The sequence below is a fragment of the Sciurus vulgaris genome (assembly GCF_902686455.1).
Source record: "Sciurus vulgaris genome assembly, chromosome: 2".
NCBI lineage: Eukaryota > Metazoa > Chordata > Mammalia > Rodentia > Sciuridae > Sciurus > Sciurus vulgaris.
The window spans coordinates 82703019-82824914 of NC_136462.1; the positions used below are offsets into that span (position 1 = coordinate 82703019).

Here is a 121896-nt window from a genome sequence, read left to right on the forward strand (position 1 = left end):
AGATAATCAAAACAAGATATTAGCATTCTAATATAGTATAAAAGAGGGAAATTTGAATATAAGAGAATGACTATTTTTAAAAAGTATAGAAACCAAATTGATTTGTGGCATATTGAAGTCTCTCTATTCAAGAAGTTTTATCACTTAAAATACTTGAAGAGTCTTCTCATTCTCAAGATAATCCACATTCTCCCCTGAGATGTATGTCTACCTTCCTAAATAAATCTGTCTATGCCTTTAAAAAAAATTAAGAAATAAAATAGTTGAAGAATATTCTAGCTCTCTTAGGAAAAGAGCAAGTTATATTTTTTTAATATTTTTCATACATGTATGTAGGGTAATAACATCCATCTCAATCCACTGCTCTTCCCTTCCCCACCTACCCGACCCCTTCCCTCACTCATCTCTGTACAAACCAAAGTTCCTTCATTCTTCCCTAACCACCCCCAACTATGAATCAGCATCTGCTTATCAGAGAAAACATTCAGTCTTTGGATTTTTGGGATTGGCTTATTTCACTTAGCATGATATTTTCTAACTCCATCCACTCAACTACAAATGCCATAATTTCATCCTCCTTTACAGTTGTGTAATATTCCATTGTGTATATGTATTAAATTTTCTTTATCCATTCATCTGTTGAAGGGCATGTAGGTTAGTTCCATAGTTTTGTTTTCATGAATTGAGTTGCTATAAACATTGATGTGTGCATCACTGTAGTATGGTGATTTTAAGTTCTTTGGGTATAAACCGAGGAGTGGGATAGCTGGGTCAAATGGTTGTTCCATTCCAAGTTTTCTTAGGAATCTCCATACTGCTTACCAAAGTGGTTGCACCAATCTGCACTCCCACCAAAAATATATGAGTGTACCTTTTTCCCCACATTCTCACCAACATTTATTATTGCTTGTATTCCTGATAATTGCCATTCTGACTGGAGCGAGATGAAATCTTACAGCAGCAGTTTGATTTGCATTTCTCTAATTGCAAGAGATGATGAACATATTTTCACGTTTGTTGATTGTATTTCTTCTTCATCTGTTCAGTTCCTTAGCCCATTTATTGATTGGGTTATTTGTTTTTTCAGTGTTAAGTTTTTTGAGTTCTTTATATATCCTAGAGATTAATACTTTATCTGAGGTGTGTGAGTAAAGATTTTCTCCCTTCTGTAGGCTCTCTCTTCACATTATTGATTGTTTCTTTTGCTGAGAGGAAGTTTTTTAGTTTGAATTCATCCCATTTATTGATTCTTGAGTGAACTTCTTGAGCTTTATGGGTCTTGTTAAGGAAGTCAGGTCCTAAGCCTACCTGGTGAAGAATTGGGCCTGTTTTCTTCTATTAGGTGCAGGGTCTCTGTTTTAGTGCTTAAGTCTTTGATCCACTTTGAGTTGATTTTTGTGCAGAGTGAGAGAGAGGGGGTTAATTTCAATTTGTTACATATGGTGTTCCAGTTTTCCCAGCACCATTTGTGGAATAGGCTATCTTTTCCCCAATATATATTTTTGGCACATTTATCTAGTATGAGATAACCTTATTTATGTGGGTTTGCCTCTGTGTCTTCTATTCTGTACCTCTGGTCTACCTGTCTACTTTGGTGCCAATATCATGCTGTTTTACTATTTCTCTATAGTATAGTTTAAGATCTGGTATTGTGATGCCTCCTGCTTCACTCTTCTTGCTAAGAACTGCTTTGGCTATTCTAGGTCTCTTACTTTTCCAAATGAATTTCATGATTGATTTTTCTATTTCTATGAAGAATGTCATTGGGATTTTAATAGAAATTGCATTGAATCTCTATAACACTTTTGATAGTGTGGCCATTTTGAGAATATTAATTCCACCTACCCAAAAGCATGGGTGATCTTTACATATTCTAAGGTCTTCAATTTCTCTCTTTAGTGTTCTGTAACTTTCATTGTAGATATCTTTCACCTCCTTTGTTAGATTGATTCACAAGTATTTTATTTTTGTTGAGGCTATTGAGAATGGGATAGTTTTCCTAATTTCTCTTTCAGTAGATTTGTCACTTATGTATAGAAATGTGTTTGATTTATAGGTATTGACTTTTTATCCTGCTACTTTGCTGAATTCATTTATGAGTTCTAGAAGTTTTCTGGTGGAATGTTTTGGATCTTCTAAATAAAGAATCATGTCATTGGCAAACAGTGATAGTTTGAGTTCTTTTCCTGTTCATATCCCTTTAATTTCTTTCATGTCTGATTGCTCTGGCTAGAGTTTCAAGGATGATGTTGAATAGAAGCAGTGAAAGAGAGCATCCCTGTCTTATTCCAATTTTTAGGGAAAATTCTTTCAATTTTTCTCCATTTAGAATGATGTTGACCATGGGCTTAGCATAGATAACTTTTACACTGTTGAGGTATGTTCCTACTATCCCTAGTTTTTCTAGTGTTTTGAACATGAAGAGGTGCTATGTTTTGTCAAATGCTTTTTCTGCATCAGTTGAGATAATCATATGATTCTTTAAGTCTATTGATGTGATGAATTATTTTTATTGATTTCTGTATGTTGAACCAATCTTGCATCCCTGAGATGAACCCCACTTCATCATGGTGCACTTTTTAATATATTGTTATGCAATTTGCCAGAATTTTATTGAGAATTTTTGCATCTATGTTCATCAGGGATATTAGTCTGAAGTATTCTTCCCGTGATGTATCTTTGTCTTGTTTTTGTATCAGTGTGATACTAACATCTCAAAATGAGTTTGGAAGAATTCCTTCCTTTTTTTTTTTGTATTCACTTTTTTTTTCATTTTAATTTATTTTTATTGTAAAACAAATGGGATACATGGTGTTTCTGTTTCTACATGGAGTAACAGCATACCATTTGTGTAATCATACATTTACATAGGGTAATGATGTTTGATTCATTCTGTTATTTTTCCTTCCCCCCCACCCTTCCACCCCTCTTTTCCCTCTATACAGTCCTTCCTTCCTCCATTCTTGCCCCCCTCCCACCCCCCATTATGTGTCATCATCCACGTATCAGTGAGATCATTTGCCTTTTGGATTTTTGAGATTGGCTTATCTCACGTAGCATGATATTCTCCAATTTCATCCATTTGCCTGCAAATGCCATAATTTTATTATACTTTATAGCTGAGTAATATTCCATTGTGTATATATACCACAGTTTCTTTATCCATTCATCAATTGAAGGACATCTAGGTTGGTTCCACAATCTGGCTATGGTGAATTGAGCAGCTATGAACATTGATGTGGCTGTATCTCTGTAGTATGCTGATTTTAAGTCCTTTGGGTATAGGCCAAGGAGTGGGATAGCTGGGTCAAATGGTGGGTCCATTCCAAGTTTTCTAAGGAATCTCCACACTGCTTTCCAGAGTGGCTGCACTAATTTGCAGCCCCACCAGCAATATATGAGTGTACCTTTTTCCCCACATCCTCTCCAACACCAATTGTTGCTTGTATTGTTGATAATCACCATTCGAATTGGGGTGAGATGGAATCTTAGGGTAGTTTTGATTTGCATTTCTTTTATTACTAAAGATGGTGAACATTTTTCCATATGTTTGTTGATTGCTTGTACATCTTCTTCTGTGAAGCGTCTGTTCATATCCTTAGCCCGTTTGTTGATTGGGTTATTTGTATTCTAGAGTTTTTTGAGTTCTTTATAGATTCTGGAAATTAGTGCTCTATCAGAAGTATGAGTGGCAAAGATATTCTCCAACTCTGTAGGCTCTCTTCGCATTGCTGATAGTTTCCTTTGCTGAGAGAAAGCTATTTAGTTTGAATCTATCCCAGTTATTGATTCTTGCTTTTATTTCTTATGCTATGGGTGTCCTGTTAAGAAAGTCTGATCCTAAGCCAACAAGGTAAAGATTTGGACCTACTTTTTCTTCTATAAGATGCAAGGTCTCTGTCTGATTTCAAGGTCCTTGATCCATTTTGAGTTGATTTTTGTGCAGGGTGAGAGACAGGGGTTTAATTTCATTCTGTTGCATATGGATTTCCAGTTTTCCCAGCACCATTTGTTGAAGAGGCTATCTTTTCTTCATTGCATATTTTTGGCACCTTTGTTTAGTATGAGAAAATTGTATTTATTTGGGTTTGTGTCCATGTCCTTTATTCTGTACCATTGATCTACCTGTCTATTTTGGTACCAATACCATCCCGTTTTTGTTACTATTGCTTTGGAGTATAGTTGAAGTTCCAATATTGCGATACTCCTGCTTCATTCTTCCTGCTAAGGATTGCTTTAGCTATTCTGGGTTTCTTATTCTTCCAGATGAATTTCATGATTTCTTGCTCTATTTCTGTAAGGCACATCATTGGGATGTTAATTGGATTTGCATTGAATCTGTATAGCACTTTTGGTAGTATGGCCATTTTGACAATATTAATTCTGCCTATCCAAGAACATAAGAGATCTTTCCATCTTCTAAGGTCTTCCTCAATTTCTTTCTTCAATGTTTTGTAGTTTTCTTTGTAGAGACCTTTTACCTCTTTGGTTAGATTGATTCCCAAGTTTTTTTTTTTTTTTTTCTTTTGAGGCTATTGCAAATGGAGTTGTTTTTCTCATTTCCCTTTCAGCTATTTCGTCGCTTGCATATAAAAACGCTTTAGATCTATGCATGTTGATTTTGTACCCTGCTATTTTGCTGAATTCATTGATGAGGTTCTAGAAGTTTTCTGGAGGAGGTTTTTAGATCCTCTAAATATAGAATCATGTCATCCGCAAATAGTGACAGCTTAAGTTCCTCTTTTCCTATTCATATCCCTTTAATTTCTTTGGTCTGCCTAATTGCTCTGGCTAGAGTTTCGAGGACAATGTTGAATAGAAGTGGTGAAAGAGGACATCCCTGTCTTGTTCACGTTTTTAAAGGGAATGCTTTCAGTTTTTCTCCATTAAGAATGATGTTGGGCCATAGGCTTAGCATAAATAGCCTTTACAATGTTCAGGTATGTTCCTACTATCCCTATTTTTTCTAGTGTTTTCAGCATGAAGGGGTGTTGTATTTTGTCGAACACTTTTTCTGTATCAATTGAAATAACCATATGATTCTTATCCTTAAGTCTATTGACATGATGGATTATGTTTATTGATTTATGAATGTTGAACCATCCTTGCATTCCAGGGATGAACCCCATTTGATCGTGGTGCACAATTTTCTTAATATGCTTTTGGATATGGTTTGCCAATATTTTGTTAAGGATCTTAGCATCTATATTCATCAAGGATATTGGTCTAAAATTTTCTTTCCTTGATGTGTCTTTTCCTGGTTTGGGTATGAGGGTGATATTAGCTTCATAGAATGAGTTCGGTAGGGTACCCTCTTTTTCTATTTCCTGGAATACTTTGAGAAGTATTGGAATGAGATCTTCCTTGAAGGTCTTCTAGAACTCGACTGAATATCTGTCTGGTCCTGGGCTTTTCTTGGATGGTAGGTTTTTAATGGCTTCTTCTATTTCATTGCTTGATATTGATCTGTTTAAATTGTGTATGTCCTCCTGGTTCAGTTTGGGAGGAGCATATGTCTCTAGAAATTTGTCAATGTCTTCGGTACTTTCTATTTTGTTGGAATACAGATTTTCAAAGTAGCTTCTCATTATGTTATGTATCTCAGTGGTGTCTGTCGTGATATTTCCTTTTTCATCACGAATTTTAGTAATTTGAGTCTTCTCTCTCCTTCTCTTTGTTAGTGTGGCTAAGGGTTTGTCTATTTTGTTTACCTTCTCGAAGAACCAACTTTTTGTTTTGTCAATTTTTTGAATAGTTTCTTTTGTTTCAATTTCATTGACTTCAGCTCTGATTTTAATTATTTCCTGTCTTCTACTACTTTTGCTGTTATTCTGTTCTTCTTTTTATAGGGCTTTGAGCTGTAATGTTAGGTCATTTAGTTGTTGACTTTTCATTCTTTTCTGGAATGTGCTCCATCTAATGAATTTTCCTCTTAGTACCGCTTTCATAGTGTCCCAGAGATTTTGATATGTTGTATCGTCATTCTCATTGACCTATAAGAATTTTTTTATCTCCTCCTTGATGTTTTCTTTTATCTATGTTTCATTCAATAGCATATTATTTAGTCTCCATGTGTTGGAGTAATTTCTGTTTTTTTGTCATTGATTTCTACTCTCAGTCCATTATGATCTGATAGAACACAAGGCAGTATCTCTATTTTTTTTGCATTTCCTAAGGGCTGCTTTGTGGCATAATATATGGTCTATTTTCAAGAAGGTTCCATGTGCTGCTGAGAAGAAAGTGAATCCACTCGTTGATGGATGGAATATTCTTTATATGTCTATTAAGTCTAGGTTATTGATTGTGTTATTGAGTTCTATGGTTTCTTTGTTTGGTTTTTGTTTGGAAGATCTATCTAGTGATGACAGCGGTGCATTAAAGTCACCCAGAATTATTGTGTTTTGGTCTATGTGATTCCTGAAATTAGGAAGGATTTGTTTGATGTACAGGGATGCACCATTGTTTGGGGCATAAATATTTACTATCATTATGTCTTCCTGATTTATGATTCCCTTAAGCAGTATGAAATGTCCTTCTTTATCCCTTCTGACTAACTTTGACTTGAAGTCCACTCTATTCTGATATAAGGATGGAAACCGCTGCTTTTTTACTGAGTCCATGTACATGGTAGGATTTTTCCCATCCTTTCACCTTTAGTCTGTGGATGTCTTTTTCTATGAGATGAGTCTCTTGCAGGCAGCATATTGTTGGGTCTTTCTTTTTAATCCATTCTGCCAATCTATGTCTTTTGATTGATGAATTTAGGCCATTAACATTCAGGGTTATTATTGAGATATGATTTGTATTCCCAGACATTCGGCTTATTTTTGGTTTTTAAGTTGGCTTGGTTTCTCCTTTGAGTAGTTTTTCTCTAAGATAGTTCCTCCCTTTGCTGACCTCCATTGTTGTTTTTCATTTCCTCCTCATGGAATATTTTGTTGAGCACATTCTGTAGCGCAGGCTTTCTATTTGTAAATTCTTTTAACTTTTGTTTATCATGGAAGGATTTTATTTCATCTTCAAATCTGAAGGTTAGTTTTGCTGGGTATAGGATTCTTGGTTGGCAACCATGTTCTTTCAGAGCTTGAAATATGTTGGTCCAGGCCCTTCTAGCTTTTAGAGTCTGGGTTGAGAAGTCGGCTGCTATCCGTATTGGTCTCCCCTATATGTATTCTAATGCTTTTTTCTTGCAGCCTTCAAAATCCTATCTTTATTTTGAATGTTAGGCATTTTCATTATAATGTGCCTTTGTGTGGATCTGTTGTGATTTTGTGCATTTGGTGTTCTGTAAGCCTCTTGTATTTGATTTTCCATTTCATTCTTCAGGCTTGGGAAATTTTCTGATATTATTTCATTGAATAGGTTTTTCATTCCTTTGGTTTGTATCTCTGTGTCTTCCTCAATCCCAATAATTCTTAAATTTGGTCTTTTCATGATGTCCCATAGTTCTTGGAGATTCTGTTCATGATTTCTTACCATCTTCTCTGTTTGGACAACTTTATTTTCAAGATTAAATATTTTGTCTTCATTGTCTGAGGTTCTGTCTTCCAAGTGGTCTAGTCTTTTGGTGATGCTTTCCATTGAGTTTTTTATTTGGTTTATTGTTTCCTTCATTTCAAGGATTTCTGTTTGGTTTTTTTTTTTTTTTTTTTTTTTTTTTTTGAGAATCTCTATCTTTTTGTTGAAATGATCTTTTGCTTCCTGCACTTGTTCTTTCAGCTTATTGGTATTATCATTCATTGCCTGCATTTGCTCTCTTATCTCATCCTTTGCTTCACAAATCATCTTAATCATGTATAATCTGAAGTCCTTTTCTGACATTTCTTCTAACATACTGTCATTGGATTCTATTACTATAGAATCTAGATTTGTTTGGATCATTTTCTTCCCTTGTTTTTTCATGTTGTTCACGTATCTTCCCCTCTAGCAGTACAGATCTGGGGTATTGCAGATTTCCACCTATAGGCTTATAGTGGCCGTATAGGTTTCCAAAACCCTTTCTTTAAGGGGAGATCAATATTAGCAGTGCCCAATTCAGACACTATGCAATCATAGACTAAATAGCCCCTATGAGGACAATAACAAAATTGTCATAAGAAACAGAATGAGTTAAAATATTATCTTCAATAAAACAAACAGATTTGTAATAAGGTCTGCAGTTTCTAATGGAGGACAAAGAGGATGAGAGGGATGTAGAATGTGGCTGTTAATGGGATAAGAAAAGATTATACAGAAGTTCTAGATAATAGAAAGGGTGAGAGTGTAATCAAAAGAAATTGGATGTTAGCATGCAAAAAGGGAGAAAGAGCCTCTGAGGGAAAAGGTAAACAAAAGGAAAAGAGAGCAAGAAAAGTAAAGAAATAAAAACTTAAATTTTTTTCTATAAGGAGAAAAAAGAAAATCTACAGTATAACAGTCATATAATAATGAAACCTCCCAGTGTTCAGTAGCCTGATGCATGAGAGGTACCTGACAATTAACCTCCAGCAGGTGTTGCAGGATGGGATTTGCCCCACCTAAAGATCGGAGCTCCGGCTTCCAGGATTATCCAAGATGGCTGCTCTGGCTTCCAAATGTGTTGGCAAATGGGGAGCTGCAGCTCAGAGTGTGGACATGGTCAGCTGGAGGTCATGGAGGCGGTATACAGTTGGTCAGGCAGGGGTCCTGGAGGTCCTGGAGGCCAGGTGCAATCAGTCGGTCTGGGGTCCTGGTGATAGGGCGCAGTCAGTTGGTCTGGGGGTCCTGGCAGCAGGGAGCAGTCAGTCGATGTGAGGGCCCCAGAAGCAGGGAGTGATTGGTCGGGCTGAGGGATCCTGGAGATGGGGCTCAGTCAGTCTGGCCAGGGGTCCTACGGGGCCTGGGTGTTGTCTCAAAATGGCAGCAGCCACGTGTAATCAAACCTGCAGGTACTGTGACAGAGAACTTCCAGGCAACAGCAGGTAGCTGGTGCTCCACTGGCAGTCAGTGATCAGTTTGCTGACTGTTGTCAGACGATCAGGAGGTGAACCTCGTGCATTGGGTGATGGAGAGGTGTAAGGCAGGCGATGGACCGGCCAGAGGCAGGCAAATGGCAGATGATAGGCACCTGACAGTGAGCATTCTGCACTCAAAAAAGGCATATATATGTTGGCAGACTACAGGTGATCACAGCAGACAAATGGGGTAAACAGCAGGGGATTGATAAGCAGCAAAAACTGCCTTACCAAGAAATAGATATCCTCCGCTTGAAACCGGAGTTATGGAGCGACAAGGAATGCAGCCTCCCTCTAGTCCACCATCTTGGATCCCCTTCCTTTTCTATTTCATGGAATAATTTGAGGAGTATTGCTGTTAATTGTTCTTTGAAGGTCTTTCAGAACTTAACTGAGAATCTGTCTGGTCCTGGGCTTTTCTTGGTTGGTAGGCTTCTGATGGCATCTTCTATTTCATTTCTTGATATTAATCTGTTTAAATTGTGTATGTCCTCCTGATTCAGTTTGGGAGGATAATATGTCTCTAGAAATTTGTTGATGTCTTCAAGTTTTTCTAGTTTATTTGAGTATAAGTTTTCAAAATAATTTCTAATTATCTTCTGTATTTCAGTACCATCCATCATGATATTTCCTTTTTCATCATGAATTTTAGTAATTTGAGTTTTCTCTCTTTCTTTTTGTGAGTGTGGCTAGGGTTTATCAATTTTATTTATTTTTTCAAAGAAACAACTTTGTTTTGTTAATTTTTTGAATTGTTTCTTTGCTTCAATTTCATTGATTTGAGCTCTGATTTTAATTATTTCCTGTCTTCTGCTGCTTTTGGTATTGATTTGTTCTTTTTCTAGGGTTTTGAGATATAATGTTAGATCATTTGTTTGTTGACTTTTTATTCTTTTAATGTATGAGCTCAAATGCAATGAAATTTTCTCTTAGCACGCCTCCATAGCGTCATAGAGATTTTGATATGTTGTATCAGTGTTTTCATTTACCTCTAAGTGTTTTTTTTTTAATTTCCTCCTTGATTTCTTCTGCTATACATTCATCATCCAATAGCATGCTATTTAGTCTCCAGGTGTTGGAGTAGCTTCTATTTTTATTTTATCATTGATTTCTAGTTTCATTCTGTTATGATCTGATAGAATGCAGGGTAGTATTTCTATTTGTATTTGCTGAGAGTTGCTTTGTGGCATAACATATTTCTATTTTAGAGAAGGGTCTGTGTGTTGCTGATAAGGAAGTGTTATTTGCTCAATGAAGGATGAAATACTCTATATATGTCTGTTAAGTCTAAATCATTGATTGTATCATTTAGTTCTATAGTTTCCTTGTTTAGTTTTTGTTTGGAAGATCTATCCAATGGTGAGAGAGTTGTGTTAAAGTCACCCAGTATAATTGTATTGTGGTCCATTTGATTCTTGATATTGAAAAGGGCTTGTTTGACATATGTTAGATGCTCCATTATTTAGGGCATATATATTTATGATTGTTATGTCTTTTTGGTGTATGATTCCCTTAACAGTATGAAGTGTTCTTCTTTATCCCTTCTAACTTTGGTTTGGAATTCACTTTGTCTGAAATGAGGAGGAAACCCCTCCTTGTTTACGCAGTCCATGTGAGTGATATGTTTTTTCTCAACCTTTTGCCTTCAGTCTTTTCCTAGGAGGTAAGTCTCTTGAAGATAGCATATGGTTGGATCTTTTTTTTAATATGCCGGTCTATGTCTTTTGATTGAGGAGTTTAGGCCATTAACATTCAAGATTATTACTGATGTATGATTTGTATTCCTGGTCATTTTGGTTTATTTTTGGTTTTTAACTTGCTTAGCTTCTCCTTTGATTGACTTGCCCTTTAGTGTAGTTCTTCTCTTTGCTGATTTTCATTGTTTTTTTTTTTTTTTTCACTTCCTCCTTCTCATTAAATATTTTGCTAAGAATGTTCTGTAGTGCAGGTTTTCTGGTTGTGAACTCTTTTAACTTTTGTTTATCACAGAACATTTTAATTGCAACTTCAAATCTGAAGCTTAATTTCGCTGGATATAAAATTCTCAGTTGGCATCCATTTTCTTTCAGAGATTGATATATGTTATTCCAGGACCTCCTCGCAATGAGGGTCTGAGTTGAGAAATCAGCTGAGAACTGAATTGGTTTCCTCTATATGTAATTTGATTTTTTTCTCTCACAGTCTTTAAAATTCTAGCTTTATTCTGTATGTTAGTCATTCTCATTATAATGTGCCTTGGTGTGAATCTGCTGTAATTTTGTACTTTTGGGTCCTGTAAGCCTCTTGTAGTTGATTTTCCATATCATTCTTTAGATTGGGAAATTTTCTGATATTATGTCATTGAAAAAATTGTGCATTCCTTTAGTTTATATCTCTATGTCTTTGTCTATTTCAATAAATCTTAAATTTGGTCTTTTCATGTTATCCCAAATTTCTTGGTAGTTCTGTTCGTGGTTTCTTATGATCTTCTCTGTGTGGTCAACTTTATTTTCAAGAGTATATATTCTGTCTTCATTGTCTGGGGTTCTGTCTTCCAAGTGGTCTAGTCTGTTTGTGATACTTTCCATTGAATTTTTAATTTCATTTATTGTTTCCTTCATTTTGAGGATTTCTGCTTGATTCCTTTTTATAATCTCTGCCTCTTTATTGAAGTGATCTTTCACTGACTGTATTTTGCCTCCAATACCATCCTTTATTTCAAAGATTAATTTCTGTATTTTCTAAACTCCTTCTCTGACATTTCTTCTACTGTGTTATCTATGGATCCTATTGTGGGAACATCTTGGTTTGTTCAAGACACTTTTTTCCTTTGTTTTTTCATGTTGTTTCTCTTCTCATTTAGTGATATGGAGCTGAGGAAGTATGGATTCTCCCCTCTAGTCTTTTAGTGTCCCCGAAGGCTTCCAGCACCTCACCTGCAGGTCCTGGCTGTTGTCCCAAAATGGCAGCAGCCATATATAACCAAATCTGTGGGTACTGTGACAGTGGACTTTCAGGCAACAACAGACAGCAGGCTATCCACTGGCAGTCTGCAGGCTAACAGAGGATGATTGGCAGGTGGACGCTGGGCAGTAGGCAATGGGTAGGTGAAAGGCAGGCAATGGACAGGCAAGAGGCAGGCAAACTGGCAAATGGTAGAAAATAGGTGGCAGTCAGTAATTGATCCACACTCAAAAAGCAAGCGATAAGCTGGCAGATGGTGGGGCGATTGCAGTGGACAAATGGTGTAAACAGCAGGGGATAGGTAGGCAGTGACAACTACTTCACAGAGAAATAGTATTTCCTCTACTTGAATCCCGAGTTACAGAGCAACAAGGAGTGCAGAATCTCTCTAGTCCCAACTTGGATCACATGTTTTTTTATTTTTTTGTTTTTTTTGTTTTGTTTTGTTTTAATTTTAGTTGTCAATGGCCCTTTATTTTATTTATTTATATGCGGTGCTGAGAATTGAACTGAGTGTCTCACACATACTAGGCAAGCGCTCTACCAGTGAGCCATAACCCCAGCCCAAGATCAAGTTCTTGATTTGATGGATGAAGTCAGGAAAGAAACAAAATTTGCAGACAGAATGGGAGAAGGTCATCAAAACTGAAAAATGATTTTATTTTGTTGTTTGATTGAATGATTGATTGATTGATTGATTGATTGATTGATTGATGTTTGGTACTGAGGACTGAACCCAGGAGCACTTTATCACTGAGCTACAGCCCCAGCCTTTTGTTGTTATGATTAGTTTTTCCTAGTTATGCATAACATTAGGATTAATTTTGACACAATTATACAAGCATGGAATATAATTAGCTCAAATTCAGTCCTAGTACTTCCCCTTTCCCTCCCATCCTCCTCCCCCTGTCTGTTCCCTTCCCTCTACTGATCTTTCTGCTATCTGCTTTGAGGTGTTGTTTTTTTAATAGTATCTTGTGGATGGGGGTACATGATGGTGAGATTCACTGTGCTTTGTTCATATGTGTACATAGGAAAGTTAGGTCAGATTCATTCTGCTGTTCTTCCCTTATCCCATCCCTCCTTCCTCCCCTTCAGTCTCCTTCATCTAGTCCACAGATCTTTCTTCTATTTCAACAGAATAATCCCCCCCCCGCTTTTCCCTTTCTCTCTTTCTCTTTCTCTCTTCTTCCCCCACTTTGTATTACCTTCCACAAACCAAAGAAAACATTTAACCTTTGACGGTCTGGCTTATTTCACTTTTCATGATAGTCTCCAGTTCCATCCATTTACCAGCATTCTTCTTTATGGCTCAGTAATCCTCCATTGTATATTTATACCACATTTTCTTTATTCATTCATCTTTTGAAGGGTACCTTGGTTGGTTCCATAGCTTAGCTATTTATTTTGAGACAAGACCTTGTTAAATTGCTGAGGTTAGCCTTGACCTTGTGATCCTTCTGTCTCAACCTCCACTGAGAGTCACTGGGATTACAGATGTGCACCATCACACTTGCCTCGAGAAGTGGTTTTAATGTTTTATTTCATTTTATTGAACAAGCACTTATATAATACTTTAGACTAAAAAATTTTTAAAGCACTTTACAAATGTTAATTCAGTTAATCCTTGAAACTTTATCAGGAAAAAGTTATTACTCAAAAGGAACTGCCATTTTTCTAGGTTCAACATAGGCAAATATCAGGAATTTCAGGTTAATCCAGGTCCATTTTGCAGATTATGGAATTTAGGCATAAGTAGAATAATACACAATTTGAGTTAGTAAAAAGCAAAGCTGGGATTAGAAGACAGGCAGAGGCTCTCACAGTGTCTGTGCTTGTAAACACATCACTGAATGTTTTGATCAGCTTTTCAAAAGACCTGAAAAGAACAATTTTAGCAGAGGAAAGTTTATTTTGTGCTCCTGGTTTCAGAGGTCTCAATCCATAAATGACCAGCTCCATTGCTCTGGGCCCAAGATGAGGCAAAACATCATAGTAGAGGATTGTGTTGGAGGAAAGCAGCTCAGGACATGATCATCAGGAAACAGAGAGAGAGAGAGAGACTAAGCTTAGCTCACTGGGAACAAAATATAAACCCCCAAGGCACACCCCCAATGATCAACCTCCAGCTACACCCTACCTGCCTGAGATTACCACTCACAACCCCTATCAAGGGATTAATGCACTGATTAGGTTGAAGCTTTCATAATCCAGTCACTTTACCGCTAAACTTTCTTGCATTGTCTCACATGTGAACTTTGTAGGGACACCTCATATCTAAACAATAACACTGAAAAGAAGAATAATTTACCCAACTGAGGAATCACTGCTGATTTCAACTGTAATAAGGATAAGCACAAGCTGAAACAGAAGTATTAAATAGATCTCTATCTTTGCTCCTCACCAGGCCCCATTTTTCAAATGCCACAATACTGTTAGGACACAACTTTTGACAGAACTGGAGTAACTATAAGGCTGAGTTTATAGTTACTGTATGCATTAGCTACAATAAGCAAGCCCATCATGTTGTGACCCAACTTAGGTTGACACTGTGATAAGAAGAAATTTTAAAAATAAGAATAACTTTACTTTTGTTCATTGAAGGGCATCATACATTGAAGGATAAAAGATAAACAATACCTCCTTAAATATTTAAATATTATGCATCATAAAGTCCCTTAAATCAATCTGATAAGGGAGGAATTTGCTCAGAATGCTCAAGAGGATAGAACTGACCAATTCATAAGCCTCTTTATCAAGGACATTTAGGAAAATTGTGGAAAGAGTTCTATATTAATACTTTTTATTCCAATAAATCCCATAAGATAGAATACCATAACCTCCTTGGTTACAGGCAAGAAAACACATCAAGAAAGTCCTTCATGTGGGTAAAAGAACTAGTAAGCAAAGTATCCATGATGCTATGCTTCTTTGAATTCTTATCTGTAACATGGACTGAAAATGTTATAAATGCATTTTGTTTTTAATTTCATAGTTATTTATTATCACTATCGAAAGTACAGTGTATTATATATGTAAATCAGTTACATTTGTACTTACTATCATAGTAACTCGATAGTAATAACAAGTATAAATGCATTTTTTCCTGAAAAACGACCACTTAAAACAACTTCTGGGAACTCAACAATTGGCGGAATATTCTCCTCATTGCCACCTTCATCTCTTTGTTCCTAAAAGTATATATGACAGAGTTCAGAAATGGAGTAACTATTACATCAAAAATGGCAAGGAATTTATCCACAGGCACTGCAAGAAATGGACATGAATACACAAAGATACATGGACCAAAAAATAAGACCACCACTCTGATGTGAGCTGACAATGTAGAAAGAGCCTTGGACAGGCCTCCTGATGAATGCTGCCTAACAGTGACCAAGATGAAAATATAGGGATAATCAAAATGAGAAAAGTTCCCAGAGAGATGAAGCCACTATTAGCAGTGATCATAAGCTCCAATCTGTAGGTGACTGTGCAAGCAAGCTTAATAAATCGAGGAAGATCACAGTAAAAGTTGTCTATTTTGATGGGGCCACAGAATGGTACTTTTACAACAAATACTATTTGGGTCAACGAGTGAATGATTCCAGTGGTCCAGGCTACCATCAAGAGTAAACTGCAAGTTCTGAAGCTCATGAGGGTCAGGTAATGGAGAGGCCTACATATAGCAACATATCAGTCAAGGGCCATGGTTATGAGCAGCACCATCTCAGTTCCTCCAAAGACATGAAGGAAGAACATCTGGGCAATGCAGCCTTGATCTTTCCTTGAAAAGATCAGAAATCATCTTAGGAACGGCAACGGAGGAAACCCACATGTCAATAAAGGAGAGGTTGGCTAGTAAGAAGTACAGGGGGAAGTGTAAATGGGAGTCAGAGATCACTGTGAGCACAATGAAGACATTTCCTAAAATACCTGCCGTATAGAACATAGAGAAAACCAGAAAGAGGACAAGTTGTAACTCCAAAGAACTGGTGAGTCCCACCAAAACAATCTCAGATACCATTGAATAATTTCCTCCCCTCATGGTCTCAGTTTTCTTTGGGCTCCAAATTTGCCTGAAAGAGCAAAAGAAATAAGAAAGTAGAATTACTAGATATATATTTTTAGGATCCCATGACAGCAACAAAACCACTAGGAAACAATATGCTATAGGATTTGTTATAGGAAGTTGACCTTACATAACCATGAAAGCTGGTTCAGCAATCTGTGAGTCCATCATCTTTTCATCTAATGCTATAGCTGGAAGTCTACAGGGAGGCATTCAGGATGGGAAGATGGGTGCAAAGTTAGGGAGAGAAAGAATAAGCTAGAACACACAAGCAAGAGCTAGATCCACCAGACAGAAACTAGTGTCAGATCTCATTGCTTATGACCTCAACAGCATGGGTACACTGCAGAAACCAAGGTCATTTGACACAGGAATAATCACACACATGGTCCATGAGCCCACGGAACCAAAGGAGGATCCCAAGGAACACGTGGCAGTTGCAGCCCCACTCACACCTCATACTAATGACAGAAACTAGAAGAAACTCCAAATCTTACCAAAAAATCTCCCCTGAATCTATTCTCATTGGAAACATATTTTTAAAAGGGAATTCTGGGTGATCCAAGATGGCGGACTAGAGGGTGACAGCATCTCCAGTCGCTCCAGAACCCAGGATTCAAGAAGGGGAGGCATTGAGAGTCTCGGATTAAAGTAGAACCACAGGGTGAGTCTCCCCGACCCAGTGAAGCTCAGCTGGGCGGCAGGCCCAGATTTGGGCAGCTTATTAGAGTAGGGCAGGGCAGATAGAGTCTCCGCCAGGCAGCCCTGAGCACTCTGGCGGTGGGCTCCTCCCACAGGGCCAGATTCTCCAGCTTCGCGGAGCAGGCCCCCCAGTGAGAGCCTTTCTGCACAGAACCATCACACGACCAGCACTGGCCCACCCCACAGCCAGCTCCGGCCCACCCACAGGTTGCTTCAGAGACCAGGACAGGGCAGCCAGGGACTTCCCCAAACAGCCTGGCTCTCTCCAGCGGGAAGCATCTTTCTAGGTTAGCTTCTCGGAGCAGACCACCCAGTGAGAGCGTTTCTACACAGAGCCAGCCACAAGTCCCCAAGCCAGCGGAAAACTCCAACCCACAAGCACCTTCTGGGACCAGGGGTAGGGCAGTCAGAGACGTCTCCAGGTCTCTCTCCTTGGAATCAGTAGTGGGCTAGGGGCAGCTTTCTTCAGAAGCACCGCATTATCAAGTTACTCCAACACTTCAGGCTACTGAAGGCTGGGAGGTGATACACTGGAAATCTACAGGGACACTATAAGCCAATAGAGGAAATCTGCAATATCAGAGTCCCACTGACATCTGATCAATATGAGAAAAAAAGAAAATGTCCCAAACAAACCTAGATACTATATCAATAAAACCCAATGACAGCACAGCAAAAGAAATGTCAGAAAGGGAGTTCAGAATGTACATAATTAAAACAATCAGGGAAGCAAATGAGGAGATGAAAGAGCAAATGCAGGCATTAAATGATCACACCAATCAACACTTAAAAGAGCAAATACAGGAAGCAAAAAAGTATTTCAATAAAGAGTTAGAGATACTGAAAAAAAACAGAAATCCTTGAAATGAAGGAAATAATAAACCAAGTTAAAAACTCCATAGAAAGCATAATCAATACGATAGAACACCTGGAAGACAGAACCTCAGATACTGAAGACAAAATATTTAATCTTGAAAACAAGGTTGACCAAACAGAAAAGATGGTAAGAAATCATGAACAGAATCTATAAGAATTGTGGGATATCATGAAAAGGCCAAATTTAAGAATTATTGGGATTGAGGAAGGCTTAGAGAAACAGACCAAAGGAATGAACAATCTATTCAATGAAATAATATCAGAAAATTTCCCAAATCTGAAGAATGAAATGGAAAACCAAGTACAAGAGGCTTATAGGACTCCAAATATACAAAATTACAACCCACACCAAGGCACATTATTATGAAAATACCTAACATACAAAATAAAGACAGAATTTTAAAGGCCACAAGAGAAAAGAATCAGACTACATTCAGGGGGAAACCAATAAGAATATCAGCAGATTTTTCAATCCAGACCCTAAAAGCTAGAAGGGCCTGGAACAACATTTACCAAGCCCTGAAAGAAAACGGATGCCAACCAAGAATCTTATACCCAGCAAAACTTACTTTCAGATTTGACAATGATATAAGATCCTTCCATGATAAACAAAAGCTAAAGGAATTTACAAAAAGAAAGCTGGCATTACAGAACATTCTCAGCAAAATATTTCATGAGGAAGAGACGAAAAACAACGATGCAAATCAGCAACAGGAGGAACTAGCCTAAAGGAATAGACAAATAAAGGGGAAGCCAAATCATGTCAAAAAACAAAAATGAGTCAAATGACTGGGAATACAAATCATATCACAATAATAACCCTGAATGTTAATGGCCTGAACTCATCAATCAAAAGACATAGACTGGCAGAATGGATTAAAAAGAAAAATCCAACAATATGCTGCCTGCAAGAGACTCATCTCATAGAGATACCCATAGACTAAAGGTGAAAGGATGGGAAAAAACATACCATGCACAAGGACTCAGCAAAAAAGCTGGAGTATCCATCCTCATTTCAGATAATGTGGACTTCAAGCCAAAACTAGTCAGAAGGGATAAAAAAGGACATTACATACTGCTTAAGGGAAGCATAAATCAGCAAGACATAACAATCATAAATATCTATGCACCGAACATTGGCTCATCCATGTACATCAAACAAATCCTTCTCAATTCCAGAAATCAAATAGACCACAACACAATAAAACTAGGTGATTTTAACACACCTTTCTCACCGCTGGATAGATCTTCCAAACAAAAATTGAAAACAGAAACCATAGATCTCAATAACACAATCAACAATTTAGACTTAACCAACTTATATAGAATATACCATTCAACAAAGAACGAATACACTTTCTTCTCAGCAGCACATGGATCCTTCTCTAAAATACACCATGTTCTATGCCACAAAGCTACTGGTAGAAAATACAAGAAGATAAGAGATACTACCTTGTACTCTATCAGATCATAATGGATTGAACTTAGAAATAAATGACAGAATAAAAAACAGAAACTTCTCCAATACTTGGAGATTAAATAATACACTATTATACGACAAATGGGTAACAGAAGACATCAGGAGGGAAATTTAAAAATTCTTAGAAGTAAACAAGAACAAAGACACATCATATCAAAATCTCTGGGACACTATGAAAGCAGTACTTAAAGGAAGATTTATTTCCTGGGGCGCATTCAACAAAAGAAGTAGAAATCAACAAAAACACGACTTAACACTACAGCTCAAAGCCCTAGAAAAAGAAGAGCAGACCAACACCAAAAGTAGTAGAAGACAGGAAATAGTTAAAATCAGAGCCGAAATCAATGAAATTGAAACAAAAGAAACAATCAGAAAAATTAACAAAATAAATAGTTGGTTCTTTGAAAAAATAAACAAAATTGATAAACCCTTAGCCACACTAACAAAGAGAAAGAGGGAGAAAACTCAAATTACTAAAATTCGGAATGAACAAGGAAATATCACAACAGACACGAGTGAAATACAAAACATAGTTAGAAGCTATTTTGAAAATCTATACTCCAACAAAACAGAAAACCTCGAAGACATCAACAAGTTTCTAGAGACATATGAATTACCTAAACTGAACGAGGAGGACATACACAACTTAAATAAATCAATTTCAAGCAATGAAATAGAAGAGGTCATCAAAAGCCTACCAACAAAGAAAAGTCCGGGACCAGATGGGTTCTCAGCCGAGTTCTACAAAACCTTTAAAGAAGAGCTCATTCCAATACTCCTCAAAGTAGTCCATGAAATAGAAAAGGAGGGAACCCTCCCAAACTCATTCTATGAAGCCAATATCACCCTGATACCTAAACCAGACAGAGACACATCAAGGAAAGAAAATTTCAGACCAATATCCTTAATGAACATCGACACAAAAATTCCCAACAAAATTTTAGCAAATCGCATACAAAAACATATTAAAAAGATAGTGAACCCCTATCAAGTGGGTTTTATCCCAGGGATGCAAGGTTGGTTCAACATCCAGAAATCAAAAAATGTCATTCACCATATCAACAGACTAAAAGTTAAGAATCACATGATTATTTCAATAGATGCAGAAAAAGCATTCGATAAAATACAGCATCTCTTCATGCTCAAAACACTAGAAAAAATTGGGGTAGTGGGAACATTCCTTAACATTTTAAAGGCCATCTACACTAAGCCCATGGCCAATATCATTTTAAACGGTGAAAAACTGAAAGCATTCCCCCTAAAAACTGGAACAAGGCAGGGATGCCCTCTTTCACCACTTCTATTCAACATCGTTCTTGAGACTCTAGCCAGAGCAATTAGACAAACCAAAGAAATTAAAGGGATATGAATTGGAAAAGAAGAATTCGAACTATCCCTGTTTGCTGATGACATGATTATATATTTAGAGGAACCTGGAAATTCCACCAGAAAACTCTTAGAACTCATAAGTGAATTCAGTAAAGTAGCAGGTTACAAGATCAATGCTCATAAATCCAATGCATTTTTATACATAAGTGATGAATCTTCAGAAAGAGAAATTAGGAAAACTACCCCATTCACAATAGCATCGAAGAAAATAAAATACTTGGGAATCAATCTCACAAAAGAGGTGAAAGACCTCTACAATGAGAACTACAGAACACTAAAGAAAGAAATTAAAGAAAACCTTAGAAGATGGAAAGATCTCCCATGTTCTTGGATAGGCAGAATTAATATTGTCAAAATGGCCTTACTACCAAAAGTGCTATACAGATTCAATGCAATTCCAATTAAAATCCCAATGACGTACCTTACAGACATAGAGCAAGCAATTATGAAATTCATCTGGAAGAATAAGAAACTCAGAATAGCTAAAGCAATCCTCAGTAGAAAGTGTGAAGCAGGGGGTATCGCAATTCCAGATCTTCAACTCTATTACAAAGCAATAGTAACAAAAATGGCATGGTATTGGTACCAAAATAAACAGGTAGATCAATGGTACAGAATAGAGGACATGGACACAAACCCAAATAAATACAATTTTCTCATACTAGACAAAGGGGCCAAAAATATGCAATGGAGAAAAGATAGCCTCTTCAACAAATGGTGCTGGGAAAACTGGAAAACCATATGCAACAGAATAAAATTAAACCCTTATCTCTCCCTGCACAAAACTCAACTCAAAATGGATCAAGGACCTTGGAATCAGACCAGAGACCCTGCATCTTATAGAAGAAAAAGTAGGTCCAAACCTTCAACTTGTTGGCTTAGGATCAGACTTCCTTAACAGGACTCCCATACCACAAGAAATAAAAGCAAGAATCAACAACTGGGATAGATTCAAACTTAAAGCTTTCTCTCAGCAATAAAACTATCAGTAATGTGAAGAGAGAGCCTACAGAGTGGGAGAATATCTTTGCCACTCATACTTCACATAGAGCACTAATTTCCAGAATCTATAAAGAACTCAAAAAACTCTACACCAAGAATACAAATAATCCAGTCAACAAATGGGCTAAGGAAATGAACAGACACTTCACAGAAGAAGATGTACAAGCAATCAACAGATATATGAAAAAATGTTCAACATCTCTAGTAATAAGAGAAATGCAAATCAAAACTACACTAAGATTTCATCTCACCCCAATTAGAATGGCGATTATCAAGAACGCAAGCAACAATAGGTGTTGATGAGGATGTGGGGAAAATGTACACTCATACATTGCTGGTGGGGTTGCAAATTGGTGCAGCCACTCTGGAAAGCAGTATGGAGATTCCTCAGAAAGCTTGGAATGGAACCACCATTTGACCCAGCTATCCCACTCCTTGGCCTATACCCAAAGGACTTCAAATCAGCATACTACAGAGATACAGCCACATCAATGTTCATAGCTGCTCAATTCACCATAGCCAGATTGTGGAACCAACCTAGATGTCCTTCAGTTGATGAAGAAACTGTGGCATATATATACAATGGAATATTACTCCGCCATGAGGAATGATAAAATTATGGCATTTGCAGGCAAATGGATGAAATTAGAGGATATCATGCTAAGTGAGATAAGCAAATCTCAAAAAAGTAAAAGACGAATGAGCTCGCTGATAAGCAGATGAGGACATATAATGGGGGGTAGGAGGGGTTAGAGTTAGGGTTAGGGTTAGGTTTAGGGTTAGGGATAAGGAGGGTAGTAAGAATGGAGGAAGGAAGGACTGTATAGAGGGAAAAGAAGGGTTGGAGGGGTGGGGGGAAGGGAAAAATAACAGAATGAATCAAACAGCATTGCCCTATGTAAATTTATGATTTTTAATTTAAAAAATGGAAAAAAAAGATATAAAGAATAAATAAAATATAGGTTTAAGAAGGGGGAAAAAATGTTATATGCTGGCAAAAAAAAAAGGGGGGGAACTCTGAGGCACATAGTTCAGCCTCATTAGAGCAATGAAAGTCACCACAATGGTTATGTATCAATTAAAAGTAAGATAATGCCTGCAATCCCATCAGCTCTGGAAGCTGAGGCAGGAGGTATCAAGTTCAAAGCCAGCCTCAGCAATGGTGAGGCGCTAAGCAACTCAGTGAGACCCTATCTCTAAATAAAATACAAAATAGGTCTGGGGATGTGGCTCAGTGGTTGAATGCCTCTGAATTCAATCCTTAGTAAGATAAAATGACAAAATTATCTCCAAGTAAAAGAGAGAAAAGGCAAATTTGGAGCCCAAAGAAAACTGAGACCATGAAGGGAGGAAATTATTCAATGGTATCTGAGATTGTGTTGGTGGGACTCACCAGTTCTTTGGAGTTACAATAACACTGAAATAGATCTGCCAAAATCTCTAAATTTTCAGTTCCTCTTACCACCCTGTCTTACACCAACTTCCCATGTGATCACTGGCTTTGTCTAGAATTTGACCATGAGTTCTCCTGCAGCATCAGGGAGCCATTTCAAGTGAGGAATGCAAAAATAATTTTAATGGAGCTTTAGGACAAAAGCACCAAGTATTATGTTACATGGAAAGCCCAAAAAAACTAAATGTTAAAGAATTTGGGAGTTGACCTCTCTTTCCCCAATCCCAAGTACATGGGGATTTCTCTGGGATCAAGAATAAGTCTGCTGATAATATGGGCATTCCCATGGTAGATTGGAACTCAAATCTAGAGTCTGAATAGTAAGGTTTATTTTATATATGATTCCAAATATTTTGCCCTATATAAGGAAATCAAAAGAGTAATATTATTTCCCATTCTACATTCAAGACTAATCCTAAAATATGTGAAAGTTGATCTAAGTTTGGAGCTAGTCAACTAGTCAGAAATTGATCTAAGTGCTATAATAAAAAAAAAGGAGAATAGTCACTTATTTACTAGCCATTGGACAAGAAGTTTCCAGAGATCCTGCGAAAGTATTTTAACAACACAGAAGACATTTGTGTTGTCCAATATGCCTCATAGATGGAAAGCACTTAATAAACATCATTTAGCAGGTGGCTGGATACTTGAGTTACATGATGAAGAGCAAGATAAATGGATGGATAAATAAATGAATGTATCCTTTCATTTGGTCAGTTGGGATTTCAGTAGTAAGCCAAAATCATTTTCCTTCATTAAATTGACTTACCAATTTTTTAATCCTTTGTTGTTGTTGTTGTTGTTGTTGTTGTTAGTTTGTTTGTTTTGATGGTGCTAAGGATAGATCCCAGTGTCTCACACGTGCTAAGCAAGCAGTCTACTACTGAACTATAGTCACGGCCCATTTTTATTTTATTTTAAGACAGTCTCACTACATTTCCCAGGCAGGTCTTGAATTTGCAATCCTCTTGCTTCAGCCTTCCAAATAGCTAGGATTATAGGCTTCTTTTTCTTTCTAAAGGAAACTATTCTCATTCTCTGAAATTATTTGATTTTTACTCTAAGGTAATCATTTGCCTCAGCAAATCTAACACATCTCCTAAAAAGTATTTGGAGTTACAAATGTGAACTAAAACATAATTGTAATACACTGAAAAAAAAACCATTAACAACTACATGCAAAAGTATATGCTCTGGGCACAACATTGTGCAAGTGAAGAAACAGAATCTTAAAGCAAGGCTTGTTTTTGTTTTTCAGGAAGATTGGGTTTTAGGAGAAGTTGTTTTGTTTGGATTTTTAGTTTTGGTTTGATTTGGAGGTTTTGTTTGCTTTCTGTGGTACTGGGGAATAAACCCTGGGCCTCACACCTGCTAGGCAAGTTCTCTACCACTGAGCCCTGAAGCAAGGTTCCTAATCACATGAGTCATAACTTAGAATCTGAAGAACCAGATCAAAGATAAACATTACACACAATGAAACACCCAAAAAGTCAAATATGTGGTTCAACTCCTGAACCACCAGAGTTCACAGAAGCAAGAATTGTACTGGTTCTTAGGGAACAGAAATTTCCTCTATAGGATTCTTTACTAGTGATCATCAATGAACAATTCCACTGATGGAGACCAAGTTAGCTCCTGAATCAATGTATCTATTCTTGGACATCTATATTGTGTAATTCTTCTATTTAATGAGAAGAAATGTTTTCTTTAACTTCTAATTGATCCCAATTTTGTAATTTAAAGTCATGAAGAATTAATTATATCTATCTCTTATATATCAGCTTTTCAAATACTTAAAAATATCTCTCCTATCTATCCAAGGTCATCCTTTTATGAGCAAACTACCTAGGTCCTTTAAAAATTCATCATGAGCCAGGTATGGTGGCACAGGCCTATAATCCTGGCAACTCAGGAGGCTGAGACAGGAGAATCAGGAGTTCAAAGCCAGTCTTAGCAACTTAGCAAGTCACTAAGCAACTCAGTGAGACTCTCTCTAATAAAATGTATATATATATATATATATATATATATATAAAAGGGGGGGCGGTCTGGGGATATGGCTCTGTGGTTAAGCACCCCTGGGTTCAATCCCCAGTATCAAATTTTTTTTTCATCATGTAATATTGGCTCCAATCCACTTATAATCCTGATTATCTTCCTCTGGAAGAGTTAGTTTTTTAAAATGTGGTGAAACAAAAGTAGAGGATTGTGTAACTACTATTCATTTTAGTGATGGACATTGTACTGTTTTAACAATAAGTCTACATAGTTTGGGAATATAATCACAGTATCAATGATCATAGAAGGAATGCATATTTTACAGATGATTCAAATTAGAAAACTAGATATCAGCATACACAAGAACGAAATATGTATTTATTTACCATTGCTTGCTCCTAACAGGTACATTCAAGAATCCAGTGCACTGGAGTGGTTACATTAATCCTCAACATTCACAATTCTAAAAGAAATGTTTAGGTCTCGGCAAAGTTTCAGGCAATAGTATTTGACAATAGTATTAATAGTATTAAACAAATGTTGATTCAAAAGAAAAACACTTTCATTTATGACCACATAACTGAAGAGCTATCTAAACCAAGTCTCAAATAAAATTTAAAATGCCTAATAAAAATTATTATCTTCTTGCCAGGCATGGTGGCACACACCTGTATCCCAGCGGTTCAAGAGACAGGCAGGAGGATTTCAAATTCACAGCCAGCCTCAGCACCTTAGCAAGGCCCCGAGCAACTTAGTGAAACCCTGTCTCAAAATAAAATATAAAAAAGGACTGGGAATGTGGTTCAGTGGCTAAGCACCCTGGGTTTAATCCCCGATAACAAAAAAAAAAAAAAAAATAGATTGAATTATTGTCTTCTTACCTATTATCTATAGGTAAATGGTTAAAAAAAAATTAAACACATACACACAGAACTCAGGTCAGAACTTCAGTAAAGGTTGGAACTCAACTAAATAGAGTATGGAACCTGACTTTTCACCTTAAAACCTTAGGCCAAATAAAGTGAATCTGAGCTTCAATTTACTCGGTCCAGCAGAATTCCAGGATCAAGAATAAAAACCCAGCCAGGTGCGGCTGGGGAGACTAAGGCAGGTGGATCTCAAGTTCAGAATCTGCCTTAGCAACAGCAAGGCATTAAGCAACTCGGTGAGACCCTGTCTCAAAATAAAACACAAAATAGGGCTGGGAATGTGGCTCAGTGTTCAGTAGTCAAGTGCCCTTGAGTTCAATACCCGGTACCCAAAAAAAAAAAAAAAAGAATAAAAGCCCAAACCAGGCCCTGTGGTACATGCCTATAATCTCAGCAACTCAGGAGGCTGAGGCAGCAGGATTGCAAGTTCAAAGCCAGTTCAGAGCCTCAGAAATTTAGGCTCTAAGCAACTTAGCAAGTTTCTAGATAAAATATTAAAAAAGGGCTGGGGATGTGGCTCAGTGGTTAACTGCCCCTGGATTCAATCCCTAGTACCAAAATATATATATATGAAAAAATAACGAAGAATAAAAGCCCAGCATCCAATTAAAGCAGGAGTCTACAAACAGAGAAAGAACATGTATCCCATTTGTTTACAATAAAATAAAAAAAAGAAAAAAAAAAAAGAAAGAAATCCAAAAAAAAAAAAAAGAAATATACACAGAAGTATAAAAAAATAAATAAATAAATAAATAAATAAATAAAATAAAGCAAGTCTATTATGGAATCTCTCCCAATAAATTTGGGACTCTATAAGTCCTCAATTCTATTTTTTTTAAGGCTGTATTTCTTGAAAAGTGAACTAGGAAAAACCCATCCACCTTATACCCCAGGGATTTTGTAAGGAAAAATATACATGTCTTGAAGCTTGATCTTCATCCAAGTCCTCAAATACTTCCTATACAGTTCCAAAGGAAAAACATGAGCTCATAAACACATCATTACATTAAAAAAAAAAAAGAAAAACCCTAAGAACCATAACAAAAACTAGTAGAAGAAATAAACAAATCCATAAAGTCTTCAAATATTAGAAAGAGCATGCCAAGCATACTGATGCAAGCCTGTAATCCTAGCTACTGGGGAAGCTGAGGCAGGAGGATCACAAGTTTGAAGCCAGCCTCAGCAATTCAACAAGGCCCTAAGCACTTAGCAAGACCTTGTCTCAAAATAAAAAATACAAAAGGCTGGGGATGTGACTCTGTGGTTAAGCGCTCTTGGGTTCAATCCCCAATATCAAATAAATTAATAAATACAAAGTGAGCCAGGCACAATGCACACTCTAAAATCCCTGCTAGTTGAGGCAGGAAGATCCTGAGTTCAGGGTGGCCTGAGTAACATAGAGAAACCATATCTCAAAACTAAACAAATAAATACAAAGTGAAAATTAAAACAGCAAACAAGAAAATTTACAGACTGAAGAAATAGAGACATAAAAATGATCAAATAAAGCTCCTAGAAATTTAAAATAATTAAAATTTAGAACTCAAAAGAGAAATGATAGCATAGAAGATATAGTCAAAGATAAGTTTTATAATTAGAAGTCATATTTGAAGATGTAACACAGAAAATAGAGTTGGGAAACAAAAAATAAGAGACAGAGAAACATGTGAAGAAGCTTAACAGAAATCTATAAGTTCTAGAGTTGAGGCAATTTTGAAGAAATAATGCATAAAAACTTTTCAAAATTGATGGAAGGTACTTGTCCACAAATTCACATTTTCCAATTAAGCATAACAGTATTAACCAAAGAAAACATACCTAGAAAATCATGCAATGCTATTAGGATTGCTGTGTTTAGTGCACAAAAAAACAAGATGTCCAGTTAAATTTGTTCACTTCTTTCAGTGAACAATAAGACATAAAATATCAGTCAACATAATGAAGGATTGAATGGCATGATTAATCTAATTGAATTATAATAGTTTCCTGTCCCCATTATATGCACAATACACAGTCTGCTCAAGCATGTGTGGAGCATTACAAAAATTCACTATATACTGTACTCTCATATAAAGCAGATCTTAGCAAATTTCAAAATCTTGCTACCATTTATGTCACATGCCAGCCCCAGTACACGAGGTGGAACCACTAACAAAAATAATCAGAAAATCTCCAGGTTTCAAAGTAGAAAAATACACGTTTAAATAACTCACAATAGAAATTAGAAAACATTTCAACTGAGTTATAAACATACTATATACCATATACTGGGGATAGAGAGCATTTGCCTAGCATGTGCAAGCTCCTACGTTCAATACCCATCAATGAACACAAACACAGATGGATGAACATACACTATGATCTCACGGGATGCAGCTAAAGTATTATTTAGAGGCAAATATATGATTTAACTCGTCATGTCAGAGAAAGAAAAATAGTCTTAAAATTATTTTTTGAATTAACGTTAGTAAACAAAGGGCCGAATATATAAATCAGTAGCAGAGCAGTGTGCTCGGCATATGCAAGATCCTAAATTCAACCCCCAGCAAAAAGAAAAAAGAAAGATTAGTCAATAGAACAGCAAGACAAACATAAAGAATGAAGAGAACTGAGGATGTAACTCCATGGTAGAGCACTTGTCTGGCATGCACAAGTCCTTGCATTCAGTCCTTAGTACCATGAAACTTAAAGAAAGATAATAAAGATGAGTATAATATCATGAAATAACAAAATGCACTATAGATAATCAACAAAACCATAGACTTTTTGTAAAGATAAAATTGATAAGCCTCTGATAAGATCAATTAGGGAAAAGAGAGAGATGACAGGTAGGACTAATATTAAATATTAAAGGGGAACATAAGTAAAGATGTTACAGACATTAAAAGCATAATGAGATTATAAGGAACAACTTTATGTCAGCATACTTCAAACCTTGGGTTGCATGAGCAAATATCTAAAAAAATACAACTTACCAAAACTCACTCTCCTGAACATTTAGATGCACTGTCCCCTTCCCCACTCTGCTCTGTACCCCTGAGGCTGACCTTCAAGGGTTGCATGAGTTGGTCTCCCTTGCACTCCTGCTATTAGTTGGTTTTGGTCAATGGGAAGCACTGAGGAAAGAGAGGAAGTCAGGAAGAGAGAGGGAAAGAGAAGGATATTGAGTTTTTTATTTAGTTCCTACCACATCTCAGGTTGAAGTGACTATAGTTCTCTCCAATAGCGTAGCCCTCTTCTACATCTAGAACTTACTTGGCAGGTTCCAGTAACCACCTGGTATGCTTTTCCAATCCTTACCAAATTCCCTTAATCCTATCCTCACCTTCTTAAATAGTCATTCTTTTTTTTTTTTTTTTTTTTCTTTGCACTAGGAATTAAACCCAGGAGCACTTCACCACTGAGCTACATCCCCAGTGCTTTTTATTTTTATTTTGAGACATGGTCTAAGTTGTCCAGACTGGCCTTGAACTTGCAATCCTCCTACCTCAGCCTCCCAAGTCATTGGAATTACAGGCATACATCACCACACTTGGTTTAAATATCACTTCTTAAATAGTCCCTTCATTAGTAATCTTTCCCTTTTTAGTTCATTTAAGTGTGTCTACTGAAACCACAATTAATAAAATAGGAAAGCTAAATAATACTATAACTACTTAAGAATCTAATCGGTAATTTTAAAAACTGTCCCACAAATAGAACTTCAGTTCTAATGACAAGATCTATCAAAGATTCAAAAAACAAATAAGTAATTATAATTCTACATAAATTGTATAGAAAAAGAGAAAAATTTATCCCCTGCCTTATTTTATGAGACTAATATAATGTCCATACTGAACTTAACCAAGACAAAATGAGAAAAGAATCTTCAGGTCCATACATCCATGGAAACAGCTGTAAATCTGTTCAACAAAAACTGATTTTGTTAAAGAGAATGGAAAAGAGACAAGGTAGCCATTTGGGTTCCCCTGAAACAAGCACTGAGGTGGAGTTTTAAGTATAGGACGTTTGTTAGGGGGTCAGCACTTTGAAAGGGAAGACAGCAGAAGTGGGACTGAGCAAAGGAAGACCTCTAATTGCAACACAGGCCCAACAAGGTCTCCACCAGGCAGAGATCTGTACTGAACTTTTCTCCACCAACTGATCCTACATGGGGTTGAAATTCCAGGCATTTATCCCCATCCCTTCACTCAGTCACCTACCCCAGGTGGGCTACTCTGGGGAAGATGTGGCTTCAGGGCTCTCTGCCACTGAAACAGATCCAAAGGAGCTCCCAGCGAGAAGCCAGCTATTGATGGCATGCCTCTCAATTGTCCAGCACATCCTTTTTGAAGGGAGATCTGGGTGGCAGGGAGGGCAGGAGATGATGGATTCTGGTCTCAGCATGTGAAGTTTTAAGTGAAAGGTAGACATACAAGTACCAATGTCCGGAAGCATGCATCTTTTTTTTTTTCTCTCTCTCTTTTTTTAATTTGTTCTTGATATACATAAGCATGCATCTTTAAACAAAGTTTTGGGGGTTTGTTTGTTTGTTTGTTTGTCTACTTTGAACACATCTATGATGAAAAGAAAATGCAAGGCAAAATTGATGGTTAACTGCAGAAGGAAGGGAGGGGAATTAAAAAAATAAAAAGAACACAGAGGCTTTTCTAAGGTACTTAGAAATATCCTCTTTTAACCTAAGGTGGTGAATGCACTGAATTTCATTTTTTTTATTTTTAATACATTTACATGTTTTATATTTTCTTTGGATATAGAATATATTTCTCAATTCAAAAAAAAAAAAAAAACTAAAAATAAGAGAAGATGGCTACGGAGATTCCAGAGAAAGGAAACCACATGTAAGAATGTATAGAAGCAAGAGTGAAGCTAGATCTTTGGTGGGGAGGACAGTGACTTTCTGGGCTTCAATACAAGGTTGCCCAGGAGAGACAGGAGATAAAATGTAAAAGATTACAGAGGGATGAAAGTTTCCATGGTTGAGGAGGAGTCTTTGAGGGGTTTTGAGTCCAGGAGGGTTTTACATTAGGTAAAAAATAGTGTTTTAGAAGGAAATTAGGGCTAGAGAAGTAACTTAGACCTCACCTGGGCAAATGTGATCATTTGAAATCACAAGGAATTATGTATTCAGAAAAAGATCAAATGCATAATGGGGAAAGCTGGAGATTGAGAGACTGGGAAGAGGAAACAAAAACAGTGATGCACAAAGAGAAAAGTTATGAAAAATCCAGGAGAGTTCAAGACCCCAGAAGTCAAGGTACGAGACCATTTCAAGAAGGTGAAAAGTGCCTGTTACAGTGGGCACACCTATAATCCCAGCTACTGCGGACCCTGAGGCAGGAGGATTGTAAGTTCAAGGAAAGCCTCAGCAACATAGAGAGGCCCTAAGCAATTTATCAAAACCCTCTCTTTAAATAAAATAAAACAATCAAAAGGGCTAGAGACTTAGCTCAGTGGTAAAGCAGACCTGGGTTAAATCCTCAGTACCAAAAGAAAGAAAAGGAAAGAGAAAAGAGAAGAGAAGAGAAGAGAAGGAGAGGGGAGGGGAGGGGAGGGGAGGGGAGGGTAAGGGGAGAGGAGAGGAGAGGAGAGGAGAGGAGAGGAGAGGAGAAGAGAGGAGAGAAGGGGAGAGGAGGGGAGGGGAGGGGAGGGTAAAGGGAGAGCAGAGGAGAGAAGAGGAGAGGAGAGAAGGGGAGGGAAGGGGAGGGTAAGGGGAGAGGAGAGGAGAGGAGAGGAGAGGAGAGGAGAGGAGAGGAGAGGAGAGGAGAGGAGGGGAGGGGAGAGGAGAGGAGAGGAGGGGAGGGGAGGGGAGGGGAGGGGAAGGGAGGGTAAGGGGAGAGGAGAGGAGAGGAGAGGAGAGGAGAGGAGAAGAGGAAAAGAAAAGAAAAGGAAAAGAAGAAAGAAAGAAGATGCAGAATGTCACAGTGGGGCAGGAGGGTCAAAAAGAATCAGGGTTAACACTATGTATGGTATCATTAATAAGGAAATAGGTATTTGTAGAACAAGAATCTTATAGGAATTCTTCACTAATGTAACCCCAGGGCCCTTAACATACCTAATATATCATTCATGTTCAACAAATATTTATGGAGTAAATGAATAAATAAAGGATGGTGAGAGGAACTCAGAATGCCTAGCATTAAGGAAAGATCGATTGTTAATAGTTATGGAGGTTGTACAATTAAAAACAATAGGAAAAGAATAATATAGAAATAGTGTCCCCAAAATGTCTTTTTGATGACTAGATAAACACATTTCATAGGAGCCAGCCAAGGAGAATAGGAAAGAGCATGAGTCAGAGGTAATTGATCATGAGGTTTTGGAATATTAGAAATGGATAAAATCAAAGATAAGAAGAGTCAGGGTGTGAGGACATAGCTTAGTGGTGGAGCACTTGACTAGAATGTGGAGCCCTGAATTTGATTCCAGCATCTCCCCCAAAAAAGGCAAGGGTGAGGGCCGGGGGAGTGGGAGGGGAAAGGAGGAAGAGGAGGAGCGTTAGCCTTACAAAATAAGAGGGCTACAAATTGCTCTGAATCTAGAGAGGAAAAGGAGGAAAATGTATGAAGATACAAAGAAAAGTTAAATATAACAAGGATTTTTGTTGTAGCAAAAGAACACTAGACTAGTAACAGGCAAATTTTGACTGTACTAAGAAATCAAAAGGTCAGTCTTAACAACTCTACTGTCAATGAATTGTATAACTAGATTTTTCAGGCAGATAAATAAAATCACTTCTGCCTATTACTAACTCCTTTTTTTTTTTTTCATTTGATCATGTTGCTACCAAATAAATAAAAGAAAAAGCCAAAAACCAAGGAAAAGATCACCAGGTATCCTGATTTTGAGTATCTAAGAAATAAAAAAATCAAATTTTCCATTATTGTCCTGGAATTTGGTAGGGATGGGGTGAGATCTAGAAAGAGAGGGAATACCCATAAATGAGAAATATGGAATTAACCAGTAGACTAGAGCTTCCAAATGACACATAGTGATGATTAACCCACCAGAGGTGGGAAATAGGGTTTAACTAAATAGAAAGCATTCCCAGTCCCCAGTCTCTGTCCCCTCAGCTTACTTCATGGCAGATTAATACTCTAAAAACACTAGTTATGTCTTTCTACTGCTGAAATCACTCTGCAGGGCTAACTGTCTCCCCCTGGTGAAGCCCACACCCTCAAGTCCTCTGGGCTTGGTCCCCAGCACCCCCTCTCTCTCCTCTTCAGCAGAATTGGTGCCTTTGCCATCTCCTAAATTTTCCTTTTTTTCTTTTGCTGAAATTATCCCTTCCTAATACAATAAAATACTCTTCCTCGCAAAATGCCCCATCTCTTCTGAAACGTTGCCCTCCCCACTTCTCTGAGCTAGGAAAGACATCTTGTCTCCTCCTTTCCCACAGCACTCTGTCCTTGTCCCGGTGCCTTTCACCCTGGCGTGGAGCTGCGTGTGCATGGCTTATGTCCTGTTTCCAAGGACGGGGAAAACCAGTCTCCTGTAGTATTCATCTCTGCCTTTGTCTTCACATCCAAGGATATTTCCAGAGGGCAGAATTTTCAGTTCTGGGAAGTCAATATGTATTTTCTAAATTAATTCAAATTCATTCCTTTGCAATTTGGAGTGATTATATCAAACAAGATAATTAAAAGGGTAAAGACAAAGGAGACATACCAAGAGAAGAAAGAGAAAATGTGAAATAAAGGAGAACAGGAAAATTGGGAGAAGAAGCAAGAAATAGCAAAAGCCGGCACAAGAGTGCATGCCTATAATCCCAGTGGCTTGGGAGGCTAAAGCAGGAGGACTACAAGTTCAAAGCCAGCCTCAGCAATTTAGCAAGGTCCTAGGCAACTTAGTGAGGCCCTGTCTCAAAAGAAAAAAGAAAAAAGGACTGGGGATGTGGCTCAGTGGTGAAGAGCCTCTGGGCTCAATTCCCAGGGGAAAAAAAAAAAAAGGTGGGGGGGGGGGGGGGACTAGGCAAAGAGAGTGATAAAAAGAATCAAGTAGAAAAGAAAGAGAATAGAAAAAGGAATAATCATAAAAATTCCCCTCATGCTCCGAGACTGGAGACTAACATGCCCAACTAGGAAAACACAGAAAAGAAGTTAAAAACTAGTTTATAATTTTACAGTTTCAAAGAGGTCTACTCACATAACGAGCAAATGACTTTCAAAGAAAAGCTAATAATATAAAGACAAGACCTGAGTTTTCCTCCTCAGAAAGCACTTGATGGAACCCTGATAGACAAAAAACAGCAGATCCTTAATTTGGAACCATTTCCCCACTTTTCCCACTGCTTTTCCCAGGTGACATTTCCCTGAGGTATGCTCCTCCCTGAACTTCCACCTCAGCCGTCCCCACCCTAGCTGTGCAGTGACCCAGTGCAACTTTCCATTCCTCTCTCCCACACCAGGTGGGAACTCTGGAGGGAAGAAGCGATGCTTTTCTGTGTCTCCCTCACCCAAAACAGTAGTGGGAACCTAATAGAAGTCAAAGTAGATTTCGTTGAATAAAAAAAAAAAAAAGAAGTAGATCTGCACACAAAAATGATCCAAACCAGATATCAAGGTTCTTTGAATATTTCAGAAAGACTGAAGTCCGATTGAGAAAAATCAGAGGGAATATTTGCCCTCAGTAGTCACTTCAGATTTGTTCTCATGAGTCATTTCTTATAACAACTGATTGATTAAATGGTCAGTGTGTGCAGGAAAGGATGCAATTCCTGCCTCTTTGGCAAACACTGCCTGGTTTTCATACATCTATTTGCTTGGTCCACATAGAAGTTGTCTTCTACAACTAAGACCAAATACCAATACCAACTCTAGAATAGATGTTTACTGCCGAATTGACCTACATCAGGAGCTAAATTGTGAACATTCCTGTGTGCCCCAGGGCTCTTGCCTGGCTCTTACTTCATAGCTCTTTTCCTTAAATACCTGAAGCCCTCTTTGTTCACTGCAAAGTATTTCTCAGACCTTCCCATTGACACAACTACTATTCTCAGTTCTCTCCTCTTGAGTACCCTCGTGTATGCCCAGTGGTAATTTCAAACTGTGATTTAGTTACCAAAAATATTAGTCAACAAATTGCAACAATGTGGTTGGATATGTTCAGCCCATCCTTCTCACCCACCTGTTCTCTAGCAGATCTGAAATAACAGCATCTTCAGAAAACTTACACCTCACATATGGAACTATTTGAAATTACTGTGGAGCAGAAAAGATACATCTAATTAGCAATATAAAAGGTAGTAGAGAAAAGAGGGAAGACTGATAGGTCTTCAATCTGTGCTGGGAATGGCCTCATACAATAAAATTGATTTCCCCAGAGCCATAGGAGAAAACAGTTAATGGGTCACCTAGGGGAAGGGATCCCCCGAGGATGAGTAAGTTTTATCACATTATTTCCTACCTCAGGGCTTAAGGCAAATGTGAAGTTCTATGATTCATTAAGGTATCTTTTAATTACTCTTTAATGAAAATTTTTATTTTCTCTCATATATACACATACAAGAGAGACACAAAATATATAATGGATATTTATTTTCTAAATACATGCATTTGTGCAGGTTAAGAAAAGAAGAATGGGTATATTCTGGAGTTCAGCATATACAAGAAAAATTCAAGGAAAAGAGCCACCAAAAAATAAGACCTCTTGTTTTAGTCAGGTTTTACATTGCTGTGAACAAAAAATCTGACAAGAAGAACTAAAAGAGGAAAAGTTTATTTTGGCTCACAGTTTCAGAGGTTCAGTCCATGGTTGGCCAACTCCATAGCTCTGGGCCAGAGGTGAGGCAGAACATCATAGCTGACAGGTGTGGTGGAGGAAAGCAGATAAGGACATGTCAACTAGGAAGCAGAGATAGAGCTCCACTCACCAAAAATAAATATAAACCTCAAAGGCACACCCTCCTACCTGCCTACTGTAACTACCCAGTTAATCCATATCAGTGGATTAATCCACTGATTAGATAATACCTACCATAATCATTTCACCTCTAAAAATTCTCACATTGTCTCACACATGAGTTTTGGGGGAATGTCTCCTATCTAAATCTTAACACCTTTTGTTCTTGACTCTACCCTAAATCTGTTAACTCACCTAAGGATTTTCATTAATGTTCTTACCTCTATTTATAGGGAATATTAGTCTGCCAAACAGGAGATTTTTATGGATTGAGGAATATTTCATGTTTCGATGGTGACCTCCTCAGTGTCTAGTTAGTTTTCTTGACAAAATGTTGTTCTTAAATATTTATATATTTATAGAGCATTTAAATATTTAAATTTATATATTTATATATTTATTATATTCATATATTTATAGAGCAATTAAATATTTAAATATTTATAGAGCATTGATCAAGGTGTTGGAGTAGAGGGCGAGAGGATAACAGGTTCTACAATACTCACTTCAATTCTAGCATGCTGAGCTCTGCTGTATATGAGGCCTACATGGGAGGAGGAGGAGGAGTGGAAGGGACATGGACTCTGCCTCAGAGAATTCAGTCTGTAGATGGAGAAAGGCAAAGAAACACTTAAACACAGTAATAAGTGCAACATCAAAAGGTTCATTCACACCAAAGAAAAGATATAATATACCTGGAAAATTCAAAGAAGCTTCATTAAAGCTGGGTCACTATTTGCTGATGACATGATTCTATATTTAGAGGATCCAAAAAACTCCCACCAGAAAGCTTCTAGACCTCATAAATGAATTCAACAAAATAGCAGGATATAAAATCAACATGCATAAATCTAAAGCATTTTTATTCATAAGCAATGAAACATCTGAAAGGGAAATGAGGAAAACAACTCCGTTTACAATAGCCTCAAAAAAAAATAAAATAAAATACTTGGGAATCAATCTAACCAAAGAGGTGAATGACCTCTACAATGAAAACGACAGAACATTAAAGAAAGAATTTGAAGAAGAACTTAGAAGATAGAAAGCTCTCCCATGTTCTTGGATAGACAGAATTAATATTATCAAAATGGCCATACTTCCAAAGACACTATACAGATTTAATGCAATGCCAATTAAAATCCCAATGACAGTTCTCATAGAAATAGAGAAAGCAATCATGAAATTCATCTGGAAGAACAAAAGACCCAGAATAGCCAAAGCAATCCTGGGCAGGAAGAGTGATGCAGGTATCACTATACCAGACCTTAAACTCTACTATAGAGCAATAGTAACAAAAATGGCATGGTATTGGCACCCAAATAGACAGGTAGACCAATGGTACAGGATAAAAGACATGGAGACATACCCACATAAATACAGTTTTCTCATATGAGAAAAAGGTGCCAAAAATTTACAATGGAGAAAAGATAGCCTCTTCAACAAATGGTGCTGGGAAAACTGGAAATCCATATGCAATAGAATGAAAGTAAACCCCTATCTCTCACCCTGTGCAAAACTCAAGAAATGACAGCTGGGTGACAGCTTAACTTTAAGCAAGGATGGGGGAAGCACTATATGCAGAGACATGAAAATCTGAAATAGCATAGCACAATCTGGGGCTTGCCAGAGTTTATGCCTGGAGAGCTGTGGTCTGTAAAGAGAACTGAGGTTTCTTGGATATAATTGTGGACACCTTGTATTAATAAAAGAAATATTACAGACCAACTTATTACCAAAGAGCATAGAGACTGGTATACAAGAGCAGTACTGGTCATCTGGCAATATATAGCAAAACAGTATTGTGATTTCCCCTTGTTTTTATTAGAAAATTCTGAATTTTTACTAGTTTTGAGGGATTGATATCCTTGATTTAACATGAGTTTACAGCTAATATGCTTCTTTCTCATTATTTACCCCCAAACATTTCTCATTTTAACCCTTCACATCTATATCTAAATCATCAGCAAAACTGCTGAAAACTTCAGAAGCATAGGTGTATTTTCTTCAGGTAATCTATCCGTGATATGTCCCTGAAGTTTCAGATGCTTCTACTACTGTTTATATTGAACTCACAGATTTGATTTTTTTTCTTCTTTCAATGGTATTTCTATAGAAATCACAAGTTTTTCTTCTGTGATAGCCTCACAGATAATTTATTTGAATCTAGTTAGAGTATATCATTCTCTTCTCTTATATAGAGCTAATTAATCCACATTGACTCAGGAAATTTTCAATCTCAGTCCTGAACTCAAAAAAGAGTTTGACCTTACCATTTCGAGGTTAGACTGTTATGTGATAGAAAAGATCGGGCTATTCAGCTTCTATTTCTGACTAACATTCATGGAACAAAGTAATGTTAAGGGTTCAAGAATGAATAAAATTTGGCACTGCACTGCTGGTTCAGTAAACATGATAAATTCAAAATTTTTCTACAAAGAACCTGCTGATGAGTAATAAAATGAGGAAATATAAAAGATGATCTTGACCAAGATAATTGCCTATGACCTCAAAATCCCATTTTTGTCTGCAGAAGTAAATATTATTACATGGAAGTACCAGAGAGTTTCAAGTCTAATTTCAGTCTTTCCCTAAGAATCTCACAAAATAAAGTATAAAGGCCAGATGTGGTGGCAAATAACTGTAATCCCAGTGGCTTGGGAGGCTGAGGCAGGAGGATTGCAAGTTCAAGACCAGCCTCAGAAACTTAGCGAGGCCCTACGCAACTTATCAAGACCCTGTCTCTAAATAAAAGAAGGGCTGGGAATGTGGCTTAGTGGTGGGTTCAATCCCTGGTAATCATCATCATCATCATCATCATCATCATCATCTTAAATCTGTCTTCGAACTTCATTCTGCCAAACAGATGGAGAAATTCCATTTCACTCACTGTCTGGCTCCTAATTATCAGGTTGTGCCAAAATTCTGGTATCTTTTGGCGCCAAAATTCTAGTATCTTTTGGCACCAAAGCATCAGGGAGTTTATCAGTCATCAAAGTTAAGAAGATCATTATCCCAAACCTCTTTTTTGAGCACATTTGGTGCACTGGAGTTGTGTCTGGAGTCCAGGTTTCTAGTAAGCACAGAGGTTGCAGGGATTTTTGTCCCCTTTCCAGTATCAGTATCTTTTCTTTTTCTCTCTCCCTTCACCCATTCTTCTCTCATTCTTATCCCCCAGGACATAAATTATGCTCAGTGGAAATTTTGTCTCTCAAAAGCAGAAGGAAGGGCTGGGGAGATAGCTCAGTTGGTAGAGTGCTTGTCTTGCAAGCACAAGGCCCTGGGTTCAATCCCCAGCACCGCAAAAAAAAAAAAAAAAAAAAAAAAAAAAAAAAGCAGAAGGAAGTTACTGAGATCAAACTTTCCATTTATATCCCACAAAAAAAATCTGAATCAAAGGGGCCTGGCTCTATATTTATATTTGAAGAACAGGAAAAAAAAAATGGCATGGGCCAGGCACAGTAGCACACACCTGTAATGCCAGCAACTCAGGAGGCTGAGGCAGAATGTAACTTATCAAGACCCTGTCTCAAAATGAAAAATAAAATGGGTGAGAGATACAGTTCAATCCCTAGTAGAAAGTAGATTGGATTCGATGCCTAAAGAAAGGAATGAAAGAAGAAAGAAAAACAGGCCAAAAAAATAAAATCAATGCTTCAAAGAACTGTCCTGCCACACATCAAAACCCCAATTTAGAAAAATAAAATAAAATAAAATAAAACCTAATTTAGGGGCTAAGGTTTGGCTCAGTGGTAGAGTGCTTGCCTCAGCACCACATAAAAATAAATAAATGAAATAAAGGTATTGCATCTGTCTACATCTAAAAAAATTTCTTTAAATCCAATTTAATAGCTTTAATTATTTGAAAGACTTGTTTCTAAATGATTTGACCATTTCGAAAAAGATAAAATCTCCTATTAATCAATTCCTTTGACACCCCTAATGAACATCCAAAAGACTCTGTCAACCCTGGGGCAGTATGAGCAAGATTTGTTCTTAAATTACAAAAAAAAAATCATATTGAGTTGGAAGTAGAGAAACATGTTTTATTTTACAAATCCTATAGCAGCGATCACAAATTTAGAAATTAGAGGTCACACTTACTTGGTACATACTATATGTTACATAGATCAACTTGTGAACTCTGCCCAACAATCCCATGAGGTAAATTCTATAACGATCCCTATTGATTGATGAGCTGAGCCACAAAGTTCAGCAACAGTCAGAGCCAAGATTTGGGAACCTGGGCCTTTCAAGCGCCAAGTCTGTCCACCAGCCCCACCTAGTGGTGAGGCAGCAAGCACAGACTGGCAAGTGACAGGACCTGAGCCCAAAAGGAACCTGAGTCAGGCAATCAGCATGATTGTTTTTTAGCTGTTGTTGTTAGAATTTAACATGGCAATCAAAAGAGAACTTCTTTATCCAAGCACCAACGGTCACTGTTTTACCAACTGCACCGTTCCACTTCTGCTCTAAATGTTAGAAAAATATTCCACAGCTTCTCTGTTAGAAAATCCTCCTTGTAAGACCAGTAAAATGAAGAAGGGGAGTAGAGGGAGGAAGGAAATACTGGGGATTGAAATGGAGCAAATTGTTTTCCAAATTACAATGTCAGAATGAACCCCAATATTATGAATAACTATAATGCACTAATAAAATATTTTTTTCAAAGAAAATAAAACCTTCCTGTGATGCGGTGTCATCTACTGCTTGCCGGCTAGCTGGGGGTACGCTCTCTGGAGTTACACCAACCTTGAGAGAATGAAGCCCACCCTTCAACCTTTTGGTCTTTTTATTCAGCAAAGTTACAGTCCACTGAGTCAATGTACTGCAGCAGTTCAGAGCACATGCTTAAGAAACCTCTACTTACTAGCAGGTAAATTTGAATACCATCTCAAAACCCTGTCAGCCTCAGATGCCTCATCCACAAAGCAAGTATTATAATAACTTCTACATCATAGGACTGTGATGGGTATTAGTTTGGATAACACATATAAAGCACTTAGCTCTTGCTTGATAATTATTAAGTGCTTAATCATTTTCTTGTTCTCATTAGCATTATTACTCTCAATACTACAGTTTAGTGCTGGGGATTCTTCCTACTCCAAGGGAGACAGGTAAAGAAAAACCTACATTACATGATTTCATGATTTCTGCACAACATTACAGAAAGTAGATAGATGCTTCACAAAGTGAATCTGGTTTCCTTTTTATTTTTAATTAGAGCTTTATAGTTCTACAAAGTAATTGGGTTCATCCCAACAAACTCATACATGCATGGAAATCAATTTCAGGTCATGACCCTCCCTCTTTTCCTTCCCCCATTTCCCTCCAACCATCCTCCCCTCTCCCATTCTCCTTCCTCTACTGGACTTCCTTTCACTTGTCTATTTATAGTTGATTGGATATTTTTATTTATGCAGGTGAAGTTCCCTGTGGAGTATTTGTATAAGTACATAACATGATTTTTTAAGAATTCCTTCTCTCCACTCTGCCTCTTGATCTCCTTCTTCTACATTACTTGCCTTCCCTTTATCTTTATGTTATCCTCTCCCTCCCTCCCCCTTTCCTTTATTTTACTCTAGCTTCCACATATGAGAGAAAATATTTGATCTTTCAGTTTCTAAGTTTGGCTTATTTCACTTAGCATTATATTCTCCATTTCCATTCATTTACTGGCAAATGCCATAATTTCACTTTTTTAATGGCTGAGCAGAACTCCACTATATACATACACCACAATTTTTTAATCCATTCATCTATTGATGGGTACCTGGGTTGATTCCATCATTTAGCTATTATGAATTGTGCTACTATAAACATTGAGGTGGCTGTATCACTATAATATGCTGATTTTATGAATACTCTACTTTGGGGAAAATACCAAGAAGTTGGATAGCTGGGTCATAGGGTGGTTGGGCTGAGGATGTAGCTCAGTGGTAGAGTGCTTGCCCAACATGCATAAGGCCCTGGGTTCAATCCCAGGACTATAAAAAAGAAAAAAAATATTTCTGCTCATTCCAGATTAACGTAATTTGGGAACATGGATCTGGTTTCTAATGGCATTGCAAAAATTGACTTGTTCCTTAATAGATCTGGAGAGTTGTTGGGGATAGAGTGTGACTGCCACCTAGTGTAACTTCTGTGAATGGCTCATCAACAAGGTGTGTTTCTAAGAAAAACTTGAAATAAAATTCCATGAACACTGTTTTAAAAATCAAAAGCAATGTCAGGGTTTTAGATGAGCCAGAAATTAGATCTCTCTTCTTCCTTCTGACCAATTATGATAGAAACAATAAATAATAGTGGTTTGGTCTCCCAAGTCCAAACCACTTTTGCTATTAATAAAGTTGGCATCAGAGCATGCTGTCTAGAGCTGTGAGAGCTAAAATACCTTCCCATTCTAAACCTCAAATTAGACTAATGGACCTCCACAGACTTCCCCAAGTGGAGGAAGATCCATAAAATTTAGTGACTAGAGAGGACTGGGGATATAGTTCAGTTGGTAGAGTGTTTGCTTTTGATGCACAAGACCCTGGGTTCAATCCCCACATTAGAAAAAAAAAAAAAAAAAAATAGTGCCTGGAGAAATAGAAAAGAGCCCATGATGCTCGAGAGCTGGAAAAAGAGAAGTGCCTACTTTCTCCTTCCAAGCTTACCTATCAGATATGGTACTCCACGCCCAACACACACACACACACACACACACACACACACACACACACACACATACACAGTGTTGAGCGAATGCATACCCATCCATGGGTAGGTAATATAGGGGAGTAGGAGTGGCTTTCCCCACCTCCAACCCTATCACATTCCTGCCTTTTGAAAAAAAAAAAAAAAAAAGTCAGGAAACTGTAGCCAGGTATGGTGGTGAAGGCCTATAATCCTAGCAACTGGAAGGCTGAGTCAGGAAGATCTCAAGTTCAAGGCCAGCCTCAGAAACTTAATGAGACCCTGTCTCAAAATTTTAAAAAGGACTGGGGATGTGGCTCAGTGGGAAAGCACCCTTGGGTTCACTTCCCAGTACAAAATTCAATAAATAAACTATAATATCCAGTCACAGAGCCAAAAGATCTAGATATAATGTACTCCAACCAAAAACGAAAGCTTTAACTGTAATATTTTTGTGATTTGGAGGCAGTATCTCCATACAAAGGTCTTCTATTGATGAAATACTTTGTCACAAGCAGCTTTATTAGTGCTCACTCCAGGTGATGCAAGAGCACAGGGAAAGAGCAGAGAAGGAGTTTAATTAGGATCCAAGCATGAGAACTAACATGTGGTCTCCGTTGGTTATCATGATTCAGGAAGAAGTCTTTTGAAAAAAATTAAAGACCAATGAATGACAGAAAAGATGTTCAACATCACTAGCCATTAGAGAAATGAAAAAGAAAACACAATGTGCTATAACCACACACGTATAAGAACCCCTAAAATTTAAAATGATGGCGATATCCAATGTCGGCAAGGGTGTGGGACAACTGGATTATCGCTGGTAGGAATGTAAAAGGATGACCATGGTTGGGCAGTTTCTTATAAAAGTGAGCGTGCAACTACCATACAACCCAGCAGTCATAACTGGTCATGGTGATGCATGTCTATAATCTCAGAAACTCAGGAGGCTGAGGCAGGAAGACGGCAAGTTCAAGGCCAGCCTGGGCAACTTAGCAAAACCTGGGGTTGTAGCTTAGTGATAGCGCACACCTGGGTACCCAGGAGTAAAAAAGTAATGATGAGAAATTTAAAATAAAGTCATCTCTTACTGAATATGGTATCTTAGTTATTTATTCTTATTCTTATTTTCTCTGGTTCTATTTTCCTTATATTTTATATGTTCTGATTGTGAGCCAACAAAATAATTTTTGTGAAGTACGACACAAAAAAAATAAATGTGACTTTGCATTCAACTCAGAATTATGAAGCACTTACTTCATGCCAGGTACTGTGCTGGGACCTGTGGATATGAGTAATATCTGAACACATGCTCTGTTTTGCCTCTTCCTGTGTCCTACCACCAAGTACCATCCCCGATCTCCACTCTCGCATGCACAGGTCCTGATCTATTTCTCTCCCACGCTCCATTGCTTGATCTGGGATCTCTCGTCAAAATTTAAATGGTGTGGGAGGAAAAGAAGAACTCTTTAGTAATCACCAGAAAACAGAAAGGCTCAAGACAAAGAAGTGTTAGGAGCTAAAATAGGGGATACAGGTAAAGGTGGATGTGTACACTCCAAGCAGAGGAGTCACTGAACAAAGCCCCATGAAAAATACTGTAGTGTCAAATTCAAGACTGTTTATTTTGTATCTCCAATCTCCTTCTAGCAACTCAAATTTATGCCATTACTCCTAAGAAAGATTAGTAAAAACCTAAAACCAAAAATGTCTCAGATAGGACAAGTACCTTCAAAAATATGAAAGACAGTGCTTTATGTACTGGCATAGTATTCTACAAAGTTCACTGCAAATGCTGATTTCAAAGCTCAGGTACAGTGATAAGGAGCTATTATTCCATACCCCTGATTTTAGGAAACTCCTGGAAGAACAAAGGATATCCCAGAATCTAAATCAGTTACTGCTTTTTTGTTGTTGTTGTTGTTTGTTCTGGGAATTTAACCCAGAAGTACTTTACCACTGAGCTACATCCTCAGCCCTTTTTTTATTTTTTATGAGACAGGATCTTGCTTGCTAAATTGTTTAAGGCCTCGATAAATTGCTAAGGCAGGCCTCGAACTTGCAATCCTTCTGTCTCATCCTCCTGAGTCACTGTGATTACAGACATGAGCCGCCGCAGCCAACTCTCACGCTTTTTAAAAAAATCTTTGACTCTTAAATTCCAGAAAACATTGATGACACACTCAGCCCTATAGTACACTCCGGACCACAGAGATGAAGTCATATCTCCTTGTCACATGAAGTCTTATGCAGTAAGCTCCTTTTCTAAAATTTGTTTTCTCATTTCAAGTTTATCTTCAATTAAATTAAATATTAAACATTAAATATGTTGAGAATGAAGTTTAACTGATTTTTCCCAAATCCCTAATCCTTCAAAGGACATTCTCAAAGACCTAGAATGAGGGCCAAAAGAAAAAAGAAAAAAAAAAAAAAATGTGCTAACCCTACCAAGGAAAAGTCCAGTCTGTTAGTCCAGTCCTAAAGTAGAATCCAGCTTGTTATTAAATGAGCATATTTTTTATTGAGACTTCAAAATATGATCCAGCACAAATCCTGATTCAAAAATACAATGGGCGCTGGGGTTGTAGCTCAGGGGTAGAGCACTTACCTAGCATGTGTGAGGCACTGGGTTCGACTCTCAGCATCGCATATAAATAAAACAAAGGTCCATTGACAACTAAAAAACTACTTAAAAAAAAGAAGAAGAAGAAAATGGAATGAGGAAGATGGAACCTAAGTTCCTCAACCACAGCAGAGACTATGTCATATGTGTTTATAGAACTTAGCAAATTATCTAGTACACAGGGGTTACTTAATATTTTTAATTAAATTAAACTATGATAAAATGGTTTTTCAAGAGAATTCTTTCAGTTACAAGACACCTCTGAAATAAACAGAAACACAGCTGATCCCAAAAGAATATGAGAGACACGCTCCTGATTTGAAATTCTCTATCACATATATAGATTTCTCCAAAATCTTTACCTCCATCCCTGAGATGGAGGTATACATTTTTAAAGACCTTCGAGACATTGCCACCCACTTCATATGTTTAATCATGTCAAACCCAAATCTCCCTCATCTTTCATGTTACCCAATTGTTCTCAACCTGTGGAACACACAGCTAAGAGACCATGCAGTCAGAGTACCAAGGACAGGTTGATGGCCGGGTCAGGCCCAGGTGCAGGCAAGAAGAGGGACCACTGCCATGGAAAATTCAAAAACAGCCATAAAATAGGCTAACAGCCAGCACTTTGTGGTCACTACACACCAGCAGTTCTAAACAATATTAGTGATGAAGTACTTATTTTGAAACTCACCCTATTGACCCAAGTTTCAAACAATTACTATGGTTAGTTTTGAGTCTGAATAATATTTCCTTAAACTTATACATTTTTCCAGATACTCTGGCACACACCTATGATCCTAGAGACTCAGGATTCTGAGACAGGAGAATCATAAATTCAAGAATCGTCTTGGCAACTTACTGAGATGCTGTCTCAAGATAAAAAATTTTAAAGGGCTGGGGATGTGACTCAGTGTTAAAGTGCCTCTGGGTTCAATGCCTAGTACCAAGAAAAAATGGACATAAATATTGTATTCTGCATGAAGTATGACTGAAAGAATGCAAGGAAACCCACACCTAATCCCATTCATTAAAAGCTTGCAAAGGTTTGGAACCATTCCAGAGTGCTTGGGGCTCTGTTCTTATCTCCAACTCCTGTGGTACTGCATATTCCCACACTGAAATAGCGGATTTGAAATAAACAATGAGAGCAATGATAACAATGATACTGACAGTAAAGGCAAAGGAACAGAACTTGGGTTCATTCAAAATTTTTGTACTCTATTACCAGTTTGAGTTCTTGTCCTGTTTAAAACCTATTTTTTTAAATGTGAGAATCGCAAGGTATGATTCTTGTGGCAAATGAAATTTTTAGTAATACTTGGAACATTTTACTGAATTTCAAATAATATTTTTAAATTAAATTTTATTGTTTAATTGTTAGTTTATTTAAAACTCTTAAAGAACAAGAAAATACCTCTAACATACAGGAACTCAAACAAAAGAAGTAGTTTGTTTTTCCCTTGTAGCAATCATGGTAGGTACTCCGAGGCTAGTAAGACAACTCAGGGTTGTCAGGGACTCAGACCTCTTCTGCCTTAATGCTCTGCCATCAGCAATGACTTGCCACCACGTCCACCTTTCCAACTGAGGGGAGAGAGAGAGGATCCACACCGCCGTGGTAAGAACAACGTCCAGCGGTGGTACACATTCTTCCACCCGCCGCCCCCAGGCAGGATAGGGCTGCTGCCCGTGGTTGTACAAGTTGTACAAATGTTGTCCAAAAGCAATTGGCAGAAGAGGTGAGCAGTGGCCGAAATCCAGTTTGCCCTCTGCTGCCAAGCTATTCACATCATAGCGCTGCACCTGTCCAGGGGACAGGGCAACGTTTGCTGACTCTCAGAGAGACACCACTCAGGTTAGCAATAACTTTCTACCAAATACTGTTACAGAGTCAGAACAATGTGCACACAGAAAGGAATGAAATGCTGTGATTAGATGAGCAGCCACTACCCAACTAAAATCTTATTGCAAAAAAAAAAAACAACAAAAAGGCACTATAGATGGCAGATATCTAGAGTATAGATTACAAATACAAATATCAAAGGAAAAAAATTATTTTATGTAGGGCAAAAGTTCTTTACCTAGCATGGGTGTCTTAGCCCATTAGGGCTTCTAGAACAAAATACCATAGATTGGGTAACTTAATGGGAAGTTATTTCTCATAGTTCCAAAGACTGTGAAGTCTTAGATCAAAGTACTAGCAGATTCAATGCCTGGCAAGTGCCTGCTTCTATGTCCTCATACGGAGGAAGGAGCTAGAGACCTCTGTCAGGTCTCTTACAAGAATGCTAATTCCATCCCAAAAGCGACCTGATCACCTGCCAAAGGCCTCACCTCCATATATATTCACATTGGGAATGAGTTTTCAACATATGAATTTTGAACATTCAGACTATAGCAACAGAAGTTTGGGATTGAAGTCAAGGGATCCATGAACTGGGAAAAGAAAAAAAAATTCATCTTAATTTTTATTCACTTCTGATCAAAATTATTATTTCCGTTATGAACACAGGCAATAAACTATAGCAGTATTAGCATTACCTATAACTTCGTTAATAATGCGAATTATACATCATTTTCTGTTAAAATACAGTTGTTGCAGAGAACTTGACATACAATTCATGTTCATCCCTACTTAAAAATTATGGTGCCTTAGAAAGAAATAAGGAAATTTTTTTAAAAGAGGGGCAGGGATCTCAAGAAAATAGAAGGGAGAAGGGAGAAGGGGAATGAGTGGAAGAGAGGAGGGTTAGGAAAAGGGAAAGAAAGGGGAAGAGTAGCAGAATGAAATTAACCAAACTATGTCATGGTATGTATGAATATACTATAATTCCACTTTTATGTATAACATACCATATCAATGTAAAAATCATTGTAGCTTTTTGGTGCCAGGTGTGGTGGCCCATTCCTGTAATCCCAATGGCTCAGGAGACTGAGGAAGGAGGATCAAAAGCTCAAAGCCAACCTCAGCAATTTAGCAAGGCTATAAGCAACTTGGTGAGATCCTGTCTCAAAATAAAACATAAAAGGGGTTGGGGATGTGACTTACTGGTTAAGTGCCCCCAGGTTCAATCCCCAGTACCAAAAAAATGAAGAATAAAAATTATGGTAGCTTTTACAACTACCACCATATTTTATTATTTAATGCATCATAATGGCTATAGAGCCATCCTGGGCAACTTAGTGAGACTCTGTCTCTAAATGAAATCAAAAGGGCTGGGGATGTGGCCTCAGTGGTAGAGCACCCCTGGGTTCATTCCCCAGTACCACACACAAAAAATATTGCAAAAGATATATATTATACTACCAGAGTTTATAAAGATAATTCTACAATCACATTTCCTTTTTTACCACTGAGCTACATCCCTAGTCCTTTTTATTTTTTAGTGAGACAGGGTCTCACTAAGTTGCTTAGGGTTTCACTAAATTGATAATTATATCAATTATATCAATATAATTGATATAATAGGTCAAATAGAATCTCCCTAAAATTCATGTCCTTCCCAGAATCTCAGAATGTGAACTTATTAGGAAATAGATCATTGTAGATGTAGTTTAAATGAGGTCATACTGGAGCAGATTGGGCTCTTAAACCAATATAACTGGTGTCCTTGAATAGAGAAGAGACACACAAACACGAGTGAAGATGGTTACATAATGTTGGAGCCAAAGATCTGAGTAGTGCAACTGCAAATCAAGAAACATCAAGGATAACTGGCAACACCTGAAACTAGGAGTAGGCAAGGTAGGCTCCTCCCCTAGAGTCTTGAGAGAGTGTGACCCTACCACACCTTGATTTTCCACTTAACTGTGAGATAATCCCTCTCTGTTCTTTTAACCCACTTGATTCATGGTGCTTTGTTAAGGTAGCCCTAGAAAACTAACACAATTGCTTTTCTTTATAATACAGACAGTCCCTGACTTATGGTGGTTCATTTTAAACGATTTTTTTTTTGTTTTGTTTTGTGATCATGCAAAAATGACATGCATTTCAGTAGAAACTACGCTTTGACTTTTAAATTTTGATCTTTCCCCAAACTAGCAATATGTGGTCTGATATCTTCTCACAATGCTGAGCAGTGGTAGCAAACAACACTCTCGGTAGGCCAATCCATATTGAAGGTGCACAAAAATACCCCACAGTGCATTGCCTGCCCTGTGAGGCTCAGCAGGTGGGGTGTATTAAATGTATTTTCCACTTAGAGTATTTTGCAATGAGTTTATTGTGATGTAACCCCATTATAAGTTGAAAAGCATCATATTAGTCTTCTAAAATCAGTGTGATAGTTTTTTTAAACAAAAGTCATTAAAAATATTATTTTAGGCAGGCACAATGGCACACACCTGTAATCCCAGTAATTTGGGAAACTGAGCAGGTGGATGGAAAGTTTAAGCCCAGCCTCTGCAATTTAAAAAAACCCTGTCTCAAAATAAGGTTTTAGAAAGGACCGGGGTATGACTCAAATGGTTGTCTCCTAGTTCAATCCCCAGTATTGCAAACAAAACAAAATTTTTTCTTTTAATTTTTAGTCAATTAAAAACATTATTCTTGGGGCTGGGGTTGTACCTAGCTTATGTGAGGCACTGGGTTCCATTCTCAGCACCACATAAAAATAAATAAAATAAAGGTCTATCAACATCTAAAAAAAATTTTTTTAAATCATTATTCTGAGAGGGATTTTATAGCATAAGAAAGGTTAATATTCCTGAGTAGACAAAGGTATGAAGTTTTTCTTTTCATTTTAAGAGAAGGGGTCTTATTATGTTGTGCAGGCTAGTTCCAAAATCTTGGGCTCAAGCAATCTCCTGCCTCAACCTCCCAAGTCACTGGGATGACAGGCATGCGCTCCTGGATGACTAGGGACTGTCTTTGAATACAGAAAAATTTCAAACCAGGTATGGGCACACTTGCCTGTGGTCCTGTCACCGGTCAGGTGTTTGAGGAGGTCCCTACAAGTGGGAATGGAACCTCAACTCAAACTGAGATAGGGATTTAGGTTTAAGAGAAAGAAGTACTGAATCTTAAAGGAAACATCCACAAGCCATCTAGATGTAGAAAGCATAGCTGTAAATTTTGAGCAACATGCCCTTAGCCATACATGCCCTTATAAAATGAGGTAAATAGGCAAGTGCAGAGAACATTGGCATGAAATTGTGCAGCTCCACCCTGGATCCACCTCCAGGCCAGCGCCTGATACAGCCCTTCTACAAATATTAGACCTTCCAGCCGAAGTCAAGACTGCTTCTCACTCAAGACAGTCTGCATTCTCCCTTGAATGTGTTATCTACCTTCCTAAATAAACCTCTGTATATGTTTTTTCTGGCTTATACTAAAATTCTTTTCCAACACCTATGCCAAGAACCTGCTGGTCCTGAGTAGAGCTCCCCCTCTCTTCTTGGACTTTTCTTCTGGAGACATTTCTTCTCCCATGACACACCCAGTCAGGTTTTTTGTTGTTGTTTTTTGGGTTTTGTGTGTGTGTGTGTGTGTGTGTGTGTGTGTGTGTGTGTGTGTGTGTTACTCGGGATTGAACCCAGGGACTTATGCATGCTAAGCAAGCACTCTACCAACTGAGCTATACCCCAGTCCCCCCAGGTAGGTTCTTGACTTATGCTGCTGAAAAGAATTTTAGCAGAGATTCTTTTTTTTTTCTTTCTCAAAAAACAAAAAAAAACAAACTTATAAACAAATCATATTTTTGTTTTGTTTGTTTTGTTTTGTTTTTTGGTGTGTTGTGGATTGAATCCAGGGCCTTTGGGCTTGCAAGGCAAGCAGTCTACCAACTGAGCTATATCCCCAGCCCATAGTTTGGCATTTCCTCTGATCTAAAGAGAAAGATGTCAATAAAAAAAAAAAAAAAAAAAAAAAAAAAACCGAAACCTAGGACATACATACAGGCACCTACCCCCATGAATTCAGATAGTCAAAAAGAAAAAAGAAACGCAAAGTTCTGTTCAATAGACAGAGAAAATCATCTTCGTTTCTGGAAGATGTCTCCACATCCTCTTCCTCTGGCAGCCACTGGCAGCAGATATTGTCCTCCCCTTCAGTGAGCTTCCCTTGATATACCTCACCCATGTTCATCTCACAGGTCACAGTGTGGCCCTTGGTCTCGTGCAGGACTTTAATTGGCACACCAATAGACATCTTTTTTTTTATTTTTTATTTTTTACAGACTACATTTTGATTCATTGTACACAAATGGGGTACATCATTTCGCTTCTGTGGTTGTGCACGTTGTAGATTCACACCATTCGTGTAACCATGCATGTACATAGGGTAATGATGTCTGTCTCGTTCCACCATCTTTCATACCCCCCACACTCATTTCCCTTTACATAATCCAAAGTTCCTCTATTCTTCTCTCACTCCCCACACACCCCACCCCCTGGAAGAAAGTTTGGCGGCCTCCTCCTTCTTCTCTATGATGTGGCAAAAATTGATGCAACTGTGAAGGTATGAGGGGAATCAAAAGCAGAGACTCTTAAAGGACAGCAAAGCAAAGGTATGTACACCTCAAAGGCAGGGTGCAGATGCACCTCACCACCCAGAGAAGATAGTGATGCCCCCAGGATTGAGCTCTTGGACTGAAATGGCAAAATTAAAACCGAGTAAAAAATGAAATTACACGAACATTATCTTGAGAACAAATGCTTGGGAAAAGGGTCAGTTCCCCTCCCCTTCTGAGAGATTTTCTTGAGGAAACCTAATTAACCTTGGGTCCCTACCTTCTGGATTATAAATAGTTGTCTCTAGGGGTCTGACGACTTCCTTTTGAAATGTAAACACCGCTGTTTACATTAACAGATGCTGGAGAAAAGAGCCATTTCTTCTTATCTGTTTCTGTAAACATGTTTTCTGTTAGAGACTCCACACACAGTCATGGAGATCAGGAACTTTTCTAAAAGAGGGGAAAAAAAAGAGAGAGATAGGATGGGTCAAGATGATGCCAAATAACCTATAAATGTTGTGAGAAACTGTGAATCAGGGCTCAGAATTTGGAATTTGTTTTCCTCTGGCCTGCCAGCATAAAATCAAGTATGGAGTTCTACTTCTCTCTGAGTGCGGCTTGCTGCTTCTTGACCAGTCTGTTTCCTGAAACATTTGGGTTCCCTGACCAGGAAGCAACAACCATGCTGGTATTTTGAGGCACGGGTGTAGTGAACTGCTTACACCAGGGTGCATGGTGCCCCTCAAATTGAACAAGATGGCACTGCCCAATAGTTCCAGGTTCTCCTTCACCGGGCAGACCTGCGCCTCCACCGCAGCAGCCACCACCTGGACTCCCTGGAGAGTTGGACCAGCACCTGCACAATCCTTAGGATAAGGGTAAAATCCCGGGATCTGAGACCTCAGTCAGGCCTGTCTATAGGACAGAAGGGTAGCTTGATCACCTGCCCCCTTGCAGGTGGCCATCAGTACTGGGGACTCTGGCAAGGGGACCATCAGTATTGGGGACTCTGGCAAGGGGGTCAATAGTATAGGGGACTCCCAAAGGGGGAAACTATGTTTTAAATTCTTGAGTGCATGTGTGAGTGACTGTGAAACTATTTGTGACTCCATGGCTTTGTGCTACTGAGTCTGAGTGAGTCCTAACCTGTGGTTCCATGGTGACTTCCTACAGCATAATGGTAGTTCACATCCTGTAGGAAGACCTCTGACAAGGCCCAGGGTTTATACAGGTGTACGCTCAGCAAAGAAATACCTAAGCTCCCTTCAGGGATACCGCCAAGGTGGGCACTTTGTTTGATCCCCTGTCAGCCCTGGTTTTGGTGGTCCTCTATTATCTGTTTTTCATATCTGCGACTGGCCCTTTAATAAGTGGGTTGTGCTACATTGATCTTACCAGTGGTCTTTTCCAAAGAAAGATATTGGGCGATCCAAGATGGTGGACTAGAGGGTGACTGCAACTCCAGTCATTCCAGAACCCAGGATTCAAGAAGGGGAGGCAGTGAGAGAATCAAACTAAAATAGAGCCACGGGGTGAGTCTCCCCCACCCGGTGAAGTGCTGCCCGGGCGGCAGGCCCGGAGTCGGGTAGCTTATTAGAGTAAGGCAGAACAGCTAGAGTCCTCCCCAGGCGGCCCTGCCCACTCCGGCGGAGGGCTCCTCCCACAGGGCCAGATTCTCCAACTTCTCGGAGCAGGCCTCCCAGTGAGAGCCTTTCTGCACCAAACCAAGCTCCAAGTCCCTGAGCCAGGGCGGCGAGTTGGTGCCCGCAGGTTGCTTCAGGGACAAGGACAGGGCAGCCAGGGACTTCCCCAAGCAGCCCAGCCCACTCCGGCAGCAAGTGCCTTTCCAGGCTAGCTTCTCGGAGCAGGCCCCCCTGTGAGAGCCTTTCCACACAGAGCCAGCTCCAAGTCCTGGAACGAGTAGCGGGCTAGGGGCAGCTTTCTTTGGAAGCACTGCATTATCAAGTTACTCCAACACTTCAGGCTACTGAAAGCTGGGAGGTGATACACTGGAAATCTACAGGGACACTATAGGCCAATAGAAGAATTCTGCAATATCACAAAGTCCCACTGATATCTGACCAATATGAGAAAACAAGGGAAGAAAATGTCCCAAACAAACCTAGATACTATATCAATAAAACCCAATGACAGCACAGCAGAAGAAATGTCAGAAAGGGAGTTCAGAATGTACATAATTAAAACAATCAGGGAAGCAAATGAGGAGATGAAAGAGCAAATGCAGGCATTGAAGGAGGAGATGAAAGAGCAAATGCAGGCATTAAATGATTGCACCAATCAACAGTTAAAGGCGCAAATATGGGAAGCAAGAGATCATTTCTATAAAGAGTTAGAGATATTGAAAAAACAAACAGAAATCCTTGAAATGAAGGAAACAATGAACCAAGTTAAAAACTCCATAGAAAGCATAACCAATAGGATAGAACACCTGGAAGACAGAACCTCAGATATTGAAGACAAAATATTTAATCTTGAAAACAAAGTTGACAAAACAGAGAAGATGGTAAGAAATCATGAACAGAATCTACAAGAATTATGGGATATCATGAAAAGGCCAAATTTAAAAATTATTGGGATTGAGGAAGGCTTAGAGAAACAGACCAAAGGAATGAACAATCTATTCAATGAAATAATATCAGAAAATTTCCCAAATCTGAAGAATGAAATGGAAAACCAAGTACAAGAGGCTTATAGGACTCCAAATATACAAAATTACAACCCACACCAAGGCACATTATTATGAAAATACCTAACATACAAAATAAAGACAGAATTTTAAAGGCCACGAGAGAAAAGAATCAGACTGCATTCAGGGGGAAATCATTAAGAATATCAGCAGATTTTTCAATCCAGACCCTAAAAGCTAGAAGGGCCTGGAACAACATTTACCAAGCCCTGAAAGAAAACGGATGCCAACCAAGAATCTTATACCCAGCAAAACTTACTTTCAGATTTGACAATGATATAAGATCCTTCCATGATAAACAAAAGCTAAAGGAATTTACAAAAAGAAAGCTGGCATTACAGAACATTCTCAGCAAAATATTTCATGAGGAAGAGACGAAAAACAACGATGCAAATCAGCAACAGGAGGAACTAGCCTAAAGGAATAGCCAAATAAAGGGGAAGCCAAATCATGTCAAAAAACAAAAATGAGTCAAATGACTGGGAATACAAATCATATCACAATAATAACCCTGAATGTTAATGGCCTGAACTCATCAATCAAAAGACATAGACTGGCAGAATGGATTAAAAAGAAAAATCCAACAATATGCTCCCTGCAAGAGACTCATCTCATAGAAAGAGATACCCATAGACTAAAGGTGAAAGGATGGGAAAAAACATAACATGCACACGGACTCAGCAAAAAAGCTGGAGTATCCATCCTCATTTCAGATAATGTGGACTTCAAGCCAAAACTAGTCAGAAGGGATAAAGAAGGACATTACATACTGCTTAAGGGAAGCATAAATCAGCAAGACATAACAATCATAAATATCTATGCACCGAACATTGGCTCATCCATGTACGTCAAACAAATCCTTCTCAATTCCAGAAATCAAATAGACCACAACACAATAAAACTAGGCGATTTTAACACACCTTTCTCACCGCTGGATAGATCTTCCAAACAAAAATTGAAAACAGAAACCATAGATCTCAATAACACAATCAATAATTTAGACTTAACCGACTTACATAGAATATACCATTCAACAAAGAACGAATACACTTTCTTCTCAGCAGCACATGGATCCTTCTCTAAAATAGACCATGTTTTATGACACAAAGCTACTGTTAGCAAATACAAGAAGATAGAGATACTACCTTGTACTCTATCAGATCATAATGGACTGAAATTAGAAATAAATGACAGAATAAAAAACAGAAACTTCTCCAATACTTGGAGATTAAATAATACACTATTATATGATGACTGGATAACAGAAGACATCAGGAGGGAAATAAAACAATTCTTAGAAGTAAACGAAAACAAAGACACATCATATCAAAATCTCTGGGACACTATGAAAGCAATACTTAGAGGAAGATTTATTTCATCGGGCGCATTCAACAAAAGAAGTAGAAATCAACAAATAAACAACTTAACATTACAGCTCAAAGCCCTAGAAAAAGAAGAGTAGACCAACACCAAAAGTAGTAGAAGACAAGAAATAGTTAAAATCAGAGCCGAAATCAATGAAATTGAAACAAAAGAAACAATCAGAAAAATTAACAAAATAAAGAGTTGGTTCTTTGAAAAAATAAACAAAATTGATAAACCCTTAGCCACACTAACAAAGAGAAAGAGGGAGAAAACTCAAATTACTAAAATTCGGAATGAACAAGGAAATATCACAACAGACACGAGTGAAATACAAAACATAAATAGAAGCTATTTTGAAAATCTATACTCCAACAAAACAGAAAACCTCGAATACATCAACAATTTCTAGAGACATATGAATTACCTAAACTGAACGAGGAGGACATACACAACTTAAATAAATCAATTTCAAGCAATGAAATAGAAGAGGTCATCAAAAGCCTACCAACAAAGAAATGTCTGGGACCAGACGGGTTCTCAGCCGAGTTCTACAAAACCTTTAAAGAAGAGCTCATTCCAATACTCCTCAAAGTATTCCATAAAATAGAAGAGGAGGGAACCCTCCCAAACTTATTCTATGAAGCCAATATCACCCTGATACGTGAACCAGACAGAGACTCATCAAGGAAAGAAAATTTCAGACCAATATCCTAAATGAACATCGACGCAAAAATTCTCAACAAAATTTTAGCAAATCGCATACAAAAATATATTAAAAAGATAGTGCACCACAATCAAGTGGGTTTTATCCCAGGGATGCAAGTTTGGTTCAACATCTGGAAATCAATAAATGTCATTTACCATATCAATAGACTTAAAGTCAAGAACCACATGATTATTTCAATAGATGCAGAAAAAGCATTTGCTAAAATACAGCATCCCTTCATGCTCAAAACATTAGAAAAAATTGGGGTAGTGGGAACATTCCTTAACATTGTAAAGGCCATCTATGCTAAGCCCATGGCCAATATCATTCTAAATGGTGAAAAACTGAAAGCATTCGCCCTAAAAACTGGAACCAGGCAGGGATGCCCTCTTTCACCACTTCTATTCAACATCGTTCTTGAGACTCTAGCCAGAGCAATTAGACAAACCAAAGAAATTAAAGGGATACGAATTGGAAAAGAAGAACTCAAACTATCCCTGTTCGCTGATGACATGATTATATATTTAGAGGAACCTGGAAATTCCACCAGAAAACTCTTAGAACTCATAAGTGAATTCAGTAAAGTAGCAGGTTACAAGATCAATGCTCATAAATCCAATGCATTTTTATACATAAGTAATGAATCTTCAGAAGGAAATTAGGAAAACTACCCCATTCACAATAGCATCAAAAAAAATAAAATACTTGGGAATCAATCTCACAAAAGAGGTGAAAGACCTCTACAATGAGAACTACAGAACACTAAAGAAAGAAATTAAAGAAAACCTTAGAAGATGGAAAGATCTCCCATGTTCTTGGATAGGCAGAATTAATATTGTCAAAATGGCCTTACTACCAAAAGTGCTATACAGATTCAATGCAATTCCAATTAAAATCTCAATGATGTACCTTATAGAAATAGAGCAAGCAATTATGAAATTCATCTGGAAGAATAAGAAACCCAGAAGAGCTAAAGCAATCCTCAGTAGAAAGTGTGAAGCAGGGTGTATCGCAATTCCAGATCTTCAACTCTATTATAAAGCAATAGGTACAAAAACGGCATGATATTGGTACCAAAATAGACAGGTAGATCAATGGTACAGAATAGAGGACATGGACACAAACCCAAATAAATACAATTTTCTCATACTAGACAAAGGGGCCAAAAATATGCAATGGAGAAAAGATAGTCTCTTCAACAAATGGTGCTGGGAAAACTGGAAATTCATATGCAACAGAATGAAACTAAATCCCTATCTCTCACCCTGCACAGAACTCAACTCAAAATGGATCAAGGACCTTAGAATCAGACCAGAGACCCTGCATCTTATAGAAGAAAAAGTAGGTCCAAACCTTCAACTTGTTGGCTTAGGAGCAGACTTCCTTAACAGGACTCCCATAGCACAAGAAATAAAAGCAAGAATCAACCACTGGGATAGATTCAAACTAAAAAGCTTTCTCTCAGCAAAGGAAACTATCAGTAATGTGAAGAGAGAGCCTACAGAGTGGGAGAATATCTTTGCCACTCATACTTCAGATAGAACACTAATCTCCAGAATCTATGAAGAACTCAAAAAACTCTACAGCAAGAATACAAATAATCCAATCAACAAATGGGCTAAGGAATTGAACAGACACTTCACAGAAGAAGATGTACAAGCAATCAACAGATATATGAAAAAATGTCCAACATCTCTAGTAATAAGAGAAATGCAAATCAAAACTACACTAAGATTTCATCTCACCCCAATTAGAATGGCGATTATCAAGAACACAAGCAACAATAGGTGTTGACGAGGATGTGGGGAAAAAGGTACACTCATATATTGCTGGTGGGGTTGCAAATTGGTGCAGCCACTCTGGAAAGCAGTATGGAGATTCCTCAGAAAGCTTGGAATGGAACCACCATTTGACCCAGCTATCCCACTCCTTGGCCTATACCCAAAGGACTTCAAATCAGCATACTACAGAGATACAGCCACATCAATGTTCATAGCTGCTCAATTCACTATAGCCAGATTGTGGAACCAACCTAGATGCCCTTCAGTTGATGAATGGATAAATAAACTGTGGCATATATATACAATGGAATATTACTCCGCCATGAGGAATGATAAAATTATGGCATTTGCAGGCAAATGGATGAAATTGGAGAATATCATGCTAAGTGAGATAAGCCAATCTCAAAAAACTAAAGGACGAATGATCTCTCTGATAAGCGGCTGAGGACATATAATGCAGAGTAGGAGGGGTTAGCGTTAGGGTTAAGGTTAGGTTTAGGCTTAGGGATAAGGAGGGTGGTAAGAATGGAGGAAGGAAGGACTGTATAGAGGGAAAAGAGGGGTGGGAGGGGTGGGGGGAAGGGAAAAAAATAACAGAATGAATCAAACAATATTGCCCTATGTAAATTATGATTTTTAATTTAAAAAATAAATAATAAAATAAAATAAAATAAGAGATGGGGATGTGGCTTAGTGGTAGATCACCAGCCTACTTGCCTAGTGTACATGAGGTCCTACATTCAATCCCGAGGTGGGGGGGTGTGTGGGGGAAATGTGGTTTTCCTGGGGAAGGGGTGGGAGATAAAAAAAAAGAACTTATGGGTTGAACTGTATCACCCTAAAAAATAAATTGAAGTCCTAATTCCCAAAAAAAAAAAAAAGAAAAATGATCTTTAATAAATGTGCCACCTGTAGGTATGATCCTAAGAGAAAGGAAAAACAGAAACTGAAGTGAACCTGTGTTTTGTGCACAGCCTCTGCAAAGGGATCTTTAGGAAGCCTAAAGAAAAGAATGACAAGGACCTCCTCCATTGAACATCAATATGCCTAGTATAAGAAAAAGGCGCCAAAGAAGCCTATGGGTCCAGCTGACAGTGGGGAACTCACTTAAAGTTGATGGCATTATGATAATGGTAAGAGAGATAGGTCAGACTCAAAAATGTCCTGTGCTCCAACCCCTTACATGCAACCTAGGAGAAAAAAAAATTAAGGCACAATTTTTGTATATGCTAGATTGTCTGATCCCTCTCCTGGGGTAAAATTTGTTGTGTAAATTAAATGTAGTGATAAGGTTTTTTCAGAGTATGAATTTAAGAGAAGGTCCAAAACTAGAAAATGAAAGTTATAGGTATGAAAATATATTTTAGTGCAGAAAATTAGAAGGTAAAGAAATGTTTCTTTTTTAGGGGGGTGGGGGATACCAGGGATTGAACTCAGGGACACTTGACCACTGAGCCACATCCCCAGCCCTATTTTGTACTTTATTTAGAGACAGGGTCTCACTGATTGCTTAGCACCTCACTATTGCTGAGGCTGGCTTTTAACTTGTGATCCTCCTGCCTCAGCCTCCAGAGCTGCTGGGATTACAGGCATACACTACTGCACCCAGCAAGGAAATATTTCTTGATGAGAAAGTATTCTGCCTGGTAAATTAATATTCTTGTGCTAAAGTCTAAGATAAAAGAGAGGAGAAAACTAACAATGTAAACAAGTTATAGAATGTCTAAGTTACATAAGGTTTGTGGAGGGTAAATCTCAAAAAGTTTGTGTGTGATTAAGTTGGCTACAATATATAATATTTTAAGGTCAAATATTAATGTGTGGATATAAACCACAATTCAATTCTCTATGTGTTGAAATAACAAGTGTTTCTTAAAACATTAATCTGCTCTTATTTACTAAAACAAATTCTTGGTATCTCTTATGTTTTATTATTTGGGGGAACTAATCTTAAATGGATTAAGGTTTGTTCAACTCTGGTTAGACATCATTTTAGATAATTATACTACACTATTAATTTCTAAATTTTTCTTAAGTGTTAAACTTGGTTAAAATAAGGACATCAGTGTAATCGTGATGCTATTACTGGCTTCTTTGTATATTACATGATTACATGTATTTATGTCCTCCAAGGATACAAGTCTTTTTTTTTTTTTAACAAATCTTTAAAACATGAGGTTTAGGAGAACACTTTACCAAGCTACTGTTCTCCAAACTAAAGTTTTCTACAGCAATAGTCTCTTTCAGACTTTATAAAAATAACAAATTTTGTTGGAAATTCACTTTTGTCATTGAATAGTTTGTAAATAGGTAAAAATAACTTGTCATCAATAAGTTATATGTAGAGGCTGAGACAGGAGGATAGTGAGTTCAAAGCCAGCCTCAGCAATGGCGAGATGCTAAGAACTCAGTGAGACCCTGTCTCTAAATAAAATACAAAATAGGGCTGGGGATGTGGCTCAGTGAAGTGCCCCTGAGTTCAATCCCCAGTACCCAAATAAATAAATAAACAAGTTATAAGTAAAATTTTGTGTTACTCTTTACACTGGGATGGGAACTTGAATGCATTTTTGGAAGGTAATAAGGAGAGCCTCGTTTATTTAAAGGTTGACAAAATGGACTCTGAAGGCATTTTGCCACTTTCCCACAAAAGAGGTTAAAAGCTTGTTTGATTCATGTTTCAGATGTAATGTTGGATTATATTAACTGATATTCATATGTACTCAGGAAACCATTTATGAAAACTTTATAAAGTAATATTTGAGAAAAAAGCAAAGATCAACTTCAGAAATAAAACACCTTTTCCTAAGATTTGTCAAGAGGTCACCTGACTTAAGACTCAGCCTCTCACCTTATTCCATGTTAGGATAACCACTCAAGTTCATTTGAAATTAAGTTCAAAAGATAATTTTTTTGTTTGTTTTAAGGATTACTGTGATCTTAAACAGGGAATATAATATATTGCTAAGTAAATTGGGGGATTATAAAAATCATGTTTCTTGGTTCATACAAACTAAATATGTTTTGCTCTTGTTAATTTCATTTTTCTTGTAACCTTTATAACTGTTGTCTGTTAGTGCTTTACAGACAACTTCTAATTGGGTGTGGTGGCACACACCTGTAATTCCAGCAGCTCAGAAGGCTGAGGCAGGAGGATTTTGAGTTCAAAGTCAACCTCAGCAACTTAGCAAGGCCTTAAACAATTCAGTGAGACCCTGTCTCTAAAAAAATTAAAAAGGGCTGGGGATGTGGCTCAGTGGGTTCAATCCCTGGTACCAAAAAAAAAAAAAAAAAAAAAAAAAAAGAAAGAAATACAACTTCTAATATGAAGATACAATAACCTGAGTTAATTTGAGATGATAAGCCATCACCTATAGGCTAGACAAAATATAAGACTGACTTCCAGTATAATACTGATCCCAATTAAACGGAAGGGGTAAAATGATACACATTAAAGTTAAAATCCAGGACTCCTACTTTAAGACTGATAAAACTGGCCTGCTAGATGATTAAAATCAAAACTTAGAGAGTAAACTTTAAAAAAATAAAAAGGGCCAGAGAAAATAGCCAATATTTGGTTCTTGTCCTCTAATATTAGCAGGGATCCAGGGAACATCAGGGCTTCTCTAAGGGCTTTATAACTCTGGGCTACAAGACCTCCTGATCAGGGGGATCAATGAGATCCTAGAGAATAGGAAGCCAACTGGCGCATATTCTGCAGAGAGAAGGGTCATTGGAAAGGGAAACGTCCCTAATGCTTCCAAGGGAAGCCACATGTGGTCAGCAATACCTTGGCCTATCCTAGCAGATGGCACTAGAGAAGCAAAGAGGTTCCTCACAAGTTCCCCTGAGGAATCTCGGCTGATCCTTAACAGCAGATAGGGACAAAGTCAATATTGACCAACTTGGTCTTGAACACCTGTCAGGAGAATTATAACGAAAGTATAGCTGCACATGGGCCAGCATGGCTAAGGTGACACAATTGGTGGCAAAAGGTTAAAGATCACCTGGAAGTTACAACTTAACAAACTGCATCAGGAAACATGCCTATACTGGAGCAAGTGTTGCCAATTTCTTGGTTAATAATTAGGTCTAGCCTTATTAGTTACACAGGATACTCCCATTATGAAATTCCTTATGGGCACCCTCCTCTCATTATAAGAGTTACATGAAAAGATCTAAAATATTGAACATTATGCCCACCCCTTAAAACCAGGAGATTCTATTTGGGCAAAAGAATGGAATGTCCAACCCCTAAAGCTTCTTTGGAGAGTCCATCCACTGTCATGTTTTCCACCCTACTGTAGTAAAGATGGCCAAGGTGGCCCCTTGAATTCATCACAGCAGGATAAAACCAGTCTCTTATGGTTGGGAGTGCATTCCCAATCCAGCTACACAGGGCAGGTTGATCATCCAAAATAAAAAGGTTCCCAAGGACAGTCACTTCATAAGCTGACTCATCTGTACATGGCAGAGACTTGAGGAGCCAACTGCTAAGTGGGATAAATGGACCACTCTTATTTTCTGTATTGGTCTGTTTACTGTCATGTTCCTTTTGGAATTCCTGTTTGGTCCCTGCAGCCTTAACATACTGACCTGATTTGTTTCCTCCCACCTAGAGGCCATAAAGTTCCAAATGGTCCTCCAGACTTACCAGTGGCTTAACTTAGAGGACATAGATAGAGGTAATGCCCCTTAAAAAGGTTAAAAGTTCATCAAAGGGGGAAATGAGATGGCAAAACCAGACCAACTGTCTCTAGGAGTCTGACTACTCCCTTTTAAAATGTAAACAACCCTATGCAAAGCTTTCAAAGCTAGAAATTAAACAGTTGACTAGGAAAGGAATTGTTTCTTATCTGTTTCTGTAAACATGCTTTATGTTAGAAACACCACACACACACACACACACACACACACACACACACACACTGTAATGGTCAATTTGAATTGTCAACTTGATTGGATTAAGAGATGCCAACGATTAAGAGATTTCTGGGTGTGTCAGTGAGGGCGTGTCTAGGATTGATTGGAATGTGGGATAGGAACTAAAGTGAAGACCCTCCCTAAGTGTGGGCAGCACAGCCCAACAGGATGGAATAAAACGGGAAGAATAAGGAAGAAGATGCAGATGAAAGTTTGGCTCTTCTTGAATGGGTTCTATCAGGTTCTATCATCTGAGGATATTGGACTCTTGCTTCTTTACTCTTCCAAAGCAGATTTTGCTGATTATTTTCCAGGGAGTTTCCAGAAGCCTTGGTCTTAGACTAGGATAGCACTGTTGATCTTTCTTGTTATGGGGCTTCTGCATGTTGGACTGCACAGCTGCTGGTTCTTCAGCTCTCCAGCTGCAGATGGCCATTGTGGACTATGCAGCTTCTGGTCATGTAAGCCAATCTAATAAATCTCCTTTTTATAATCATACTTCCTGTTGATTCTGTTCCTTTAGAGAACCCTGACTAACACACACACACACATACACACACACACCTACCTGCACAAGCCTTCAATCATGTAGATTAGGAATTTTTTTTATGGAGAAAAACAATGATAGGGTCTAAGGTGACACAAAATAACCTATAAATGTTGTAAGAAACTGTGGATGAGAGCTCAGAATTTGGAGTTTGTTCTCTTCTAGCCCTGTGGGTATAAAATAAATTTGTAGTTCTCCTTCTCTCTGAGTGCCGCTTGCTGCTTCTTGATGAGTCTGTTTCCTGAAACATGACTATATACACCATTTTTCTAGGGAAATAAAGCACAGGATCCCAGGCAAACTTTAGTGAAAATCAAATCCGATGTCAATCATTTGATATTTGGGGTCCAGAATCTTTTTTCCTGGTTAAGCAGTCTAGTCATACATCAATTGTGAACACACTGTGTAGGTCTTTAAATCTGGTGACATTTAAACTGATTGTTTTTGTTCTAATTGGTCTGGTACAAGCATACACTGGAGGTTTTGTTCATCTAACTAAAGAGATAACCATGGCTGCTCATGCTCCTGAATCCAGGTCTCCATCTAGAAGGGCTCCCCTGTGAGTCTACCTCATTTCTAACTACTGAGAATGCTGAGGCAAGGGGATCCATTGAGCCCAGAATTTCAGCCTCCACAATGTAGCAAGACCCCCCTCCCCACAAAAGAAAGTTAGGGATGGGTCCCCATAAAATGTTCAGGAACTTTCCCCAAACATTTCTGTTATATTCTATTATAATCCCTCTTTCTATTATATTCTTTCTATTATATTTCCTCCTCTTTTCCTCCCTCAACCCAATAAATGCAATCTGTTTCTAAATCTTATCTCTTAATCTTAGAAATATTTCCTAATGCACTTCCTTTGTTTTCACCCTATTTTTACCCACACCACCCTGCGTCTTGGTTCCTGCTTTCAGCAACTCCCACCTGAAACACCAAAAAGCCTCCGAATTCACCTTACTCCTTCACAAAGGTAGGGACGAGTACAAATTATTTGGAATGCTTCAAAAGTTTGTACAATATCCCTCACTATATCTCCTTCCCCAGCCTTATCTCCTACCATTCTCTTCCAAACAACCTGCCCTACATGTTTGGCCCTCAATAACTTTCTCCTCTCTTTGACTGCATGCTCATTTTTTCATCTGATTTGTTCCTTCTCAACTTCATTGCAAATTGCTACTCATTCATCAAGATCTATTTCAAGTGACTCTACGAAAGTCTCTCTTAAGTTATCATGGTCACATTTTTAGGGAGGTTCTGGGGTTTGAACCCAGCTGTGCTCTAATACTGAAATACGTCTTGAGTCTTTTTTAATTTTTGTTTTGAGACAGGTCTCACTAAATTGCCCAGGTTGACCTCAAATTTACAATCCTCCTGCTTCTGTCTCTAGTAGCTGGGATTTCAGGCATACTACACCATGCCTAACTGTCATGGTCAATTGAATTGCTCCCTTTGTTGTGCTTTAAGAGATTTTGTTCTTATCTGCATTTCCTATAGCTCTTGTAATTATGAGAATGAAATGTTTAAGCAATAAACTCTGAACAAGAGGACAGTTTTACTCAGGAAGAATATTTCTCCATAGTGGGGGCACAATCTTCATCTTGGACCCTGAATCAGACTGTAGCAGACACATCTTATGGTGGCATTGTGATTTCCATCTCCTAGTGTGCAATGCCTTTTCTTGTCCCTTCCCCCTCTTTTTAAAAATGTATTCATCTATTTTTATTCCCCACCACCCTTTGGGTGCTGGGAATTGAACCCAGTGGTGCTCTACTGAGTGATATCCCCAGCCCATTGTATTTTTTATTTTGAGATATGACCTTGCTTAATTGCTTAGTCTGGCCTTGAAACTGGGATCCTCCCCAAGGGCAATGGCACAGGTCTGTAGTCCCAGTGACTAGGGAAACTGAGGCAGGAGGATCTCAGGTTCAAGGCCAGCCTTGGCAATGTAGCCAGACTCTCTCAAAGAAAAAAATTAAAAGGACTGGGAATGTAGCTCAGTGGGAAAGCACCCCTGGGTTCAATCCCCAGCATCACAAAAAAAAAAAAAAGTAAAAAAAGTCCCTAATTTGTTGACTCTGAGTTAATCAACAGGGGTGTTATCCTGTATAGAACTGACATAATTGGGTAAAACCTTAAAACAATCTTGAGGTTAGAAACTCAAAGCAGCCAGAGACTCTGACTTAAAAGGCATACTGGTCAGATGCAGTGGTGATTGCCTGTAATCCCAGCAATTTGGGAGCCTGAGGCATGAGGATCACAAGTTCAAAGTCAATCTCAGCAATTTAATGAGGTGCTATGCAATTTAGTAAGACCTCATCTCACAATAAAAAATAAAAAGAGCTGGAGATGTAGCACAGTGGTTAAACATGTCCCTGGGTTCAATCCCCTGTACCCGCCCGCACACACACAAAGAAGCAAACTGGCTGGGTGTGGTGACATACACCTGTAATCCCAACAACTCAGTAGGCTGAGGCAAAAGGATTACAAGTTGGAGGTTAGCCTAAGCAAGTTAGTGAGAACCTCACTAAATTATTGAGACCCTGTCTCAAAATAAAAAGGGCTGGGGATGTGGCTTAGTAAGTGCCCCTAAGGTTCAATCCCCAGTACTAAAAGAAAGAAGAGGAGGAAGAGGAAGAATAAGAAAAACAAAGCTGACATGAATCCATATAGCCTCAAGAAAATCTGCCAACAGCTGAGGGAGTTTGAAAATAGACCCTCCTCTCCTGATGCCACCCCTTGGCCCACACCTTAATTTCACCTAAAAAGTGTTACCAAAAACTTCACCCCTATGAGGACATAGTGTTGAGAAAAAGGAAAAAGAAATTTCAGTACTTTGCTAGCAATTGAAAAACACAGTGGACTCCAATCCCAGAAGTTGTGATTTTGCCCATCAGGGAGAACAGGGGGTTATAAAGAGAAGATGCAAAGGTACACTCCATGTGTTTTCTGTTGGAGCTGTAATTCACTTGTTAATTTGGGAGAGTAATTTCTGAGATCTTCTAGTGCCATCCCCAAAGTGAATTACTTCATTCCTATGGTATGTGTGTGCTCAAGGACAGATAACTGCCTAGGATGGAGAAGAAAGGTAATCCTGTTTCCCCTGAGATTAGAGAGGGGGAGAGATTAGGGAGGAGAAGGAAGAGAGGAAGAGAAACAAACCTGACCCTTTTCAAAATAAGTTGCAGTGGCAGAGCAGCAAGGGCTATATTCAAAGCATAAAGTTATAAGAAGACCTAACGGAGCATGTCTGGACTTTTGCCCTACAGAATTTGTGATAATAAAAGGGTCCTCTTTTAAGTCCTTAGTTTTATGACAGTTTATTACACAGCAATAGAAAACAAATGCTGGGGTATTTCTGCACAGAACATCAAATTCATTATTCCCCACCCTCCATGTCTTATCACCCTGGTTTGCTTTCTGCAAAAATCCTGTTGAGTCAGTTTTAGCTAGAATTCCCTTTACCCGGATGTTTCCTTTCAGTAATTTTCCAACTACTGACCTCTACCCTGCTTCTTCACTATAAATCTCTACTTGTCCCTCTTGTATTCAGAGTTGATGTCAATCTCTCTGCCCTACTAAAAATTCCATTTTAGTAGCCCAATTTGAAAAAATTTTGCCTCTTAATTAATTAATTAATTATTTGCAATGCTAGGAATCAAACCCTGGGCCTTGTGCATAATAGGCAAGAACTCTACCACTGAGCTATGTACCCTGTTCTCTTTCCTTTTCCTTTTTTTTTTTTTTGTACTGGGAATTTAATCCAAGGCACTTTAGCACTGAGTTACATCCCCAGCTATTTCTATTTTTATTTTGAGACAGGGTCTCACTAAATTGCTGAGGCTGGCCTCAAACTTGCAATCCTACCTCAACCTCTTGAATCACTGAGATAACAGGCTTGTATCACCTCAACTTTTGGTGGCCTCAGTTATAACATCTAAAGCAAGCCACATAAGTATTACAAACAAGGGCTGGCTATTGGCAGCAGATCTGCCATTTTGCTGCCGCCCCACATACCATTTTACAACCCAGACTGCCAGCCCATGAACTTCCTAGTAAAGTCATTGGTCCAGATTGTTAGGCTGCAAACTTCCTTCCCAGCCACTGGTCCAATTGCTAAGCCTGTAAAATCCCACTACTTAAGAATAGCTCCCGCTCTCTCACTCACTCTTACTCGCTCTCCTCCTCAGTCTCACTCTCACTCTTGTGTTCTCTCTCTCTCTCTCTCTCTCTCTCTCTCTCTCCCTTCGGGCAGACACTGTGCTTATCCACTTAATAAAATCTCTTGCATGAGTTCCCATGTCCAGAGTGGTTTCTGGGTCCTTTCACTGGCATAACAAGCTAAAGATTTGGCACTTTTTTGGTTTCGGGGTGTTGTTGTTTGGTACTGGGGATTGGGCCCAGGGGAACTCTATCACTAGGCTATATCGGCAGCCATTTTTTTTTTTTTTTTTTTTTTTAATGACAAGATCAAAATTGCTTAAGTCCTCACTCACTAAGTTACTGAGGCTGACCTTGAATTTGCCATCCCCCTGCCTCAGCCTCCCAAATCCCTGAGATTATAGGTATATGCCATCACTTCCAGGTTTTTTGTTTTGTTTTGTTTTGTTTTTTTGTACTCAGAAACAATTTACCACTGAACAGCATCCCCAGCACTTTTTATTTTTTATTTTCAGACAGGGTCTCACTAAGTTGCTGAGACTGGTCTTGAACCTACAATCCTCCTTTCTCAGCCTCCCTGATTGCTGGGATTACAGGCATGTACCAGTGAGCCTGGCTCTTTTCATTTTTAATAAAATTTTTATTTTAAAAAATCACAAGTAATTACACAGCTAAAAGCCCACCTATACAATATACAAATTTGTGTGTGTGTGTGTGTGTATGTGTGTGTACATATTTGAACTTTTTTCATCTTTCATCTTTTTATCTGAGTAAACACACTTCTTATTCAGGAGTTTTGGATGTAATAATTATCAGAAAGAGCAAAGAACAAATCCCCAGTTTTTATCGTAACAGTGGTCCACTTTATGCTTTGAATATAGCCCTTACTGCTCTGCCACTTCAACATTTTTTTTTTTTTTTTGCCACTTATTTTTAACAGAGATAGGTTTCTTTCTCTTCCTATCTCCTTATTCCTCCTTAATCTCTCCAGCTTCCTAATCTCAGGGGAAACAGGATTGCCTTTCTTCCCCTCCTAGGCAGAGTTATATGCTGAGTACACACCCACCACAGGAATGAAGTAATCCAGACTTTGGGGATGGCACTAGAAGATCTCATAAGTGACCTCATGGGGTGAACAGCCTCTGGGACAGGAGTCCCCTGTGTTTCTCCTTTGCTAGCAAAGAAATAAAACTTCTTTTCCCTTTTTCTCAAAACTGCATCCTCATTATTGGATTGGTTTGGGGACAAAACATGGAGCATTCAGCAACATTGTAAGGTGTTTCATGTGACGTACAAAACAGGTTACCCAAGTTAACATTAAAAAGAAAACCAAAATATCTGGGCCAATGTACCACTTCCTCCCTTTTGTTTTGCTCTGTTTGTGGCACTGGGGATTGAACTCAGGGACTCTTTGCCATTGAGCTACACCTTCAGCTCTTTTTATTTTGAGATAGGGTCTCACTAAATTGCTTAGGGCCTCAATAAATTGCTGAGGCTGGCCTTGAACCTGCAATCCCCGTGCCTTAGCCTCCAAAATACTAGGATTACAGTCGTGTGCCATCTTAAGTGTCAATTTCCTGGCACGATGAAAGTTGTGTTCCAATGTTTTATATACTTTCAACTCACCATGCTTAACAAAAGAATTGATGTGTACATCATGGGCTTTCAAAATCTTAGATAAAATGATTAAGATCATTGATTTTGTTAAACATGATGGCACACATCTGTAATCCCAGTGACTTGGGAAGCTTTAACAGGAGGATTGAAAGTTGAGACCAGCCTCAGCAACATTGTAAGATCCCCATCTAAAAATAGATAAATTAATAAAAAGGGCTCAAGATGTAGTTCAGTGGTAAAGTACCCCTGGGTTCAAATCCACAGTGAACAAAAAAAAAAAAAAAAAAAAAAAAAAAAATTCATTGATTCTGGGACTAGAAAGCCATGCCATGCCTTCTGAAGGGTTATGGAAAACAATATTCCTGCATGACAGCCCCTGAAGAAAAATGGAAAGAAGTGTGGCTCTGAGGAGGGAGGGGAAACTAGCCAAGGATTAGCCTCCCAGCAGATCCTTTCCTAACAATGGGCCCTGGGGGAAAGGGGTGGATACTGAATGCTGGGCTCTAAACCTTGACCTTTCCCCACGGCAAATTAGTCCTAAATGGAGGCACAGCAAATAACAATGCGCAAGATTTGAGTACTCATCCCTCGGGGTCTGGACCCTTATCTCCCCAAACAACAATGAGTTTCAAACATTTTATAACTACTCTCCTAAAGTTTGAACCTGTACAACTAGCCCCTGATGGCCAAAACTGCAGGTGTTTGGCTTCCAATGATTACTTCATCCTCCTTGAACCCTATAGAACCAAATCCCCTCTGTAACTGAGGGCCATTTTCACATCCGGAAAATATGCCCCAAAGATGCCCAAGTCTGCAAAAGAATAAAAACTTCTCTGAATCTGTTGAGGTCTGCATCCCATCCTTTTGTGCTTACACCCTCTTTAGCTAGTCTCATAAATATTTTTTCTTTAACACTGTTGTAAATGTTAGGTAGGAATTTGGTCAGAGAGCAGAGCAACTAAGATAAAGGGCAGTGCTCAATCGGTGACCAATCAAGCGGACAGGAAAATTCCACTGACCCTTAACTCCACCAGTCACTCAGCAGGACCCCCCGCCCATTCCGGCCTATAAAAACCCTGGCAGCCAGGGCCACGTGATTTTCTCCGGCTCCCTACTTGACCTGTGCCTGGGGGGCTGAGAATTTCGCCTGACAACAGAATTCCAATAAAGCTTGCTTCAGCCGCTTTCTGTACAATTTTATTTGGCCGCTAACCGTGCCCCCAAGCTTACAGTAAAGAGCAAGGAAATTTATCCTATCACATAACTAAAAATCCCAAGGTACTGCAGACTTATATATGGTTTGTGCAGAAACTTAAGTGGATCATCAAAAGTCCAGATTCTTTTTGTCTCACCACCCATCTTTCCTAAGCATTAGCTGATCCAGAATGTAAGGGTAGGGAGCCAGAGAAAATCGCACTTGGCCCCAGCCGCCCAGGGTCTTTGTAGGCCGGAATGGGCGGGGGTCCTACTGAGTGACAGGTGGATGTAAGGGTCAGTGGAGTTTTCCTGCCCATTTGATTGGTCGCTGTGTGGTGCGCTGCTCTTTGCCTCAGTTGCTCTGCTCTCCATCATATAGTCTCCCAAATTCCGACCTAGCAGAGAGGGTGGTTGCAAGATAACTGTGGAGTCATAGAGTTACTGAAAGCTCTGTTCTTGTCCCCAATGCCAATCCATAATGAAGACATGGTTTCGAGAAGAAGAAAAAAGAAGTTTTATTGCTTTGCTAGCAAAGGAAAAACAGGGGAATCCTGTTCCTTGATTCTGCCCATCTGGGGAAACAGGGGGCTTTTAATGAGGTGACTCAAAGGCTACATTCCACGCATTCTGTCTGGAGTTGTAATTCACTCATTAATTTGAGAGACATCATTTCTGAGATGTTCTGGTACCATACCCAAAGTCTGGGTTACTTTGTTCCTTTAGTTGGAGTACACTCAAGGACAGGTAACTCTGCCTTGGATGGGGAAGAAAGGTAATCCTATTTCCCCTGAAATTAGGGAGGGGGAGAGATTAGGGAGAAGTAGGGAGAGAGGAAGAGAAAAAAATAAGTTGCAGTGGCAGAGCAGCAAGCATAGTGGACCACTGTTACAATAGGTATCATATTTAGAAATGCCCAGAGGACAATAAAGTGTTCCTTCAAGGAGCATTCTCTCAAAAGTAGGGAACTTCCCAGAAGTTCCTCAGAGTCTCCCTCAGGTCTCACTTCCCAGGGTCACTCCATTCCTAGTCAGTCACTGACCAGGAAAATGGCCTTTCCTCAGTTGGACTCCACCCACCCAAGCTGCCCCTGAGGCAAATGACTGTGCAGGACAGCTACGTACTTGAGCTAAATCAAGGTTTCTCTTAAGGAAAAGGGGCTGGGCATGGTGGAGCATGCTTGTAATCCCAGTGGTTTGGGAAGCGGAGGCAGGAGAATTGCAAGTTCAAAGCCAGCCTCAGCAATTTAGTGAGACTCTGTCTCAAAATAAAAAGTAAAAAGGACTGTGGATATGGCTCAATGATTAAGCACCCCTTGGGTTCAATCCTCAGCACCAAAATAAATAAATAAATAAATAAATAAATAAATAAATAAACATTAAAAAGATGAAGAAGGAAAAGGGGGAGGATCCAAGATGGCAGACTAGAGGGAGTCTACATTCCTTGTTACTCCGTAACTCAGATTTCAAGCAGAGGAGATTTGTTTCTTGGTGAGGCAGTCTTTGCTGCTTATCAATCCCTTGTTGTTTACCCCATTTGTCTACTGCAATTACCTGCAGTCTGCCAGCATATCAACTATTTTTGAGTGCACATTGCTCACTGACTACAACCTATCATCCGCCATTTGCCTGCCTCTTGCCTGCCCATCACCCACCGCCCTGATCCTCCACCGGTAGCCAGCAGACTGACCGCAGACCACCCGTGGATCACCAGCTGCCTGCTGTTGCCTGGAAGTCCACTGTCACAGTACCTGCAAGTTTGGTTACACGTGGCTGCCACCATTTTGAAACAAAAGCCAGGACCTGTAGGACACCTGGCTGGACTGACCAAGCCTCATCCCCAAGACCCTCAGCCTGACTGACCACACTCTGCCACCAGGACCCCCAGACCAACTGACCATGCCCTGCCTCCAAGATCCCTCAACAAGACCAACTGCACACCCCCAGGACCCCTGCCCAACCAACTGCACCCCGCCTCCAGGACCCCCAGCTGACCACACCCACACCCCGAGCTGCAGCTCCCCATTTGTCAATACATTTGGAAGCCAGAGCAGCCATCTTTGATTATTCTGGACACAGTAGCTCCCGTCTTTAGGTAGGGCAAATCCCACCTGAGACACTTGCTGAAGGCTGAAATCTCATTGTCAGGTACCTCTCATGCATTAGGTGACTGAAGTCTAGGAGGTTTGAATACTTGTTATAGTGTAGATTTTTTTTTCTCTCCTCTTTGAAAATTTTTAACTTTTTATTTCTTTACTTCTCTTGCTCTGTTTCCCTTTTGTTTACCTGTTTCCTCAGAGCCTCTTTCTCCCTTTTCTCATGCTAACAATGAACTTTTTTTGATTACATTTTCGCTCTTTCTATGACCTAGAACTTCTATATACTCTTTTCCTATCCCACTAACAGTTACATCCTACACCCCTTCCCATCCTCTTTGTCCACCAAGAAACTGCAGACTTTATTGCAAATTTGTTTGTTATACTGTAGATAATAACTGAACTCATTCTGTTTATTATGACAATATTATTAATGTCTTCATAGGGGCTATTTGGTTTAGGGATGCATGGATCCTACGCCCCTTCCCATCCTCTTTGTCCACCAAGAAACTGCAGACCTTATTGCAAATTTGTTTGTTATACTGTAGATAATAACTGAACTCATTCTGTTTATTATGACAATATTATTAATGTCTTCATAGGGGCTATTTGGTTTAGGGATGCATGGTGTCTGTACTGGGCACTACTAATATTGATCTCCCCCTTAAAGAAAAGGTTTTGGAAACCTATAGGGTCACTATAAGCCTATAGGGAAGAAACTGCAATACCCCAGATCTGTACTGCTAGAGGGGACGATACATGAACAACATGAAAAAACAAGGGAAGAAAATGATCCAAACAAACCTAGATTCTATATTAATAGAATCCAGTGATAGCATGGTAGAAGAAATGTCACAAAAGGAGTTTATAATATACATAATTAAAATGATTCATGAAGCAAAGGATGAGATAAGAGAGCAGATGCAGGCAATGAATGATCACTACAATAAGCAGTTGAAAGAGCAACTGCAGGAAGCAAAAGATCATTTCAACAAAGAGATAGAGATTCTCCAAAAAAAAAAAAAAAAGAAATCCTTGAAATGAAGGAAACAATAAACCAAATAAAAAAAAACTCAATGGAAAGCATCACAAACAGCCTAGATTACTTGGAAGACGGAACCTCAGACAATGAAGACAAAATATCTAATCTTGAAAATAAAGCTGACCAAACAGAGAAGATGATAAGAGATCATGAACTAAACCACAGAGAACTATGGGACATCATGAAAGGACCAAATTTAAGAATTATCAGGATTGAGGAAGGCACAGAGAAATAAACCAAAGGAATGAACAACCTATTCAATGAAATAATAGCAGAAAATTTCCCAAACCTGAAGAATGAAATGGAAAATCAAATACAAGAGGCTTACAGAACAACAAATGTACAAAATCACAACAGATCCACACCAAGGCACATTATAATGAAAATGCCTAACATACAAAATAAAGATAGGATTTTGAAGGCTGCAAGAGAAAAGCATCAGAATACATATATGGGGAAATTAATATGGATATCAGCAGATTTATCAGCCCAGACCCTCAAAGCTAGGAGGGCCTGGAACAATGTATTTCAAGCTCTGAAAGAACATAGTTGCCAACCAAGAATCCTACATCCAGCAAAACCTTCAAATTTGAAGACGAAATAAAATCCTTCCATGATAAACAAAAGCTAAAAGAATTTACAAACAGAAAGCCTGTGCTACAGAATATTCTCAGCAAAATATTCCATGAGGAGAAATGAAAAACAACAATGTAGGTCAGCAAAGAGAGGAACTACCTTAAAGGAAAAACCAAAGGAGAAATCAAATCAAGTTAAAAGCCAAAAATAAGCCCAAATGATTGGGAATACAAATCATATCTCAATAATAACCCTGAATGTTAATGGCCTAAACTCATCAATCAAAAGACATAGACTGGCATATTGGATTAAAAAGAAATACCCAATAATATGCTGCCTTCAAGAGACTCATCTCATAGAAAATGACATCCACAGGCTAAAGGTGAAAGGATAGGAAAAAACCTACCATGCACACGGACTCAGTAAAAAAACAGGGGTTTCCATCCTTAGTTCAGATAAAGTGGACTTCAAGCCAAAGTTAGTCAGGAGGGATAAAGAAGGACATTTCAGGGCTGGGGAGATAGCTCAGTTGGTAGAGTGCGTTCAATCCCCAGCACCACAAAAAAGAAGAAGAAGAAGAAGGACATTTCATACTGCTTAAGGGAATGAAAAAATCAGGGAAAACATAACAAACAATGGTGCATCCATCTACATCAAACAAATCCTTCTCAATTCCAGGAATCAAATAGACCACAGCACAATGATTCTGGGTTACTTTAACACACTGCTGTCACAACTGGATAGATCTTCCAAACAAAAACTAAACAAAGAAAACATAGAACTCAATAACACAATAACTTAGACTTAACAGACATATATAGAATATTCCATTCATCAGCCAGCAAATACTCTTTCTTCTCAGCAGCACATAGATCCTCTCTAAAATAAACCATATATTATGCCACAAAGCAGCCCTTAGTAAATGCAAAAAAATAGAGATACTATCTTGTGTTCTATGAGATCATAATGGAATGAATTAGAAATCAATGACAAACTAAAAAACAAATTACTCCAACACCTGGAGACTAAATAATATGCTATTGAATGAAACATGGATAACAAAAAACATCAAGGAAGAGAAAAAAAATGCTTAGGGTAAAAGAGAACAAAGATACAACATATCAAAATCTCTGAGACACTATGAAAGGAGTACTAACAGGAAAATTCATTGCATGGAGCACATTCAAGAAAAGAATAAGGGCTGGGGAGATAGCTCAGCTGGTAGAGTGCGTGCCTCACAAGCAAAAGGCCCTGAGTTCAATCCCCAGTACCTTCAAAAAAAAAAAAAAAAAAAAAAAAAAAAAAAAGAATAAAAAGTCAACAACTAAAGGACCTAACACCTAACATTACATCTCAAAGCCCTAGAAAAAGAAGAGCAGAACAACACCAAAAGTAGTATAAGACAGGAAATAATTAAAATCAGAGCTGAAATCAATGAAATTGAAACAAACAATTCAAAAAATTGACAAAAAAAAGTTGGTTATTTGAAAAAGTAAACAAAATAGATAAACCCTTAGCCACACTAACAAAGAGAAGGAGAGAGAAAACTCAAATTACTAAAATTCATGATGAAAAAGGAAAGATCACGACAGACAACACTAAAATACATAACATAATGAGAAGCTACTTTGAAAATCTATACTCCAACAAAATAGAAAATAGCAAAGATATCGACAAATTTCTAGAGACATATGATCCTCCCAAACTGAACCAGGAGGACACACACAATTTAAACACATCAATTTCAAGCCATTAAATAGAAGAAGCCATGAAAAGCCCACCAACCAAGAAAAGCCCAGGACCAGATGGATTCTCAGTTGAGTTCGACAAGACCTTCAAAGAAGAACTCATTCCACCACTTCTCAAAGTATTTCAGGAAATAGAAAAGGAGGGAACCCTTCCAAACTCATTCTATGAAGCTAATATCACTCTAATACCCGAACCAGACAAAAACACATCAAAGAAAGAAAATTTTAGACCGATATCTCTGATGAATACAGATGCAATAATCCTTAATGAAATTCTGGCAAATTGCATACAAAAACATATTAAGAAGATAGTGTACCACGATCAAGTGGGGTTTGTCGCAGGGATGCAAAATTTGTTCAACATATGGAAATCTATAAAATGTAATTCATCACATCAGTAGACTTAAAGACAAGAATCATATGACTATTTCAATAGATGCGAGGACACGTTTGACAAAATATAGCACCCCTTCATGCTCAAAACAGTAGAAAAAATAGGGATAGTAGGAAATAACTCAACATTGTAAAGGCTATTTATGCTAAGCCCATGGCCAACATCATTCTTTTTTTTTTCTCTCTCTCTCTTTACAGGCTTTAATTAGTATTTCTTTTTCTCTTGGAAAATAATTGGGATTAGCAAACTATGAGTATTTTTTTTTCATCCAAGTAAGTCACTTTAAGATTAGTGTGAATCTTTTTTTTTTATTTATTTTTTATTGTAAACAAATGGGATACATATTGTTTCAGTTTGTACATGGAGTAACAGCATACCATTTGCATATTCATAAATTTACATAGAGTAATGATGTTTGATTCATTCCATTATTTTATTCCTTACCCCCCACCCCTCCCACCTCTCTTTTCCCTCTAGACAGTCCCCCCTTCCTCCATTCTTGTCCCACTCCCACCCCCCATTAAGTGTAATCATACGCTTATCAGTGAAATCATTCTTCTTTTGAATTTTTGAGATTGACTTATCTCACTTAACATGATATTCTCCAGTTTCATCCATTTGCCTGCAAATGCCATAATTTTATGAGTCTTTATAGCTGAGTAATATTCCATTGTATATATATACCACAGTTTCTTTATCCATTCATCAATTGAAGGACATCTAGGTTGGTTCCATAGTCTGGCTACTGTGAATTGAGCCACTATGAACATTGATGTGGCTGTATCTCTGTAGTGTGCTGATTTTAAGTCCTTTGGGTATAGGCCGAGAAGTGGGATAGCTGGGTCAAATGGTACGTCCATTCCAAGTTTTCTAAGGAATCTCCACACTGCTTTCCAGAGTGGCTGCACTAGTTTGCAGTCCCACCAGCAATGTATGAGTGTACCTTTTTCCCCACATCCTCTCCAACACCTATTGTTGCTTGTGTTCTTGATAATCGCCATTCTAATTGGGGTGAGATGGAATCTTAGTGTAGTTTTGATTTGCATTTCTCTTATTACTAAAGATGTTGAACATTTTTCCATATATCTGTTGATTGCTTGTATATCTTCTTCTGTGAAGTGTCTGTTCATTTCCTTAGCCCATTTGTTGATTGAGTTATTTGTATTCTTGGTGTAGAGTTTTTGAGTTCTTTATATATTCTGGAAATTAGTGCTCTATCTGAAGTATGAGAGGCAAAGATATTCTCCCACTCTGTAGGCTCTCTCTTCGCATTGCTGATAGTTTCCTTTGCTGAGAGAAAGCTTTTTAGTTTGAATCTATCCCAGTTATTGATTCTTGCTTTTATTTCTTGTGCTATGGGAGTCCTGTTAAGGAAGTCTGATCCTAAGCCAACAAGGTGAAGATGTGGACCTACTTTTTCATCTATAAGATGCAGGGTCTCTGGTCTGATTTCAAGGTCGTTGATCCATTGTGAATTGAGTTTTGTGCAGGGTGAGAGATAGGGGTTTAGTTTCATTCTGTTGCATATGGATTTCCAGTTTTCCCAGCACCATTTGTTGAAGAGACTATCTTTTCTCCATTGCATATTTTTGGCACCTTTGTCTAGTATTAGAAAATTGTATTTATTTGGGTTTGTGTCCGTGTCCTCTATTCTGTACCATTGATCTACCTGTCTATTTTGGTGCCAATACCATGTTGTTTTTGTTACTATTGCTTTGTAGTATAGTTGAAGTTCTGGTATTGCAATACCCCCAGTTTCATTCTTCCTGCTAAGGATTGCTTTAGCTATTCTGGGTTTCTTATTCTTCCAGATGAATTTCATGATTGCTTGCTCTATTTCTGTGAGGTACGTCTTTGGGATTTTAATTGGAATTGCATTGAATCTGTAGAGCACTTTTGGTAGTATGGCCATTTTGACAATATTAATTCTGCCTATCCAAGAACAAGGGAGATCTTTCCATCTTCTAAGGTCTTCCTTAATTTCTTTCTTCACTGTTTTGTAGTTTTCATTGTAGAGATCTTTTACCTCTTTGGTTAGATTGATACCCAAGTATTTTATTTTTTTGGAGGCTATGGCGAATGGAGTTGTTTTCCTCATTTCCCTTTCAGCTGTTTCATGGCTTGCATATAAAAATGATGTAGATTTATGCGTGTTGATTTTATAGCCTGCTATTTTGCTGAATTCATTGATGAGGTCTAGAAGTTTTCTGGAGGAGTTTTTTGGATCCTCTAAATATAGAATCATGTCATCCGCAAATAGTGACAGCTTAAGTTCCTCTTTTCCTATTCGTATCCCTTTAATTTCTTTAGTCTGCCTAATTGCTCTGGCTAGAGTTTTGAGGACAATGTTGAAAAGAAGTAGTGAAAGAGGACATCCCTGTCTTGTTCACGTTTTTAAAGGGAATGGTTTCAGTTTTTCTCCATTAAGAATGATGTTGGCCATGGGCTTAGCATAAATAGCTTTTACAATGTTGAGGTATGTTCCTACTATCCCTATTTTTTCTAGTGTTTTCAGCATGCAGGGGTGTTGTATATTGACAAATGCTTTTTCTGAGTCAATTGAAATAACCATATGATTCTTATCCTTAAGCCTATTGACATGATGGATTACGTTGATTGATTTACGGATGTTAAACCATCCTTGCATTCCAAGAATGAACCACACTTGATCGTGGTGCACAATTTTCTTAATATGTTTTTGGATACTGTTTGCCAATATTTTGTTAAGGATCTTAGCATCTATATTTCTCAAGGATATTGGTCTAAATTTTTCTTTCTTTCCTTGATGTGTCTTTTCCTGGTTTGGGTATGAGGGTGATATTAGCTTCATAGAATGAGTTCGGTAGGGTACCCTCCTTTTCTATTTCCTGGAATACTTTGAGAAGTATTGGAATGAGTTCTTCTTTGAAGGTCTTGTAGAAGTTGGCTGAGAATCCGTCTGGTCCTACGCTTTTCTTGGATGGTAGATTTTTAATGGCTTCTTCTATTTCATTGCTTGATATTGATCTGTTTTAAATCATATATGTCCTCCTGGTTCAGTTTGGGAGGAGCATATGTCTCTAGAAATTTGTCAATGTCTTCGGTACTTTCTATTTTGTTGGAATACAGATTTTCAAAGTAGCTTCTCATTATGTTATGTATCTCAGTGGTGTCTGTTGTGATATTTCCTTTTGCATCATGCATTTTAGTAATTTGAGTCTTCTCTCTCCTTCTCTTTGTTAGTGTGGCTAAGTGTTTATCTTATTTACTTTCTCAAAGAACCAATTTTTTGTTATGTCAATTTTTTGAATAGTTTCTTTTGTTTCAATTTCATTGATTTCAGCTCTGATTTTAATTATTTCCTGTCTTATACTACTTTTGCTGTTATTCTGTTCTTCTTTTTCTAGGGATTTGAGCTGTAATGTTAGGTCATTTAATTGTTGACTTTTCATTCTTTTCTGGAATGTGCTCCATGCAATGAGTTTTCCTCTTAGTACTGCTTTCATAGTGTCCCAGAGATTTTGATATGTTGTATCATCATTCTCATTGACCTCTAAGAATTTTTTAATCTCCTCTCTGATGTTTTTTGTTATCCATGTTTCATTCAATAGCATATTATTTAGTCTCCAAGTGTTGGAGTAATTTCCTTTTTTTACTTTGTCATTGATTTCTACTCTCAGTCCATTATGATCTGATAGAACACAAGGCAGTATCTCTATCTCTTTGCATTTCCTAAGGGCTGATTTGTGGCATAACATATGGTCTATTTTTGAGAAGGTTCCATGTGCTGCTGAGAAGAAAGTGTATCCGCTTGTTGATGGATGGAATATTCTATATATGTCTATTAAGTCTGGGTTATTGATTGTGTTATTGAGTTCCATGGTTTCTTTGTTTGGTTTTTGTTTGGAAGATCTATCTAGTGATGACAGCGGTGCATTAAAGTCGCCCAGAATTATTGTGTTGTGGTCTATGTGATTCTTGAAATTGAGAAGGATTTGTTTGATGTACAGGGATGCACCATTGTTTGGGGCATAAATATTTACTATTGTTATGTCTTCCTGATTTATGGTTCCCTTAAGCAGTATGAAATGTCCTTCTTTATCCCTTCTGACTAACTTTGGCTTGAAGTCCACTTTATCTGATATAAGGATGGAAACCCCCGCTTTTTTACTGAGTTCATGTACATGGTAGGATTTTTCCCATCCTTTCACCTTTAGTCTGTGGATGTCTTTTTCTATGAGATGAGTCTCTTGCAGGCAGCATATTGTTGGGTCTTTCTTTTTAATCCATTCTGCCAGTCTATATCTTTTGATCGATGAGTTTAGGCCATTAACGTTCAGGGTTATTATTGAGAAATGATTTGTATTCCCAGTCATTTGGCTTATTTTTGGTTTTTAAGTTGGCTTGGTTTCTCCTTTTAGTGCTTTTTCTCTAAGGTAGTTCCTCCCTTTGCTGACCTCCATTGTTGTTTTTCATTTCTTCCTCATGGAATATTTTGTTGAGAACATTCTATAGCGCAGGCTTTCTATTTGTAAATTCTTTTAACTTTTGTTTATCATGGAAGGATTTTATTTCATCTTCAAATCTGAAGGTTAGTTTTGCTGGGTATAGGATTCTTGGTTGGTAACCATGTTCTTTCAGAGCTTGAAATATGTTGGTCTAGGCCCTTCTAGCTTTTAGAGTCTGGGTTGAGATGTCAGCTGCTATCCGTATAGTCTCCCCCTATATGTAATCTGATGCTTTTCTCTTGCAGCCTTCAAAATCCTATCTTTATTTTGAATGTTAGGCATTTTCATTATAATGTGCCTTGGTGTGGATCTGTTATGATTCTGTGCATTTGGTGTTCTGTAAGCCTCTTGTATTTGATTTTCCATTTCATTCTTCAGGTTTGGGAAATTTTCTGCTATTATTTCATTGAATAGGCTGTTCATTCCTTTGGTTTATTTCTCTGTGCCTTCCTCAATCCCAATAATTCTTAAATTTGGTCTTTTCATGATGTCCCATAGTTCTTGGAGATTCTGTTCATGATTTCTTACCATCTTCTCTGTTTGGGTGACTTTATTTTCAAGATTAAATATTTTGTCTTCATTGTTTGAGGTTCTGTCCTCCAAGTGGTCTAGTCTGTTGGTGATGCTTTCCATTGAGTTTTTTATTTGGTTTATTGTTTCCTTCATTTCAAGGATTTCTGTTTTTTTTTTTTTTTTTTTTTTTTTTTTTTTTTGAGAATCTCTATCTCTTTGTTGAAATGATCTTTTGCTTCCTGCAGGTGCTCTTTCAGCTTATTGGTATTATCATTCATTGCCTGCATTTGCTCTCTTATCTCATCCTTTGCTCCATGAATCATCTTAATCATGTATAATCTGAAGTCCTTTTCTGACATTTCTTCTAACATACTGTCATTGGATTCTATTACTATAGAATCTAGATTTGTTTGGATCATTTTCTTCCCTTGTTTTTTCATGTTGTTCATGTATCTTCCCCTCTAGCACTGCAGATCTGGGGTATTGCAGATTTCCCCCTATAGGCTTATAGTGGTCCTATAGGTGTCCAAAACCCTTTCTTTAAGGGGAGATCAATATTAGCAGTACCCAAATCAGACACTATGCAATCCTAGGCCAAATAGCCCCTATGGGGACAATAACATCATGTAAATAAGGGAGAAAGTGACTCTGAGGGAACAGGTAAACAGAAGGAAAAGAAAGCAAGAAACATAAAGAAATAAAAACTTAATATTTTTTAAAAAGGCAAAAAAAGAAAATTCTACTGTATAACCATCATATACTAATGAAACCTCCTGATGTATGAGAGGTACCTGACAATGGGCTTCAAGCCTCCAGCAGGCGTTGCAAGATGAGATTTGCCCCATCCGAAGATCGGAGCTATGGCTTCCAGGATAATCCAAGATGGCTGCTCTGGCTTCCAAATGTGTTGGCAAATGGGGAGCTGCAGCTCAGGGGTGGACATGGTCAGCTGGAGGTCCTGGAGACAGGATGCAGTTGGTCCGGCAGTGGTCCTGGAGGTCGGGTGTGTTTGTTGTGGTTGTGGGATCCAGGAGGCCAGGTGCAAGCAGTTGGTCTGGGTTCCCAGTGATAGGGCAAGTCAGTTGGTCTGGGGGTCCTGGCAGCAGGGAGCAGTCAGTTGATGTAAGGGCCCAAGAGGCAGGGAGTGATCGGTCGGGCTGAGGGATCCTGGAGACGGGACTCAGTCAGTCCAGCCAGGGGTCCTACAGGGCCTGGCTGTTGTCTCAAAATGGCGGCAGCCACGTGTAATCAAACCTGCAGATACTGTAACACTGAACTTCCAGGCAGCAGCAGGCAGCTGGTTCTCCACTGGCGTCTGTGGTCGATCTGCTAGCAGCTATCGGACAATCGGGAGGTGAACCTCGAGCGTTGGGTGATGGATAGGGGCAAGGCAGGCGATGGACAGGCAAGAGGCAGGCAAATGGCGGATGACAAACGCCTGACAGTGAGCAATCTGCTCTCAAAAAAGGCGTCGATATGTTGGCAGATTGCAGGTGATCACAGCAGACAAATGGGGTAAAGAGCAGGGGATTGATAAGCAGCAAAAACTGCCTCACCGAGAAACAGATATCCTCTGCTTGAATCCGGCGTTGCAGAGCGACAAGGAATGCAGCCTCCCTCTAGACCGTCCTCTTGGACTCCCCAGCATCATTCTTAATGAGAAAAACTAAAAGCATTCCCTTTAAAAACTGGAGCAAGACAGGGATGCTCTCTTTCACCACTTCTATTCAACATCATCCTTAAAATACTAGCCAGAGTAATCAGACAGAACAAAGAAATTAAAGGGATCTGAATAGGAAAAGAAGAACTCAAGCTGTCACTATTTGCTAATGACATAATTCTATATTTAGAGGATCCAAAACCTCCACCAGAAAATTTCTAGGCCTCATAAATGATTTCAGAAAAATGGTAGGATATAAAATCAACACACATAAATCTAAAGCATTTTTATTCATTAGAAATGAAACATCTGAAAGGGAAATGAGGAAAACAACTCCGTTTACAATAGCCTCAAAAAACCCCCAAAATACTTGGGAATCAATCTAACCCAAGAGGTAAAAGATCTCTACAATGAAAACTACAAAACATTGAAGAACGAAATTGAGGAAGACTTTAGAAGATGGGAAGATCTCACATGTTCTTGGATAGACAGAATTAATATTATCAAAATGGCCATACTACCAAAAGTGCTCTACAGATTCAATGCAATTCCAATTAAAATCCCAATGACGTACCTCACAGAAATAGAGCAAGCAATCATGAAATTCATCTGGAAGAACAAAAGACTCAAAATAGCCAAAGCAATCTTGGTCAGGAAGACTGATGCAGGAGGTATCACAATACCAGAACTTAAACTCTACTGTAGAGCAATAGTAACAAAAATGGCATGGTATTGGCACCAAAATAGGCAGGTAGACTAATGGTACAGAATAGAAGATAACAGAGACATACCCACATAAATTGTTATCTCATACTAGAAAAGGTGCCAAAAACTTACAATGGAGAAAAGATAGCCTCTCCAACAAATGGTGCTGGGAAAACTGGAAATCCATATGCAGTAAGATGAAATTAAGCCCTTGTCTCTCACCCTGTACAAATTCAACTCAAAATGGATCAAGGACCTAGGAATTAGAACTGAGACCCTTCACCAAATAGAAGAAAAAGTAAGCCCGAATCTCCATCACGTTTGCTTGGGACCAGACTTCCTTAACAAGATCCCCATAGTGCAAGAAATAAAAGCAAGAATCAATAAATGGGATAGATTTAAACTAAAAAACTTTTTCTCAGTAAAGGAAATAATAATGTGAAAAGGGAGCCTACAGAGTGGGAGAAAATCTTTTACACACACACCTCAGACAGAGCACTCATCTCCAATGTTTATAAAGAACTTAAAAAACTTTACACCCAAAATATGAAGAACCCAATCAATAAATGGGCTAAATAACTGGGCAGACACTTCACAGAAGAAGATATACAGGTGATCAACAAATATATGAAATTCCCTAGGAATTAGAAAATGCAAATTAAAGCTACCTTACAAGTTCATCTAACTCCAATTAGAATGGCTATTATGAAGAACACAAGCAATAATAAGTGTTGGCATGGATGTGGGGAAAAAGGCACACTCATACATTGTTGGTGGAGTTGCAAATTGGTGCAGCCATGCTAGAAAGTAGTATGGTGATTCCTCAAAAAGCTTGGAATGGAACCACCATTTGACCCAGCTATCCCACTCCTTGGTTTATACCCAAAGGACTTAAAATCAGCATACTACAGAGATACAGCTACATCAATGTTCATAGCTGCTCAACACAATAGCTAGATTGTGGAACCAACTGAGATGCCCTTCAATTGATGAATGGATAAAGAAACTATGGTATATATACATAATGGAATATTACTCAGCCATAAAGAATAAAATTATGGCATTTGCTGGTAAATGGATGAAGTTGGAAAATATCATGCTAAGTGAAATAGGCCAAGCCCAAAAAAACCAAAGGCCAAATGTTTTCTCTGATAAGTGGATGACAATATATAACTAAAGGGGGTGGGGGAGGAGAAGAATGAAGGAACTTTGGATGGTGTAGAGGAAAATGGGATGGGAGGGGGTGGGTGACAGAAAGGTAGTAGAATGAAACAGACAGTATTACCCCATGTATATGTATGATTACATGAATGGTGTGAATCTACATTGTGCACAACCATAGAAATGAAAAGTTGTACCCCATTTGTGTACAATGAATCAAAATGAAGTCTGTAAAAATAAAAATATTTTTAATGAAAAAAATAATAAAAGAAGGAAAGGGGAAGCCAGGTGTGCAGGCACACCCCTATCATCCCAACTACTCCAAGCCTGAGGCAGGCAAACCATAAGTTTAAGGCCATTCTGGGCAATTTATGGAAACTGTCTCAAAATTAAAAAGTCTGGGGATGTCTCTCAATGGTAGAGCACAACTAGGTTCAATTCCAAGTACAGGGGTGGGAGGTATCAAGAAGGGAAAGGGAGTCAAGTGAAGATATTTGGGAGACTGCAGCAGGAGAATGGCAAGTTCAAGGCTAACCTAGGAAATTTACCAAGACCCTGTCTTAATTTAATTATTTATTCTAATAAATGCATTTAATTTAGGGCTGGAGCTGACCAGGAGCGGTGGCACACACGTGTAATCACAGCAACTCAAGAGGTTGAGGCAGGAGGATCACCAATTTCAAAGCCAGTCTCAGCAACTTAGCCGGACTCTGTCTCAAATGAAAAATCTAGAAAGAAGAAGTAGAAGAAGAAGAAGAAAAATAGGAGGAGCAATTGGGGATGTGGCTCAATGGGTAAGTGCCCCTGGGTTAAATTCCCAGTAACTAAAAAAAGCAGAGGGCTTGACTGGGGCTGGAATTCAATGGGAGAGTGTTTGTCTAGCACTTGAGAGCCTAGATTCAATTGCCAATACAGCAAAAAAGAGAGGGATGAGCAGGATGGAGAGGACAAGGACAATGAAGAACCAGCACATCTGCTGCAAATCCCAAAGACAAAAAAAAAAAAGACAAAATCTGTAAAACTCCAACGTACAGCAAAGTACTAGACAAGTGTTTTGTTGGTTGGTTGGTACTGGGGTTTGAACCCAGGGCCCCTTTACCACTGAGCCACATCCCCAGTGTAAGAAATCCCACGAAAACCATGCCGGACACGGGAAATCACATAAGGGAGTTTATTAAGCAAACAGAGTGTCTCCCTGCAGGGTAAGAGAGAAAATGAGAGGAAAAGATAAAGGAAAGAGAAAGGGCACGCGCTAGAGAGAGTGGAAAACAAGGAGGAGCAAGAAAGTGAAGGACCTCCAAAAAGGAGACCCCGACTCTATCCCTGGGACCGACGGCAACCCCAATCAACCACAGGAGGCGTCACTTGATGCAAACCGCAAGAGGTGTTTATTCCAGCGCGCTGGGACCCGACTCGTGACTCACGCAGGAGTGCAAGGGTCGAGTCCCTAGCAGAAAATCTTACAAGTTTATAAAGGCAGAAAACCACACATCGGGAGGGGTTGCACATGAAAGGAAGAAAAAGGAAAAGAAAAGAAAAATGGGGGAACAAAGCTGCCGGGAAATTCCAAAGGGGGTCTGAGTTGTCTGATAACATAGAACATGTTTTACAATGTTTTACAACAGGGCGTAGATTCTGGTCAATAGTTTCTGGTAATCCTACTGTTTGAGCACTATCTAGCTATCTGGCCCAATTTACTCTTTTACCCTCTGTTTGGGGCTATTTCCTGGAACAGCTTTAGGGGCTTTTGCTCCCATCACTGGGAGGGTGACCTCAGGGAGTTAAGATAACCGGGAGGGTGACCTCAGGGAGTTAAGATAACCAGGAGGGTGACCTCAGGGAGTTAAGACAATGGGCGGGAGACCTTAGGGAGTTGAGATAAAATAGCTTAAAAAAAATGTTCATTCTTTCAAAAGCAAGTTGGGGGAGAGAAAAGCAAGAGAGAAAAGATGGCAGTGAAGTTATCTTTAAGAATCCCACCAGACTAACAGGGGACCAATAACGGAGAAGGATACTTGCAAGTTGACTGATGAACCAAGAGCTAGCTAGGATGTTCACAGACTGACAGTAGTTGGGAAGCGGGGAAAATGGCTGCACTAGAAAGGGCGGGGAGAGCAGCTTTCAGACTGACAAGCTAGGTTGTGATGCAATGGAAAGGGCAGGGGAGCAGCTTTGTATTACACCCAATCCTTTTTATTTTCTTATTTTGAGACAGGTTTCACTAAATTGCTTAGGGCCTCACTAAGTTGCTGAGGCTGGCCTCAAACTTCAATTCCTTCTGCCTCAGACTGGAGAGCTGCTGGGATCACAGGCATGCCCCACCAGCCAGCTGCATTACGGCATCTAAATTAGAAAGGGGCAGAGCAGGCCAATGCGGCTGGCTTCGTGGGAGCAGGGCGGCAGCGGGTGGTCATGCTGCATTGCCGAGGTAAAGGTGACCCAGACCATGGTTGGACGCAAACCTGCAAAGGAAAGTGGTAAGGCCCAGGCCAAGGCAGTGACTGGCTCACAAAGAGCTGGACTACATTTTTCTGGAGGCCACATCCACAGACACTTGAGACTCGCGCCACAAGCACACAGATGGATGGATGCCACTGCTGCCGAGTCCAGTGCGGCAGTTTTGGAGCACTGCCCAGGAGCTGGAGCTGACAGGTAGAGCTTCCAAGGATCTCAAAGAAAAGTATATCACTCCAGGTCACTTGCAGCTTGCAGTCCGTGGTGATGAAGAGTTTTCTTTCTCTTATCAAGGCTACCATTGCTGAGGATAGTGTGCTGCCTCACAACCACCAGTCTATGGGCAGAAGGAACAGCAGAAAACGGCTTACATGGTTGTTTACCACCCTCTTCCTCCATGTCATTGTCCTGTAACTGGGACAGAAGATAACACTGGGGATATGTGGAATTTTTAAAAACAGTTAAAAGGAAAGACATAGACAATTACTGTAGACTTGCTAAAAGAAACGTATGTTCTTAGACTCGAAGTTTGATCAAGTATTTTTTTAATGTGGTGACATTTGTGTATTGATTGGCTGTTTCTGCCACGTGTTTATTACAAAAATGGAATTTATAAACTTTTTTTTTGTAGTATTGGGTATTGAACCCAGAGCCTTGTGCATGTGAGGCAAGCACTCTACCAACCGAGTTATAGCCCCAGACGGATAAACCATTTTTTACAATATGAATTGTCTCAAAATAAAAAATTTTAGGGGGATTCAAGATGGCGGACTAGAGGGTGGCTGCGTTTCGTGTTGCTCCAGGACTCAGGACTCAAGAAGAGGAGATATAGAGAGCCTTGGGACCAACTCAAAGCAGCCAGGCGAGAGTCTCCCACTGGGCAGGCGTCCCGGACGGGGCAGGAGTCCTGGACGGGGCGGTAGCCCCGAAAGCAGGGATCTTTGCAAAGTAGAACTGCCGGCGAGGCGCCCCTCCCCCCGCCGGAGCAGTGATCGCAGACAGCTGGGAGCATTGAAGAGGGGGCTGCCCAGAGGAGAAGGAGAAATACGGGCTCGGCACGTCGCTTGGAATTGGAGCAGCTGCACCAGGGCTCCGGGCGGCTATCCGGAGGAGCAGCGTGGACTCAGGACTCAAGAAAAGGAGATATTGAGAGACTTGGGACCAACTCAAAGCAGCCGGGTGTTTCCCACTGGGCAGGCGTCCCGGACGGGGCGGTAGCCCCCGGACGGGGCGGTAGCCCCGAAAGCAGGGATCTTTGCAAAGTAGAACTGCCGGCGAGGCACCCCTCCCCCCGCCGGAGCAGTGATCGCAGACAGCTGGGAGCATTGGAGAGGTGGCTGTTCACCACAGCGCTTGGACTCGGCGCAACCCACCCGGGCTCTGGGAGGCTGCCCAAAGGAGAAGGTGCTTGGTGAGCTGTTTGGACTGAAAGGGACCACCCCTGAACACAGGGGGCTGCCCAGAGGAGAAGGAGAAATACGGGCTCGGCACGTCACTTGGAATTGGAGCAGCTGCGCCAGGGTTCTGGGCGGCTATCCGGTGGAACAGCGTGGTGAGTGGTTTGGTCCCAGAGCATCCGCTCCTGAACATAGGGGGGTTGTCTGGAGAAGGAGGAGGAGCGCGGCGGGGTGCTTGGGCTAGAAGTGGCTGCACCAGGGCTACGGGAGGCAGTCGGGACAAGAAGGTGCACAGTGAGTTCTTGGGACTCGTGACGCACCAGATCTCTGGGTGACTGCCTGGTGGAGAAAGTGGTGCGTGGTGGGTCACTTGGTCTTAGAGCGACCGCACGGAACAACAGGTGGCTGCCGGAGGAAAAGGCGTGTGGCGGGTCACTGGGACTCGGAGCGATTGTAAGGGGCTCCAGGTGGCTGCTCAGAGGAGGGGCCGCATAGCCGGGCGAAAAGTGCAGAGCAGGGTCCTAGACGGCTTCTTGGTGGAAGGGCCCCACAGACAAACTGAGGGGCGGAGCGAAGGCTCCAGGACTGCAGGCAGCTTCTCTGAGGAGAGGCAGCCTAAGGAGATTCGTTTGCGAAGGGTGAGGCTTCCAGGCCCAGGAGGTAGGTCCGTCCCTGGGAACATTGCAGAAGAAGGCTGCCCAGCCCAGGCAGTAGTTGTGAATTGAACGGAACCTCTGGGAGGAAAACCGACCAGCGAGACCTCCCCACCAGGTGACTCCTCCCTGTTGGGTGAGGTTCTCCCAAAAGGACCGTAAAATCAGAGACACAGGCCCAAACTGGTCTTGCATCAGCCCACAACCTACTTCCCTTCTGGATGACCATTCATCAGCAAGTGACGGTACCTCTGCCCACTAACAGGGAATATACCCCACCAGAAGGCCACCACCCCTAGGGAGTCAGCTCCCTTGTGGAGCACTGCATTATCAACTTCCTCCAAGATTTCAGGCTACTGAAGACTAAGAGGGAATATAATAGAAATCTTCAGGGATATTATAAGACAATAGAGGAAATCTGCAATATCACAGCGGTCAACTGATACCTGAACAATATGAGAAAACAAGGAAAGAAAATGCTGCAAACAAATCTAGATGTTACATCAATGAAACCCAACGACAGCATGGCAGAAGAAATGACAGAAAGGGAGTTCAGAATGCACATAATTAAAATGCTCAGGGAAGCAAATGACGAGATGCAAGAGCAAATGCAGGCACTGAATGATCGCACCAATCGACAGTTAAAAGAGCAAATACAGGAAGCAAAAGATCACTTCAATAAAGAGTTAGAGATATTGAAAAAAAACCAAACAGAAATCCTTGAAATGAAGGAAACAATTAAGAACTCCATAGAAAGCATAACCAATAGAATAGAACACCTGGAAGACAGAACATCAGACATTGAAGATAAAATATTTAACCTTGAAAACAAAGTTGAACAAACAGAGAAGATGGTAAGAAATCATGAACAGAATCTCCAAGAACTATGGGATATCATGAAGAGGCCAAATTTAAGAATTATTGGAATTGAGGAAGGCTTAGAGAAACAAACCAAAGGAATGAACAATCTATTCAATGAAATACTATCAGAAAATTTCCCAAATCTGAAGAATGAAATGGAAGATCAAGTACAAGAGGCTTATAGGACTCCAAATATACAAAATTACAACAGACCCACACCAAGGCACATTATAATGAAAATGCCCAATATACAAAATAAAGACAGAATTTTAAAGGCCGCAAGAGAGAGGAATCAAATTACATTCAGGGGGAAACCAATACGGATATCAGCAGATTTTTCAATCCAGACCCTAAAAGCTAGAAGAGCCTGGAACAACATTTTTCAAGCCCTGAAAGAAAATGGATGCCAACCAAGAATCTTATACCCAGCAAAACTTACCTTCAAATTTGATGATGAAATAAAATCCTTCCATGATAAACAAAAGCTAAAAGAATTTACAAAAAGAAAGCCAGCATTACAGAACATTCTCAGCAAAATATTCCACGAGGAAGAGATGAAAAACAAAGAAACAAATCAGCAATGGGAGGAACCATCCTAAAGGAATTGTCAAATAAAGGAAGAACCAAGTCATCTCAAAATAAATAAATAAATAAATAAATAAATAAATAAAATGAACCAAATGACCGGGAATACTAATCATATCTCAATAATAACCCTGAATATTAATGGCCTGAACTCATCAATCAAAAGACATAGACTGGCAGATTGGATCAAAAAGAAAGATCCAACAATATGTTGCCTGCAAGAGACTCACCTCGTAGAAAGAGATACACATAGACTAAAGGTGAAAGGATGGGGGAAAACATATCATGCACATGGACTCAGCAAAAAAGCTGGGGTATCCATCCTCATTTCAGATAAGGTGGACTTCAAGTCAAAACTAGTCAAAAGGGATAAAGAAGGACATTACATACTGCTTAAGGGAACCATAAATCAGCAAGACATAACAATCATAAACATCTATGCTCCAAACAGTGGCTCATCCATGTATGTCAAACAAATCCTTCTCAATTTCAGAAACCAAATAGACCATAACACAATAATACTAGGTGATTTTAACACGCCTCTCTCACCACTGGACAGATCTTCCAAACAAAAATTGAACAAGGAAACCATAGATCTCAATAACACAATCAATAATTTAGACTTAACGGACATTTATAGAATATACCATCCAACCAAGAGCGAATACACTTTCTTCTCAGCAGCACATGAATCCTTCACTAAAATAGACCATATATTATGCCACAAAGCTAATGTAAGCAAATACAAGAAGATAGAGACACTACCTTGTATTCTATCAGATCATAATGGTTTGAAGTTAGAAATAAATGAAAGAGTAAAAAACAGAAGCTACTCCAACACCTGGAGATTAAACAATATGCTATTACATGATGAATGGATAACAGAAGATATTAGGAAGGAAATTTAAAAATTCCTAGAGGTAAATGAGAACAAAGAAACATCATATCAAAATCTCTGGGACACTATGAAAGCAGTACTTAGAGGGAAATTTATTTCATGGAGCGCATTCAATAAAAGAAGTAAAAATCAACAAATAAACAACCTAACACTTCAGCTCAAAGCCCTAGAAAAAGAAGAACAGACCAACACCAAAAGTAGTAGAAGACAGGAAATAGTTAAACTCAGAGCTGAAATCAACGAAATTGAAACAAAAGAAACTATACAAAAAATTGACAAAATAAACAGTTGGTTCTTTGAAAAAATAAACAAAATTGATAAACCCTTAGCCACTCTAACAAAGAGAAGACGAGAGAAAACCCAAATCACCAAAATTCGGAATGAACAAGGAAATATCACAACAGACACGATTGAAATACAAAACATAATTAGAAGCTATTTTGAAAATCTATATTCTAACCAAATAGAAAATTTCGAAGACATCAACAGGTTTCTAGAGACATATGAATTGCCTAAATTGAACGAGGAGGACATACAAAATTTAAATAGAACAATTTCAAGTAATGAAGTAGAAGAGGTCATCAAAAGCCTACCAACAAAGAAAAGTCCAGGACCAGATGGGTTCTCAGCCGAGTTCTACAAAATCTTTAAAGAAGAGTTCATTCCAATACTTCTCAAAGTATTCCATGAAATAGAAGAGGAGGTTACCCTCCCAAACTCATTCTATGAAACCAATATTACCCTGATACCCAAGCCAGACAGAGATAAATCGAGGAAAGAAAATTTCAGACCGATATCATTAATGAACATTGACGCAAAAATTCTCAATAAAATTTTAGCAAATCGCATACAAAAATATATTAAAAAGATAGTGCACCACGATCAAGTGGGTTTTATCCCAGGGATGCAAGGTTGGTTCAACATCCGGAAATCAATAAATGTAATTCACCATATCAATAGACTTAAAGTCAAGAACCACATGATTATTTCAATAGATGCAGAAAAAGCATTTGATAAAATACAACACCCCTTCATGCTCAAAACGCTAGAAAAAATAGGGATAGTGGGAACATTCCTTAACATTGTAAAGGCCATCTATGCTAAGCCCATGGCTAATATCATTCTAAACGGTGAAAAACTGAAAGCATTCCCCCTAAAAACTGGAACAAGACAGGGATGCCCTCTTTCACCACTCCTATTCAATATCGTTCTTGAGACTCTAGCCAGAGCAATTAGACAGACCAAGGAAATTAAAGGAATACGAATAGGAAAAGAAGAACTCAAACTATCCCTATTTGCGGATGATATGATTATATACTTAGAGGAACCAGGAAATTCCACCAGAAAACTGTTAGAACTCATAAGTGAATTCAGTAAAGTGGCAGGTTACAAGATCAATGCTCATAAATCCAATGCATTTTTATACATAAGTGAGGAATCCTCAGAAAGAGAAATTATGAAAACTACCCCATTCACCATAGCATCGAAAAAAATAAAATACTTGGGAATCAATCTCACAAAAGAGGTAAAAGACCTCTACAATGAGAACTACAGAACACTAAAGAAAGAAATCGAAGAAAACCTTAGAAGATGGAAAGATCTCCCATGTTCTTGGATAGGCCGAATTAATATTGTCAAAATGGCCATACTACCAAAAGTGCTACACAGATTCAATGCAATCCCAATTAAAATCCCAATGACGTACCTTACAGAAATAGAGCAAGCAATCATGAAATTCATCTGGAAGAATAAGAAACCCAGAAGAGCTAAAGCAATCCTTCGCAGGAAAAATGAAGCAGGGGGTATCGTAATACCCGAACTTCAACTTTATTACAAAGCAATAGTAACAAAGACGGCATGGTACTGGTACCAAAATAGACAGGTAGATCAATGGTACAGAATAGAGGACACGGACACAAACCCAAATAAATACAATTTTCTAATACTAGACAAAGGCGCCAAAAATATGCAATGGAAAAAAGATAGCCTCTTCAACAAATGGTGCTGGGAGAATTGGAAATCCATATGCAACAGAATGAAACTAAACCCATATCTCTCACCATGCACGAAACTAAACTCAAAATGGATTAAGGACCTTGGAATCAGACCAGAGACTCTGCAGATTATAGAAGAAAAAGTAGGTCCCTATCTTCAACATGTCGACCTAGGACCAGACTTCCTCAACAGGACTCCCATAGCACAAGAAATAAAAGCAAGAATCAATAACTGGGATAGATTCAAACTAAAAAGTTTTCTCTCAGCAAAGGAAACTATCAGTAATGTGAAGAAAGAGCCTACAGAGTGGGAGAATATCTTTGCCAATCATACTTCAGATAGAGCACTAATCTCCAGAATCTATAAAGAACTCAAAAAACTCTACACCAACAATACAAATAATCCAATCGACAAATGGGCTAAGGAAATGAACAGACACTTCACAGAAGAAGATGTACAAGCAATCAACAAACATATGAAAAAATGTTCAACATCTCTAGTAATAAGAGAAATGCAAATCAAAACCACCCTAAGATTCCATCTCACCCCAATTAGAATGGCGATTATCAAAAATACAAGCAACAGGTGTTGGCGAGGATGTGGGGAGAAAGGTACACTCATACATTGCTGGTGGGGCTGCAAATTAGTGCAGCCACTCTGGAAAGCAGTGTGGAGATTCCTTAGAAAACTTGGAATGGACCCTCCATTTGACCCAGCTATCCCACTCCTTGGCCTATACCCAAAGGATCTAAAATCAGCATACTACAGAGATACAGCCACATCAATGTTCATAGCTGGTCAATTCACAATAGCCAGACTATAGAACCAACCTAGATGCCCTTCAATTGACGAGTGGATAAAGAAACTGTGGTATATATACACAATGGAATATTACTCAGCCATAACGAATGACAAAATTATGGCATTTGCAGGCAAATGGATGAAATTGGAGAATATCATGCTAAGTGAGATAAGCCAATCTCAAAAAGACAAGGGACGAATGATATCACTAATAAGTGGAGGATGACACATAATGGGGGGGAGGGAAGGGTTAGGGTTAGGGTTAGAGTTAGGGTTAGGGAGGGGGGCAAGTATGGAGGAAGAAAGTACTGTATAGAGGGTAAAGAGGGGTGGGAGGGGTGGGGGGAAGGGGAAAAAATAACAGAATGAATCAAACAACATTACTGTATGTGGATTTATGATTACACAAATGGTATGCCTTTGCGCCATGTACAAACACAGAGGCAACATGTATCCCATTTGTTTACAATTAAAAAAAAAAAATTTTAAAAAGGGCTAGGGATGTGGCTCAGAGGTTAAGCATCCCTGGGTTCAATCCCTGGTACAAAATTCTCGAACTGTTCTGTTCTTGATGTTTTGGAAATATTTTGCTCAGCTTTTGAAATTTTTTCTAAATCAATATTTAATTATAGTAATTTGTTTGTAAGTATAATTACTCTTTGGTTTCGGGTCCTAAATTTCATAAGACCATTAGAGATGTTTAAATTATGTTAAAATGTTAAAGGTATGCTGCATGTTAAATACATGCCTGTAATCCTAGTGGCTTGAGAGGCTGAAGCAAGAGGATCACAAGTTAAAAGCCAGTCTCAGCTTAGCAAGACCCTAAGCATCATAGCAAGACCTTGTCTCTAAACCAAAAATAAAAAGTACTGGGAATGTGGTTCAGTGGTTAAGTGCTCTTGGGTTAAATTCCTGGTACCAAAAATAAAATCAAAATATAAAATATTAAAGGTATAAAAATCAAATTATGTTTAACCAGGTTTCTATTAAATGCCTTAGTTGAAAAAATAAAATTATAAACGCAATCGAACTACTTTGGAAAACACAGAAGGTAACAGAAAATTGCCCTTCCTTAAATAGTAGGTAAAAGATGCCAGGTGTGGTGGTACATGCCTATATTCCCAGTTACTCAGGAGGCTGAGGCAGGAGGATCACAAGATCAAGGCCAGTCTGTGCAATTAACAAAGACCCTGTTTCAAAATAAAAGAATTTTTTTGAAAAAAGGATTGGGAATGTAGGTCAGAGGTACAGCACCCCTGTGTTAATCCCCAGTACTGAGAAAATTAATTAATTAATTAAAAGAGATCTATGGAATTGTCTAAGAAACTTAGTGAGAGGCCTTATCTCCAAATAAAAAATAAAAAGGGGGCTGGAGATTTGATTCAGTGGTACAGCACTCCTGGGTTTGCTTCCCAGTAACACAAAATAAAACCCTGGCCCTATAGAGGTACTTCGTGGTCTTCATTGAATCCTCTCCTCTTGTTTCTCCCATCTCCTTGTTAGGTTAGCAAAAATCTAAATAAACTTTCTAGCTTCACTTGGTTTTGTTTTGTTTTGGTACCAGGGATTTGAACCCAGGCATGTTTAATCACTGAACCACATCCCCAACCCTTTATTTTTTTATTTTGAGACATGGTTTTGCTAATTTGCTTAGGGCCTCAAACTTGTCATCCTCCTGCTTTAGCCTCCCATGTCACTGGGAATCCAGGTGTGTGCCACAATGACCAGCTTCACTTGTTCTTTATTTTATATATATTTTATGCAGTACAAAGGATAGAAATCAGTGCCTCATACATGCTAGGCAAGTGCTCTGCCACTGATCTACAGCCCCAGTCCTCTTAACTGACTTAAAATCACTAATTTGGGAGGTCACACAGCTGCATAATACATTATTAGTCTTTCACTGGCTTTGCTGTAGGTAATACTTCTAACATGTGGGCTGTGGCGCTAACAGTAGCTTCAGGGACCTGAGGCTACATTCATTCTTCATTTGATTCTTCATTGCCCGTGTCTGATGGGCAACTGCAACAGGATGAAAACACTTGGCATTTCTGTCTTTATTGTGCCTGCTCCTTCATTGCCTTAACTTTTGGGTCAGATTATACCCAACTCTGCATGTAGATATGTTGAGCATTTGAGAAATGTTTTGTCCAGAACTATGATATAGGGCTAACTTGACCTAGACTTGCCTAGTCTTCCAGTCCCCTCTACCCCAACCCTTCAAGGCTAAAGATACCTACCAGCTGCCATGACCAGAAACATGACCATGAAAGGAGTGAAAAGAGGTTGTTACCAAAAACTCAGTCCTTGTCCCCATTGTCAATCCAATAATGAGGACACAGCTTTTGCCAGCAAAGGACAGGCAACTCCTATCCTAGAGGCTATGATTTTGCCCATCACGGGGATAGGAGGCTTTTGGATTGGTGATTCAAAGGCTATATTCCACATGTTCTCTGTCCAGAGTTGTAATTCCCTTGTTAATTTGGGAGAGTCATTTCTGAGACCTTTTAGTGACATCCCCTAAGTCTGGATTACTTCATTCCTGTGGTATGTATGTGCTCAAGGACAGATAACTCTGTCTAGGATGGAGAAGAAAGGTAATCCTGTTTCCTCTGAGATTAGGGAGAGGGAGATATAAGGGAGGAACAGGAAGAGAGGAAGAGAAAAAACATGTCCATTTAAAAAATAAGTCACAGTTGGGGCTGGAGTTATAGCTTGGTGGTAGAGCACTTGCCTAGCACTGTGAGGCACTGGGTTTGATCCTCATTAAAAATAAAGGCATTGTGTCCATATACAACTAAATACACACACACACACACACACACACACACACACACACATATATATATAGATATATATATTTTTTTTTAAATAAGGCACAGTGGCAGAGCAGCAAGCATAAAGTGGACCAGTGTTACGAAGTGGCGCACCCAAGTTCCTGGATGATCTCTACCTAGTTTTAGAAAAACATGAGTATTCCTCTCTTTCATTATCCTATCCTTCTCCCTCATTATTCCTATCTATAACCCTTCAAATCCCTTGGAGTTGTGAAGCTGAATAAAGCCCAAACTTTATGCTATTCCTTAAATTTTTTTCCCAAAAGCAAGGCAAAGGAGATTAATTAATTAAATTGAACTTTTTTTCTTTCTGGTGAGAATGTAGAAGATGAGATTTTTTTTTTTTCTCAAATTCAGGAATTATGCTTGGTTTTGTCCTACTCCATGTTATATACAAAAATATCCTGGCAATTCTCTGTTCTCAACAGGATAGAAAGCCTCATGCCTCTCAGCCTGGGCTCCGAAAATTTCATGGAGCCTATTAACTCAAAATTGGATATAAAGAAGCAAGTAGAGGCAAATACCCTTAGTTATGAGTCCCCTCTCCCTTTTCCGTCACTTTCATCTTTCAGCTTTACCATTCACTAGGCAGAAGTAGGACAAGGTTAAATTGAAGGCAGTTTCTTTTCCCAAGCAAAGAAGCCACGTTTTTCTTCTGTGTATTACATATTTGATTGTGTTCCTGGTTGGGGATTTCAAAGACCACATAATTCCCTGGTGCCTGATCCCTCCACGGTCTGACAACCAGGATGCTTAAGTTTGTTTTCTAAGGCAGTTTGGAAATTGTGGATGACAAGGATTACTGTGTCCTCTGGGATCCAGGCAGACAGACACCGACCGCTGTCTCCTCCAGCCGCCTCTCCTGGTTCCACGGAGGCACACGGGCCAACGCAACCCGGCTGATGGCGCCCAGATTAACGCGCCCTGGCGCGGGTGAACTGGCCCTGCCAGCTCCGGGGAGAGCTGCGAGGCGCAGGGCGGCCACCAGAGGGCGAGCGAGCGAGCGAGCGCAAGGGCTCGCGCTATGGCGCCTCCCCATCGGGAAGGGAAGGTGGTCCACCGCCGACCAGAGTAAGCTGAGGTCAGGGAGTTCCGCAGGGAGAGCAGGGCCCGCCTCCTCCTGGACCTGCCGGCCTCGGCGTCCTGTGCTCCCGCCCCTCCATTCCCAACAGACCAGGGCCACCCAGACCCGCGTTCGCAGGATGACCGCTCTACCCAGGCGGGGACGAGGACGCTCTCAGCGGCGCGCCCACCTCGCGGCCCCACTCCAGCTCCAAGCCGGTAGCCGACAGGGAAGCGGCGACCAGGTCTTTAGGGAGCAACTGCCGGAGAGCCGGGACCGGGGCAGTCCGCACCCGACAGCCCGCCGCGGCGGCGCAATGGCCGGAGGGGCTGCGGGAGCCTGGGAGCAGCGGGGGCGCCGGACGCTGCAAGCCCCGCCCCTCTGCCGGCGCCCTGACAACGCGAGCGGGCCGGGCCGCGCCGCCTGCTCCCCGCCCCCGGCGGCCCGCACCAGGCGGGGCCGGGCCAGAGCGCCGCCGCCGCCGCTGCAGGAGCAGCCGCTCCTCTGCAGAGCGGGGCCCGGGGCGGGGGCCGGGGCCCACCCTCCCACCTTCTCCCGCCATGAGCCAGGGAAGTCCGGGGGACTGGGCCCCCCTGGATCCCACCCCCGGAGCCCCAGCGCCCCCCAACCCCTTCGTGCACGAGTTACATCTCTCGCGCCTCCAAAGGGTTAAGGTAAGGTGTGGGCAGGGGGCGTCGGGAAGACTCGCGGAGACGGACAAATGTGGAGATGCGAAAATGAGGCCGTGTAGAGCCGTGGAAAAGATGGGCACGGGGATCCAGGAAGGACCCGGCCGAGAGGCTTGTGGAGCTGGAGCTCGGATGTGCGCACGTGGGGGCGGCCGGGGGTGGGCGAGGAGCCCTGGAGAGGATGTGGGCTTGGGCGATAGACAAGCTCGAAGGTGTGTAAGAATTGAGTAGGTGAGGATGGAGCACTGTAGGGGACCCAGGAGTAGGGGAGATGGAGGACACTGGGGAATGCGGATTACATCCTGCGGAGGCTGACGAGCTAGGATGGAGTTGGAGGCTGTGGGGGCAGGGGTTGCTGAGTGATTCTCTGGGGCTCTCACTTAGACACGTACCTGGACCCAGAGACTGCGTCCCTGTGCCCTTCCAACACCCCCTCTTTCTGCCCTCCCCGCACTGCAGTACCTCTTGGTGGGGGCAGGGAAGCTGGAAAGGGGGTTGGCTACAGGAAGTGAAGGGTCACACCAGCCTGGGGGATCAGGGAGCTGGTGTCAGGAGGAAGTGTCCAAGGTTTCTGCTGTCATCACCTCCCCGGAGTCAGACTCAGAAGATACGTTTGTTTACCTGCTGCCTCCCCAGGGCAGCCTATTGGAGTCACTCTTGGCGCCTAGCAACCCCTACCTTGCAGAGTGGGGGCCAAACATTTCTCCCCCATCCCCCAGTACTAAAGATTTTCCTCTTGGGTAGTACTGGAGACTGACCTGAGGCCTGAAAAGTGGACCTCTGCATCCCAGGCTCAAAGCGGAAAGAGCTCTGCACCTGGTTTCTGTTTGACATGGGAACTATTTGTGGAAAGGCATGTGGGGGAGGAGGACCTGTCTCTAGTCTACATCAAGCACAGTGCTGGGCACTGTCACATGCATTTTCTCATTAATTTCTCTCTTAACAGCCTTTGCAAGTGCTAGATGTGTTTTATGACATTCACCTTTATAGGTGGGGTGGGAACCAAGAGATGGCAAAAGGAAGCTCCTGGTGCTAATGATTTTTGATCCTCTTGTCCTCACTGATATCTTCATTCCACTGGGAACCCAGTCCCCTCTCTGGTTCCCACACAGCCCCTCACCTGCAAAGGGTGATGGCTTTCTGCTTCTGGGCCCATCCTTTTGGGAGAGGCGATACCATGGCGAGAGCATGTCCCAGCCGTAAGTGACATTCTCTCCCACCCTCTGCAGTTCTGCCTCCTGGGGGCACTGCTGGCCCCCATCCGAGTACTTCTGGCCTTTATCGTCCTCTTTCTCCTCTGGCCCTTTGCTTGGCTTCAAGTAGCAGGTCTTACTGAGGAGCAGCTTCAAGAGCCCATTACAGGATGGAGGAAGTAAGTAAAGAGTCAACCCCAAACCCTATTTCTTTTCCCTGTTATCCTTTCTGCCCCCTCTTGGAAAAGGAGGGGGAGGCTTCTGAAATTATTTTGTCAGGCCTGGGTAGGTGAGATTAGTCAGCCAAGCCCAGACCTGGTACCAAGGACCTCACCTCTAATATGCCCTGACATGTCCCAGAAGGTCCAGAAACTTCAACCCTATGGCCAAAGTAGTTGAGGAAAGAAAAAAGGGGTGCTCTGCTTTTCCAGATGCCTTAAGAGGGAGTGAATGAAGGTCAGAGCTGTTGCCCCCACTGATACCCAACCTTGCCCCGGCAGGACTGTGTGCCACAACGGGGTACTGGGCCTGAGCCGCCTGCTCTTTTTCCTGCTGGGCTTCCTCCGGATTCGTGTTCGGGGCCAGAGGGCCTCTCGCCTCCAAGCCCCTGTCCTTGTTGCTGCCCCCCATTCCACTTTCTTTGACCCCATTGTTCTGCTGCCTTGTGACCTGCCCAAGGTTGTGTCCCGAGCCGAAAACCTTTCCGTGCCTGTCATTGGAGGTGAGAAAGCACAACACAGTGATGGGTGGGGGGTGGCAACTCTGGGCACAGGTAGGGAAGTAGAAGTTAGAAGGGATATTGACTGTTGGCAAATGAAATGTAAATCAACACCATTTGTCCCCCAGTCTTTTAGACTCAGGACTGGGGCAGAGAAGGTGTTGGAGGGAGTGCTGATCAGTTCTCTGAAAGAACAAGGTCCAATAAAGGAATTGTGCCCAGGGCAAAGATATAACTAAGGAACATCTCATACTGTGAGGAAATGGAGGCTGCAGGTGTCATTGCCCCGGGGTAGGGACCAAATGACTCCTCCAGCTATCCTTTCCCACCCTCAGCCCTTCTTCGATTCAACCAAGCCATCCTAGTGTCCCGGCATGACCCAGCTTCTCGCCGCAGAGTAGTGGAGGAGGTCCGAAGGCGGGCCACCTCAGGAGGCAAGTGGCCCCAGGTGGGTAAGGGTCTTCAGACCCTCTCCTCCATTTCTCTGTGCTCTGAAGAGGCTTCCCTTTCCTCCCCACCTCATTCTGCTCTTTTGGGTTTTCCCTCAGGTGCTATTCTTTCCAGAAGGCACCTGTTCTAACAAGAAGGCTTTGCTTAAGTTCAAGCCAGGTGAATAAAATGACAGTGGGTGGTAAGGCAGTGGGGAAAATGAGCCCCAGTTTGGGGGAGGAATAACCTGCGAAGCAGAAGGGTGGGGAGGGCTGGGGGAAAGGGGGACAGGGATCCCCTTAGCTAATGATGACAAGTTGAGGAGTCAGAAAATTGCAAATGAAGGGAGCAGGGTCAGATCTCATTTGGGAACTGTCCCAGACCCCAACACCTCATGCTATCTCATGCACTAACCTCTGTCCCTGGGGGTGGGGGCGGTATTGGGATTTAGGAGCCTTCATCGCAGGGGTGCCTGTGCAGCCTGTCCTCATCCGCTACCCCAACAGTGTGGTGAGTCTTAGTCCAAGGAAGGGTTGAAGGGGAACGTGAATCTACCGTGATGGGAATAAGTGAAAAACATTGGGGCCATATGGGGATGTGCATCTGGGGATGGGGCTGGAGGCAGAGTTGGGGCCAAGTCAAAGAAGACTGGCCAGTTCTAGGAAAGAAAAGTAATGTTCTGCCCCCACCTCTGCTTCTCCCATAGGACACCACCAGCTGGGCGTGGAGGGGGCCTGGAGTGTGAGTTCTGGTGTTCCTGGGGTGAGGGTGGGGAGCGGGGTCTGTCTATTCCTGGGCTATCTACTCTGGCCCTTTTCATTCTAGGACTGGGAAAGCTAGAGGAGGAAAGGCCACTTCCCTTTTCCCTCTGACCTTTGTGTGATCTGGCTGTGTGTTCACTTGTCCCACCTGCATCAGTCCTGCTGTGATTACAGCTCCTCACTTTTCTGTTTTTAAGTGATCTCCTTCCTTAGTTGTCCCCTAGGACACCACCACCAGCCATGCTTCTTGCCTTTTTCCTCTGTTACCCAAACTTCGTCTTGCCTACAGTTCTTCCTCTGACACATCCCTGCAGCTCTTCTCTCTTTCCCAGCTACCTTCCTGGACCTTTTCTTTTCTATCTCAATGCACATTCACCCAGCTGACTGTGTAGCTAGGGGTTCATTTTGATTTATATCCTTGGATAGAACTTTCCCCTCCTCAGGGTAGGAGGAGCCCATAGTTGGAGATGTGTGAGCATGGTGGTCTCTCTTCTCCTAGACTCAAAGTTCTCTGGCTCACAGCCTCTCAGCCCTGCAGCATCGTGGATGTGGAGGTATGAACCCAGTGGGTGGGGTGGGAGAAAGAGCATCACGGACTGAGCCTTGTGAAAAGAGTGGGAGTGGTCACCCCTCCATTTGAGGTCCTGCTAAGAATTGTGCACGTCTGTTTCAGTTCCTCCCTGTGTATCAGCCCAGCCCTGAGGAGAGCAGGGACCCCACCCTCTATGCCAACAATGTCCAGAGGGTCATGGCACAGTGAGTGTTCCACAAAGTATTTCCTGGAGCAGATACACAGGGAAAAGGAACGTCAGGGAGGAGGGGAAGTGGGGCGGTTTTGAGGCAAAGATAAAGGGGCTGGCAAGGGGAAGGGTTATTGCACAGCTGAGACTGAGGAAGGGAAAGATGAAGGAGCTTGACCTCTCCCGGGTCAGCAGGCCAGAGTCAGTAATGAGCCCTCAGAATGTCTTCTGCTTCCTCCTTCCCTCTCCGCTCCATCCCTCTTCATCCTGTAGAGCCCTGGGCATTCCAGCCACCGAATGTGAGTTTGTAGGGAGCTTGCCTGTGATTGTGGTGGGCCGTCTGAAGGTGGCATTGGAGCCACGGCTCTGGGAACTGGGAAAGGTGCTTCGGAAGGCTGGGTAAGTGACCTTGAAGATGAAGGTAAAAGCATCACAAACAGAAAATAAAAAGAAAGGGGAGAAGTGGGAGAGAGAAAGGAAAGTCTTAAAAAGAAAAAAAAGTGGGACGGTAGAGGAGCTTCTTAAGCTAAGTTTAAAAGGAATAATAGGAAGTAGGGAGGATACCTTCTAATAGGTGAGAAAAGCAAAGACTTTGAAGACTTTCAAAGACTTTCAGTGTATCTTAGAAAAACAGTAGCTGAAGAACCAGGGCTGTAGCTCGGTGGTAGAGGCCCTAGGTTCAATTCCCTGCACCAGGGGGAAAGAAAAATCCAGCAGCTGAACCTATGCTGGGAGAATGTGTGGTGCTGGGGCCAAGGTGCTACTGCACGGTATTTCCAGAAAGAAACTGAGTCAGCTCTGCCTTCAACAATTCTATTGTAGGCTGTCCCCTGGCCGTGTGGATACTGGAGCAGAGCCAAGCCGGAGTCGAATGATTGGCCAGGAAGAGTTTGCAAGGCAGCTACAGCTCTCGGACCCTCAGACAGTGGCTGGTGCCTTCAGCTACTTCCAGCAGGTAAAGGAGCTACAGTGCAAAGGGCAGAGGCCAGGGCTTGCTCTTGAGGCTGACTTGCTCATGCATTAGAGGTGATATCCTACTGGCCATGTCAGTAGGATGTCCAGTTGGGAGTCTGCATTGGGTATTCTGACTGCCTTTGATAGATGACTATCTTCCAGGATCCACTGGAAGTTTAATTTTTTTGTTGAGTATCCAGTGCATGGAAGAGCAGTGATTTGTTCTGTTGTTGTTGTTTTTACCGGAGATTGAACCCAGGAGCACTTAACCACTGAGCCACATCCCTAGCCCTTTTTAATTTTTATTTTGAGATGGGGCTTACTAAAATGCTTAGGGCCTCTCTTAAGTTGCTGAGGCTGGCCTCAAACTTGTAATCCTTTTGCCTCAGCTTCCCAACTGGAATTACAGGTGTGTGCCACCACACCCTGCATAAGAGTAGCATTTTAATTATGTCAGGAGGAACAAGGGGGAAAATAAACCATCAGTGAGGTTCATCAATTTCTGAAGCTACTTTAGAGATTGGCAGAGATGGGGCATCTTATGACCATGTGGGGCACTGGGTGAGGGTCTTAACCTCTGGATAGGTTAAACAGTGGAGAATTTGAGACCAGGAGTATTTTCAATTCTTAGGCAGAATTTTTCAAATAACCTGTGGCTTCTCTATGAGATTCTGGGATAGTCTCAAGAATCTTGGCAGATCGTGTATTTCCTTGGTATATAACCCGATTTCCCTGTCAGATTTTAATTTTAGAAGATTCTTAATGTTTATGAACAACAGTAGTCCTAAGGAGCTCTTTTTTTTATTTAAGACACAGACTATAGCTCTCAACATTCTCTGAAGGGATAGAGAGTGACCAAGTTTGTAGATTCCTTAGATTGAAGCACTGGGTGTTCCTGAAAGGAGCGGTGTACATGGTTCTCCTATAGAGCTGGTACAGCAGGCGTCCCACTTGGGGATTTTTTGTGAGAAATTAGGCCAGCAGTCCCCTTTCAGTCTGTGAGACCAGTTCTCCCACATAGGCTGAGTCAGAGAAGAGAACCAGTTTGTCCAGCTTGGGGGCCAGGAGTGCCCTCTTGGTATGTCAGATACTTGATGGTAACTTTGGCATTCCAGAGGGATTCCCTAACATTCCTTGGAGATCTCTTCATGGGAGAGCTTTATCACCAGGTGACTTAGGATAGATTGAGAAAGCTTGTGACCTGAGGGGACTATCAGGGATCCTGCAGAGTTTGGAGCTCTCACAGGCTTCACAACCATGCCTGCTTAGGAGAGGGAGGAGTCCAAATCCAGACAGCAGGAGGGAGCATGCCCTGCATCACGCCGGTTTCTCTTTCCAGGATGCCAAGGGTTTGGTGGACTTCCGAGATGTGGCTCTTGCACTAGCAGCTCTGGATGGGGGCAGGAACCTGGAGGAGCTGACTCGCCTAGCCTTTGAGGTACTTGGGAAGTGGAGGGCACTTGTGGCTATGCTCACCCATACCAGGAGGCCTGTGTTGTACATTATTCCCAATAGCCTCTAGATGGTAGGCACTTGGTGTGCTACCCCTTGCCACACTTCCCAAAGCTACAGAGCCCTGGTGTTTGTGTTGAGGTCTAGCTGGGAACAAGAAGAGGACAGAAACTATAGAGTTTACAGTTCTGCAGAAAGGTCCATAAAGGTCAGAGGGGGCCTATGCACAGAGCTTTTTGAAGAGGAGTGTATTGGGCAGACATGTGGGGCAATGGCTTTGGGACAGAACTTGACTTGCATCCCTTTCTTTCCCAAGCTCTTTGCTGAAGAGCAGGCAGAGGGGCCTGGCCGCCTGCTGTACAGAGATGGCTTCAGCACCATCCTGCACCTGCTGCTGGGTTCACCTCGCCCTGCTGCCACAACTTTGCATGCTGAGCTGTGCCAGAAGGCACCCAGCCAGGGCCTCTCCCTCTGTGAGTCACTACCTTCTTGGCCTTCCCAGGCACTCAGGCATCATTAGTACCAGGGATTTGGAGAAGAAAGCATGGGTCGGGAGGGAACAAAGGTTATCGGCTGGTGTTGGGGATAAAACCTCTGTCTTGAGCTGAGACTGGGAGGAACAGGCTGGAGGGGAAGAGCAGACAAAAACCTGGATTTGAAAAGTTAAACAGAGAGAAGAAGGGCAGGACATCTTGATTCTGAGTAAATTGCAGGGGTGTCCTCTTCTCATTCTTGGGTCTTTTGACTTTTCCCCATCTCACTCTTATTTGTCCAGGTCAGTTCCAGAACTTCTCCCTCCATGACCCACTCTATGGGAAGCTCTTCAGCACCTACTTGCGCCCCCCACACACCTCTCGAGGCACCTCCCAGACACCAAATGCCACCTCCCCAGGCAGCCCCACTGCTCTGGCCAATGGGACCATGCAAGCACCCAAGCAGAAGGGTGACTGAGCGCCTCAGTTTTCCGCCCCTTCTTTCTCAGCTCAAATCCAGCCCCGCAGACTCAGGGCAGCGCCAGGGACTTACCCTATGCCTCAACCCCATCTCTGCTCCTGTTTGATTTTGGTTGTTGTTGTTGTTGTTTTTTTAAGTTGATCTTAATTTTTTGTTTGGTTGGGTTTTTTTGTAAGAAACTATTTTATATATAAATATAAATCTATATCTATTAAAAAAAAAGTGAAGCTTAGTCACATGGATGGTATTATTAGTTGGGAAGGAAAAGGATGAATGGTTACAGGATGCCCACTGGGAGATCCAGAAGGTTCGAAAGGTCAGACCTCTTAGCCATAGCTGAAGGAGTATTCTCACTTCCAGACAGGGCTCTTTCCTGTACAGAAATTATACAAAGAGATAGCATACCCTCCCTTACTATTATCACCTCCTAAATACGCACATTTTAATGAACTAATTCATGAACCTCTTTTCAGCCCATTCCCTCTTGTTCTGTCCTCATTAAAGATTAAAATAGCTTACTACCTACCATTCCATATTTAATAATCCTACTGAGACTTGATTCCATCACCCATAGTGGGAGCAGAGAGCTGTGTAAGTAAGGAAGCAGCCTCCCAGTTACAGGGCAGACCAACCACATGGTTTGGTTTCCCTGTCACAGGGATGAGCTGAGGACGCTTCAGTCCTTTCTGTCCAGCCTCTCTTCAAGGAAGAAAAGAGAGCCCCTGGATACAAATAAAGAAAATTAATTACATTTAGGAAGTCAGATATCTGTCCTAGAGATCTCACACACAAAAAAGCATCTAAACTTAAGGAAAGGTAAATGACAATAGAATATCCAGAAAAGCCCTTTTGATGCCAAGTCCAGGTTTGTGTAGAGGGAACAAATAAAGTGGTCGTTGGAAAACTCTACTTTGGGGCCCCTAACACAACCTAAAAGTCTGTTGCCAAGAAGAAGCTGCAGGGAGCCAAGTTAGAGGGGAGGCAGGGTAAAGCACCTGGATCCATAGACTCTGGAACTACCCCTCCCTATTTTCACAGCATCTTGCCCTATCTAGCAGCAAAGGTATTCATACAGAAGAAGGGCACATTGAGAGCATTCTCCAACAAAAGAAAGCTTTATTTTATTTTTTTCCATACAACTCCTTCCAAAGGTCTTTCCCACTTAGGGAACTTTCTGCAACCTGGCCAGTCTGACCTCCCACCCCAGGCTCATCAACCCCTTTTGCAGAACAAAATGGCATTGGGCTGAGGCTGATTCTCCACTGTGTATAGCAGCAGTGAAATCTGCTCTGGGGTGCCTCCTCTGCGACTGGCAGGTGGGGCAGGATGGTCCCTCTGCTTCCTACTGGCTACGACGTCGTTTCTTCCTTCTGCCTGTGACAAAACTGTCACGCCGCCTTTTACGAGGCTGTGAGGGTCGCACAGCTCCCAGAGCCAGGGGTCTCTTTTCAGCAGGGGCTGGACCTCCAACTACAGCTCGCTTCCCAGACTTGACAGGGTATGGAGCTTGACTAAGACCTCTTTCCTCAGTGGAGGGGTGGGATGCTCTCTGGACGGCTCGACCTCCTGAGGTTTGGTGAGGACTAAGGGGAGGCACCCTCGGAGATAGGCTAAGTTTTGAGGCCAAGAGGTAGGCAAAATTGGAGAGCCCCTCATCTTCCTCATCTACCCCCTCCTCCTCCTCCCCTCCTTTGGTCACATCTGAGGTGTGTGTTTTACTCATAGGAGAGGTTTCTCTCAGGACTGAAGCATCCTTGGTTCCCCATCTAGGGGAAGAGCTCCGAAGGCCCTGGTGAGGAGATGTTGATTTGGGGGTCCTCAGTGTCAAGGCCTCTTGATTGCTTTGTAAAGGAACAAGGTCGTTTGGCTTAGACAAACCCTTATCTTCCCTGCCCCCTCCTTGAGGATCATCAGAAGTAAAATTTGTAGGACAGGTATCTTTGCTGACGCCTAGTTGGAGGCCACAGTTATCTCTACCGTCTAGTATGTTTTCATGTTCTGTGGTTTTCAACAGAGGAGAAAAGAGATTGCCTCTGCTCCCTGCCTCTTGGCCACCCTCCGGGAAAGAGGAAGCATCCTGGGTCCCTAGGATAATGGGATTGCCTTGGCTTGCAGGCAGTGGGGTTTCTTTGGGAGACCCCATTGTGGAGGTACCAACTCTGTTCTCTAGCAGTGGAGAACAACCTTCAGCCCAGAGATCACTGGGATCCTGTATGGTCTCAGGGATCTGTTCTCTATTTTCTTTTGGTCCCAAAGCTGGGCTGTTGGCCCTCAGAGGTACTGACAAGCTGGCATCTGTCTCTCCACAGGGAACCACACTGCTCCCTGTATCCCCAGGCACTGTGGTTTCTCCAGGACCCAGAGAAATGCTATTCCTCAAGCCCAGGGTCTGGTGCTCAGTTACACATTCCCCATCTTTGAAGCTCTCTATGACTTCTTCAATTTGTAAGGGCAACTCCAAGCCTACAGCAACCATCTCACTACTCAGCCAAAGTCCTTGGCTGAGAGAGGTCCTGTCCCTGTCCCCAACTGCTCCAGGGGAAGGTTCCTGATCACAGTTCTGAGCCATGGGAGGACCTCTGTCATCTCTGCACATGGCTCCTGAGAAGCCTTCCTGGGGTGTTGCTAAAGGCTTTGCCCCTTGAGGAAGCACTTCAAGTTCCCCCATCTGTTCTGTCTGCAGCCCCAGGTCCTGCTTTTCTAACCCCTGTCCTTGTAGAGGAGCTGGCTTTTCAAGTTCAGCATCCAAATTGGGAGCGTTCTTGGGCTGGGGGCCTTCCTGCCAGCAAAGGGGTAAAGCCTCTGAAGTCCTATCAGCCACCAGGCAGTGTCCAGGGGACTCAGCACCTCCCACATGGCCCTCCTGATGTGGTGACAGCTGGTTTATGACCTTCCTAGACCCTTTTCTCTCCATACCCAAGAGTGCCTGAGTTCCCTGTGAAGCCCCAAGTTCCACGTGAAGGTCCCAACTACTAGAGGATGGCACAGTGTTCCCCTCCCTGCGCAAACCTCTTAGACCATCCAGGGCTCGCTGCTGCCCACCATGTGTTTCTCTTGCCTGCTTTCCTGAAGAAGCAGCCTTTCCAAGGCAAACAGTGCCCCCAGCCCCTTGAGGCCCAGGTGAGAGCCGAGGCCTCCCACCCCCACCTTCATCCTGATCAGAAACAGGATGACTTGAGACCAACTGAGCTGCACTGCAATTTGGAGGCGCCTCCACATCCTCCTGTTCCAAGGCCGAGAGTCGCTTCTGGACCAGCTGGAAGAGAATGGACAAATACCAGTTCTATACATGGTTGTGAGAAGAGGTGGCTGAGTGGGTGGTTGGAGATGGTATTTGGGCAGAACAGGGAAGAAAAGCATGTGGCTCAAGTGAGGGTATCAAAGACAAACTGCAGCTCTTCCCACTTTTTCATGCCTTATTTCCATACTTGGAGCCCTTATTCTCATTGCCTGTGTTTCCACAGTCCCTTACCTATTCTACACCTGAAACCCAATCCCGAAGCTGTTCTAAGACAGTGCAAGGTTGACAAAATCATGAGAGCATCTTGTTCTAATACTCCCTACCTCCCAGGTTTACCTGGGCAAGAGTGAGTCCTTCTTCTTGCTCCAGCTCCTCCATTAAGGCTAAAGGATCCTTCTCCTGTTCTGGGGACAGCAAATCTGCCATAAATTGAGGATGAATGACGGCCTCCACCTGCAGAACAGAAGGAAAAGTGATGTAAATCCTTCAAGTAACCTGTGAGCCAAGGGGCTCCAGAGACAAAGCCATGAGCCCCCACCTCCCACTCAGCCATGACTACCATCAGTTACAGAATAAAGCCTACTTTCTACTGCCTTGGGCAGAACACCGGATGATTGGTATCCCATCATGCCCACTCCTAGAACCTGCTAGAAAGCGATATAGCCCACCTTCGAGACAAAGATCTCCTGAGAACACAGTTCATCAATATAGCCCAGGAGACCTGGATCTGGATACATGGCTTCATCCTCCTGCTGCTCCTCCTGTTTTCCATCCGACTCCCCAGTGGCCAAGTGACTCCCCTCCAGCCCCTCCATGATGTCAATATACTCTTTCACAGCTTCTGGTGGAATCTCCTTGGGTGCCTCAGGAACAGGAGGCCTTTGGGGTTTGCGCTGCCGCCGGCGGGGAGCCCGTGCCTTGGAGGCTGCCTTCTTTGGAATGTACACTAGAGATGGGAAGTGGCACAGGTTGTACACTAGGGGAAGGGAAGTGACACGGAAGCCTTGGCCTCTACCTCCCAATTCTATTTTTATGGCCAGCAATCTGGGTACACTGAAATGATTCCAGGCTGGATCAAACCATCCTGAAAAAGTACCAGCCATGGGAGAAGATTTAAAAGCCAGAGACTATGAGAGTCAGTATTGGGGACACACCCTGAAATTCCAAGATATGCCCTTATCCAGCCCCCATTTCTTAGGCAGATGAGGTATAACAGGCTTCATAGTCTAGATGAGAGAGTAACTAGTTTACCTGACTGAGATCAATATCTAATTCAGGACACGGGCAACCTGAAACCCAGCATCCTGCAGGGGCATTCCATTTGGGATATAAAATGCCACTTCCTGCAAAGAGGGCACAAGCAAAGGCCATGCCTTCCCTAATCCACATCTGGTTTCTGTATGCCTCCCTTCAAGCCTTGGGACCATTGCTCCTGTTGGCATTGGGGAGCCTTACCTGGCTGTTGGCAAACCTCAGGGGCTGGTGGCCCTGGAGGATCAGATTTCAAAGGGGCTGCAGGAGTCAGACCCTGAGCGCCATTCATCAGCTGTGCACTCTGTATCTGCAGCTCCTCTTCTGCCTCAAATTCCATGAACCTGTTTTGTAGAGGGTAACTAAGGTACAGGTAGTGTTGAAGAGACCCAACCCATAAGGAACCCAGACACCAGGCCGCAACCAAGCATGGCCAAGAAAAGAAGTGCCCTCATTTAGGCAAAGTTCTACCTCTGTCAAGTCACCCAGGGAGAAGCTGCTCACAGGCAGCCTACTAATATTTCTGGGGTAACCTCATGAGATCACTACATCATTCCTTCAGCAACAGTGATTACTTAGGAAGTTTGTTAAGGAAATGAATGAACTAGAGCTTCTAAATCTCCAGGATAGACCAACAGCCTTTATTTCTCTTCCATACCTGTCTCCCAGCTGCACAGATTGTATGCAGTAGTACATACTTGTTGAATTAAATCGGGCCTATCCAACTGTCTGCTGTGACCACACATATGGGTCCCTCTCTAAGACCTCACCTCCCCTACTGAATTGCTAAGTGCCTCACTAATCGGCTGAGGCTGGCTTTGAACCCTCTATCCTCCTGCCTCAGCCACCGAGTTGCTGGGATTACAGGTGTGCACCACAACACACTGCTAAGAGTTATGTTTTTTTACCAAGGAAGTCCTGGAAAATGGTAAGAGCCAGCACCCTAATCAAACTCTTCAGAACTAGCCCCTCCCTGGGATGAAGAGGAAAGGATTTTCTGTGCCACTATTTCCAAAGGAAAGGTAGTCCCAAAGTTCTATATCAACAGCCACTTGTGACGTGGTCAGTTGAGAAAACCTACCCAGTAGGGTTCACCACCTCATTACTAGGTCATTTGAGCATGAAAGTTTTACACATATTGGGCTCCAATCCCATCCTAAGACCCTCAACGTGAAGGTCCCAATACAGACTCAAGATCTGCGGTTGGGTGGCAGGGCTGGGGGTGGGATGGCGGGGAGTGACAATGCTTTCAAGAGGACATAAGTAGGATAGAAAAACTGCAGAATCAAGATGGAGGGAGCAGCAGCAAGGATCCAAGTGGCCCTATCCTAGCCTATGCCCCCTTCCTGACTCCTGTTAATAATCACCGCCACACCCAGACACACACCTCCCTCCGTTGCCCCACCATTCTCGGCCACACAGTCCCCGCCAAGAGAATGAGACTGTCAGACTCACTTTTCGGCCATCTCATAAAAGATCATCCGGTCGAAGTTGCTGGTGTGCTCCCACTCCTGCACAGCCCTCGGCAGTCCCTCCTCCAGCGTCATTGTGGGCTTCAGTCGCGCCAGGGAGCGAAGCACTGGGCTAAAACCCCCAGTGGGTCAGTCACATTCTAAAAGTGGGTCCCCTGCTCACCTCAATCCACATCCCTGTCCCTCATCAAACCCAGCATAACCCTCAGGCCCTGTCATGTCGCACTTCTGATGAGACTTCCAGACTCCCAGCCTCCCATCCAGTCCCATATTCACCTCTCCTCCCACTGAGATTTGCAGATCACACAAAATCAAACACGATTCTTCTCCCCACCCCTAATTCTCACAGTGCTGTCTCTTCAACGAAACATAAGGAAAGAAACATCTCTGTTTCTAAATGAAGAATACTCACTATATAGTATGCTTAACTCTCCCTGTCCAGCGTCTCTTGCGTTTTGAAAGACAGTCACTAACCCAAATGAATCTCCACCTAAAGGATGTGTGGTATCTTTATTCATTGTTTTTTCAGCCTTTGTCTCCAGGATACAACCTCAGACCTTCCAATAAATATTAGACCTTCACTTTGGAAAGGCTCCTGAGCCCTTTCTGATCCAGAAAGTGAGAGTCAAGACTAAAGTAGGGGCTTCATCTCTGCCTCCCTGGTTGCCCTTTGAGTCCTCCAAATATTACTGTGCATCAGCCACCTAAGGAAACTTGTTAACATGGATTGCATGATCCCAGAACTGAGCATTTAACCAGCTTCCCAGGTGACTGTTCTAGAGGGTCTGGACTGCACTTGGCAGGAGAACCTGCCCAGGGTCCCTGAACATGGAGAGCAGAAGTCGGCTAAAACCAAAAGTGACTGGATCACAAGCAAACCTTGAAAACCCAAAATGACTCAAGATTTAGAAATTCAGCCTGGTAGCTACCAAGAGAGAACTCTGAACTATTTTGAATAGCAGGAAATCAGTAAAATAGTTTATTTAGGACTCCAAGGTGAAGGGAGAGATTCTTTTAGGAGTTATGCCACTGCAAGAGTAACCGTACATTTGTTCAAAGTCCAATAAGATGGGGTACGTGTTATAGAGTGGTTTGCATAAATTGAGAGAGACACAGTCTGGTTGGGAAGGAGGGAAAATTCCCCAGATGACTAATGACTGTTTTATAAACAAACCAGCATATGACCCCATGCTCCTTGGCCAAACATACATTCACTCTTAAGCAAGGACATTTTGGTCTTTTGTGAGCACTTTTAGATTGCCTTTTTCTAACAATAATAAAATAGTTACTATCTAAAGATACTCTCTGTATGCCAGGCCAAGCACTTTTCATCTTCTCAGCAACCTTCTGAGGTAGATACAATTATCCCCTATTTAGATGAGAAAACTGAGGGCAAAGGTGTGAAATGTCCTGCCCAGGATCACAAATCGAGTGCCTGGTGAAGCCTAGCAATCCCATGTCCTATTTCGACTTGACTTCTGAGTATAGTGGTATAATGGGGGAGTGGCACACACAAGATTCCTTTGCCTGGCAGAGCACTCCTCATCCTGGCTGGTTTGTACAGTTCAACTCAATCAATGTTGGAGGGCAGTGAGACAGACCCAGAGGACCCTGACACTTGGAATAAAAGACCTAAGCTCCAGGCTTTCTGGACAGGAAACACATCTCCAAGCTGAGGATTACCATAAAAATGCTTGCCTGAACGCACTTGAAAGAAGACACCTGAAAGCTTCTTGTAAACTGGGAAGAGGATAAAGAGGCTGATTATTATTGTGTGTTTCCTTCTCAAAGCATCTCCTCACTCTCACGACCTGCCCTCTAGCCTAACACCCTATGTTCATCCCAAAGTTCTCCTTATTTAAGAGCCCTAGGATAATTAATCTCAGGTCTCCCCACTTACATAAGAAAGCAGGAAAGAGCTTCTACATCAGGACTTTGGGATACATGCCTCCGGGCCAAGGCCTTGTAGCGCTGCCAGCGACGGAAGTTCTCATAAACGCCCTTGGAAGTATAGGCGAGGTCACCCAGCGAGGGTTTCTGGGTGGCTACACAACCTCCTTCCCCGATTGCCCCTTGAGGCCCTGTCCAAGCCTTTTCTGGAGGCACAATGGGAGCCAGTTGGGCAGCTGGTGGTGTAGCCTGAGAAGGAAGACCTGGGGGGCCCTCCTGGCTCACCCCAACAGCCTCAGTGGGCAGGATGGTCTTCATGTTAGAAGCTGTAATGTACTGAGCAGGAGGACCCTCAGTGCCCCCACAGGGAGTACCCGAGGCAATCCAACTCAGGGCTGTCTGAGTGAAGATGAAGTTCTGAGTTTGAGAGGGTTCAGCTGGTCCCCCTTCTGCCTTGACTTTGACAATGACCTTCCCAGCCCCAACCCCGGCCCCACTAGGGCCGGGGTTGGCTTCTCCAGTCATCAACAGTGGGCTGGGGAAAGCAGAGAGCACCAGAGGGTTGCCTGGAGAGAATGTGGAAGTCAGGGAGGGCTGTGGAGATGGCTCCCAGAGTGGCTGGTCTGGCGGGCCAGGAGCAGGTGGGGTAAAGGGAAGCGCAGTGAAAGAAGATAGGGCAGCACCAGGTTTCAGAGTCACATCCGGTCCTGGAAGTGGAGATGCTGTTGAGACAAAGAAAAAGAGCAAGTGAAGTAGGAGAAAGAAGGCCAGAAGTTAGGCCATCTGAGAACCTCTGAAGAATAAGAATCATAGCACTGCTGGTGATGTGGCTCCGTGGTAGTGCTATTTGCTTAGCATGCATGAGACTCTGGGTTCAATCTCCAGCACCACACACACACACACACACACACACACACACACGAATCAGAGCACTGATTCTCAACAGGTGAAGGAAGGGATATGGATGGAGAACTTTTATAGTTTGCCTCTCAAAATCACTTGTTTCCCAAGTGATTTTTTCTTTTTTTTTTGGCAGGGGGAGTACTGGGGATTGAACTTGGAGGTGCTTTACCACTGAGTCATATCCCCAGCCCTTTTTATTTATTTTATTTTGAGACAGGGTCTCACTAAGTTGCTTGGGTCTCGATAAAGTTACTGAGGCTGGCCTCAAACTTGCAATCCTCCTGCCTCAGTCACCCAAGTTGCTGGAATGGCAGTCCCCCAAATGATTTTGATGTCTTTATTCCCAGTTGAGAATTACTGAACTAGAGAAGTTGCTCCCTTTTCAACAAGGCACATAGACCCCTGTCTGCCAAGAAAAGACAAGGCCAAACCATCACTACCTCTGAGAGCTTCTCTAGGAACATTGCTGGCAGACCTCCTCTACCAACTCATATGCTATTTATTAAGACATGCAACAGAGCTGACACCTGTGCAGTAAAAAAACTAGTCCGGGAAAACTCCTGGCTCTTCTCAAGACACTCACAGATCCCTTAAGAAGGAGGTGGTTCCAAAAAGATTATTGGTCCAAACTCTCTCCTTGTCCTTTTCCTGATGCTCCTTATAACCTCCTCGCCTTCCTTTCCTAGTCTAAAGCAATAGAAGAAAGATGCAATCTATGACAAGGAGCAATGACTCTAGGACTCATAAAGCTCAGGTCCTACAGTACATCCCACCCAGCATACATGTACATCTACCATTCCCACCAACTCCAAACAAGACATTCAAACCTCCTGCTCCCAGCTGCTCTGGGAAGTGTAGTTCCCAGAAGGGGATGTGTAGATTGGATGTTTAGTTCCCAGAAATTTCATTACATAACCGTCAGAGATAACTAGAGAGGATTAGATAAGAACCAGGAAATGGAGAGGGGAGGGCAGTGGGGGGAAGAAGGTTTCCAGAGTTGTTTAAATAATATGCTGTACCCGTTAAAATATGGTGATGTAGACTATCTGTAGGTCTTCTACTTAGAGCTCCTGATATCAGAAATTTGGGACGCACTAGAGACAAGGTATTGAGTTCGTTCTAAGGAAAGGACAATGAAGTATAGAACCCAGGTCCTACAGAGGAGGAGACGTGGACTCTAGTCAAGGAAACCAGGAATAAGCACATAAACATGTACTGAATTAATATGACCTATGTCTTCCAGAACTTTTAATAATAAATAATAATACAACATAAACAGTCTAATTTCATGCTACTCTCCTCCCCTTCTTACAAAGAATACTCCAACAACAAACCAACAACATTGTGCTTCTGCTTCCTAACCATGAAGGAGACATGGAGTATGAGCACACTCAGATTCAAACTCATCTCAGCCATAGGCAGGGGGCCAGGATCTGCCATGATGTACTGAACACAATGAAATGGGTGTAAGGCCCGAGGTCCACAGAGGTAGACACCCTAAGAGTATCTCAGGGAAGCCCCAGCTTTCAGCATGGCTGCAGTGACCCACCTCCCCTGGCCCTGACAAATCAAGAAATACTGAGCCCTGAGCTGAAAGAGAAGCCCCCTCTGGGGCTGGAAGGAACTGTGAGGCTCTCAGGAGAGGCAGTTATATATCTTTCAGCCTCATTTTCAGAAGGACGTGTCCCTACAATGGATAACCCCACTGAACAGTTTTCTGGCTAATCCTCTCTGCCCTAATTCACACACACACACACCCTACTCCCACCCCCATTATCCCACTTCCCCTCATGACATAAAGAGAGGCGCTAGTTCCATTCTCTCAAGGTAAAACCCTAGAGTAGACTCCAGTTGCCTAAAGATACAAAACTTGGGCCTTCCCCTCGGACCTTGTCTGTGCCAATGCTACTTACACATGACTCCACACAAATACTTGTTGAAGTGGTCCCTCTTCCAGAGAATCAAGCGGTTAACTGCCATTCATTCTCTATACTCAGAACCTTTCCTCTGAGGAGCCTTGACTCAACTCCAAGGAGGACCTCTTCCTTCCTCAGCCCCTAGTCTTAATGGCAAAATCTCCTTCCCCAGCTTCCCCAAGTGTGAGTGATCCTTTGGTGGTAGTGAGGATGGGGAGGTGTTAGTATCTCATGTAGCTTCAGATCAGCCCAAAGAGCTGGTCCCCAGGTGAAAGGGTAAATTTTGAATACCCAAGGATGTTAGCAGATGGTAGGGACCCTCCCCCACCACGTGAAACTTACCTCCATCTGCAGCCATCATCTCAGATTTGGGCACTAACTGTGGCTGTCTAGAAGCCTCCAGAATGAGACAGGTCCAGGTCCCAGAAAGTAACTGGCTCCAGCAGATACACAGGTATCCAAGGAAGGGAGGGCAAAGATTGGATCAAAACAGAACTAGAATCTAGGACTCAAGCATTCTGCAGTGGGGGAAGGGAAGGGAGTAGTAGGTGGGGGCAGGGAGATATTCCACAAAGGGTTCTAGTGAGTAGCAAAAAATAGGAGCTCCTTCCAAACTAGAATTGGCAACATAATTGATATGTACCTCTTTAGGGCAATTTGTAAAATCCCTTCTCAGATGCCAAAGGTAGTGCACTTTTCCCTTTTGGTTGCATGTACTTCAATTCTTCACCAACATATCTAATTCTGTGCCCTTCAATCTCACTCAGTTCTGTAATTGATTTCCTATTAATAGCAGGTTGGGGTAAATCCTTGGCTTAATTCAAGGATGGCTATATTTTCTCAACCAATTCAGAGCACATACTCTGAAAATTAAAGGATCAAGGGTACCAAATGTTTGAAATTAGAATCGTCTCAGATGATTCAGGGTGTTCAATTGCTGTGAACATATTACTTCCTTGAAAGCTGTCCTGTAGTCCCCAAACACCCATTACCATAAGGTCTGCAGTCCACAGACACCACAGCCTTACCCTTAACTGAAAAATCCCACTACTTAAAAAATGAAACCACGTAGGCTAAAATTGCAAATCCAGAAAGTCTTTCGTTCTGTTAAATTACTGCCCGCCCCCAACCTGGTGATTGAACTGGGGGGCGTGGGGGCACTTTACCACTGAACTATATTTCCATTTCTTCTCCTCTCTCCCGCCTTCCCCTGCCCTCCCCCCGCCAACTTGTGATTGTCCTGCCTCAGCCTCCTGAGTCGCTGCAATTACAGGCATGCGCCACTGCTCCTCGGCTTACTTTGTTCTGCTTTGTTTTTACAGTTTTTAAATAGGTAACACATTAGCATGGTTCAAAAGTCAACTGAGAAAAATAGAATATACCTCAAGGTCTTCCGTTCACTGCTTTACCCTGTAACCAAGTTCTCTATCCTAAAGAAAATCAATATCTTCTGTTTCTTGTGAATCTTTGCAAAGATATTTTATGCAGCTACGAGCAAATGCGACCTCTACTCTTTAACCGAATGCAGTGGTGCATGCCTACAGCCGATAATCTCAGCGACTCTGAACGCTGAAGCAGGAGGATCGCAAATTCGAAGTCAGCCTGGGAAATTTTCTGAGACCTGTCTCAAAATTTAAAAAACTTTTTTCAAGTTTCTTTGGTTACAAAATCAACATGTCCCAAAGTCTTTTCCATTATAAGTAATGCTGTGATCATCTTTGAAATGACATCTCGGTTCAATTTTTTATTTCTTTAGAATCCTATAAGAAGAATTTCTACGTTCTTTTAAAAATTTGAAATACTACTAGAATGGACACTATAATTTGTTACTCACCACTATAAGAACGTTGAATTTGCGGTAAAGAGGCCCGAGTGTGAATCTCGGTTCGACTAATAAAACATCACCAGCTTCATAAAATAACTTTATGCTCTCTTCGCTTTGCAGAATATCGAATACCCATCATGCACTCTTTACCGCCAATATCTTGGAATGAGGCGGAGGAACCGGATGTAATAGTGGGATCTTCTTTCTTCCCTAGGGTTAAAAGGGTTCTGAGTTCCAGAGACCTTGCTTCTCCAGGCATTAGAAAGCCACTGCCTCTGAAATGGGTGTGCATTTTTAGATAAATACAGGACTGCACACGGTAATGTTCAGTCCACATCCATCCCTACCTCTCAAACGACTAGCAGTGCCTGGCACACAGTGGGCACACTTTATGCGTCTTAGAAAGCCTGCAAGGCTGCAACAGGCGCCCCAGGCCAAATCCTACACTACTGCGCCCTCTTCTGGTCTGCTGAATATAAGGCAAAAATGGACTACATTTCCCGGCATGCCTCAGGGCAGACTTCCGGCTACACTGGAAGGAAATTGGCAAACACGAGCTGAAGACGGAGTTAAGAGCCTCTGGTTTAAGCGTGGTCATGTTCCTCCAATATTACCTCAACGAACAAGGAGATCGGGTCTACACACTGAAGGTAAGAAGAGGAAACGTAAGTGGGCATGACGAGAACTGTTTCTCGTACGTAAATGGGAGGAACGGTTGAGGCCAGCCTCCGCGCTGCCTGTCTGGGTGCGGGATGCCAGAAAGTCTGTCCCCGAAGCGCGGCAGAACGGCAGAGCACAGCTTCTCCATCTGACCATCCCGTCTCTGGCCTTCGTGTTGATCCCTCCTTATCCTATTACTCCTGTACTGATAACATTTTCCTTCTTCCTCGAGCAGAAATTTGACCCTATGGGACAGCAGACTTGCTCAGCCCATCCTGCTCGCTTCTCCCCGGATGACAAATACTCGCGACACCGAATCACCATCAAGAAACGCTTCAAGGTGCTTATGACCCAGCAACCGCGCCCTGTTCTCTGAGAGTCCCTTAAATTTCATGTCTCTTCTGTCGCCTGCTCCGTTTCGGAGAATCCATAACCACACTCATCAATCTGTGAGCCGTGAAGCCTTCTTATCCACCCCATGCCCTTTGGAATCCAGCCTCTCATTGCCGTTGATCATGCCATCATGGTGGCATCCTCTTTAAAGGGAACACGTTTTTCATATTTTGAATTATTGTCACGTTATTAAAGATAAAATGATTTGAAAGAGTTCATTCTCTGTGTTGTTGGAAGAAAGGATTGATAATTTTTATTTTTAATGCGAGGAAGATGAGGGGGAGACTACGACTGGGAGTTGTAACACCACCACTTGGAAGAAAAATTTAAGTGATCGCCTGTAGTAGTTGTGCTGTGCTGTGAGTGAATGATGGGATAGTTTGGGGACTGGGAAGAGATTGAGAAAGACTCCTAGAAATGTCAGCATTCACTGAAAAATATCCAAATAATTTCTTGCCCCTTTAACATTTTTAGATTCAAACTGAGTTACTTGAAAAATAATATTTAGACATATTTTAGACTGAAGGCAGTCAGTTGGAAATCAGGCCACTCCTACTAGTCACCTCTTCTTTTATAACTTTGATAAAGTTACTTAACCTATTTAGTACACCTTTTCTCCTATTTTCCAAGTTCTCTCCTAGCTTTGAAATTGATAGTTTGATGGTGGATCTTAATGTGTCTTCAGTGTTTGTCCAGTTGTTGTAAATAGGAATGTCTTTAAACATATTTACTGTCCTTCTGGAAATACTTGTAGATTTAGTTCTCTCCAGTTGTCTTTTTACACACACCTACCTTTCTCTTTGGCAGCTAACCACTATGTGAAACTTTCCACAGATCTTAATTTAAAAGATGAAATATGAGAGATTCAAGCAGGGATTTTTGTTTTTCAAGCTACTGTTGGGGCTTAATTGAAAAAAAAAAAAAGCTATAAGTTTCTTTGGACTTGAGCTTCAACCATGGGGCAACCATAAATGATTTTTTTTATCAGATTAATACATATTAGAGTAATGGTGAGGTAAAATATTGTATGAACATTCAAGAAATGTGAGCTTGCTTATTCCTCTCCTTAAGTTAATCAACTGTTTCCCAGTCTTCTCAATCCTGGCTTTTGATATTGGACTTGATTAATGCCACTGATTTTAAATTGCTTTGTGGAGATTGTATTGTAAATCTGCAGTCTTTTTCAACCACATAAAAGTTTGAGCCCCAAAAGCAGATGTAACTTAAATCAGCACAAATATCATTTATTAAGACTGACCTTGGAAGGGGTAGATATGTTTGTCTTGAACTCTGCTGAATAATCATTCAGGCAAAAAAGTTCAGGATATTTGTTGCCTGCTGATGGGAAAGAGAAAAAAAATCTTTGGATTTGGAGCATCATTAACAGAAGACATGATTTTCAAATACATTACAAGAATGGTGAGATGAGATATCTCCTGTCAAACAATGTCTCCTGTCAAGCAATTTTATTTCTTATCTGGTTCTTTTACAGAGTTTTTAGCATTGCATGTGAGAGATTTAAAATTAATCTCATCCTGTTAAAGGGGTAAAGAAGTGTTAGCCAAGCATGGTGTTGTACTTCTATAAACCCAGAAATGCAGGAGGTTAAGGCAGGAGGATTTGTCCAGCCTGGGCAACTTAGATCTTGTCTCAAAATTTAAAAAAAAAGAAAGAAAGAAATGGCAGGGGGTATAGCTCAGTGGTAGAGAAGCCCTGATTTAATCCCCAAGATCACAAAAAAGAAAAAAAGAAGTGTTAAAAACTGCAGATGACTAGAAAAAGGATCTGCAATGGAAGTTTTTGAATCACTAAAGTTAGTAAATGAATTCTGCCAATTTTTTTTTTTCAATATTGAATGCAGTCCAAATTGTCTGTCTTTTCTGGTATAAAGGATTGAACCCAGTACCTCACACATTAGGCAAGTGCTCTACCACTGAGCTATGTGTCCAACCCTTGTTATTTATTATTTTTGACTCTCTTGCTTCAACCTCCTAAATTGCTGGAATACAAGTGTGTTATTTTTCTGTTTTGAGGCAGGGTTCCTCTGAGTTGTCCAGCAGGGC

At 40.8% G+C, this 121896-nt stretch overlaps 4 protein-coding genes and 1 pseudogene across 6 annotated transcripts; 2 read left to right on the forward strand and 3 right to left on the reverse strand.

The window, feature by feature from the left end:
- Window positions 1-15036: 15036 nt before the first annotated feature.
- Window positions 15037-15960, reverse strand: LOC306653410 (olfactory receptor 4F21-like; annotated as a pseudogene). Its single transcript has one exon. The product of its transcript is annotated as an olfactory receptor 4F21-like (transcript).
- Window positions 15961-36219: 20259 nt separating this feature from the next.
- LOC306655308 (uncharacterized protein) lies at window positions 36220-98954 on the reverse strand (the record flags this gene model as incomplete). The annotated part of the gene is made up of 2 exons (XM_079129686.1): window positions 36220-36316; window positions 98583-98954. The coding sequence occupies 2 exons, from the start codon at window positions 98952-98954 to the stop codon at window positions 36227-36229; spliced, it is 462 nt and encodes a 153-aa protein (XP_078985812.1). The 3' UTR covers window positions 36220-36226.
- On the forward strand, window positions 98820-106807 carry LPCAT4 (lysophosphatidylcholine acyltransferase 4). 2 transcript variants are annotated; one of them, XM_079126362.1, is made up of 14 exons: window positions 98820-99066; window positions 100311-100453; window positions 100775-100995; window positions 101328-101440; window positions 101541-101601; window positions 101873-101931; window positions 102128-102162; window positions 102682-102736; window positions 102856-102938; window positions 103196-103321; window positions 103745-103877; window positions 105216-105314; window positions 105645-105801; window positions 106104-106807. In XM_079126362.1, the coding sequence occupies exons 1-14, from the start codon at window positions 98953-98955 to the stop codon at window positions 106277-106279; spliced, it is 1575 nt and encodes a 524-aa protein (XP_078982488.1). In that variant the 5' UTR covers window positions 98820-98952; the 3' UTR covers window positions 106280-106807. The 2 variants fall into 2 exon arrangements, with proteins under 2 accessions (XP_078982488.1, XP_078982489.1); XM_079126363.1 differs by lacking the exon at window positions 98820-99066 and adding an exon at window positions 99082-100280 and having other exon boundaries at window positions 100405-100453.
- A 156-nt stretch (window positions 106808-106963) lies between these two features.
- NUTM1 (NUT midline carcinoma family member 1) lies at window positions 106964-119378 on the reverse strand (the record flags this gene model as incomplete). The annotated part of the gene is made up of 9 exons (XM_079129687.1): window positions 106964-109538; window positions 109860-109976; window positions 110192-110469; window positions 110979-111118; window positions 112230-112358; window positions 114147-114858; window positions 117298-117388; window positions 118790-118892; window positions 119158-119378. The coding sequence occupies 9 exons, from the start codon at window positions 119376-119378 to the stop codon at window positions 107625-107627; spliced, it is 3705 nt and encodes a 1234-aa protein (XP_078985813.1). The 3' UTR covers window positions 106964-107624.
- Window positions 119304-120046, forward strand: NOP10 (NOP10 ribonucleoprotein). Its single transcript, XM_079125982.1, has 2 exons — window positions 119304-119430; window positions 119676-120046. The coding sequence occupies exons 1-2, from the start codon at window positions 119377-119379 to the stop codon at window positions 119814-119816; spliced, it is 195 nt and encodes a 64-aa protein (XP_078982108.1). The 5' UTR covers window positions 119304-119376; the 3' UTR covers window positions 119817-120046.
- Window positions 120047-121896: the final 1850 nt, after the last annotated feature.

Coding starts and splice junctions, on each gene's coding strand:
- LPCAT4 (XM_079126362.1), top strand. CDS start 98,953: ATGAGCCAGGGAAGTCCGGGGGACTGGGCCCCCCTGGATCCCACCCCC. Junction 99,067..100,310: donor CGCGCCTCCAAAGGGTTAAG/GTAAGGTGTGGG, acceptor CACCCTCTGCAG/TTCTGCCTCCTGGGGGCACT. Junction 100,996..101,327: donor TTCCGTGCCTGTCATTGGAG/GTGAGAAAGCAC, acceptor TCCCACCCTCAG/CCCTTCTTCGATTCAACCAA.
- NOP10 (XM_079125982.1), top strand. CDS start 119,377: ATGTTCCTCCAATATTACCTCAACGAACAAGGAGATCGGGTCTACACA. Junction 119,431..119,675: donor ATCGGGTCTACACACTGAAG/GTAAGAAGAGGA, acceptor TTCCTCGAGCAG/AAATTTGACCCTATGGGACA.